A 144,179-nucleotide genomic window follows, 5' to 3' on the forward strand; every position below is an offset into this window, starting at 1 on the left:
ATATATCCAATAACATTGCATTGGAATACATTTAAAAAAAAAAGCTTTCAGGAGAGAGAAAAAGTGAAATAAAGATCAGAAGTAGAATAAGAATAGAAAGTTCTAATAAATTCTCTCTGTCTTAAAGAGGTTAGGGTAGTAAAAGTAATTAAGGATATGCAGGATTTAGAAAATAATATTATTTTTTTTAATATTTTTATTTTATTTATTTTTATTTTTTTTATTTATTTATGATAGTCACAGAGAGAGAGAGAGAGAGGCAGAGACACAGGCAGAGGGAGAAGCAGGCTCCATGCACCGGGAGCCCGACGTGGGATTCGATCCCGGGTCTCCAGGATCGCGCCCTGGGCCAAAGGCAGGCGCCAAACCACTGCGCCACCCAGGGATCCCAGAAAATAATATTATTAGCTTTGATTTCAATAGTTGCGGATTAAAATATTTACTCTAAAATTAAAAAAAACTTACTTAAAATACACAGATAATTTTAATGAAGTATAAATTTATAAATTCATAAAAATAATTTAAAACTCAATAACTTATCCCACAATGGACTTCCATGTAACCATTACCAGGCAAAAAAGTAGAAGCTTCTCAGTACCCCAGAAGGCCACTCTGTGGCACCCTGTAGTCATTATGCCTTCCTTCCTCCACAAGGAGAACTATTATTATGATTTCTAATACTATAAGTTTATTTTACTTTTCAATTTTTCAATTTTATGTTAATGGAATAATATAGTATTTTTTTCTAACTTCTTTTGAGAAACAATATATAATGAGAATTATACATGTTTCATAAAACCGTCATTCATTCATCTTCATAGCTGTTGCTTATTGTCTTATTGCTATATAGGTTAAATCACATAAATAAATCAGAATCTACATTTTCTTTCTCCTGTTGATGGATATATGGGTTATTTCATTATTTTGGCTCATCCTTATTAGTGTTGCTAAGGATAGCAACATTTTGCTTGCCTCTAAGTTTACACGTGCACCCATTTCTGTAAAATATACACCTTTAAATGAAACTTTTGATTTGTATCACATATATCCATACAACTTCAGTAGATACTGTCAAACTCTTTCATAAGTGCATCTACCAGCTGAATTCTCATAAGCTTTAATGAAAATTTCCCATAGGCAAAATCCCCATTCCTCCCATCCTGTCAACATTTAAAATTGTTATTTTGATGTACAAATGTTATTACATTTGTAATTCCTTCACAAATAATGAAATTGACTACCTTTCATATGCTTATTTCAACAAGTGCCTGTTTATGCCTTCTATTCATTCTCCTATGAGGTATCTATCATTTTCTCATTGACTTTTGCAGTTCCTTATATAACTTGTACACAAGCCACCTTCACTGTATACATTGCAAATGTCTTCTCTTGCTCCACAGAGTGTCTTCCTATTATCAACTTTCATAAAGAAATAGACTTGAATTTAATGTAACACAAATTAACAATAATTTCCTTTAAGGTTATTGTTTTTTGCATTCTGTGTAAACAATCAACATCCATCCCAAGTTCATGAAAGTAATGTCCTTGTCAATTTCTTCTAAAAATTTTGTTTTCCTTTTAGATTTATATCAACAATACACCAGAAAGTGATTTTTGTATATGATGTTAGGTAGAGGCCAAGTTTATCTTTTCCCACAATGGATATTCAACAGATTTTATAACATGACCTGAGTCAAAGACAGCCAGGAGCCCCTAAAATTAATCTTAATAATATTTTATCATTCTCTTCAGCAGATGGACACACCATTTATTAGATTTACTTCTTTTTTTAAAATTAGTTTTATTTCTAAATTAAAAATTTTAGTATCATTAAAAACAGCAATTTTTTTTTATTTTTATTTGAGAGAGAGAGAGAGAGAGAGAGAAATCCTGCAAGCAGTGGGGGCATGGGGAGGGACAGAGGGAGAGGGAAAGAAAAAAATCTTAAGCAGGCTCCATGTCCAGAGCAGAGCTCAAGGCAAGGCTGGATCTCATGACTCTGAGATCATGACCTTAGCAGAAATCTAGAGTTGGGCACTTAACTGACTGAGTCACCCAGATGCCCTCCAAAATAGCATATTTTAAATTCTATTTCATTTTATTTCTTTTTTAAAAAGATTTATTTATTTTTGAGAGAAAGAGTGGGGTGGGGTTGGGGGAGGCAGAAGGTGAGGGATAAAGAGTCTTAGGCAGACTCTGGGCTGAGCATAGAGCCTGATGGAGGACTCTATCTCACAACCCTGAGATCATAACCTGACCCAAAAGCAAGAGTCCAACTCTTAACCAACTGCACTACCCAGGCAACCCAATTCTACTTCATTTTCCTTGTTATAATAGAGTTTAATGAATTTTTGCATATTGATATGTATACCTTGCATCCAGCAACCTTCCTAAACTCATTTATTAATTCCTGTTATTTATCAATGGATTCATTTTGATTTGCTACATACACACACCATTAGCAAATAACATTTTGTTATTTCTTTTCCAATTCATATATGTTTTACTATTTTCTTATTTAATCACAATGATGGAATGGTGGGTCTCAATTGGGGGTGATTTTTCCCCTGTCCCCAGGGTACACTGGCCATATCTAGGAACATTTTTGGCGTTTACAACTGGGTGAGGGCAGGGTGACACTGGCATCCAGTGGATAGAGGTGAGGTGTGACGCTATACATCTTACAATGCATAAGACAGCCCTCCCCACAACAAAGAATTATCTGCCTCCAAAGAGTGCTGAAGTTGCAAAACTATGGGTATGAACCTCTATGAAATGCTGAGAGGATATTGGAAAGAGCAGAAATCCTCATTTTATTCCCAGTCTCAGAGGAAAATATTTCAATATTTCACCATTAAATAGGCTGTGTTGTTTATATAGATAACATTTATAAGATTGAAATAATTCCTTCTATTTCTTGTTTGCAGTTTTTATCCTTAATAAATATTAATATTTATCAAATGCTTTTTAAGCATCTATTCAGATGATCATATGACTTTTTTTTCCTTTATTCTAGTAAGGTAGTAGATAAAATTTGTTTTTCAAATGTTAAACTAATCTTGGGACGCCTGGGTGGTTCAGCGGTTGAGCATCTGCCTTCGGCTCAGGGTGTGATCCCGGGATGCAGGATCGAGTCCCACATCGGGCTCCTCGTGAGGAGCCTGCTTCTTCCTCTGCCTGTGTCTCTGCCTCCCTCTCTCTCTCTGTGTCTCTCATGAGTAAATAAATGAAATCTTAAAAAAAAAATGTTAAACTAATCTTTCATTCTAGAACTAATACCCTATGAGCTATCTGGGCCTATTTTTTCCACCTTTGAGGAGGTTTTAATTAAAGGTGGAAATTGGGGGATCCCTGGGTGGCTCAGTGGGTTAGTGCCTGCCTTTGGCCCAGGGCACGATCCTGGAGTCCTGTGATCGAGTCCCACATCAGGCTCCCTGCATGGAGCCTGCTTATCCCTCTGCCACATGTGTCTCTGCCTCTCTCTCTATGTCCATCATAAATAAATAAATAAATAAATCTTAAAAAAAAATAAAGGTGGAAATTGTCATATGTATATGTGTACATATATATAACAAACATATAATATCAATATGCATATATATGATATTATAATATGTATGTGTATAATATATATGTACATAGAACCCTTCATACTTCCTAATCTTCTTATGTCAGTTTTGGCCAATTGTCTTATTCTAGCTACTTACTCATACAATCTATATTTTCAATTCATCAGTATTGAGTTCTTTATAATAACATTTTATGATATATTTAATATATGTAAGATTTATTGTCATAATTCCTTTTTTACTGCATATAGAGGTTATCTGTGCTTTTAATTATTTTAAACACCAAACAAAATGAATTAGTAAAGAAATAATAAAACAGAGAACATAACAAAATACTAAAGACAGAGAACAACAACAACAAAAAATTCCATGTTAGAAAGTCTTCTGCTAGTAAAAAGAAGTTGGATCATTGAATTCCTAATACATACAAAATTATTTAATTAACTTATTTTTAATTAATTATTTTAATTTAATAAAAGTTCACCACAGCAAAAAAAAAAAAAAGGAAAAGGATAAGAACCTTGTGAAATAATTCAAAATATGCCAACAAAAGTAGGAAAATAAAATCATAGGAGTCAAAGTTTAGTGGGATACAGTAGGCATTTGTGCATAGCAGATGCATGAATGATGCAAAAGAAAATCCCAGCAACCTTCATCTTCCCTTGCTAGTCACCTGACCCTCCCAGGACAGAAAGTGGATTTTAAGCTATATGTGCCCCTTCCCAAACGTTACTTTACTACTGTTTTTAGGTGACGGATGTCAAGGGAAATTCACAAATATAATTATGAAAAGTAAAGCAATCAGTATTCTGCCTATTAAGCAAACAGGAAATTGAAAAAGCATAATATTGCAACTTTGTAAATATATAATATAACATATAAGAAAGAAATATTCTTGGAAGATATGAGTAACAGAAAAATAACCCTTATAAACTTCATGCTAAGGAGAGTCTAATAAAAATATGCATTCAATAAAACAGGGAGATTAGAAAGCAACTAATTTAGATGAAAAATTGGAAAGAAACACTGTGATTACAGAGCTAATTAATAATTGGAGACAGTAGGCCTAGAAGAGGTACAGTTAAAATTCAAATTATAGACATAGGTAAAAGGTTTCAGATATAGAGGAAAAATACAAATATGTAAATATTTGCAGAGGATTGTCAACACACATATTCACATGTATATTGTTCATGTACATATATATGAACATTTGCATATACAAAAGCATGTACCTGTTTGTGAGAATGGAGAGTGGGAGGCAGAGATATAATGATGAAAACAACAGAAAACTCACATTTTGAACATAAAATATATCTAGAGGCATAAAAGAATGACATTTCCTTTAAATAGAGAAAGAATGAAACCTGCCAAATCTGAACATATAAATAATAATTTGCATTCAAACAGGAACAACTAATAAGGAGACATATCCTGGTTGTTTTTCAAATTCAAGATTAAAGGAAATTATTTAGAGATCTAAATAGAAATAGAGATCTAAAGAAAAAAGATCAGCTACAAGAAGAGAAAAATAGAGTTAGCTTTATACTTTGGCATAGCAACTTTAAATGGCAAAGAACATTGAACAATGTCTCCTAGTTTTGAGAAGACAATTTGATCCATGAGTATTAGGCTTAGTCAAACTGTTGTTCGGGGTATAAATCAACAGACAGACATTCTAAAGATGAAATAACTCAGGGAAATACCACCCAGGGGTCCCTATTGAAAAACCACTTGGCAAGAATAAGTCAGTTAAATAGATGAATCAAAATATATAACTCAGAAGAGAAGAAACCATGGTAAAAAAGCTGAAAGTGAAACTAAGATCTGTTTTAAATATAGAACTTAAATAAAACAACAGATGTTGTGTTTTCAGAACACATCTAGACGTGTTACATTTTGAAAAATCATACATCTGGAGTGGAGAAGAGAGGGATGAAGAATTCAAGAACTAGAGATTAGTCTTTGTGATCAAGAGATCAATTAACACTAAAAGGATATATGTAATAAAAAGAAAAGTGGGGGATCCCTGGGTGGCGCAGCGGTTTGGCGCCTGCCTTTGGCCCAGGGCGTGATCCTGGAGACCTGGGATCGAATCCCACATCGGGCTCCCGGTGCATGGAGCCTGCTTCTCCCTCTGCCTGTGTCTCTGCCTCTCTCTCTCTCTCTCTCTCTGTGACTATCCTAAGTAAATAAAAATTATAAAAAAAAAAAAGAAAAAAGAAAAGTGGAATGATTTCAAGCTTCGTGTTCTTACTTAACCAACAGTCATATATTTTATTGGTAAAATACTATGTAGGTGTTTTTCAGCTTCACATCTATGTCTTTTTCTTCTATTAAATAAAAATTAAATTAAATGTGATATCTTCATTAAAATCCATAGTATGATCCCATTTTTATGTTACTAATTTGGTTTTTATGTCTGCCTATTAACACTTGTGTAAGTTTGTAGAGATAAATGGCTGTGCTACTGCTTACTAAATATTTGGAGTGGTTAGTATTTATGGTAAGTTAGTAGTGTCTATTTATTTTTTAATAGTTACCTGTATTGTTTAATTTTTAATAATAAGCATTTACATTTTATAACAACAATGCTCTAAAAATAATATAACCAAAAGTATTTGATCACAAAGCAAAAATAATATAAAAATGCTAGCAATATGAAAGAATATTTTTTAAAAAACTTGCCTTAGGTCAAAACAGAAAGGAGCATACCATTTTATTAGATGGGAAGGTTATATAACATTAAAGGTTAATTTTTTCACAATTAACTCATGTAATTAAGTAATCTCAATTAATGAAGTAATTTCAATTTGACCCATTTGAATTTAGGAAATTATTCTTCCTTTTTCTTAGAAGAATAAACAAGTGAGGGAAGCCAATAAATATCTGCAAAAGGAGTCTGTGAGGGAGAAAACACTTGGAATTATTTTTACCAAAAAATAAGCAAAAAATTATAAAGGAATAATATGTGGCAGTGTAGTACTGATGTGGTAATAATTAAATCAGTAGAATAGTACTTATATTTACTTACAATTTTTTAAATGCTATTTTGCAAATCTATTAAAAACATTGATGTATTGTTCAGATATGTGAGGCTTTTGGAAAAATATAACCAAATTTTTTGCCACATACAGAGAAGATAGAGTCAACATAGATTAAAGAATTTAAAATGTTAAGTCATTAAAGAGCCATAAGAAATTGATTTGGATATAATTCTATTGTGTGAAAATCCATTCCCAAACAATAGGAGCAGTCATAAAGTGTAAGTATTCTGTTTTTCAAGAAATATCAGAAGACTTTATGCCAAGATGGACTTGAATTTCTTTCTCAACTTTAAACATATCAATAATGGATAATATTTTTAGAACATTAGAAATACAGAACCTTATTCAAAGGGTGAGGTTTATAATTCTATAATAGAATAGAAACACAAAGCATTACACCGGGGCCCAAGCCAAGAGCATCTAGGACTCTAGTAGTAGAAATGACTGGAAGTTTAACTGTATGTGTGTAGGGAAAGCAGAAACAGATCTGCTTGAAACCTGGGACTGAGATGGAGCTATGGAGCCTGCAAAACAAAACCCAAAGTCTCCCTGAATGCTGCTATAGGGAAGGAAACAAAGAAACCCTCTTAGTACCTGAGACAAACCGTCCTCTGGTTCTGCCCTCAAGACTCCTGGGACCAAATAGGTAAAACTACTGCCAAAGAGAAGAAACTGGGGGAGAAAGAAATAGTCACCTTGTATGAACTTACAGATATATCATAGCCTTAGAGGGAGAACTTTATTAAGAAGCACATCCGTCAAATTTAACAATCGAAATATAAATTCAATTCTGATGAAATGTAAACAATAAAATACTTTCAAAATAATTAAAAATATGTTTGAAGTCATTATTCATTAGAAGGTTAAGAAGAAAAAAGCAAAATAGATGAAAACAGGTTGATATGTATTAATAAGATGGACATAAAAAAGAACCAATTAGAATTTTTAGATCTGAAGGACCTTGTGATTGGCTCAGTTGGTAGAGTGTGTGGCTCTAGATCTCAGGCTGGTGAATTTGAGCCTCCCATTGTGCATGGAGCCTACTTAAAAGGAAATAGTTCCTATATCTGAAACAACAACAACAACAACAACAACACAAAAAGTACTTATTAAAATTGTCAAAATTTTTGAATAGATAGGACAAATTCTAAACAGAGCTGCAGAGAGAGCTAGTGAATTGGGAAAATATGCCTAAAGATTTTATGGTCAAAAGCAGCAAAACAAGATAATGAGTAAATATACGAAAGAGGAGCTAAGATACAGAATAGAGATATAAACAAAAATCAAAATGTAGGGAAGTAATATTTGAAGAGATAATAGTTAAGGATTTCCCAGATCAGATGAGAGCTATATTATCAGACATACTCTCTCATTGACCCCATCATGTGTCAGTGATGTATTTCTATTCCTGATGCAAAAGTCATTTTAAGAATATTCTTCCTATTGGTCTAATGGAATGAAAATTGTGAAGGACACAATAAGTCATTCTCAGAAGAGAGATTAGCCAATAAACCAAATAAAATTATGTCCAATATCACCAGTAATCCTGGAAATGAAAATTAACATATAAATGAGCAACTATTTCACTCCCACAAGATGACATTGGTCCTTCAGGAAGGAAACTATATCTGGCAAATGTCTAAGATCAAAAAAGATAAATATTTACTATTGATAGGAATTTGTACTTTCCCCTCTATCCCCATGATCACAGTTAAAGTCACAAACATAGGTGTGTTCCCCAAGGTAGAGCATTCATTGGGACATAGGCAAAGGATCAAAGACTGAATTTTAGGCACCCCTTGAAGTTAGGGGAAGGATAGAGGCTAAGAAGCAAACAAGTTATTGACAGAGAGAGGAGGAGGAAAAAAAAAGTGTAAAAACCTAGAGAGAGTTTCTAGAAAGATATCATGGTCAATATTACATTCCCAGATGACAAGAGTAATGAACACTGAGGAAATAATATTGAATGTGATAACTAGAAGGTCTTTGGAAACTTCAGAAAATTTAGTTGCACTAATTTTGTTGGAAAGAGAAGTCAGATTCTAGATATCCGTGAGTTGATGAAGAAGCAAATGTAGTAGTTAAGTTTCATTCAAGACATTTGACCAGTTTATGAGTTCCTTGGGGACAGAGATTGTTTTATTAATCTATACTTTTGCAGTTCTTAGCCATTTCCTGGCATATAGCAAACTCTCAGTCACGTTATGAAATATTAATTACAGAAAGACAATTTTCCCCTCTAGTACTCATTTTTCAGCCTCCACTAGATCTATATGCCAACCATCCCTCCATTCAAAGTGTTTGCTAAGGCTTCCAGTGGTTTTCACATCACTAAATCCAATGCATTTTTCTCTTAACTTTTCACCAGTTTGCAAACTTTTTAAACATTCACTCCTGATACAATCTCTATTCTCGATTTTCAAAGTAAAAGACTCCTAGTTTTCCTCCTCTGACTATTCCTGTTTCCTTCACACATCCAAACTCCTTTTCTAAATTGTTATTTTAGAATTCCTCAAGACCTTAGATTATAACGAAATATAGTTGACTCGGAAATTTGTCTTCAGTGTGAACATTTATTTATTCTGAATTCCAAATATATCAACCCTTTACTTGATATCTATGCTGGGGTCATTTAAAGGAACTTCAAAACATATTTAAACTTTGAGCTTTATCTCAACACAGCTGGTAGTCTTCCAGAAGTCCTTAGCACAAATAAATAGCACAGTCATATCAATGTTGTTAAGACAGAAACCTGGATACATCCCTGGTTCCTCCCTCTCCATCACCAACCATATACATCCAATCTCAAGCCCTTTGATTTAACCTCCTACATATCTATTACTTCCACTTCACTCCAAGTTTACTAATTCCTTCTAGGAGCATGCTAAATCATTGCTCAATTTAGATTGCTGCCTCAAAGCCCCTAATTGTCCTACCTTTATCTCATCTGTCACATGATCTAATTCATTCTTTACACTGTAATCACTGTGATTTTTCTTGCCCCAAATACAAATCTAATCACTTATCTCCACATAATGTTTCAATGGTTTCTTTGATTCATGTGTTAAAAATTGAACAAACAATATTTAATAGGTTTATAAAGAAATCTGAACCAACCTTTGTTTACCTTTGTGGCCTCTCTCTGTTCAAGTCTCATTTCCTTTCTCTCCATTCTCTACATTCTCACACTTGCCCACGTATGTTTGTGTGTGGAAGAGTTCTTCATGAAAAAAAAAAAAAGTCTTTTTTTCAATCATTCATGACATCTCTTCCATCAGCTTTCACTTCTTTTATTTCCCATTAAACGGGTGCTTGCAGTCCCAAACTCTTGAATAGGGTGAGCACCATTGTAAACTTTCATTGGTTTGTGTAATTATTTAATTAACCTAGCTGTTCAATTAGACTGTAAACTCTGTGAGGACACCACTGTTTTCAGTACTCAGTACAAAGTATATACTCAGTAAGTGTATATTAAATAAACATGACAAATTAGGCTAAAAATTTATGATTTATTAATTATTTCAGAGAATCAGCTCCTGGTTTCATTGATCTGTTCTATTGTTTTATATAATTTATTTCTGCTCTAATAGTTATTATTTCCTTCCTTCTGGTGGTTTGGGGTTTTGCTTGTTCTTTTTCTAGCTCTTTTAGGTGTAAGATTACATTGCCTATTTGAGATTTTTCTTGCTTCTTGAGGTAGGCCTGAATTGCTATAAATTTCCCTCTTAGGACTGATTTTGCTGCATCTCAAAAGTTTTGAACCGTTGTGCTTTCATTTTCATTTATTTCTATGTATTTTAACTTCTTTCGTTTCCTGATTAACCCATTTATTGTTTAGTAGCAAGTTGTTTAACCTCCATGTTTTTGTGTTCTTTCCATATTTTTTCTTATGGTTGACTTCAAGTTTCATAGGGTTGTGGTCAGAAAAGATGCATGGTATAATTTCAATTTTCCTGTATTTGTTGAAGCCTCTTTTGTTACCTAACATGTAATCTATTCTAGGGAATGTTCTATGTGCATTTGAAAAGAATGTATATTTTGGTGTCTTAGGATGGAATGTTCTGAATATATTTGTTAAGTCCATCTGCTCCAGCGTCATTCAAAGCCATTGTTTCCTTGTTGGTTTTCTGTTTAGATGATCTGCTCATGATGTAACTGGAGTCTTAAAGTCTCCTGTCGTTATTGTGTTATTGTCAATTAGTTCTTTTATGCTCTTATTAATTGTTTTATATATTTGGGTGCTTCCATGTTGGGTGTATCATATTTACAATTGTATCTTCTTGTAGAATTGTTCCCTTTATGATTATAGAATGTTCTTCTTTGTCCCTTTTTACAGTGTTTGTTTTAAAATATAGTTTGTCCAATATAAATATTGCTACTCCAGCTTTTTTTGGGCATTCATTTGTGTAATAAGTGTTTCTCCACCCCATCACTTTCTATGTGCAGGTGTTTTTAGGTCTAAAATGAGTCTCTTGTAGGCAGCATATAGATGGGTCTTGTTTTTGTTTTTGTGTTTTTTTAATCCATTCTGACACCTGATGTATTTTGGAATGTTTAGTCCATTTTATAATATTCAAAGTAACTACTGATAGATATGTATCTATTGCCTTTGTCACTTGATCTCTCCTGTGCTCTCAGAGAGTTCCCTTGAATATTTCTTGCAGGGCTAGTTTACTGGTCATAAACAACTTTAGATTTTGTTTGTATGGGAAACTACCACAACTGAAACAGGAAAAAATAGAAAACTTCAACAGACTGATAATCAGCAAAGAAATTGAATCAGTATTCAGAAAACTCTCAACAAACTAAAATCCAAGACCAGATGGCTTCCCAGGGGAATTCTACCAAACAATTAAGGAAGAGTTAATGTCTATTCTTCTCAAACTATTACAAATAATAGAATGGGGGAATGCTTCCAAACTAAAATTCTATGAGGCCATCATTAGCCTGACACCAAACCCAAATAAAGACTCCACACACAAGAAAAAAAGAATTACTTCAAGGTGGTCCTAAGAGGGAAGTATATTGTAATACAGACCTTTCTCAAGAAAAAAAAAGAGAGAGAGAGAGAGAGAGAGAAGTCTCAAATACATAACATAACATTCTACCTAAAGGAGCAAGAAAAAGAACAGCAAATAAAGCCTAAATCCGGCAGGAGGAGAGCAATAATAAAGATTAGAGCAGAAACCAATGACATAGAAACAAACAAACAAAAAATAGTAGAACAGATCAACAAAACAGAAGGTGATTCCTTGAAGGAATTAAGTAGATCAACAAACCCGTAGCTACTTAGCAAAAATAAAACTGAAAGACCCAAATAAATAAAATCATGAATGAAAGAGGAGAGATCACAACCAACACCATAGAAATACAAACAATTAAAAGAGAATATTATGAGCAATTATATGCAAACAAATTAGGCAATCTGAAAGAAATGAATGCACTCGTAAACACATATGAACTACCAAAACTGAAACAGGAAGAAATAAAAAATCTGAACAGACCCATAACCAGCAAAGAAATTCAGTAATCAAAAATCTTCCAACAAACACGATTCCAGGGCTGTATGATTTCTCAGGGGAATTCTATCAAACATTTAAAGAATTAATAACTATACTTCTGAAGCTATTTCAAAAAATAGAAATGGAAGGAAAACTTTCAAACTCTGTGAGGCCACCATTACCTTGATTTCAAAACCAGACAAAGACCCCACCAAAAAGGAGAATTACAGACCAATATCCCTGATAAAACATGGATGCCAAGATACAAGCCAACACAAACCAATAGTATATTAAAAGGATAATTCACCACGACCAAATGGGATTTATTCCTTGGCCACAAGGTGGTTCAATATCTGTAAATCAATCAATTTGATACACTACATTAATAAAAGAAAGGACAAGAACCATATGATCCTCTCAATAGATGCAGAAAAAGCATTTGACAAAGTACAGTGTCCTTTCTTGATTAAAACTATTTGCAGTGTAGGGACAGAGGAAACATACCTCAATATCATAAAAGTCATATATGAAAGGCTCACAGTGAATATCATTCCCAAGGGGGAAAAATGAGATCTTTTACCCTAAGATCAAGAAAATGGCAGGGATGTCCACTATCACCACTGCTGTTCAACATAGGACTAGAAGTCCTAGCCTCAGTAATCAGACAACAAAAAGAAATAAAAGGCATCCAAATTGGCAAAGAAGAAGTCAAACTCTCACTCTTCACAGATGACATGATACTCTATATGGAAAACCCAAAAGACTTCACCAAAAGCCTGCTAGAACTGATACACAAATTAAGTAAAGTTGAAGGATACAAAATCAGCATACAGAAATCTTTTGCATGTCTTTATAATAATGATATAATAATGAAACAGCAGAGAGAGAAATTAAGGAATCAGTTCCATTTTAAACTTCACAAAGACAATAAGATACCTAGGAATAAACCTAACCAAAGAAGTAAAAGATCTCTACTCTGAAAACTATAAAACACTGAAGAAAAGAATTGAAGAAAACACAAAGAAATGTAAAAATCTGCCATGTTTATGGGTTGGAAGAACAATATCGGTAAAATGTCTATACTACCCAAAGAAATCTACACATTTAATCTAATCACTATCAAAATATCACCGTTTTTCACAGAGTTAGGATAATCCTAAAATTTGCATGGAACAACAAAGACTCTGAAAAGCCAAAGCAACCATGAAAAAGGAAAGCAAAGCTAGAGGCATCACAATTTCAGATATACATATATATTATATATATGTGTGTATATATATACACATATATGTGTATATATATACACATATATGTGTATATATAATGGAATATTACTCAACCATAGAAAAGAACAAAATCTTGCCATTTGCAACAACATGGAAGGAGCTGGAGAGCATTATGCTAAGTGAAATAGAGAAAGAAAGACTATTGCCATAGGATTTCACTCATATATGGAATTTAAGACACAAAGGAAACAAGTGAAGGGGGGGAAAGAGAGACAAACCAAGAAATAGACTCTTAACTATAGAGAACAAACTGATGTTTATCAGAGGGGAGGTGGGTGAGGGAATGGATTAAGTAGGTGATGGGGATTAAGGAGGGCACTTGCTGTGATGGTGTTGTGTGGAAGTATTAAATCACTATACTATACACCTGAAACTATTATTATACTAAGTGTTACTTAACTAGACTTTAAAAAATACTTAATAAAAATAAAAATAAACATGAAATTTGCTAAATTCAATGAAAGCTGCTTAAAAATCAGCAGGACATGTGAAGGATCACTGACTATGTGACAAACACAAGTAAGAAGAAAGACAAAGAAATTACAAGAAAAGGAGATGTTAAAGATGACAGAGACAGGGAACGCAGGAGGAAAGAAAGCGTGGACCTCACAAGGAAAGCACAATGCCCAGCATATTGTATTAACTCAATGCCTATTTGAAGATTGAATGAATTTAGCACTGGAAACTAGAAATCGTACATTTTTCTCTGGAGATAAAGATGAAAGAATAAAGATCATTTTGAGTTTGAAGTTCAACAAATTCCCTTAGTTTATGATTTTTTAGAAGTAAAATGTTCCTTGCTGTCTGGATTGCAGAGCCATCCCTCTGCTTCAAGTCAAAACTGCTGTCCTTGCAGCTACTTGCATTGTAAATTGCTAGCATCGTATCAAATGTTCCAAAAGGAACACTATAAATTAACTTTCTTGTTCTGGGCTCTTAGCAACATGCTCCACTTTCCTGAACTAAGCATTTCATCTTATTTAGCTTATCCCAGCTTCCCTCTATTCTTATTCCCTTAACTTCTATTACATCAAACCAATTGACAGTTCTGACTCCTCAACTTGATTATCAGGGATTCTTATTCTCCCATTTGTAGATTGTCACTATCCCACTATGTCCACCCATAACATTTCCATGTTATTCTTCCTCTCAAGCATTAGCAAAACCAAGAGCTGCACTGCACCTTGATTTTAGGACAATGTCTTTGTCTTATCCAAACTGGATGTGTCCGTTAATCTGAAATGACTCTGGAAGAGGAAATTTTTATCTCCTTCAGATGCATACTTTTCTGGCTAGCTTCAAGGCAAATTAATAGAGCTAGGTCAGGATATACATCCTGCCCTTCCTAATACTAAATAACTTGCACTAACAGCAGACATCTTCTGGCTATTTCCTAGGCAGGATTCCTTAGGGTTAAGCCACATTAAAAATTCGAATTCTCCCATACATAAACAGAAAATATATATATATATGATGAAAGAAGTTATTGGAAGGCATTTTTTCCTTCATGTCAATACTATTCCTTTTTTCTTCTTTGAATAATCTAGCGTACAGGTCTCTGGAAATAAAATGCCTTGAGACGGAAAATATCCACCAAGCTTTGGACTGATAGCCAGTTACCAAGGACAGTGAGGAGAATGGAATGATCTCACCCCATCAATGATCCTAAACATACAGACTCCAGCCTGAAATACTATAATATAATTCTTTACAGCACATAGAGGGAGATATTAATATTATAAAGCTTCCTTTCCCAATGTGTTCCATAAATGCAGAACTGAGATTTTATTTCTTCTCATCAGATCACAATGAATTTCCAGCTCTCTGGTAATATATGAGTTTTACTTCTTCCAAAAATAATTAGTTTACAGTGTTAATAATTTTAAAAATCCATTACGTGTAGACTAAATCTACTTCCTAGCTCACCCAAGACAGTACCAATTTAAGATTCTTGTTTCTGTGTAATTGTTAATGGTATCTTCTACTCTCAAAAGGTTGCATAATAAATTGTATGGCCACCTAATTATAAGGTTTTGATGACTAGCGCTAAATGTTCTAAAGTAACTTACAGGAAGAGTGCTCCACAAACCATATGTTTAAAAATGTAATATTTACCTATCTGAGGGCATACAATGTGTTTGTCTATTCAAAGAGCACTTTTTCAAAGAAAAAAAAAACTCTCAGCAGAGGCCCTGGGTATGAATATTTAGAATCCATGATTAGATTCCTTTGAAAATGTCACATTAGTTATTACCATTGCACTGTGCAAATTGCATTCATCTCCCTAGTGGCCATGAAACAAGAGGAACAATAGTTTATCATCCACTTCACAAATAGATGTAGTACCCAGCTAACAATTTCCTGGGGAATCTTCTCACATACTTGGTGTGGAAAGAACTGACACAAGTCAAACCTTATCACCTCTCCGTGTTTGAGTACAAGGTGTAGCAAGCTAAATCTTTGGTTTTTCCGGGGACAAATAAATATCACATTGGTGGATTAATGGAAAGACATTTAACTTCCAGTTTGCAAGACAAAAATATATCTGTAGCAAATCCTACCACAATGGTATTTGAACCATATGTTAATGGCTGGAAACATCTGCAACACTGTAACTAGTTCTAAAAACCCTGCTGGTTTTAAGCACTGATGGGAAACAGCATGTAGGCTCCAGGGAAAACTGTTCTTTGACAAATATCACCTCCCCCTTGCACCAGCTCACTCTCTTCTCACTTCAGGATACCCATATTGTTCACAAAGTATTGCTAGGAAGGAAATTCTAACTCCTCTCTCAGAGTTTGCCAACCCATCAAGAATCCATTTTGCACAGGCTACCCTCTAAAACTAAGAAAAAAAAATCCAACACAGGAAAGGAAGGTCAAGTCTAGGATAACCCCAAGAATTAAAAACAAACAAACAAAACAAAAAACAAAGACAGAGCCACCTGGTAGTCTTCCTGTGAGAGAGTCATCACTGCACAGTAAGTTATGATTTCAGAGGAAATTCTTCTCTAATAAGATATAAAGTATACCTAAACAGGTTGATATAGGCAGAGAAGTCACACAGAGACGAGCATAGAGAATTATGAAAAGTATAAATAGCAAATACCATATTATTTATTTTAGATAAAAGCATGGGTTTAACATGAATTCTTAACTGTAGATGATATATATATATATATATATATATATATATATATATATGCATACATGTAGATGAAATGTATAATCCAGAGTTTAGAGCAACATAAAAGTGAAAGGAAAAGCGAAGCAAAACCAGGATAGACCATGCGACCATAAAAGAGTCATTTGGATACTTTAAAGAATTTCTTGGTGCCAGGCCTACCCAAATTATTTTCCAGGCACTTTAAAGAATCTGTGAATAAAATGCTTATGGAATGGAGACATGCCAGAGGACTGGAAACATTCATCTGTGCCCTGGTTTTTCAATGGCAACAAAGGATCAGTTCTGGAAATTGCCAAAAAACTGCTTGATTAAAGCTCTTGGCAAAATTCTACATGGCACACTATTTTACATGCACAAAATTAGAAAAACAAAAGAAGAAATGTCAAGGATGGCCTGAAGTCTTCTCTTTTATGAGTTCAAAACTGACTTGTAGTTCCACAAAATAAAATTAGATTGCTGAGCAACTTTATGTTTTTATTTAGAAGGTGCCTCTTCAGTTGAAATTGCATGTCACTTCACATATTTGCCTCCTTCCCTGTGCTGTGAGGTGGAGTTGCTTCTAGGGAAGATGGTGGGGAATGGATGAAGAGATGCTGTAAAATGTCAAGTATGGAACCATTCCATCTTGTATATATGGTTTCCAACTTGTCTCTGCCGCTAGGAACATCTCCACAAAAGAAATAGAATACGTATTTCTACTATTGCATTAAAAAAACAAACAAAAATCCCTCGGGCCCTCTTCCCTGAGTGTTAGTTTTCTCAGTGACCGATCACTGCCTGGCTGTTAGCCAACCAATAAATTACTAATATGTCATCTCCTCATTAGTCAAGACCAGTTGTATGTTTACCAAGAATCCCTTGTGTCAAGTTTTTTGTTCTTCTTTTGCCTCATCCCCAGATTCCAGCTTCTGAAGTGTATCAGGCTCTGGAAAACTTGGAAATGCTATTTCCCATGGCTCTAATTCTTGTGACATTTCCAAAGTCTTCCAATCCTCCTTATTCCTGTGTTGCCCAGTTACACTGGTTCTTCCTGTAATAAGATCCACATAGAGATTCCAGTTTCTTTTCATTTCCTCTCTCTCTCTCTCTCTCTCTCTCTCTCTCTCACACACACACACACACACACACACGCGCACACACACACACACACACACACACCTTTTTAAAAAATTGTATTTGAGACAGAGAGAGAGAGAGACAGAATGAGTAATCAGTGAGGGACAGAGCAGGGAGGCAAGGGAGAAAGAATCCAAGGCAGACTCCACACCCAACATGGAGCCCATCCTGGGACAGCATCCCACAACCAGGAGATCATGACCTGAGCCGAAATCAAGAGTCAGATGCTTAAACAGCTGAGTCACCCAGGTGCCCCAATTCTCCTTTTTTAGTCCAAGAAGAAAGAAAACTTTACCCCAAAGTGACTTTTCATTCAACAAACAGATACTAACCACTTACAATGTTCCAGACACTGTCCTTTAATCTTGTAGCTACACTAGACTTGCCTGAAGTATGAGATGGCCACTACCAGTGTGGAAGTGTAAAGAACTCTGAGGTGAAGATATTATCAGGGAAGTCAATGCAGAATTTTCCAGTGATTTTGCCTAAATCAAAGCAATGATAGAAAATGTGTGAGCTTATTCATGGCATGAAAACTATTACATGGCTATGTGGCATCTTTGATGAAATTACGAAGAATAAAGGTATATATGAAAGATGAAGTAGAAGTTCTGAGTAAGAAGGAGTTCAGAGGTAGAGACAAGTTATACAAAATTAAGAGGGAGAGCTAGGTATCCAGTAGCGATAGGACAAGTAGAGAGTAAAGAAACGTTGTAAAGGAAATATGTCATAAGGAAGACAGTATTTGAATTTTTCATGGGTCTTACTTCTTCTGTGGCCTGGATTTATTACATTTCTAACCTTCTCCAAATATTTACCATTTCTTTGACTTTCATACATATGTATCTTTACAAGAATTTTACTGAAACAATACTTTCCAAAAATTATTGAGCAGTCAAAATGAACTATACAGGAACTGTGTGCTTTACATGTATTATGTATTCTAAATTTACAATAAAAAAGTAAGTGTTGTCACTCCCATTTTTTTATAGTGGGAAACTGATGGTCAGACTGACTAAAAATAGTGTAGTGCTCAAATGGAAGAGTATTTTTACCAGAGATTAATTTTCTTCCTCTCTCCTGTAGTGAGAAAATTGCCAGTTCAAGTTTTTCAATCTTAAGGTACAAAATCATCTTTAAACTTCTGAAGCTAGTCTTCAGAAAAGAGATGGTAACAAAACCTCTTAGTTTTAGTTTTGATTCCTTTATAAAAAAAAAAGAGAGAGAAAGAAAGAAATTTTCTTATCTCTGAAGTGAATTGATTTTCAGGGAAACAAAGGGATTCAATTCTGTGTCTTTGAGGTGGAGGGTGCTGGAACTTATCCACACACACCAGCTGGCGGATTTCCTAATAGGTGAAATGTATCTGAAGCAAGAGTTTTGACTCTAGGATTCAAGTGTAGTCTCTTTTGATCAGGCTTAGTCCTGAGGGAATGGGATAGCTGTCCCTACATGGACCAGTGAGCTCTGAGAAGGTCTCTAAATTAACAGCACCTTCAAGAATCATGCAAAGGCATTCCTGTTGCCTAACTGGGGAGAAACCTTCAAAAGTGATAACACTAGGAAACTGACTAGATTCTAAGTCCTTGTAAGATTGGTGTGGAAATTCTTTGGACTGGCAATTGGAAAAATGAGGAGGAATGGCTCAAAGTTAGCATGCTATTAATAATGGAAGGTGAACTAAATGGTTAATTAAAACAATGAAATGAATTAGGTTTAATAGAATTCTTATCTCTTCTCTCCACCTCAATTTGTGTAGTGGTTGATAGTGGCTTCAAAAATAATTTGCCCCTAAATACACAGGTAGAAAAAATAAAAGCTAGGATTAAGTTCTACAAGCCTCCAATTCCAAATCCAAACACTTATGTCATGCTTCATCATCTCCCATTAATTCAAAAATGGTGAAAATAGTTTAGATACAAATATATGTATAAAATTAAAAATTGTCACTCATTTAGTTTGATGAAATATGGTTCATATTGTGTTTAATAATATTCCTTTTTTCTTCCTTTTATTTATATTTCCATGTCAAAATGTATGAATCCTATTTGTTCTTCTCTAAGAATATATTAAACATATAAATCTACCCAGTCATTTAGAGTTGGATGGTTTGTGGAAAAAGACTAAAACAATACTAATCCGTTTACCTTTCTAGTTATTTATCTTCTAATAGGGAGATGGACTACTGGTAAATAGACATGGGTGATTTTTTTTAACTTAATATATTCTTTTTAAAAAAAATTTGTTTATTTATTCATGAGAGACACAGAGAGAGAGGCAGATACATAGGCTGAGAGAGAAGCAGGATCCCTACATGGAGCCTGATGTGGGACTCCATCCTAGGACCTTGGGATCATAACCCAAGCTGAAGGCAGATACTCAACCACTGAGCCATCCAGGTACCCCTTATTTAATATATTCATTTGTAACCTGTCCATAATATTCTGAACCTACCTTGGTGAACAAAGAATATGGATTGAGGGAAGTTACCTAAGGAAGAGCATGGGATTAAATGGGTGCTGGAGAGGTTTGGGAAGTAAGGGTAGTTAGAGATTTCACCGCCTGATTTTTCCAAAATTTGAAGTTTTTTTTTGGAAGCTCCTTTCTAATAAAGATATAACCATTCCATTCTGTTGATTTGGACAATGAAATATGAGAGGAAGTGGCATGTGATACTTCCCAGAGAAGCTTTAAGAACCATTGGTTAATCCACTATTCTGCTTCTCCATATCCAAAGTAAGGGATGCTCTGTTATTCTGGGCTTTGGAGTGAAGAACTGAACTGACTTATAGTGGACAAGTAGCATGAATAAGAAATAAATAAATGGTTGTTGTGAAGCCACTGAGATTTGGGATGTCATTTATTATCACAGTCTATTTTAGCCAAGCTGATTATGCAGAAAGTGGTAATCAAAAGTGTAACCGTGCTCTAACAAAAACAAAATATTGATTCTGGAGTGTCAATGAGTGGTGAGGAAATTATTATTATTATTATTATTATTATTATTTTTTATGATAGTCACACAGAGAGAGAAAGAGAGAGGCAGAGACATAGGCAGAGGGAGAAGCAGGCTCCATGCACCGGGAGCCCGATGTGAGATTCGATCCTGGGTCTCCAAGATCACGCCCTGGGCCAAAGGCAGGCGCTACACCGCTGCGCCACCCAGGGATCCCTAGTGAGGAAATTATTAGCATAGGTTGGAAAGACGATGGCATATGTTTGCAGTGGCAGAAAAAAAAATTGGTAAAACTCTCATGTATTATATCTTAGAAAGCAGATAGTGTACCTAATGTACATTTTTGCTTCGGTTGTAGATGTGGGAAAATAAGATATTAATAGCTTCACTTGGTTACATTTGACAAAGCACTACAAAATGAAATGAGTTCAAGACTTTGCCAGATTTTAAACACATTTATAAGGCAATTGGGAAAATCCTGAAATTCCAGAAAGTGTAGAGTAGAAGGTGCAACCAGATGTCATTTCCAACAAGTAAAAGATGTAACTAAGAAGACCTTTGAAAAACAATGGCTGGTAAAACAGTGTCCCTGAAAATTAGATGCAAAATAAGGCTACTTGTAACAACTTAAAATAGAAAAGAAAAAGAAAAGAAAGAAAGAAAGAAGAAAGAAAAGAAAGAAAGAAAGAAAGAAAGAAAGAAAGAAAGAAAGAAAGAAAGAAAAAGAAAGAAGAGTGAGGAAGGAAGGAAGGAAGGAAGGAAGGAAGGAAGGAAGGAAGGGAGGGAGGGAGGGAGGAAGGAAGGAAGGAAGGAAGGAAGGAAGGAAGGAAGGAAGGAAGGACAAACAAAAAAAATTCCTTGGGAATCTAGGCACCCAGTGAATCTTTTAAATTGGTTAAAGTAGGGATCCCTGGGTGGCTCAGCGGTTTGGTGCCTGCCTTTGGCCCACGGCACGATCCTGGAGTCCCGGGATTGAGTCCTGCATCGGGGCTCCCGGTATGGAGCCTGCTCCTCTCTCTCTCTCTCTCTCTCTCTCTCTCTCTCTCTCTCTTTCTCTCATGAGTGAATAAATAAAATCTTTATAAAAAATGTAAATTGATTAAAGTAGCTCAAGTAAGAAACTAAAAGTATAGCTATCATAAGAAAATTGATAGACTTAAATCACCAGCAAAATAGAGATAGAGACAGAGAGATGTTTGTCTTATTAAAAATGTGTATTTGGGTCATTTATATGCAGATCTCATTGTAACCAAATAAATAAAAAGCTGACTCAAGATCTTAAGAGAACTGCATGGTCAAAAGAACCATCAGGCTAAAAGACTAATTAACTCACAAAACGACTTTTGCATGCCCAACCTTGTACTGACTGAAAGCAGGCTGAGAAATTTGCTCAGCCCTGAAGGAAGACATATTTTCTAATTTCCCTTCAAACATAAGCATGAAGGAAAATTGAAAAGCCAGTAAGCAGAACTCAGAGCCATGGGGAAGAAAGGATAGGGGAGCTACTCCTGGTGAGCAGAACCCACTCTTGGCCAAGAAGCCTCTGCTATTCTCAACTAAAACGATTACCTTTCCAACCACTTGACTCCAATCGAAAAAAACCTTTCTTAGAACACTAGATTTGTTGAAGCTTTCTCTGATGGTGTATTACTATTTATATTTTTAAAAGCCATTTTGTAACCATACATTTATTTTTGTGATTATTTAATTAATCTATGTCTTACTTACAAAATAATAATCTCTGTGAAGGCAAAGATTCTATTTTGGCTCACCATAATGGTCCCATTCCCAGAGCATGATAAAGTAACAGGCAATTATTTGTTACATAAGCATTTTTTTTCCTTCATTTCCTCCAGCTGAGAATATTTTGAAGATGGAGTTTCCAGCATTCCCCTGCCTTGTAGGATCAGGTTTACAGGTAGACTGGGTAGCTATGAGTACTGATTCATTGACCTCCTTTTCTTTCCTTGGTACCTACTTTAATCCAGTTTGGGGGCAGCCCCGGTGGCGCAGCGGTTCAGCGCCGCCTGCAGCCCGGGGTGTGATCCTGGAGACCCGGAATTGAGTCCCACGTCAGGCTCCCTGCATGGAGCCTGCTTCTCCCTCTGCCTGTGTCTCTGCCTCTCTCTTTGCTCTCTCTGATGAATAAATAAATAAATCTTTAAAAAATAATAATAATCCAGTTTGGAACTGGGCACCATGATACTATCCCTAGAGACTCTGAAGTATGGCAACAAGTTCAGGTTTGTCTAGAATAAATATGGTTTTTACCAGGTGTCCAAGCATAATTATTAATAATGTCCTGTTTCAGTCTTAATAATAAACTATATAGTGCCTCAATTTCTAGTGGGGCTACCTTGCTTGAAGCTTTGCATTCCAGGTCTAAAATGTCAAGATTCCGTAGTTCAAAATAGAGAAATAAAATTTACCCCATCAGGATCTGAAGTGACAAAGGTTGAAGCCCAATTAGAAATTTTTCCTGATGAATTTTGTGTGTATTTAACATGGTCTATTAGAAAATAAAACCAGTTACACACTGTTTTCTCAGCTGAACAACAACAACAACAAATAGCAAAGGAGGTTAATAGCAACAATAAATTGCAACGAGTACCAAACTGTTCTCCATTTTTAGGATCTGAAGACTGAAAAAGTTCCATACAAGACAAAAAGATATATGGGAATGTCTCTGCCTTGGAGAGACTCCCACACTGAGTTCAATTGTGATGTCTCTACATTAGAGATCTTTATTGCTAGCACAAATGAAAATCCAATCTGAGGGGAGTAAAAAACTTGGAAAATCCCACACTGTTAGTAAATTAGGTCCTTTAAAAAAAGGAACATCCTAGCAAGCTCAAATAAATCATTGTGACTCTAAGAAACAACATTGAAAGGTAAGTGCACTTTCACGGTTACATCTTTGTTCTACTTCTTTCTTAGCTATTTGACTCATGTGGTGAAGTAAATTTCTCCTGATTTTTTTTTTTTTCATGATCTACAAGTTACTGAGCCTGGCAGACTTACTCACCAGAGTTTTAATTACAAAGCAACACAGTTGCTGTGCAGAATGACAACGCCATGTTACTGCACCAACTGGGCCCTGAGATGTGTGGCTGGAATCCTGTATTCCCTTAGCTTTAGAAAGATGAGAGACTGACCAGATGCCCTAACAGCAGGGCTTCTTTTTGATAAAAGGTAATTAAACCTTACAGACAAATGCAGTGATTTAGTTCTTATAGAACCAAACCTGTTATCATGGTCACAAAAACACCAGCACAATAGACACAACAACTGAATGAGTCACTCTGATGGGATTTTCAAATATTTCTCTTCCTTCTCATTAACTTTTCAAAATAAATCATTAGTTATCCTATTCTTTTCCTTTTGTTCAAATGGAACAGCAACCCGGAATTACAAAAATATAACTTACCTGCTGAATTATGTAAGGAAAACAGGCCCCAGATATTCAAACTGCTCATACCTATTTAGGTGACCAGCTCTCTCAGTTCACTCAAAGATTGCTCTGATTTTCACATAAAAGTCCTGTGTCCCAACATACACCCTCAGTCCTGAACAGGATGGGACAATTGGTCACCCTATTACTTGTTTTCAAAGAGATAGTCGATTTTATAAATTCAATGTCATTAAACCTCCCTACATTTATATGTATTTATGTATATAGGCCTATTTAATATACATAAACCTACTCACACTCAGTGTAGGTAGGCCTATTGGATGCTTGCTTTCTGTACACTTGTTTTATTTTACTTATTTTTAGTCTATTTTTTACTTTGTAATTGAAAGAAAATATTTTTGAGGAATTTTTTATGAAATAGTAGATTGATATTGTAAAGCAGTATTTCCTATAGTTCTGTAGACGAGATTTCTATTGTCAGTAATAATGACCTCAAAGAGGCAATGGAGTAGGAAAGACATGAGATGGAAGTGACAGCTCCTTTTTCTCAGTGACACAAGATTACATGAAGATAAGAGGAAAAGATTAAGGTGCATTTTCTGCAAATTCAGGGTAAGGCCAGGCTTTATAAATCTAGGAACATTTCCTGAGGGAAGCATATTTTTTTTAGTACTTGTGCTATCAACTTCAAAATGTCTACTGAGAGCAAGAGTATAAGGTAAGAGTTGCAATATAAGTGAGCCTTTGTTAAGACATAATCAGAAATAATAACTGGTAAGGAAGCTTTATTCTTAGATTCAAAAAGAAAGCACAGCTATATCTGGGAATACATAGACAGTAGAGACAAATCTAAAAATTATTTGCAAAACTATAATTTTTACCTTATTATGATAACATATGAAAGCAGAAATTACAAATTAAATTTTATAGCAAAACCATTCTATACAGAGAGCTATTAATTTCTGCCACAAAAACTCAATTGCTAAAGGAAGACCATATCTAAAGGGTATCTGAGTATGTATACATTACATGAGGGTTTCTTTAAGTCAGAACTCTATGAACATAAATTATCTAATCTGAGTAATTTAAAACAGAAATTGAAATCATAAACATGTATATTGTGATGCAATTAATTTAAGCATAAGTATACTTAACATAATTTGACTGCAAAATAATTCAGTCCTAATATCAATATCTGTTTCCCAGTCAGTCACTAAAAACCTAGAATAGGCCACTATTGCTGAGAATATTTTTTCTATTCTTGTTTCCATGAGTATTCCTCTGCTTTCTTCCAAGTTCTTCTGTCTTCCCTCTGTGTCTCACACTGGTTTCATTTCTGCTGGCTTGTGTTTTTCTGCTTATGTTTATGAGGCATATTGGCTTCCTGCCTGTCTATCTCCTATATCTCAATGTTTTGTAGCCTATGATTCTGATCATACTACAGGGAAAGAAGCTATGTTTTATAATGTTTTGAGAACCAGCTATCTTCCTGATTGGCATCCAAATTGAAAACTGATTTTCCCCATCGGCCAGAATCATGGAAACCATTGCAAGTTCTGTGGAACTTCTGTGATAGCATTAAACAGACTTTTGGCCACAACAATCCTAGATGGATCACTTTACAATGATTTCCCACTCAGCATCATGTGTGACAAATATATAGTGCTAGCCTCTAAATATATGTTGTTTAAAACCTACATATTCATGTCCTGTGTTTTCTTTTTTAATCAGCTTTTGCAGTATATATTTGAGTGGTTATTCAAAATTTTAGTTAAATTTGTGATTTTCAATTGTCTTCCTTAAAAGTGGCTTTGCCTTTTTGTGTGTAATAAAAAGATGACTCCCCAGTGAAATCAACCCATGGAGGTCCAACTAAGACACATAGTAATTAAAATGGCACAGACTAGAAATAAAGAAAGAAGTTTAAAAGCATCAAGAAAAAAGAAAACAGTTACATACAAGGGAAACCCCAAAAGGCTATCAGCTGGTTTCTCAGTGGAAACTTTGCAGGCCAGAAGTGAGTAACATGATATATTCAAAGTGCTGAAAGAAAAAAAAAATGCAGCCAAGAATATTCTATGTGGCAAGGTTATTATTCAGAATAGGAGAGATAAAGAGTTTCCCAGACTAAATAAATAAATAAACAAACAAACAAACAAATAAATAAATAAATAAATGAAAAGAAATTCATGGCCAGTAAACCAGTCCTTCAAGAAATGTTAAGAGGACTCTGAGTGGAAAGGAAAGATCATAGGGAGGCGTAAGAAAATAGGAAGAAAAATAGAATATCTGTAAAAATCAGTTAAGGGATTCACAAAATAAAAGGATGTAAAATGTGATACCCATACCTAAGATGTGGCAGGGAAGAGGCATAAAAATGTGTTCAAATTTAAGTGACCATCAACTTAATGTAAACTGTTACATGCATAAGATGTTATATACAAATTTAATGATACAGTAAATCAAAAACCAGTAATAAATGTGCAAAAAATAAAGAGAAAAGAATCAGGTATATTACAAAAGAAAGCCAGCAAACTGTGAAAGAAGAGACACACACACACAAACACACACACACACACACAGAAGAACTATAAAAACAACCACAAATACAAGTAACTAAATGGCAATAAGTACATACCTATCAATAATTACTTGGAATGTAAATGGACTAAATGCTCCAATCAAAAGACATAGGGTTACTGACTGGATAAAAAAGCAAGACTCATTTATATGATGCCTAATTTTTATAGAATGATGTATTATAAAAAAAAGGTTCAGTAAATAATCTTGTATATAAATACATCTACGGCAAAACCATAGGCTAGGTTTGTATTCACTGACTTACAGAGAGTTGCATTAGGGCAAGGAAGCGTAGTCTATATATACTGAGTTATAATAGCAAGGGGTGGCATCACTGTCTACATTTCCTACTTCCCATTCAGTTTGAAATTATCTATTTATCAATTTATGCCAAAGGAGTCCATTTACTTCTAATTGGCTCGGTTTATTTCCTTCTGTACAGATTTTGAAATTTTTAATTTCTTTTTCCATTGATTGCCGTAATATGATTTCTCATCTGATAACCTGTTTATGTAGTGATTTAGATAAGTTCACATATTAAATAATGTGTTCTTGGAATAACCCAGTTAGGTCATGAGGTATCCCTATGTATTTTGGAATTAGTTGTTAATATTTATTTGAGTTGCTAATATTTTAAGATGGCATTTGTGTTTTTGACTGAGATGGCTTCTAAAAATTTGCTGACACTATCTTTAGGCATTTAGATCATGTTAAGATAGCTTTGGAATAAATTATGTATGCCAGCTTAAAAAAAAAAAAAAGACTTATTTCAGACCTAAGGACACATGCAAGTTGAAAGTGTATGAGGACTCACAGGCTACTTTTAAGCATTTATTATACAAATGGAAGTGAAAAGAAAACTGGAGTAGCAATACTTATTATATTGGACAAAATAGATTATAACAAGAAAGGAAAGACAGTATATAATCATAAAGGGGACAATCCAACAAGAATATATAAAAATTGTGAATATTTATGCACCCAATATGAGAGCATTCAAACACATAAAGCAGCTGATAACAAATATAAAGGAAGTAATTGATAATAACACAATAAAAGTATGAGACTTTAACACCCTATTTACATCAATGGATAGATCATCCCAACAGAATATCAACAAGGAAACAGTGGTTGTAAATGGCACATTGGACCACAAGTATTTAATAGATACTTCAAAACATCCCATCCTGAAACAGCAAAATACACATTCAAGTGCACATGGAACATTCCAAAAAACAGATCATATATTAGACCACAAAATAAATTTCAACAAATTCAGGTCAAAGTCATATTATGCATGCTTTCCAACCACAATTCTATGAAAATAAAAATCAGTCACAAGAAAAATCTGGAAAGAACACAAGTACATGATGAGTAAATAACATGTTACTAAACAATGAATGAATGAACAAATAAATCAGAGGAAATAAAAAAAATTCTTGGAGACAAATAGAAATGGAAACACATGTTCCAAAGACTCTGGGATGCAGCAAAAGCTGTTCTAAGGGGGACATTTATAGCAATACTGGTTTACCACAAGAGGCAAGAAAAATCTCAAATAAACAAACTAATATTACACCTAAAGGAGCTATGAAAACAAATAAACAAAACCCTAACTCAGTAGAAGGAAAGGAAATAAGGGGTGCCTGGGTGGCCCAGTCAGTTAAGCATCTGCCTCTGGCTTAGATCATTATCTCAGGGTCCTGAGAGCAAGCACTGCATTTGGGCTCCCTGCTCAATGGGGAGTCTGTTTCTCCCTCTTTCTTTGCCCTTCCCCTCACTCATGCTCTCTCTCTCTCTCAAATAAATAAACAAAATCTTTAAAAGAGAAAGAAAGGACATAATAAAGATTAGAGAAGAAATAAATACAAACTAAAAAAAATAAAAGAACAGATCCATAAAACCATTTTTTCTTTAAAAATGATTAACTTAGCAAGATTCATCAAAAAAGAAAAAGAGAAAGAAGATTCATTACACAATAACAGAAGTGAAAGAGAAATAACAACCAGCACCATAGAAATACAAAGGATTATAAGAGAATATTATGAAAAATTATATGTCAACAGACTGGACAACCAAAAAGATTGGATAAATTCCTAGAAACAAACAAAAAAATTCCTAGAAACATATAACCTCCTAAAACTAAATCAGAAAGAAATAGAATATTTGAATAGACCAATTAGCAGCAATGAAATTGAATCAGTAGCCAAAAAACTCCCAAAAAACAAATGTCCAGAAGTAGTTTCACAAGTGAATTCTACCAAATATTTAAATAAGATTAATATTCATTCTTCTCAACCTATTCCAAAAAAAGGAAGAGGAAGGAAGCTCCCAAATGCATTCTATGCAGCCAGAATTATTCTGATAACAAAATAAGATAAACACACTATAATAAAAGAGAACTACATGCTAATCTATCTGATGAACATAGATGCAAAAATCTTCATCAAAATAGTAGAAAATCGAAGCCCAAAAAAACATGAAAAAAATCAATCAGGACAATCCAGTGGGATTTATTCCTGGGATGCAAGGTGGTTCAAAATTTGTGAATAAATCAATGTGAAACATCACATCAACAAGAGACAGTTTAAAAAATATATGATCATTTCAACAGATGCAGAAAATCATTTGATAAAGTGCAGCATGCATTCATGATAAAAACCCTCAACAAAGTAGGTTTAGAGGGAACATACATCAATATAATAAAGACCATTTATGAAAAACCGACCACTAGCATCATTCTCAATGGGGAAAAACTGAGAGCTTTCCTCCTAAGATCAAGAACAAGACAAGGATGTCCACTCTCACCACTTTTATTCAACATAGCACTGGAAGGCCTAGCCACAGCAATCAGACAACAAAAATAAGTAGAAGCTATCCCAATTGGTAAGGAAGAAATAAAACTGTCACCATTTACGGATAACATGATAATCTATATAGAAAACCCTAAAGACTCTATTAGAGTTTAAGAACTACTAGAACTGATAAATTAATTCAACAGGGTCCTAGGATACAAAATCAAAATACAGAAATCCATTGCATTTCTATACACTAATAATGAAGTGCCTGAAAGAGAAATTAAGAAAACAATCTCATTTATAACTGCACCAAAAAGAATAAATATGGGAATAAACTTAACCAAGGGAGGTAAAAGACCTGTTCCCTGAACTATAAAACATTGATGAAAGATATTGAAGATGACATGAACAAATGGAAAGACATTCCATGCTCATGGAATATCCTAATAATAGATTAGAACTGTATTGTTAAAATGTCCATAGTACTCAAAGCAATATATGGATTTAATCCAATCTTTATCAACATACCAACAATATTTTTCACGGAACTAGGACAATTAATGTTAAAATTTCTATGGAACCTCAAAGGACCCCAGGTAGCCAAAGCAATCTTGAAAAGGAAGAGCAAAATAGGAGGTATCACAATTTCAGATTTCAAGTTAAACTATAAAACTATAGTAATCAAAACAGTATGATACTGGCACAAAAATAGATACATAGATCAAAAGAACAAAATAGCTCAGAAATAAACCAAAGGTTTATGGTCATTCAGAGGAGGCAACAATACACTATGGGAAAAAGACAGTCTCTTCAACAAATGGTTAATGTTCCCAAAACTGAACAATTACATGCAAAAGAATGAAAATGGGCCACTTTTTATAGCATACACAAAAACAAATCCAAAATGGATTAAGGACCTAGATCTGAGACCTGAAACCATAAAAATCCTAGAAGAGAGCACAGGCAGTAATTTCTCTGATGTCAGTCACAGTGACATTTTTCTGGATATGTCTCTCAAGACAAGAAAAATAAAAGCAAAAATAAACTATTGGAACTACATCAAAATAAAAAGCTTCTGCACAAGGGAAAATATCAACAAAACAAAAAGACAACCTACTGAATAGGAGAAGATATTTGCAAATGACCTATCCAATAAAGAATGAGTATCCAAAATATGTAAAAAAAAAAAAAAAAAAAAAAAAAACAAAACAACTCATATGACTCAATGCACACAAAAAAATCCAATTAGGGATCCCTGGGTGGTGCAGCGGTTTGGCGCCTGCCTTTGGCCCAGGGCGCGATCCTGGAGACCCGGAATCGAATCCCATGTTGGGCTCCCGGTGCATGGAGCCTGCTTCTCCCTCCGCCTGTGTCTCTGCCTCTGTGTGTGTGTGTGTGTGTGTGTGTGTGTGTATGTGTGTGTGTGTGTGTGAGAGACTATCGTAGACAAAAAAAAAAAAAAAAGGGCAGAAGACATGAACAGACATTTTTCCAAAGGAGACATGCAGATGGCCAACAGACACATGAAAAGATGTTCGACATCACTCATCATCAGGGAAATGCAAATCAAAACTACAATGAGGTATTATCTCACACCTGTCAGAATGGCTAAAATCAACCCATGAGAAATGACAACTGTTGGTGGGGATGTCGAGAAACAGGAACCCTGATACACTGTTGACGGGAATGCAAACTGGTACAATGGATCTGGAAAACAGTATGGAGGCTCCTGAAAAAATTAAAAATAGAATTACCATGAGATCCAGTAATTCCACTACTGGATGTTTACCCAAAGAATATGAAAACACTAATTCAAAAAGATATATGCACCTTTATGTTTATTGAAGCATTATTTACAATAGGCAAGATATGGAAGGAACCCAAGTGTCCATTGATAGATAAGTGGATAAGAAGGTGTGGTATATGTAAAGGAATATTGCCTAGCCATTAAAAAAAAAGGAATCAGGGTACCCTGGTGGCTCAGCAGCTTAGCACCACCTTTGGCCCAGGGCCTGATCCTAGTGAGATCAAGTCCCATGTTGGGCTCCCTGCATGGAGCCTGCTTCTCCCTCTGCCTGTGTCTCTGCTTCTCTCTCTCTCATATGAGTAAATAAATAAAATTAAAAGAAAAAAAAAAGGAATCAGGGCACCTAGGTGGCTCAGTTGGTTAAGCGTCTGACTCTCGATTTTGGCTCAGGTCATGTTCTGAGGGTCTTAAGATCACACCCTCTATGAGGTTTAACATTCTGTCTCTTCCTCTCCCTTTGCCCCTACCCCTACCTTACCCCCAACCCCCACTGGGGTGCACACACATGTGCCCACTCTCTCTCTCTAAAAACAAAAACAAAAAAACAAAGAAAAAAAATCTTGCCATTTGCAACAACTGGTACGGAGCAGAAAGAGTATATAATGTGAAGATGAAATAAGGTGAAATTAGTGGAATTAGGTGAAATAAGTCGGTAAGAGAAAGACAAATACCATATGATTTTACTCATTTGTGGAATTTAAGAAATGAAACAAAAGAACGAACTAAAAAAGAGACAAGCCAAAAACAGACTCTTAATTATAGAGAACAAACTATTGGTTACCAAAGGGGAGGTGGGTGGGTTGGATAGGTGAAATAGGTGAAGAGGAACACTTACCATCATGAGCACTAAACAATGTATACAGTTGTTGTATCACTCTATTGTACACATGAAACTAATATAACATTGCATGTGAACAATTTTGGAAGAAAAATTTTTAAAAAATGAAAAAAAGAAGCTATACTCTCTCTAAAAATCATTATCATTTAAAGAGTGTATCCAGACTGGTTCTTTTTTTTTTTTTTTCCTGTACAGTTTGAAATAATTTTGCCAGTCTAGGAAATCTTCCTTTAAAACAAATGAGCAAACAAACTTGTATTGTAAATATGCTACTCACTAGATAGGGAACCCGAACTCTGATCTGTATCAACAATCTGTAAATCCCATTCCCATGACCATCATGTTCAACGTTTGTGTTCCTAATGGGACACTAGTCAACCTGAAAAACGAAAAAGGCAAGAAGTGGGCAACCATGTTTCCCAGGTTAAATTACCATATTGCAATCTTATGACTTTTTTTGTGTGTTTTTTTTTGTTTTGTTTTGTTTTGCTTTTACTTCTTTTGTTTATGCCTGAAGATTTCTAACAAATCGTCTAGGAAGTAGTCAATAGGACACAGCGCTGTTCTACAAAGTGATGCAGTCCACTTTGCTATTCTAAAAGAAAGTTAGAAGAACAGACAAGATATCAATATGTAGTTGTAGCCATGGAGAAAATGACCGGCAGCTCACTAATTTCTTTTTTTATTGTGGCAAAAAAACAATAACAGAGGATCTACCTTTCCAGCAAAATTTAAAGTGCGCACTATAATATTGTTAACTATAAGCATAATGTGGTGCAGAAGAACTCTGGGACTTTTTCATCTAGCATAACTGAAATTTTATACCATTGAATGGCATCTAATTTTAACAACTAAGACGTTTTAAATCTTGCTATTCAAACTTGTTCCTCAGAGCAGCAGCTCTAGTATCATCCTGGAGCTTATGGCAATGCAGTATCTAGGCCCCGATGAAATAGCAAAAGAGTGTCAGGCATAAAAACTTAAAAATCAATTCAAAATTACATGTAGCTAATGGTCACTTAAATGAAAATCATGACAATTTCTTCAAACAACCGAAGAAGCGATAAATTGATTCTTCCGAATCAGAATCACCTGGGCAGGTTAACAACCTTTGCATTTGAAAGTACGGTACATTTTGAAAACCATGGCTTATTTAAAACCCTGCTTTGTTGTATGTCTCCAAGGCAAAAACCTTAGAAAAAGTCCACCTATTTACTCTGCTATGGAATACAATGATGAAATTTGTGAAAATAATGCTTAATATTTGAAATTTGTTGTTTGGGGTTACTAGTCTCTTCAAGGAGCCACTCTGAAGTTGAAACAGAAACATGATCTTTAATGAGGAAGGTTTCTGCTTTCAGAAGACCTCCCAACTGTTGCTCCCTAAAGAACCTGCACATTTGTGAAATGATTCTGTTTCTGTGGCTTTACCTACAGAGCCTGCAAGTGTTGTGAAATGCATCTGTGCTATTCAGTGTGGCCATGCAGTTCTGCTTCTTTATTTTCACTACTTCTGTTGCTTTTTGCTCCACTGTTGTAGGTGTCCTACGTCCTATGATGCTAAAGCAATCCAGTATGCAATTCTAAAAGCATCATTCACAACAAATAACTGCCTTGGTCCGATTTGAGAAAAATACCGTAAATGTGCTCTTTTATTCCCCCAAAGAGCTACAAGATAGAAAACACCCCTGAAAGTCATTTTCTTCAGGAATCATTTATACACAGATTTAGGGAGCTCTTTGGCACAGACATCTAGTTAGAATATGAATGTCACCAAGCCACTCTCCAAAGTGAGCAAATAAAAAGCATGACCTGGCAAATCTATTCTCCTCTTAGCATCAGGTTTACCTGGTTTCTCAATTGCTCTGGAGGTACTGGGGTTTGAGACCTACGGACAAAATATAACAAAATGCTTATTTAATAGGGAAAAAAGTATATCTTACAATGGACTTTCCCCCCACTTTTCTTTTTTATTCTTTCCTAAATCTATTTTTAATATTCTATCTCCAGAGCGATACTGGGCAATAATTGGAGAAGTTCTGGGAACTTATGTTATATTATAAGTCTATGATATTCACCACAATTATGCTTTATTACTAGACATTTTGTTAATCTTTTTCATTAAAAAATGAAAGGGTCTCTATAATTACTATTTAGGGGAGACATCTTGGATTTTAACCATATTTCCTAAACTGAAAATTGAACATATAAATGACTGCCAAGAGTCTGTTTCTTTCTCTGGGTAATGCAGGGAGGTTGAACTAGGAAAGTTAGTGGTTTCTGAGGCTTGTTGCTTGTAGAAAGAACCCAAATCATGTATTATCTATTTGATTTTGTAAGAATGTGATTTCATTTTCTCATTGTCTGGGTGGGTTGAGACTATAGCAGGCCCGGACCCCTTTTCTAATCCTCTTAGGCAGTTAGATTGCTAGAAGCTTTGCAATATAGCCTCATGAACCTTGAACTGCTAGCAATAGGAGATGACCTTTAGCCAGTATCGAGAAACCAGAAACTGGCAATAAATGCATCTGTCTAGAACAAGTCTCTTCCTTGTTAAAATAAGCAACAAATGTAAAATACAAGTGTCCAGTCAATCACAATAATATAATAAGCCAAATTTAAGTCACAAAGTTAACAATTTATTTGCATCATCCAATTTGAAATCACTAGAATTGTATTAATACTCACAATTTAAGCCATTAACATTCAGATATTTTATCTAACCTCTCCAAATTGCTAACATTCACATTTGAAACAAAAATGATACAACTCTGTGTGAAAGACAATTATAGAAAATGTTCTAGACTTAGAGCAGTGCCTCCCTCCCATTCTGGATGCAAGTGCTCCAGCTGCGAAGACCATGCCTGAACTTTCATCCTTACAATGTTAAAATGGCTATATGCATGTATATCCACAGTGAGGGCTTTCTCGTGTTTTTAATAAAAGAATTAAACTTTTCAGGAAAGTGAAAGGAAAAGTTGTTCTTAAAAAAAAATAAAACATCACAGTATAGGTAAAACCTGTGGGGATTCCACAGTACTTGAAAGACTACTTTTAAGTGTTCTTGATCTCAATGATCTAAGGGGATTGTGAGAATTAATGAATAGTGGGTTGCCGAGTAGGTCACAACAGAACTTCTCTACCCTATTACCCCCAAAAGTTTTTATTGTAGACACATATTCTTATCACACTATTTGGGGTTTATTCACTTTGGATATTTGCATTTCAAAAAGTCATTTACATACCAGATAGTTGATGGAAATTTAATGAAATTACAAGAATAAAACCATTCCCTTTTCAAAATATGCCAGAACTCTATTAGAGAAATCGATTTGAAATGTGAATCATATAAACTCAACACATATTGAGTCCCTGTTATGTAGAAATTAGAAAACACAATTTAGACACTTCAGGCTTCACCTTTGCTGTTCTTCACATAAATATCACCTAATCAGTAAGAAAGAAGAGCATGGGATATTTTAATTATTATTATTATTATTTTTTTTTAAAGATTTTATTTATTCATGAGAGACACTGAGAGAGAGAGAGAGGCAGAGGGAGAAGCAGGCTCCATGCAGGGAGCCCAATGTGGGACTCGATTCCGGGACTCCAGGATCACGCCCTGCGCAGAAGGCAGATGCTCAACCACTGAGCCACCCAGGTGTCCCAGAATATTTTAATTAAAATTACAAACAATGAATAAGAAATCTACGATACTTAATGTATCCCAGTTGATAATTGTAAAATGAAAGGAACAAATAATATCTGGAAGTCACCTATTTTGAACAGAGGATAAAATTTTGTCATGTATACACAGATACAATATTTTGGATGAAAAAAGCAAGCCAGTCTTGACTCTCTTCCATTAGGATCTCTATACCGAAAGTCAGCCAATTTTCTCTGTAAAGGACCAGACTGCATATATTTTGCTATTGTAGGTCATTCAGTTTCTGTTACAACTACTCAGCCTTACCACTGGAGTAGCAGCCACCGACAATGTGTGCAGATACGAATGAAGTAGTTGTGTTCCTCTAAAACCTTATTTGCAAAAATAGGCAACGGGGTTAGATTTGGCCCACTGGTCATAGTTAGCCAATCCCTCTTCTACGTAATGCTTAATTTAGCACTTGAAAAGAAAATTCCTTCATGAGAGTGTTGGTTGTGGTGTTTGAATGTGTGATAATCCAACCACCACAAAATGTGTCTCTGAAGATCAGAACTCTGTCATGTGCGCGTATTGTGATGAGTCAAGCACTGCAGTTACTCAATATATTTTGAACAGGGGCCACTTAATGGCTTATGATGGGGAGGATAAAACAGTAGAGAATATTTTTCAAGGTACAATTTTTATTACAGCCTCGGGGGATAGAGTAGCTAAATTGTAACATTTTTTTCCCATTTCCATTTTCTGTATTTTATGATTTATTCAAGAACTAATGCAACAGTTTTTTTTTACTTTAGATTCCATGTATTAAACTATTTCTTTGAAATGACAAAAAAATTATTTTCACATTTACTTAAAGGAGATGTATTACAAACACATACCTACAGAGTTATCAAACTCGAGACACCATAACCCATTCCAAATATCAACAGTTTCCCTAAATCAGAAAATATCTTTGCCATCTCGAATTTAATTCAGAGTTTACTACATTGGCTATACTTTTTATTCCCTAGGAAATTGTAAGAATAAAATGTTGTAGCTTTTATTCAAAGATGAGTGATCATGAAGGGTGAAAGAAAAACTGTATGAAATACTTGCAATAAAGAACTCAATATCTATCTGTAAGGATAGTAATAAAATAGTGCTTTGCATTGCAAATGGTCTTCTCTATGTTTCTCATGGCCAGTTTTCAAAAATTGAAAAAGCAACAGTCTACTATGAGTCTAAACATCTGACTAGTTAAAGAGTAATTTTTAAGTTGACAACTGTAAATGTCTAGTACGCAGAAACTTTACAAATAAATAGCACAAAGTTGTGATATACCAAGTGTAATTTTTAAATATTTGAGACTCTGGTCTACTTAGATTTACTTCTCTTGAAGACTTAAAATTTGTAGCCATAAGCAAATTTATGAGAAAAAAACTCTAAAGCCTTTCATTGAAAGATACTAGAGCTACTTACCTATTTATTTATTTATTTATTTATTTATTTATTTATTTATTTATTTTAGATCCTAGAACTTTTAAAATAAGTTTAACCAGGACATTTTTATTTTTGGGTTGTGAAGGGAGAGTGACTTTTTTGCTGGTTTGTTTCAAGTTTTTATTTGAATTCTAGTTAACATTTAGTGCCATATTGATTTCAGGAGCAGAATGTAATGATTCATCACTAATATGTAACACTCAGTGCTCATCACAAGTGCCCTCCTTATTACCCATTACCCATTTAGCCTTTCCCTCACCCACCTCCTCTTTATGCAGGGCATTTTTAAAACTTATTCCCCTATATAAGATGTTGAATTTTAAGAAGTTCAGTAATGAGCATAAATGATCTTTAAGAAAATATTTAAGTATTTATGCATCTACAAATGTTCATGAGTGATCCAGCCTTTGTAACTCTAAATTACAATATAATTTTTCTTGAATATTTGTCCTATATATGCTCTGTGTATGCTCTGGGCTTTGTTTCAATTAGAGTTGTATCATTAATATTCTTAACATTCAAACTGCTTAAAAACCAGAAACTGGGTGGGAGGTGCATTGACTCATTTGAAGTCATGTTAGGATTTAATATTGTTCAGGCTCCTAGTGGCTTCTCTGGGAAAAAATGAAGTAATGGTATCTTTTTGTTTGATTTGGGGCTGTCTCGCAGACCTGTTTCATACTTGCATTTACAAAAGTGTCATGACATGAGCGGATATAGGTAGAAGGCAAATAGAAACAGCTTGTTTTAGAATTCTTATGCAGAACTGTTTTTCCAGAAGGTGTTCCCAGATAGTCTCTAATTAGAGACTTTTCTTATTGATTGAATTTTCCCTCCAATAGATCTGTCAACATCTAAGGGTAAACCAACTTTTCAATAGGATATTCACATCTTTTTTTTCTTATTTTCAGATTCTGTAACTCCAGACTGGAAAGAAGCAAACTAGATTATTTTGCAGTTAAGTCTTATTGAAATGTGCTTATTTCAAATGTATCTTCAGTATTGACATTAATCTTGAATAAAAAGAAAACAATATTTTAGAGAGTTATAGCATTTTTACTTTTTTCATGCGATTTTTTTTCCAAAGAATATTTGCTTTTGAGTTTTCACGGGTTGTGAAAACGTCCAGTGACCTAATATGGTGAATATGCATAGAAAAATTGAGTATGTCTACTACTGTGAACAATTTTAGATTGCATTTCTTAAAATTAATTCTACAATATCAAAATACACAATTTGTAATGAATGTGTATTTACCAGGCAGAATTTTGTGACTTATGGATACCCCCAGAATTACCAATTATATGAGGAAAACTTAAAGTGAATTATTGCAATTCTATAGTTAATAATATACAACAGTGACAAGAATCTGAATTCAAATCCCATAGTCATCTTTGATTCTGAGATACCTTTCTAAATTCTGAGATACCTTTCAACTGTTTCTTCAGTTGGCCAAATGGAGAAACAAGCTGGGTAAATTTTGGCAATCTTGGTTACTATTTCAAAATTCAATGTTCTTAAGGATTATCAAGTTCAGTATCTAGTTATTTATTTATTATTTCTTCAGACAATGCAGGTAGGTATGCTTCATTTTTAGAATTTTATTATTTAATTTGCTTTCCAATGACCTCCAAGTAAATCACAATACATTTTTTGTTAACTGAGTTTTAATAAAACTAATTATTCCTTAAGAAACCAATTATTCCCTATCATATAAGGCCAGGCTACTAGTAAAATATCATAAGGAAAAAAATTACTGTAACGAATAGCAAGAATAGACATTGGGTTTATATAGGCATGTATTCTGAGATAGGACAAAACCTATGCTTATCTGGACACTTGAATGACTAGGTTCAAATTAAATATGTTATAAATAGTTCCAGACCTAGTGATAATTTATTGGATAAAATAATCATAAAAATATGCAATAATAAGGAAAAACTATTATACATAGAATGATCTGTCACTATAAAAGAGAAATGAACTACTCTTATTCTTATCTAATAAACTTCAGGTAACAGTTTTGTTTCTTTTTTTTTTTAAGATTTTATTTATTTATTCAGGAGAGACAGAGAGAGAGATAGAGAGAGAGAGAGAAAGGCAGAGACACAGGCAGAGGGAGAAGCGGGCTCCATCAGCCTGATGTGGGACTCAATCCTGGGACTCCAGGATTACTCCCTGGACGGAAGGCAGGCACTAAACCACTGAACCACCCAGGGATCCCCAACAGAGCTTTCTTAGAGACACTAGAGGTCTGGTTTTAAGCTCATTAATTTACTTACATCTCCATTAACATTATATACTAACTTATAAGAACACTCTGGCAGCTTATTTTGGTTAAACCTAAAAAAAATATCTTCCTAGTTGAGAAGCATGCTTCCATTTTTATCATTGTATTGTCCACAGCATCATTTGGTGTGGTTCTTGAAACACATTGTACAGAACAAATATATCCCAATTATATAAAAATTACCTCAGGAGAGAAAAACAATCATTAAAGAGATCTGTAAAGGAAAAAAAATGCCTATTACAAAGACAGAGGAAAGTAGTGTCCATAACTTAAGACTAACACAGATGTTTTCTTTTCAATGGTCATTAAATTTGGTGTGTATTTGTACACAAACAAGAAAATAATTTGTTTCATAGTAGAAAGAGGCAGCTCTAACTACAATTTTGAAATTATTTAGAATTTTTCCCGTTTTTTACACTGGTAAATTTTTATGAATTTAGGCTAAATGTGAATGTGATTTGGCCAATGAGAAATATAAAATTAAAAAAAAAAACATCAGTGTCCTCATTGTTTCAGAGGTTTCCAAGATTTCATAATTCTTTTGCATCATTTCATGAGAGCAAGTGTCAATAACTCCACAATGTAGAGTCCTTGCGCTGTGAGGTATACTTCATATGTTCACCAAATAGGATTTCTTTTAGAAGAAAATTATTATCATTCAAACCTAGTTCAGGAAATATTCTCTTCTTAAAATATGAAAGAAAAAAAGGTCTAGATTTTTACTGTAAAATTAGAAATCATAAAAGCCATTTATGAATGAGTGATGAGAGAGGATAATCCCAATGATATTGTAATTGGAAACTATTTTAGCAATCAAGCTGCCTGCTATCTGCCCTATGAGAGAGATGCCCTCCAGATGCATGCCAATGATGTGAGGGCAGCACACTCTGGAAGGGATACTGGCACATGTCTGATTCACTCACATTGGAACTACAAGTGGCATCATCTGGAAATAACTTGGAAAGCAAGTGGTGCTTTGGGTATGGGAAAGTCTTTAAGTCAAACTGAATTAAAGTTGAAACGATTTAAATGGACAGATAGAATGCAGTTGTTTTGTTATTATACCACTTCCTACTGATGATGACACTGTCTTAGGATGTAAATTCAGAGCACAGAGGCAACATTGTTCTAGCAAAGAGTTTCCAATATGTTTGTCATTTGTCACATGTAGCAAATCTGCTATAGTCAAACTATGGCAAATTGATGCTCTCCACTTCGTTAGAGACCAGGGTATGGGGAGGGATCAGTGTATTAACATGAACAGCAATAGCATTGTACCTCATGGCTTCCAATAACCAAACAAGAAAGATATTCTAAGGATAACTCCACTTTCTACCTGGTCCCCAGGGTTCAAAACATGAGCATGTCTAGGGTGGCTAACCAGTGGCTTAGCGGTTTAGCGTTGCCTTCAGCCCAGGGCATGATCCTGGAGACCCCGGATCGCGTCCCACGTTGGGTTCCTTGCATGGAGCCTGCTTCTCCCTCTGCCTCTCTCTCTCTCTCTCTCTCTCTCTCTCTCTAATGAATAAATAAAATCTTTAAAAAAACAAAACATGAGTGTGTCTATAATCCTGATAGACATCAGTGGACTGGGTTATACTGTATGGCATTGCCATTTTTATATCAAATATTAGCAAATGCATGTAGCTCTAATTTCAGATGAATCATGTTAAATTCTAAAAGAGATCTTTTTAAGAATGGCTACTGACTGAGATCATAGCTAAACACAGGAAGAAGGAGGAACACCTCAATCCAATTTCTAAAAATAACCAGTGCTTATTGAGAGGCCAGCCCCATCAAGGACTAGCACTGCCCCAGCTCACCAGGCTCCCTGGGTAGCACAGGAGGATGACTGGGGAGGAGACTGAAGAGAAGAATCACATTTTAAATAAATGCAGTGTTTTTGAAAAGACAGTATCCTCTCCCCTCACATAACTGCTGTAGAAGGTAAAAGTGGTACAGCTCCTCCCCATAAAGAGTCAGATATAGAGCCCATAAGAAAAGGGATTGCTCATAAAATTAAGAAGTAATTATAGGAAGAGTTATTGACTGATTGGATATTGCTAGAGTGCCCAACTTGCTGTGGCACAGTGTGATGGACTAATTGTGTCCCCCAAAATACATGGTTGAAGAAGCCCTCACGCTCAGTGTAATGGGATTGAGACATGGGTCCTTTCCAGAGTTAATTAAATTTAGATGAGATCATGAGAGCAGACTTCTCATGCTGCAATTAGTGCCCTTATAAGAAAAGACACCAAACAGCACCGCCTCCCCATCTGAGGACACAGAGAGAAGGTGGCCATCTGCAAGCCAAGATGAAAGCTCTCACCAGGACCAAACCATGCTGGTACCCAGATCTCAGACATGCAGCTACCGGAACTATGAGAAAATAAATTCCTGTTGTTTAAGTCACTCAGTCTATGCTATTAGTATGGCAGCCCAAGAAGACTAAGAGAGCAAAGGAACCTTTCAAACCGATGTTGAGATGCAAGGCCAAAAAGAAGTCAAATGCTATCACCTTAATTTTTCAGTTTCCAAGTAATATTAAACTCATTGTCCATGAATTTTGTGATTATGGATGGTGGGTAAGACTGGAGGTCACAGTCTTGCCTGGAATCAAAGTCCTATGGGGCTCCCGGTATCATGCTCCCAGATGAGTTTCTGCCAATAAATGTCACAGGACCACCAGTGGTACAAAGAGCCCCTTGTTACAGAGTATATCGGAGTTTTCAAAAAAGATCAAACAAATAGACAATGATTCCAGATAATGCTAACACAGGGAAAGAGTTATGCCTTGGGACAGGAGAAGCCCTACCTCAAGCCCAAGATATCAAAGTCACAAGTCTGCTAAAATTCAAGTGGTAGAGTGATGATCTCAAATCATCGGGACTGTTTTAAAAACAGAATTATATTGTTCTAGTAAACAAGCAAAAAAAAAAAAATCAAAAGAATGAAAAGTTAGAAAGTCAGACTGCTATATTTACCACTAATAACGTCTGCTACCCAGAGTGAGAGGGAGTAACCACACGCAGTTAGTGGCAATTATAGGGAAAAACAAAATTACTCCATATTAGTAGCCCAACACTTTGAAGCTCTTTTATAAAGCATTTTTACCGATGTTTTCTAACATAATTACATTCTGAAACTATGGGTGTTTCTAGGAACATTCATTGTTTGTCATTCTTTTTATGTGTAGTGCTCTGAATTACCATAAAATTGTTTCTCAGGAGATTTATACCGGACACATGAAAACATTTTTGAATGTTTTGCATCAGAAAGTATCACCGACTCAGTTCCCGTAACCAACAAAAATTAATTTAGTACTATGAGTTGAAATTTCGAAGAAGGAAAATCATATTGCCCCTGACATCAACAAGCTCAACGTCTAGTAGGAGAGATGGCTATTCAATCAAACAATGAATTTTAACAATTAAGCGTTTATAATATATATTTTATTTCTTTTCTGATTAAGCACATTTTTGTTACCATCCGCTTAGAATTATACAAAAGAATGCATTGCTATTTAAATTGTTTATGCAAGCATGCTAAAATGTTCCAGAAAAGAAATTATATTTGTTAATTGGGCATCTTAGAAAATTAATGCTTTGCACACATGTAACAAATTTTGATTTAATATCTCACTGAAAATAGTTTTTAAATGAAATTACAGGAATCATTAAGCACAGAACCCATGATGGAGATCCTCATAATTATTTACTCTCACTTCTTTTTGGTTTGGTTTTCCTGTTTATTTCACTACAAATAGTTCATAAGTGATAACTGAAAATCTTTGAGTGACTATTCACATTTATCAGGAAGTCTATTCATCTCTTAAAGTAAACCTAATAACTTCCCTAGATGTGTCCTATTGTCTACACACAAGAAGATTTGTGTAAATATCCCTACATTTCCAAAGGTTAGGCTTTTTGAAATCACAATTAATGATTTTCCTTGTATTACCTAATGCAGTTCACTTCATTAACACTTCATTAAGAAAGTAATAGGTTATACACATTTTTGTTGTTTCTCAGCTCTCTTGTATCCTGTAAATTTAACTGACATTTTCCACCAATACTTTGAAGGTTTTCTAATTTCCCCTCTCCTATTTCCCTTCATATTCCTGTTTCTTTGGTTATGGTTTACTGTGAGAGCTTCTTTTTGCTTCCAGTTTTTACCTGCCACATGCCATATTTTATAAATCTGTTGGGTCAACTATCTGCATTAAAAATGCATTGAGTGAATCTGATGTTTTAATGTTGCTTAGAACAAAGTCCATACTCTTCATAATAGCATTCTAGGTTCTTTATGGTCATTGACAGTTTCATTCCCAGGTTTTTTCTAATCTCTTTATTTTATATTCTAACCACACTTACTCCGCAAATATGCCATGAATGGGCATAAGCTACATTACTGACTGGAAACAACATTAGCAGTGACTTTAAACAGCAAAGGTTTATTTCATAATCATTACAAGTTGACTGAGAATTCTGCTTCCTGTCCTCCTCACTCAGGGATGCAGGCTGACGGCACCTGCAGAAAATGGCTGGAGGAGGGAATGTGGAACATGTTGGACTGGTGGTTCTCATATGCCTTCATTCAGAAGTGATACAGGTGTTATACCCCCATTCTATTGGAAAAGCAAGTCGTGTGATCACACCTATGTGTGGAAGTGAGAGTAGATAAAAGTCACATGTCTTCATGATTCTGCTTATTCTAATTGCTCGTCTTCCTTTTGTTGCCCAAATTTACCCTTTTCTATATGATAAAATACTTTCCATTCTTCATGGTTGAGCCCCTTATATGCCAACCACCATTGTGATAATGTGCTTCATTAATATTTCCCTCATTATAATAATAGGATTGATCATAGTAACATAACAGCACCAAAAGCATTACTTTCTGAGCACCGTGTGTCAAACCCTCCACTAGATACTTTATAAATATTATAATCAATGCAGACAAAAACCCTATGACCTATTAGGTATATATCCTTTTGGCAGAGAAGCAAGCTTGGGATCATGAAGGCTAAAGGGTTTACAAAAGAATGCATTGCTATTTAAAGTGTTTATGCATGCTAATATATTCCAGAAAAGAAATTATATTTGTTAATTGGGCATCTTAGAAAATTAATGCTTTGGTATTAAGTTAGAGACATTCTACAGTCTCTACCTTGCAGAACAGAACCCAATCTGAGTTCTTTAAATTCACAGCCTTTTTCATAGTCTTTCTACATAAGGAGCTCTCAGTAAATAATCAGTGAATTATTTAGTACCATTAGTGTATTCTTTCATGACTTCATAGTCCTCTGCTTCTCTTAGAGAGGAGTAACAGTTCTTTAAATAGTTTGGTTCATCTATATAGGATGAAAAAATAACTGTAGGAAGCCCGGATTTATATTTATTGAAGAAATCTTGTTAGACTTCACTTGTCATTTAACTATGGCTGAATCTATTGGCAGAGCAAGTAATGCCACTGCCTCTGGATTCCAGCTGGCCAATCCTGAAAGTGCAAAGAAGCAATGGTAATTCAAAAAGAATTCTGAAATCTCCATGGGGTGCCATTTTAGAGTTGAATGCACAATACAACTCTGCCTCTATGAGGCAAGTTGGCTGCAATTTTTAAAATATATCTAGTTTCACTGTGTTTTAGCAGTCCATTTACATGTTATGAACTCTGACTACATTAATTATAGCTGCCACTTTCTATAAATAAATATCAGTAGCAAATAAAACTAGTATTCAATATTGTTTCGTACTTCTCCAGGCATAGCCTGTCAGTAAATTGGTTAGAGTCTTTGATAGTCATTTTACACTAAGCTTGGTTAGTGCCAGTATAATTGGTGTGAAAGTAATGAAATTACATCATAATTTCAGAAGCAATATAGCTACCATATGCTTGCATTACAATATAACTGTTGGTTTGTTTGCAGATTACATATGCCTCAGGCATCCTTTAGAGTCATTTCAATTTATTTAGAGAAACTTCTACATGCATCAATTGAAATGATGTTCAATGAAAAAATTAAAGAAAAATAATTGCTTAGTTAAAAAATATATAGCATCTATGTTTATTCCCACAACTAATGATCAGGAAAAACAAAGTTTCTTAAGTTCGTACAAAGAAATTATGGATAGGCAAACAGAAAATCCTTAGAGTTGAATCTAAGGGAATTAACCCAAATAGAAAATATTTGTATACTTTTTAATAGTGGTGCTTCATATGCTAATAGAAGTCAATTTTTAAAATTATATCGATTGAAAATATCACTAAATATTTGGATTTTTTGAAAATATCACTAAATATTTGGATTTTTTTCCTCATGACATCAAGGCTTCATGGGGAAGAGTGTCAAATTGGGATTGGCTGTGAAGACTAAAATACAATTTAAATAAGTGGAATTGAGAGTTGACACTTCAGAGACAAAAATAAACAGTCTTGTGGATTAGAATTTGGACATGTGGGTGGGTGCTCCTTGTTCCTGAATCTTTATAGTTACAAAAACTTTGAAAGGATCCTAGCAAATATTGCAGCATAAAAACAGAGTAAGATTTTTCTGGCCAATTACTTGATTTTTAATTTTTTAAGATAGAAATTTTCAAAGATTCAGAATATGTAGCCATATACTTAAAATGCATTAAGCAGAGTGTATTAAATATGCAATAATTCAGAAGATAGTCATTGCCTTGCTACCTCACAGTTAGCTCTGTAGGAGTCATTTATCATGGGCCCAGAGTTAAACATAAGCTGTCTACCAGTGTGATTTCAGAGGTATACCTCCTAGGCTAAACTTAGCTCTTCAAAAATGTTTGAAATGATTTTACCAGAGGACAAAAATCTTTAAATGCACTAATAGAGATAAGGCTTAAAATGTAAATATTCATGATTGAGGGAATATATTAGATAAGATTTGTAATAAGGCATACATGATGGCTCTTGGTTTTTTCCCCCCAAGAGTCAGTTTTTATAGTTTGAAGGGAGTACTGGTGGATTCAAAATGAAGCCAGGAGCACCTTGGACTCTCTTCAACTCTGCTGTGATACATTTCTGACTAGCCTGATGTAGGGGCTGGAGAATGTCAAAATGAAGCACTGTGTTAAAGAACATCAGAGGAGCAGAAAGGAATATGGGCACTAAAATCCAAAGATAAATAGGCACATAAAAATTTACCTACTTGAATTACTTACTTTAATTATCATCTCTGGATCACTCCCAAATTTAGATATCACTCCTTATCTCTTATGTACTTGTTCCATTGGATATACTTACCATTGTCTCAAACTCAGTGGATTGTAAGGAGCATTTTGGTCCTAAAATTATGATGAACATACAATATTTTTTTTTCAGCTCCTTAGAAGCTATCTTTATCCCAGGAGAAAAACATCTACCCTCTTATTTCAATTCAGAATTCATACAATTTATTGCCTCTATGTGTATTATTTCAAGGTTTCACGTTTGTTTCTTTGAAATTTTATATTCCATTCTTCTTCTCCACAGTCATGTCTGTCATGTTATCCTGACCTTTGTTGTCATGTGTTCAAATAAGTTGATGGGCTCCCACTGGCTCTTATCTTTGATGTCTGAAGTCACATATCTTTAAACTTTTCACTTAGGCAACTTTCCTAAAACATTCTTTTTTGGGATAGATCTATTCGAGAATGTGCAATGGCTTCACATTGTGTAGTTTTTAATAAGTATTATTTGTCATTACACCCTAATATACAGGTCATACTCTTACTCTGTCTTTGTGTAATGTACCATAAATGCAATTTCTTCACTTCACATATATAAAACTGAATCTATTCCTTTGGCTATAAAAAATTACTTCTCACCCATTTATCTATCAAATTTTTCCAATCCTTAAAGATTCAGATTGCGTCTTTTTGCTCCCATGATCTTCTATGCCACTAAGATTTTCCCTTTGAAGTCCTGCCCCATTCATTGTCGGTGCTTACCCACTGTAAGCTAGGTTTCCTTGAGGACAAGGATGATATCCATATTATTTTTGTGTAACTTACCACTCATAGCCACTGATGGCTAGTATCAGGTGCTAATACTTATCATCTTACATATTAATTTCCACAGAGTTTAGGGCTAACTTACTTGACTAGTTGTTATTATAAATTATCAAGTTGATTAATTACTTTATGGCTTCCATGCAGGTGTTAAATCCCAGTAGGCAGTTATGTCTAGTCATTTCGTTAGGATTTATACTCTCCTTTCTACCCTCTTCTCTCCAAAATGGTTAATTGAGCGAGGTGACCACTAAACTTCTGTTCCATTCCTGAGATTTTATGATTCTGAAACTAGATGACTCATATGGGAAAGCTATATTAAAGTCAAATCAGCTTGTATAAAGTTAAGATGATCCATATAGGAACAATTCTGACACAGGTTGCTGGAAAATTTGAAAAGCAAACAACAATGATAATAACATATAAATTTTATATTCTATATCCATAAAGATAAAATGATGTATCAGCAAAATTGCTAACAATTATTGTAATAAGCTAGATTTCTGATGCAATGTGAGCATTGGCTTAGTTATCAAAAACTGAAAGAAAAAGTTTAATAATAGAATTTAAATGTGATTCAGGGGCACCTGGGTGGCTCAGTTGGTTGTGTCTGCCTTTGGCTCACATCAGGATCTCAGAGTCCTGGGATCAAGCTTCGTATTGGACTTCCTGCTCTGTGGGGAATCTGCTCGAGATTCTCTCTCTCCTTTTCCCTCTGCCTTTCCCCCCACTCATGCTCTCTCCCTTGCTTTCTCTTTCAAATAAAATCTTCAAAAAATGATTCAAAAATTGTAGGTAAAGTATAATTACTATTATAACACACTTGTGTTCTTTTAAAATTGCATGTGCCCTAATCAATACTATGGCTTCTCAGTTAAGGAGGTCAGGGATTTTAGGAAATCAGTCCATACTTGGCTGGTCCCATCCTGTAACTGCACCATTAAATTGGCTAGTAGAAATCCCTGGACAATAGAATACCAGGGAATAAAATATCAGTATGTTCTTTTTCTTCTTAATCGACAAAATTAGAATGCCTGTGTCCTCCCTTTTGGACTGTAATACTGTGCCACACCTCACCTTTCTTTCTCTCTGACTCCACCCTCCCTGCGCACTTACCCTTCTCATTTCCTACAAAGGAAAAGTTTTATATAAAGTCATCTATATAAATTCTAAATATGTGGGGGAAAGTTAAAGTCTTTGAAGGAAGTGGCTCTTATCCTATGTAAAATTGACTCAAACCCATTTTGGTTCAACAGGACATAAAAGCAAACCACGCCCTTGTGTATGTCCATCCTATACATGACTTCTAACAGTGCTATTGGGATAATTAACATGGGAAATACTTGGGATAGGTTTTAGAGATGGACAACCTCCATAGGAATTACTATTTGGTAATAAACATACTTAACCGCCTCCTCCCATGACTGAATGAAAAAGTCTACAAAGTACACTAACAGAAGACAATGTTAACAGATAAAGTATTATTGATTCTTAATGCTTTCTGGCATTTTGATAGTAAGATTCTTTGGCTTACTTCCAAGGAGGAAGTTGTTCAGACCAAATTGTAAACCAGCAAGTTTCTAGGGCAATTTGCTTGAAATAAGCATCTGTTTCTGAGAGGAACAGGTAGGTCTATGCAAGTGGATGTGGGATTACCTTCTTTGTGGATGGATTGCTCTTCCCCCAGTGATAAGTGTTACAGAGATTCTCTGTTAACTGGATTGTAGGCTAGGAATGAGAGATAGGTTCTAACTGATACATTCATGCATGTAATTACTTACATAGCTAATGAAAATGCTATTAGTGGAGGATATCATTATATTTTATTGCAAATAAATTCTTAGAAAGGACACAAAGAACAACTGGATTTTTTTAAAAAAATCAAACTTGAAACTAAAGAATTTAAAATACTAATAAACAAAAACATAAAACAAAAATGTTAATAAACATTAAATTTCTAGCTTTTTCTGGTACCATCTCTCTTTTCTTACTTTTACTTTTCAGAGAGAAAATGCGTGTGTGCACAAGGGGAGAGACGGGTGGGCAGAAAGAGAGGGAGAAAATCTTAAGGAGACCACACTGAGTGCAGAGCCCCATGAGAGGCTCAACCTCATGACTCTGAGATCATGACCTGAGCTGAAATCAAGAGTTGGAGGCTTAACCAACTGAGTCACTCAAGTACCCCATTTACTTCTTTCTTTATGATGGCAGGTCTGCTATGACTCAAGTATGGAGAATCTATTCCCTGAGAGTGACAGAAACACTGAGACTTAGAGATTTTGGTCTGTCCTCAGATTGTTATCATTCAGGTGTCCCAAGATTTGCCACCAGAACATATATAGAATTCAATTTGAAAATTTCCCTCCAAACTCTTAAAGTTCTTGAAAAGTTAAATATATTACTTTAAAACAAGTTTAAATTAAGTGTTTTGCTAAGGGATTTTTTTTAAAAATTTAAATATTATTTATTTATTTATTCATTCATTCATTCTTGAGAGACACAGAGAGAGAGAGGCAGAGACATAGGCAGAGGGAGAAGCAGGCTCCCTATGGGGAGCCCGATGTGAGACTTGATTCCAAGCCCCGGGATTACACCCTGAACCAAAGGCAGACGCTCAACCACTGAGCCACCCAAGCATCCCTTGCTATAGAATTTAAAGCAATAACAAAGCATCTGGAATTTGTAGAGAAGAGAACATGCTATTACATGAAAAAGGCTATTAAAATGAAAATGATTTTAAAGCATATGTACCTTCTCTTTTGAGTCAAGAGTTGTCATATGGACCCTGACAACTGGAATTTATTGACCTAGATATTACAAATTGTCAGGTATTATCCTCAAATTCAAAGAGCTGTAGGAGCTTCCAACAGAAGTTTGTATTTGAAGTTCTAAAATGAAGACAACTTATGGGGAGTAGATAGAAGTCAGTTGTCACAAATTCCTAGTGTGTTGTTTATGATCATTAGTAATGTCTGCTGATTTGCAAAGTATGTTAAGAGGCTTTGTGCAGAAACAGCCACATGGTGATGAACTGGAGTAGGTATTATTGCATTCTGATATTAAATTATACTTTATAGTGTATCTGTAGGGTTGCATCAATCCAACAATATAACATTTGCTAAGCAAAAGTACTTTAATGTCTTTTCTAGGCAAGTAAATGGCAGAGCAAGTGTACATTATTCTCAACAGGGAAATTCAAGTATATTTTGCTGCTGCCGACGAAAAGATTAAATAAAGGAAATCCAATTTAAAATATCAGTGTTCCAGCACTAACCTGTAGTGAAAACAGAATTCTGAAATAAGAAATTTGTCACTGTCTTCAGGTATAGGGACTTGCACTGTTTAAGACAGTAAAAATATCATATCCTCTTTCATTTTTTTTTAAAGTAATCAGCAACTGCACTTTCATGCATGGAAGATGGATGTAGAAAAATGTATCTGCTTCTAAGGACAGGAATATGGTCATTTGAGTGCTTCCTAGGTGTAAGATACAAGAATTAGCATTTAATAGACATTATCTAATTAAAACCCTCCCAACAGCCTTAAAGAGAGTGTATTTTTCAGAATTTTACAAAGGACAAAGGAAGGATCAAAGAGTTTCACACATAATCCAGTGTTGCACAGCTAGAATATTGTAGACCCTAAATGCCAGCCTCTGTCCCTGCAACTTCAAGGTCCATTAGTGCCCTTACCTAGATGCTGCACTCACTTGTGCCATAAAGTTGTGTTCACCCAGTCTAGCACTTTTTATGAATATTTCTTAATGTAATAATTTACATAAATAATTTTTTATAATGAGTCTCTTCTGTGATTTAAAATAAAGTTGCAGTAGTCGAAATATGGATGGTCTTAATTTAGTAATTTCTCTTTAATAATTTACTATTATTATTTCACAAGCGTTTCAATGGCAATAAGCCAAATGTAAGGGCAAGAGTAGAGAAAGAAATATGGTTTGTTTTCATTTTACATTTTAAAGTCATGAGTACCTGGGTGGCTCAGTGGTTGAGGTCTGCCTTTGGTTCAGGTTGTGATCCTGGGGTCCTGGGCTCTAGTCTTGCATCAGGCTCCCCACAGGGAGCCTGCTTCTCCCTCTGCCTATGTCTCTGCCTGTCTCTCATGAATAAATAAATAAAATCCTTTTTAAAAAGAAAAATAAAGTCACTAGTAATGCTGCAGTATTTTCTTACAGAAATATATGTCTGTATACATTAAACTGAGGTTAATAACTAGTCTATATTTTAATAACTACTTTATAGTTGAAAAAGACATTTAGAATTGTCTTCAATCTATATTATCTTTAAATTCATAGAATATTCATTTTAAATTCAGTTCTGCTCTTAAATATCATACACACTAACTTCGGAGTGATTTGGAAATGAACTTGCTCATCTCTAGCTATTCATTTTGCAAAATGTTTAGCCGTCCTAGATTTGTGAGGACACATTAAATTAGATGAATAATTTATTTCCTGGCCAACAAATGCAACCCAATTCACCAAAAGCAAAAACAAATAAAACAAAAACAAAAATTTGCCAAAACAATCTCTATAATGAGACTACTAATTTGTTCCTTTAATACCTTAGTGTCTCTTTCTCACTTGGTAGTGAATCAAATATAATCAGTTTATGGTAAATTCTAGTGTCAAAAGACACTAGAAATGGAATTCATATGAATGTTTTCTTGCAATTTCCCTCATAGGCTATATAACATTTCTCTCTGGGTTATTAAGTATTCAACTTACCTAAACGTGGAGGATGCCATAAATGTTTTTCTCACCAATTTTTTACACAAAGCTGGAAATCCAAGCTTAAGTCAGGAGGTTGATTTCTCCGACACAGGAAACAGTATGATTCTCTTCACACCCCTGCCAGAAGCAATTATGGCTGCATTTAATTCCTGAATATACAGTTCTTTGAACTCTTATTCACAATCTCAGAAGGAAAAAAAATGTGCTTTGTGTCAAAATACAGTATCTATTTTCTCTTAAGACTTCATTTTTTAGGGTAGCTTTAAGTTCAAAGCAAAATTGAGGAGAAGGCACAGAGATATCCCACATATCCCTCACCCCACAGATACTTAGTTTCCCCATTATCAGCATCCCTCACCACAGTGGTACACTGGTGGCAATTGATGACTTACATTGACACAGCATACTGACTTAAAGACCACAGTTTACGCTGTGCTTCACTCTTGATTGCCTACATTGAATGTGGTTTAGAGAAATGTATAATGACCTATATTCATCATTATGGTATCATATGAGGTATTTTCACTGCCCTAAAAATCCTCTGTGCTCTACCCATTCATCCATTCCCCACCTACAAAACCCTGGCAGCTGCTGACCTTTTTATTTTCAGTATGATGTTAAAAATGAGTGGTAGGAGACAACATCCTTATCTTGTACCTTATTTTATTTTATTTTATTTTATTTTATTTTTTAAAGATTTTATTTACTTATTCATGAGAGGCACACAGAGAGAGAGAGAGGCAGAGACACAGGCAGAGGGAGAAGCAGGCTCCATGCAGGGAGCCCGACGTGGGACTCCATCCCGGGGCTCCAGGATCATGCCCTGGGCTGAAGGTGGCACTAAATCACTGAGCCACCCGGGATGCCCCCCCACACCTGATTTTAATGGGGAGAGCTGAGTTTGTCACTATTACATATGATGTTAGCTGCAGGTTTTTTGGTAAATATTCTTTCCTTTTAAAGATTTATTTATTTATTTTAGAGAGGGAGCACAAGCAAGAGCAGCAGGAAGAGGGAGAGAGAATCTCAAGCCAACTCGACAGTGAGTGTGGAAACCCATCACGGGGCCGATCTCACAACCCTGAGATCATGACCTGAATCAAAACCAAGAATTGGACACTTAACTGACTGCACCACCCAAGTGCCCCTGTAAATATCCTTTATCAAGTTGAAGTAGTTCCCCTCTATCCCTAGTAGACCGAGTGTTCTTATCATGAGTGGCTATTGTATTTTTGTGTTTTTTTTTCTGCATTTATTGCTATGATCATGAGATTTTCCTTTCATGCCCATTGATATGATGCAGCACATTAATTGATTTTTGAATGTTGAACCAGCCTTGCATGCCTGGGATAAATCCCACGTGGTATAAATTCTTTCATACATTATTAGATTTGATTTGCTGATATTTTATTGAGACTCTTTACATCTGTGGTCATGAGAAATACTGACGTGTAGTTTTCTTTTCTTCTAATGACTGTCTGATTTTGGTATTAGGGTAATGTTGGCCTCATAGAAGAAGTTAGGAAGCAGTCCCTTCATTCTCTGAAAGAGATCATAGAGAGTTGATATAACTATATTCTTAAATGTTTGATAGAATTTACCAATGAACCCGTATGGGCCTGACGCTTTCTATTTTGGAAGGTTTTATTTTATTTATTTATTTACTTTTTATTATTTTTTTAAGATTTTATTTATTTATTCATTATAGACAGAGAGAAAGAGAGAGAGAGAGAGGCAGAGACACAGGCAGAGAGAGAAGCAGGCTCCATGTTGGGATCCGGACGTGGGACTTGATCTCAGGACTCCAGGATCACACCCTGGGCCAAAGGCAGGTGCCAAACCGCTAAGCCACCCAGGGATCTCCCTGGATGTACACATTCTTACACAAACATGCACACACACATGCACAGGCAGTTAGACTAGGACTATCACATCACTGACTAATGCTAGTTCTTTGGTAGGAAATGGCTAAGATAGTACCCACTGTATATCTTTGCACATTGTTCTAAATGTGTAGGATAAAATGAAAAACTCTTTCATCCTTATGAACAAAGTGTTCTGTTTACTTTTACCAGGTCACTAGTGTGAAAAAAAAAACGACTTATAATAATAACCTATGGTGTGTGCACAGTTCCTGAGCAGTGAGTCATATTTCTAGTTTTCTAAGTGTGCATTGGACTTTAAGGTCTGCAAAGCTAGAGTTCATGCAGTATTCCCCTTTCTACGCCTAAAACCTAGCATAGGTTATGGCACTGAATAAGGTCTCAAAGTTTGTTGCACTCAATTGAAAAAGGTAATAAAAGTAAGCAGTATATTTTATATAACTTTGTATTCCATCATTCTTAGTATGATACATGATATATGCTTTCTTACATGTGTATGCCTATCTGGGTGTGTGTGAATGTATATGTGTGTGCACTCCCTGTCAGCAGATGATGTTTGTGGCTTTTTCTTCTGTAGTAGTAAAGGATTTCTTCCTTTATGACAATATTTCACATTTATTTGATGCCTGACCAGAAATATGAGGCCTCTGTTCGTGATGTAGGCTAAGAAAAACAAACTTGTTTTCGACAGAATCTTGCTCACACAGCAACCAGAACAGTTTACTGACATCGATGCTTATTGTAAATTAAATGAGATTGGATGATGATGATAATGATGATGACAATAAAATAAAATGATCCTCTTAGTTATTTCTTACTCTAGTGTCTGTGAACAAAAATGGAAAGCCTACATGTTATAAATGAAAAAAAAAACTCATGATTTTAAAACAACAGATTGATTAAGTGTATTAATATTGAGCTAATATATATTCTAATCCACACTAAACCCTTAAGCACAAATGCCTGGGTTATTAAAGACACATGGTGGTAAACTGTGCACGATTATTGTCTGGTAATCTAACTGCCCAAATAGCTGGAAAGTGGAATGTAACAAATGAGATTAGCCTTCTCATCTGAGTGCTAAATATCTCATTGCTCTCCAGAGCAGCCAAGGAAACCTCAAGGTCTCCTACAGCTGGGCACAAAGAAGAGGTAGAGTCAACCCAAAACATTTACATTTTTAGTGCATCCCTTCTTTCTACTAAGAGCTGTCTAACTGCTGTCTCATTTTCTCCATTAAAATCCCGGTTCTGGTCACTCTAGTCTGTCGTCAGCAATAAGCAAGTAATTAATCAAACCCCAAGGAATAGTTAAAAGGAGTCCCTGTATAAGCCTGTGTCTGTGGTGTAATTATAGGTCTTCTCTATCCTGCCATTTTTCTTGAGCTCTCCGTACTCACATATGGGCAGGGACCATAACTGTCATCGGGAAGAAACTGGAACAGGTTTCTGAAAGGGTTCCAAGACCTTCTGCCCTCCCAGACCTTTTCTCCATTGCCCTTCTTAAAATTCTGCTTTGAGCCTCCTTCTATCCTTTCTCTCTATCCTTTTTGAATACAGCATGATAAAACATTTTCTAGATGTCATAGTCTCTGCTGGGCCACAGCATTCTGGAACAAAAATTTTAAGGAAAGAATTGGGGCTGCTGTTGCTATTTTTTGTTTGCATTTAAACCAGTTTTATAATAAGGTATTATCCAAATAGCTTGAATACAAATCTATAAGCCACTAAAAATAGCGGAAAAATGAGAATAAAGCTTGTTTTCAGAAAGACCAAAATAAAGCACAGCATAAAGAAGAGAGGATAAAGTGGTAGCCAAACATTAAAAAAAAAAAAATTCTATTTTGGCATCGTAATCTGGCTTGACATTTTTTTCAACTAACGCATATGTGTGTGTGGGGGGGTACGGCTGGGGAGGCAGCAGGGAACAAACAATAATTCATTCAATTTAAATGCTTAAATGTGGTTATGGTTGAAGAAAGTTACCTAGGGACCTGCAGTCAGAGGCTATAGAAATGAATTGACCTATGTGTCAGGGAGCAACCGGATGGCCCCATCACATCAGCCCCACTCCTACCCTCTCCTCGCACAGGTGTGTGCCTGGGGGGTTGAGGGGGGCAGGTTTAGTCTTCCTTTATTTCTTTATCTAACCAACCTGATTTGGAGCACGGTGCAAATGAAATTATTTTATGCATTTTTTTGTGTACAAAAACCAATGCACATTTCATATAGTACTCTCTAGAGAGCTGATTTTTTTAATTGCACTTTTCACCACTATTTACATGTTAAAATGACCATCACACATATTTAGAGGAAAACACATTCTTAAAAATTTGATTAAGAAAACGTCTTAGAGAGCAGTACTTCTTAACACAGTTATACATGTGCACATGCACACTATATAATTCACATATATTCAATACTTCTTAAAGTTATATAAGAGATTAAGGACTAGGCAAAGTCTAAGCCTGCAGGTCTCTCCATCCTACTCCACAAACATGTGTTCCAATATCATTGGGAACATCTTGCTCCCTGAAGGTGAATCTAATGTTTAAATTACCCATTTTTCATAAAGCACGGCCCCTACATACCACTCAGCTGCTCCTTTTGGTGCTCAGTGATGAATCAGTGATTAACTCTCTAGCAAGACTTTCAAAAGAACTGTTAAGAGGGCACGGTAGCTCCTCACAGAGCTCAGGCTGGTCACCCTATTTCCTGAGACTCGGTGGACCCTACTGACAAAGCTTCTACACAAACTCCCCTCCCAGAGTTGTCCACGTGCCCCATGTTCCCACAGAGCCATGTAAGATAATTGCTGGAGATACTAAAGAACACTGGCTGGTGCACAAGAGTGGACAGTAAGCTGGACTGCCTCACTGAGCCAAAACAGCTTCCCATTCCATGTCTCATGGTCTAAGTTTGAGCCATTGTTGAGAAAGCTCCTCTAATGCTGCAAAGCAGGGACAATAGTGAGAGAGCGAGACATTACCAAAGTGTGGTACTCACTTTTCTTTGTAGCTCCTCAGTTCTTTGGGATTTTTACTCTGTTTATCAGGAAAAATACTCTGTGGATGTGGCATGACAGAATTTGCTCTTATCTTTGGGTGTTTCTAAAAAAGTCTGCTTAGCAGCCAGATAAAAAAGACACATGAAGCTCACTATTGTGGGCCCACACATCCAACTAAAGAGTAAACATCTTCTCTGTGATGGTATTTCTCCAGGACAGCTCTAAGGCCACGCATAATCCATTATAGATGCTTCACCTGTCCGTTGAAGATGGAACAGTAGGAGCACAGTGCTCGTTAAGTGCTTTCATGGCCTTGAGCAGAATCACTGCTCCTCCCAGGACCAGTTGGAGTATGAATTCTGACTTCACCTGTGGGAAAAGGGTCAATACCAAAGTCTAAGGGGCCTACAGTTACACGTGGTCAGAGCAAGTGGCAAGCACCTTCATGAACTGAACTGTTAGTTTTGCAGAATAGTAGGAACTGAATGCATCAGAAAGAAGCTGTGCAAAAAAGGAGAATGCACAGCACTGTGGGAAAGCTCAGAGCTCAGTTTCAGAATAGGTCATAATGACACAGTTTCCTGACCTCAGATCTGGATCTGGGTATACTAGTTACACACTTCTGGAAAGATAGACGTGGACAGAACTACAGTGAAAGAGGGATGAAGGATCCAATCAGAGGCAAAGGCATTGCAATAGTCATTGCTGGCAGAAGAGTTTGACTTTTCTGAGTCTGATGAATCAGCAGAGAGTTTCCTAGAGAGCCCCATAGAAAAGTTCAAGAACACCAGGGACTAAAGGGACAATGCAGGTACTGAAAAGGAGGGAAGATGGTGGTGCCTCAGATGAGCTGGAGAGCTCAGGCCTGTCTAGAAGTGGAGCCTCTTTTCTGGTCCAGCAGATTTTTGTCCACAATTGGCAGAGTTCCTTTTCCTCAGAGAAGAAATTGCGTCTGGATGTGAAAATTCTTGTTCTGTTTTGTTTTGTTTTGTTTTGTCTTTGTTTTTAATTGGTTACTTATGCAGTTTTAAAAACAAATATACAAATAAGTACAATTTCTCCAACACTGGAGAAATAAATCACCTCCTCAAGATGAGTGTTCAACAAGGGTCACAATTTTGCTGTCTCATTCCTGTTTAGAAGTGATGTTCTCTTTGCTCAGGAGAGTGAGTAGGGTCTGGGTCAGTGAGCACTTGGCAGGAAATTACCAGAACATCAGCCACTCCCTCAGCAATCTCAATCCTGGCTCTGTGTTTTTGTTGTCTGGTGCCCTCTGCTGAGACCCAGCAGTGCATTTGTCAGTTTTGTCTACAATCCTATTTCTTTTTGGGTAGCTGCTTAATCAGCACTGTGTGCAAATAGTGTTGGTGGGAGAAAAAAGTCAAACCAACTTGGCTTTATCTTATGAAAAACCAAAAGCTTCTTGTACCAGATCCTATCACTCACCCTTTCATTACTCAGGAATAGGTAAAGGGCGGATATGCTACCTAAATCTGGCCAGTTCAACTTTCTGTCCTGAGATTTTGCATTTCAGTAATGCAAGGATAATAAACAAAGAAATAAATAAATGAAGAAATAAATGTTGACCTCTAGTGAAACTATTAAGTGATCTCTCTGTGAAGATCTTTGGTAACCATCTGGTCTTTACCCTTCTCATCAGCCTTCTCTTCCAGCCATATTCCTAAAGAAAGACAGATAAATCTCTGTCTCATCCAGGTCCCCAGTTCCCCAGAGTTTATTTCAGTTGCTTGCAACCAAAAAGTCCTAGCTGCTATACTCCCAGTGTTGATACAGAACAGTAGAGAAAAGGAGGACACTTCACCCAGAATTCTATTGATCCTTTGGTAGGCGTGCTCTTTTGTGCTTATAACCATGGTCTTCAGCCCCCTCTCAAAGGATTCTGCTGTGCAATTTCCAGCTTGTATTGTCAGAGGGGATGCTTTCCCTGAGAACTGTCAAACTAGGCTCTACCAAAACATTCCACAAAATGGAGCCTCTCCAGCCAGGCTTTTAGAGAAATGAAAGAAGTGTAGGAGGATTAAGAAGGCGACAAGGGGCAGGAGAACATCTCATATCCTGCTCATCTCTGTTTTTCCCTCTGGCCTCTGAGACACTCAGCATTAACTAGTCAGTGCACCTCACAGGGAAGATTCACAACAGTCATTATAACCATGGGCTTTGCAGAGATTGATTGGAGTTCATATTCTAGGTTTGCCACTTACTAGCTTCGAACCCCAGGATAAGTTACTTCATATCTGAAGACATTTTTCTCATCTATAAAGGAAAAAAATAATTTTCATTCCATCTCATTCAGATATTCTGAGAATTGGATGGCATGACGTTCATAAGTGCTTACCATCAGGTCCAGAACACAATAAAAGATAATTAATGAGCATGCAGTAGCATATAAGCTCTATGATATTGACAGCTTCTATAAAGTAGTCAAGTGCAGAGTTAAAAGCTAAAGGTTCAGAGAAAATTATAGTCCCTTTTACAAGCGCAGTTTAGTAGGATCATTCCCACGTTCATTAATGTGATAGAGAAAGAGGTTAACAAAAATAAAAAGTTTTCCCAGAGCAAGAATAGAACTTACTTGGTAGTTAAGGACTTATTTTTCAGAACCTAGTCATAGTGTATTATTTTATTATGCTGTTTCACTCTTTTATTTTTGAAATAAATCACTTTAATATTAAAATGTTATAGCTGTCATTGATGAATTTGGCTGAATTTCTTAATATACTAATCTTAATATACTAAGTTGTTCTAAAATGTGGCTATATATTATTACTTAGGGGCCTCTTAAAAGGCCTCACCCTAGAGCAATCAAATCAAAATCTTTGGGGTGGGATTCAGGCATTAAGGGTTTTGTTATTTTTTTCCTAAGATTTATTTATTTATTTGAGAGGGAGAGAGAGAGAGAGTTGGGAGAGGGGTGGAGAGAGAGAGAATCTTTAAGCAGACTCCCCACTGAATGTGGAACCCACTCAGGGCTCGATCCCACCACCCATGAGATCACAACCTAAGCCAAAACCAAGAGTCAGTTGCTTAACTGACTGAGCCACCCAGGCACCCCTAGGTATTAGGATTTTTAAAAGCTCCCCAGGTGATTCCAGTATAGATACTAAGTTAAGAACCTCTATACTAAGGTAAGAAAAGGGAAAATATTGTCGCTGTTATATAGGAAGTAGGAAATCTCAGAAATCAATGAGAAGTGAAAGTAATTTCAAAAACAAAGTCACCTGATTTTGAATAACAAATTTTAGGTGACTCTAAAGCCAGTGGGACAAGCCACGGAAAAGTTAAGTGGAAAGCATTATTGTCATAGGATAGTATGGATGTTTTCTAAACATCTGTGTTAGGTTGTAATGGTAAAAACAAAACTGAAATGTAATTAAACTTGTCTACAAAACACAAGTATGACTTTGATCCAGTAATTTATAGTTTTACCTCTATTTAAAAATCAAATCTAACTAAATATTTCTAATGGCAGTCTTTCCCCTTCACTTAAAATCAGGGTTTCTCAACTCTAGCACTATGGACACTTGGGCCAGTTAATTCTTCTGGTGGGGGCTGTCCTCTGCATTGCAGGATATTTAGCAACATCCCTGACTTCTACCCATTAGATGCCAGCATCACTACCACCCCCAATTCTGACAGCCAAAATGTCTCCAGACGTTACCTTGTGTTCCCTGGGGGCAAAATCATGCCAGTTAAGAACAAGTGTGTTGAGCAGACTACCACACACATGCGACTTCAATCAATATTTGCCTTAACTGGTTCCATTTAAACACATTTCCTGGATTCAAAACGAGAAATAAGGAAACAAAGACTGATTTCAATTTAAACAATGTTTACTTCAAAAAAATTATAGAGGAATTTCCAGAAAAATGTTAGACTCAAGCTCTTCTAAGGAAGAAGACTGCGGGCTGCATAAAATGCTTGGCATTGAGTATTCCTGAAAGAAACAATATGGATTGTAGGGGGAAGAAAAATGGCTTGGTTTGTGGTCAAGATCTGAATGGCTATGAGAGCAGAAGTAGGGGAGATGTTTGGCTCAAATCTGTTCACCTCAGACGAGCTCTTCAGTGATCAGGGCATCCAGATGCCCATATTACAGCACAGCCTTAATACCATCCTTACTCCATACTTGTGTCAAACTTTAGTTGTATCTGGTGTGGATTATTGACCGCATTTCAATAAACACACAATAAGTATTATGTGCCAAAAATTATACTAAGTGCTAGGAAAGCCAGCATGAATACAAAATATTTCTGAACTTTAAAGACTTCACATTCTATCAGAGTAAGACCATAATTTACAACTTAAAATCTCTACCATTGTGTAATTTTTAAAATATGAAATGTAAAGGTTATTAAAAAGACATGAGGATTTAATCAATCTTGTAGAAACTGGATTTAGCGATGATATTTATCTGGGAGATGAGTTTGGACTCTGAGGGAAGGGCTAACCTTTGCTGATCACCTATTTGTTATGTTCCAAATAGTGATTCGTTTTGCTCTCATGGTAATAGTGCAAAGTGATATGATTATCTCTGTTTTAAAAAGAACGTTGAGATGCAGAGAAGGCAACTAGCTTATCCAAGACCACTCAGGATTTCAACCTGCATCTTTCTGATGTCAAAACCCATGAATTTTAAAATAAATTTATTTAGAATTAACTGCACACATACAGAAAATGGCAAAAATAAGAAAGCATATAAATACCCATTACCAATACCAATACCCTTTACCTAGACTCACCTCTTATGAATACTCTGTCCCATTTGCTTTGCCATGCTCTCTCTCTTTATATATACTGCATACTATAAATATTTAAATACAGATATTAATAATGTATAAATTAGTATATGAAGAATAATACATCTATACATTGTATATTAAAATATTACACATCTATATAGTATATATCTATAATAATATGTCATATAATATTTAGACATATATAATATAGAGACATATATAATATATATATATATATATAATATTTTCCCTGAACATTTTAGAGTAGTTGCATACACAGTGGCCCTTTACACTAAATTACTCAGTGTCTTTCCTACAAATAAGGATATTCTCTTACTTAATCACGTGCAGATGTCTATTTCAGTAAATTTTAGCTTCAATGCAGTGCTTTTATATAATTTCACAATTACATTCCAACTTTAAAAAATTGACCCAATAATGATCTTTTAGTAAAATTTCCCTTTAGGATCCAGTTTAGAAGCAGGTATTATATTTCATTGTCATGCCTATTTTTTCCTCTCTTGATCTTGAATATTTCCACGACCTTCCTTTGTGTTTTGCTTTTTGTTTGTCATGACATAGGCATATTTGAGGAAGATTGCCTCCTCCTCATATCCTAGAACATTCCTCATTTGGGGTTTGCCTGGGGTTTCTCCTTGAGTAGATTCAGATGCTTTGCTGGGTGAAATGCTGTAATAGTGAAGGGTGTCTTTCCCAAGGCATTATAACAGAGGTACCTAATACCCTTCTTTAGGAAATGTCCATTTTCTAATTTATAAATTAAGGTTATTGAAAATATAAAAGGAAAATATGTATCATTCTCTTATATTTGTACTTATGCACATATGTATCTATTAGAAATTCATTGGTGCAATCTCCTTCCTTCTCATAATCATCTTTGATCTTTTTTGCCTTAATTCTTAGGCCAAAAATTTTAAAAAGCTCACATGCTTTTAGCCAAACCTTGGCAAATCTTTCTTTATATAGAAGTAGTTACTCCTATTATGTCCCAGAATTGTGAATATGGACAACCTTACATAATCACTACAACATTTAATTTCTAGAAATCACATAATTAAAACTAAGAAAATCTCACCTAGTTTCCTCCTTGGGACTTCCAAGTCCCATGATGATTAACTGTGGGGACATCATTTTCCTTCAGGGTCAATTGCAAGTTCTATCAAGAAAAATGTGGCCTATTCCCCAAATGCTGTCTCAAATTAATACAACACTTCTCAAAAATGGTGTTATTTTCTTCTCCGATATTCATCTGATAAACCCTGAATGGACCACTCACTCAGGCTGCTGATACTGGGGCAAATGTGACTGGCACCATAATCCCGACTATGGCATCTCTTGCACAAAGCAGAGTCAGTTGGATTCCAGAATCCCAAAGTGGAGACCTCACACACCAAGCAGAAGCACCTGGACAACTAATCCAAACTGAGCACCACATATGCTCAACAGACCATCTCCAGCTAACTCATAGCTTAAATAACAAACTCAGATACAGTTAGCTCCTCAGCTTCATTCAGGGACCTTGCTTTCCTAATATGGGACAGTGGGGGGAGGTTGCAATCTTCTCCTTTGAAAAGACCCACTCCATTTCTCCTATCCCATTCCTCATTTTCAAGAGCCTTCCTAAGCATGGTAGATTAGGTTCTCTGCTTGGCAATAAAACTTTTATTTCTACTCAGTGTTCAATCTTTGATTGCTGTAGTCTTTATTTTTTTTCTCTGTTATATACATCTACCTAATAAAGCCTTCTCACTGTGGATACTGCGAGTTTCTTGGCCTGAAGGCTTTTTCTTGAATGTGAGAGCACGATTCAGCACCCGCACAGAGCAAACTGTAAGTGCCATAGAATTAATATTCCCCAGATCTGCCCTTGGCCAATAATGGACAAAATATCATTGACAAATACGTTAATTTCTACCTCCTTGAGGTATGTAACTCTGAGGCATGTTCTAAACTGTCTATCAGATTTTGGCCAAAGAATGAGCTCTAATTGCCATATGTGGTCACTGGTTTCCTCACACACTCTCTATTGGTTTTTCTCTCTTCTATGCTTCATGTTCTCTTCTCCCACTGGTATTTTTTCAGACTTGGCTTCACTTTCCAAGTCAACTATTTGCAGATAACCTTGTCTCAGGGTCTGCGTCTAAGGAGACCCAAACCAAGAAAATTGACTTCTTTTTTTTCCTATGAGATGTTCTTTATTATGTTTACAAATTATGAAAAAGTAGAAAACAAAGTATGAAAAATCAAGACGATTGTATTTTTATGGGTTTTTCTGAAGAATGAAATAAAAAGAAGTTGAATTCTGACCAAAATGACTGTTTTTAGTTTCCAAGCTTTGATTGACACAGCACTGATGACAATAAATTAAAAGAATATTCTAAGAATAATTAATAATCTTCAGGCATTCGGTAGTCTAATTCCAAATATAAGAGAGGAAAATCATTCTGAATCTTCAGAAGAACTCAATTTACCTTAAACGATTCGGCATATAACTTATTTTTCACCATCTGCATTTGGGAAGAACTCCAGGGAAAGTGAGTAGGTATTTTCTCTACACCTATGTAAATAAAAGGACTCCACAATTTTGTTGAAAGGCCTCTATCCCAAAAGTAAATCCCAATCTCCACTTCCAGAGACAGAAAATTGCTGTAGCATTTGTTTTGTTTTTGTTGTTTTAAGTTTTTATTTAAGTAATCGCTACACCCAATGTAGGGCTCAAACTCACACCCGGAGATCAAGAGTCACATGCTCATCTGACTAAGCCAGTCTAGTGTCCCTAAAATGTCATAGCTTTTAAACAGTCTTGTAGCATCATACTTTACATATAATACTACTGTTTTAAATATTATGGGGCACCTGAGGTGGTTCAGTCAATTATGCATATGACTCTTGATTTCAGCTCAGGTCATAATCTCAGGGTCATGAAATGGATCCCCCACATGTGGCTCCGTGCTCAGGAAAGAGTCGGCATGAGATTCTCTCTCCCTCTTCCCTCTGGCCCTTCTCTCTTTCATTTACTCTCCAAAATAAATAAATCTTTAAAAAATATATATTTATGTGAAAGGCCTAAAACTTACCCATCTTTATTCATCTATCATCTTTCAGATGAAATTTAGCTTAATGAAATGGCTTCTCTGGAAAGTCTATAGTTACAATTTACCACACTATCAGTGCAACTCCAGGTTCCTTGAGGTAAAATAACAGGTGAGCAAAAGTATTTTGCTCAACTAATTTTGAAGCCAGCCAACAATTAATGAATGGATTTCAGATATAAGATAAAATAGATTTAAAATAAAATATAAAGGTTACTAATGCAATTGAGCAGTGCAATGATCCATGAAACAATATAAATAAGGGTTGTATACAGTTTCCAAAATCACATTCCAGTGGTGTGCAAAGATTATTTTACCAGATCTCAGTTGGGTTAGTTGGTTAGTAGAGTTAAATATGTAGTGTTGACAGTAATTCCAATAAATGGAAATGTGGTAAAGAGTCTTGCATAAATACACAATTAATGCACATTTGCAAATCATTATTAAGTATATTATGCTTTATTTATAAAACGTAAATGAACTTGTTATAAACTCATAATACTGTGTGTGTTTGTGTGTGTGTGTATGGGTCTTACACTAATCTATTTTGGGGCAAGAAATCTTGTGATATGCTAAGTGTTTGAATATATTGTAAATATTACTGATAATGAGGTTCTAGTAATAGAGTATTAGTATGTGACACAACCATGCTATTTAAAACCATAAGTGTAGTTTACCTAATTATATCTCAGCTTTGCTTTAGCTACTTTCCCAGAAACACATACTTTGTTCTTTATACTCAGTCTTTCACAGTGTTTATGTTCTAACTCCATTACCTTCCCTGGTTTATTAATTATTATCAGATGGAAGAATGCTTGATGGCATAGCTACAATCCGTTGACCTGTTATTATGGCTATAATCTGGTGTATTTCATTTCACTTGATATTGCACACGTTGTTAATGCCAATACTTTTAAGAATATATGGAAATCATAGACAAACTACATTCCTATGAAAGCCTAAAAGCTACCTAGTCAAGTCTAATTCAATCCTTTAAAAAGACTCCTCATCTAAGACATTATCAGTGGTGTATTCAAAGAATACACACCCTTTAAGAAAATAAGCATAAAGGAAGGGATATTATTCCTTGAAAAATATAAATCAAGATCAAGCTGGGATGAATTCACAGGAAATGTGTCAACTTTACAAGACTATTAAATTGAAATATATTTAATAGGGCTTCTGTAAAAGAGTATAGACTTTCTAAGAGAAAAGGAAAAAAAAACATAAACCAGTGGTAAATTATTAGAGAAGATGGGATACGTATATACTGAAATGAAAATATTTTTACACACAAGGTTACTTATCTGTTAGGAAGTTTTAAAAAGGGGGGGCAGAGCACATTGCAAGACCATTCAGAGCTGTACTTTTAATAAATAAAAGTCATTTAAAAATAAGGAGATCTCTCTTTCCCTCTACTCCCCCAACACGATGCTCGTAGGTCTCATGCAGCTCTCATTAATTGCTCGGGAGAAGAGCCCTATCACTAGCCTGGGAGCCTCTGGGGGACAGCACTAAAACAGTCATTTCTGTGTCTCTATCCTTGGAGCACAGGCTCTGCTTAGGTTTTCTTAACTGCTTAAAGCTGAGTTGCAATTATTTTTCCCAAGACTTTTAAAATTCATGCCTTCATAATTCTCTATTTGCACTTCAATATTAAGATATCACAAAATAGATGCATACTGCTATCCTATTAGCATAAAAAACTCACTGAAATTAATTTTGAAAAGAAAACAGCAACAATTCTACATTTGCAAACCATAATGTACTAAAACTCACTAATAACATTGCCTTAAAGTCTGTTTTCTTCTTTTAATTTAAGTCTAATACACAAACCTACTTCTTGCTACCCGTTTTTATTCCTTTGAGGTCCATTCAGCGGCACAAATGGGAATGAGTGGTGGGAAGAAGAAAATGTCTGACTATATGTTAAGCCTATATGATTTGTATGGACAATATAGTGATATCTCATTGTCCATTTACCAACAGAAACAAAGATGTTCTTGTTTTGTTCCCATATTGCTTTCATTGTCTTGTCATTTTCAAGAATTTTTAATTCCATATTTTTCATTACTTATTCAAGAACATGCAAGTAAAGCACTTATTATAATGACCAGAGCCTTCCTGAAATCTAGCTCTCTTTCAAAAGGAGGAAATACAGATTTCCATTATATGTTTGATTTCTTGACCTCTTTTGAAGTCATAGCATAGAATGAATATGAATTAATAATGATTTTAATTATGACTCCAGCTTCTATCTTCAAGAGAATGTAAGTGGGGGGGCAAGTTTGGAAAGTTGATGTATCCAATACCTGCCATGTGGACTTACTCCTGGTTACTTACCACTGATGGTTTATATGAAATACAGCTTTCTATATTTTGACTGAATTTCCCATTCTCAGTATTGAAGCCACATCAATCATTCCATTAGTGAGAGGGGTTACATTTCAGAACATCAAATTTGTTTTGAAGACACCGTAAATAGAAATAAGTGTATTGTTAAGTATTCTTTCTTCAATGCTCTAAGTGTAAATTGTTGACATGCGGAGAGAAGAGATGCCACGCTGCAGATCATTCTTGTTGGATGAAGCACGAACTGAAGTATCACTCTCTAACAATTAAGAAATTAGCACTAACAATTATGTGTCATTTCTTCTCTAGAGCTCACAGCATGATTAGTTTATGCCTAATTAAGGGCCTAAATCAGCAAAGAAAGTCTGGCACCAGCCTGAGGGGAAATTCCTATAGGCTACTTTGGAAGTTTTCTGTACTTAAATTAGAACATAATTCAATTTTCAGTGATGATTTGAAAGGACTCTTTATTATCTCACAATTCTCTTGTTTCAAACAAACCTTTGATTTCTATCTCCTATCTTTTTCTATGTTGTCCTTTTAACTTGTTAAAACAAACAAAAATAAAATCAACTTAAAGAGAGAGACAAATGAAAAGAGAGACGACATAAAGTGGAAGAAAAGTTCCTGTAGGTTTGTACAGTCTTCCTTTTCTTTCCCAACAGGCTATCATTCTCGATAACTTCAAATTCCCCAGGAAACCTTTTAAAACTGAAACCTCCAACTCTGGACCAAAAGCCACACAACTTTCCCCCAAGACGGGAAAGTTTGATACACTTAAAGTGTTTCCTTGATTCTTCAGTTGGAGAGATTTTTTTCAGATATCTGACTCAAAAATAGCAACACAAGGAAACGATTAGAGACAAAACTCCCAGAAAAATGAATGAAACAAATAAACAACTTGTATATATACGTGTGTGCCTATAAACACATATGCACACCTATATCTCATACACACACACTGTGTATATATATATATATGTATATAAGGCATTTGCACACACACATGTGGAATTTATCATGCTTTATATTCTTACATGTATCATATCATATTATCTCTGTCGTACAGCTTAGGAAACTGGAAACCAAAGCTCAGAAGTGTTTATTAACTTTCACACGGTCATACAGCTCGTAGAATGGCTGAAGCACAGAGTAAAGAAAACAGAACAGACTAACACAAAAATAAAGGTCAAAAGAGTGCAAATAAAATTCCTAATTTAATGTTGCCTTTATGATTAGTTACGCCCTTTCAAAACTAATTTAACCCTAAAGGAACGTCTTATTCAAAAATATAAAACAAATGGCTCTCACAGTTTATCAAAAATAAGAAAGAGGTTTTTAATGCAATTTTTCTTTTGCTTTTGACATTTCTTTGCATGGCAAATTTGGAAAATATGACCAAAGGGAAAGTTATTTTCCCTAAAAAAGAGAAATGACAAACTCTTGTGATATCAATAGTGTAAAAAAATAAAATAAAATAAAAGGAAAGAAACCTCGAGCCTGTGGACATATAAACAGCAAAGCCTATACATTAGAAACTACCTACAAGACATTTTCCATATTTAACTGAAACTGGTTTCATCCTTCTCCAATTTCTAGAGTGGAAATCAATGACTTCTGAGGAATAAAAACAAAAGAAAACTAGAAGAGGAAGCAAAAAAGAAACAAATTATATTTCTTTAATTAGAAGACAAACTTGGAAGATGAAAAATGTCTTTTTATGTACCACATAGTAATCCCGGTGGCTCCCCTTCACTTTAAATTCAGTGATTTGGTTTACCAGAATGCTTGGGCTAAAGGCTTCCCCATCCATGTGTAGAATTAAATAAGAAAAAGCACTTTGTTTCTTTTTCTTTGAGAAAGAAAACTAAAATGAACAAAGTTAAAATCTGAAGAAACTTATCCCCATCAGATGCACAATTTACCTTCAAACTGCTTTTCAAAAACCTTTGAAAGACTGGCTGGGGACCCCTGGATGGCTCAGGAGTTTAAGCTCTACTTTCAGCTCAGGGTGTGATCCTGGAGTTCAGAGATCCAGTCCCACATTGGGCTCCCTGAGGGGAGCCTGCTTCTCCCTCTGCCTATGTCTGCCATTGTCTCTCATGAATAAATAAATAAAATCTTTAAAAAAAAATACTGGCTACTGTTGCTGGAAGGGGGCCACAGAAACAGCATTATTGATGACAACTGATGAATTGTTTTAATTTTCTGAGTATTTCAAATATATTTATTATTGGGGGAACATTATTATAAATTGTAAATTTTTGAAGATTGATTTGTTAAAGCACGTGAATGTAAATGTACATATACATATATGTATTTTTATATGAATACACACATATGTACACATATATACGTATCTAATCTAAAATACATACAGTGTTGGTAGTTGGATTTTGTCATCAGCAATGCTTTGATCCTGGGTTCCCTGAAGAGCCAAATGGCACACAGTACAAAACATACCTATATTAGAGCCATTAACAACTATTTCAATAATTAGAGTAAAAAAAAATCAGACTGGAGCTAAAGAAATCAGGGATTTGGGGACACCTGAGTGGCTCAGTGGTTGAGCGTCTGCCTTTGGCTCAGGGCGTGATCCTGGAGTCCTGGGATGGAGTCCCACATTGGGATCCCTACAAGAAGCTTACTTCTCCCTCTGTCTGTGTCTCTACCTCTCCTTCTCTGTGTCTCATGAATGAATAAATAAATAAATAAATAAATAAATAAATAAATAAATAAAATCTTAAAAAAAAAAATAGAAATCAGGGATTTGACCTGAAAAAACTTATATGCCTTTATATGTTATTTATCTCTCCTGGAAGTGGAGTTTTACCTGGAGAACATAAAGTCTGGATTAGTTTTTATCGGCATCACCACCATACATGCAGAAAATACAAGCCTCAAAAACTTATTGCAACATATATTTTATCAGTCTCAAACTACTTCCTGCTGAGTTAGAAATAGGTTCTCCCCTCCGACTTCCTATATGTAATAGATCAACATAATGGAATATTCCATTATCATTTTTTAAATTTGATTAATAACGATACTTATGAAAATGCTGATTTCCTGGTATTCATTTTAAAGGACTTATAGGGCAATTTCCTCTTAATATTGATAACCATAAAATAAATAAATTCCTACATCTGAGTAACAGACCAAAAAATCATATATCAGCGTATTTCATACTTAGAAGTTATATGGTTAGAAAACATTTCTACAATGTTTTGCCATTTTTAAACAGTCTTCAGAAAACATCTTATATTTTTAAACCAGGGCAACAAAGCTTATCTTTGTTCTACACAAGGGCTGCAGTTTTAAACACCTTTGTTTCCCCCTTCACAATACCTGTATTTCCATCATTTTGAAGAAGAGGAGGTGGTGGTGGGGGAAACAATGGCTTACTTATTTTACCCAGAGCTTCCACCTATTAAAAAGTCCCATAGACTTGACCTTGAGGATTAGGTTATAGCAAAATTCCAATGGACTTTTTTTTAAAAACAGGAATTTTGCAATGCAAATGATTATTAAAACTTTTATATGTGTTGTAACTGAAATATACTACTTTACAGCACAATACTATCGAAAGAAAGGGAGGAAGAAAGGAAGAGGAAAAAACAGTTATTTGGGGAACATGGGATTGAAAGGCACTGTAAATAACCACCTTTGCTAACATTTTTAATGTTATTTTTGTCCTACCTTTCTCAGTCTTAGAAAACAGTTTATAATAAGGCATTGACCATTCCAGTCATCCAAATAGAAGGCCTCTTAATGACAAGTTTCTACTCTATAGTAGTATTCAATATTCATTTGATTTAAGAGCATTATGTAGTGAGCACAACTACTTTATAATGGGTAAATCAATGATTCATGTTGGACCAAAATATTCATCAATTAATAATAAAGAATACTGTCTGCTCTTTTGGAAACAAAATGAACAACAAATAAACACACAGAGACACACACACAAACACAAACCATCCAAATCTGGTCCTTCTCATTTGTCTCTGACAATGGGCAACTTCTGAGATATTAAAGAGGAATATTAATCCTTAATGAGGAGAATAATATGTTTGTGAAATATGAAAATAGAAGAAATAGTCCCTGGTCTGAGCTACTGATCTGGTTATGCTACTGGAAAAGATGGTTGCCTCTTAAATGTTATCCTAAATAACATTAGAGTTGTCCAAATAAATGGCTAATCATTTTTGTCAAACTGCTTGTTAATAATGTAGAACAACAAATGTGAAATAGAATACCAAGATTTCCCTAGTTACTGCCAATTATTAGAATTTGAGGAAATATTTGGGTAAATTTCTTGCTTTATGACAATATATATCTTTAGGAAAAATGATTTAGAAAACTTGGAACATTTCATGAAATACACAATAATTTCATTAACTGCCAATAAACAAACAACTTTAATGAAGTTATGGCTGCTTCAAAGGCTAAGCCATAGGTCTAGGGGAGCAAAAAGGTAACATAAGCGTTTGCTTGTCTGATTATGGCCTTGAGAGTGGAAGGAATTGAGTTGAGTACAGTGGAAGGAATTGAGTTGCGATGACCTTCACTTGGGTGATAAATTGGAGTTCCTTAGAGATCAGGAAACTTCTCATATATCTGTTGTTTCCCCAGTACCTAGCACAATGTCTAGCACATGACTTGTAGATTACAAATGTGTCTGTGATCATTTATGAAGTCTCTGAATTAAGAATTAAACATTCCAGTACATACTGGACTACATGAGGTAAAACCTCCACCAATGACATAAAAGAGGTTTGAGAAGAGAATCTCATTAAGAGACATAAAGCCTCACTACCGACCTAGTGAGGTTCTGGAGCACATCAGTTCCTCATGCCAAACTGATATCACAATTCAATGTCAGTAGGCAGACAAGGCTGGATATGACTATGTAGGTGATGCAAATAAATGTTACCTTTTAAATTATGGGGACAGACAATAATTCCCAACAAATTTTTGTGTCTTTTCCAGAAAGTGCCAATGTAAAAACACCCTTATGTGTTGTTATTAGGGAAACTAAGGCCATGCAAGGGGAAATATCAAACTTTGTGTCTTTGGGTAATTTACTTAACTTATCTGAACCTCAATTCCTCCTTAGTAAAATATGTGATGGTAATGGTGTGAGAATTAAATGCATTAATAAACTTAAGGTAACATTTGGAAACAAGGACCATAACATATTAAAAGGTATCGCTTATCTAGGGTTTGAGGCAGGACTGAAACTCCAGAGATAGCTCAAGGGTGGCCATACAGGTTTAAGATTCTAAGATTTAAGATTCTACGACATTGAGTGAAGCCATGAGAATAAATGGTTTATGTAAGAAAAAACAATACGATGAGAGAAGCACACAGGTCAAGTCTAGACTTTCACATAGATGCTTATTTATTTATTTATAAAGATTTATTTGAGAAAGAGTGAGTTGGGGGGGGTGTTGTGGAAGGGGCAGAGGGAGAGAGAGAATCTCAAGCAGGCTTCCTGATGTGGGGCTTGATCTCAGGACCCGGAGAGGCAAAATCAAGAGTCGGGCCCTTAACCAACTGAGACACCCAGCTCCATCTCTGAGGCTTCTGACAGGAGTCTTTCAAAAGGTTAGTCAAGTTCTCTCCCCTACACACTTTGTTCCTTTTTGATTAGAGAGAAACATATTTACCTGTTTGAGAAGTCTTTTTAGAGAATTTATATTCTCTTTTGAGGTATCAACACTCTTATTCCTAGGAGGCAAAATAATAAAAAATATTCCTAAATATTATCAAAATTCTAGTTTAAATGAATTTTACAGATTTTTAAAATTGTACAGTTTTACAATTTATTGTAATTGTATAAATTTGTATAAATTGTATAAATTTACAATTTATAATTTATAAACTGTATTTATATATAGTTTAATTCTATATACTTACATAAAGAATAAAGAGAAAATTGAAGTACAATGAATGTTTATTATTTATTCTATATACAATAAGGGGAAGTTCTGGATAGACCTGCTTTGTCAGTTGGATCCCAGCATGATGATGAGGACAATGAGGGGTAGAGCCCCAGTCAACTCATCAGGATAGGTAGCAGGAATTTCGAAAAAGAGAAAGAAGAAAAGAAAGAAGAAGAAGAAAGAAAGAAAGAAAGAAAGAAAGAAAGAAAGAAAGAAAGAAGAAAGAAAGAAAGAAAGAAGAAAGAAAGAAAGAAAGAAAGAAAGAAAGAAAAAGAAAGAAAGGAAAGAAAGAAAGAGAAAAGAAAATCCTCTGTCATTGAAAGTTACTGCTGCAAAATCTAGATTAGCCTGAGTGATGCACATCTGATGAGGAAAATCAAAGAAAAGAATCAGGAAATTCACAGAAGATGAAATATAAATAAAACGTAGATGAAATATGGACTGATGAAAGAGCTTTATCTTCATAAGTAATAAAGTTAAATCAATGATTGTGTATGTGCTTACACACATATATTTTTAAATAGGAATCAACACAATGCTGGTAAGGATGTGGTAAGCTAGCCACTGACTTTATCTTTCTAATAAGTAATCAAGAGCTTTAAAGAAACAATCAGAACTGCCTTCAACTGTTTATACACAAGGATTTCTTCATAACAATATTTATTACTCAGACAAAAAAATCTACATAAAAAGTCTTTTGCTATTCCCAAGAATAAGAGAATAGTTAAATATATTTTATACTTTCCTACTGTGACTATTATATAGACAATAAAAGCATATGTTTGAAGATGAGAATGTAGAAATGTGGATTTTTATATGAAGCCTAAACATTTGTATGATTCCCTGTACTTTGCAAGGCTCTGCGGTATAGACCAAATGTGCGTGCGTGTGTGTGTGTGTGTGTTGTGTGTGTGTGTGTGTGATTACATTCTGTAGCAATGGTTTGTGACCTCTGAGTGTCAGATGTCAAGACAATTGGGCAATAGGAAACGGGAGAAACAATTTTGGTAGAGGACATCTGCTGTTAAGGTACTGAGCAAGATGCTATGCCTTGTGCAATGGGATTCATCCCTGTGAGGCCATCAATCTCCATTTAAGTTGTAAAGATTCTCAAGGAAAGGTTTTCTGCATGTTCTCTAAAAATTTTCATTGTAAATATGTCTCCTTTGATTTGGATTTGGGGGGGTATTTTTGAAGGAACTGAATTTGGATCCAAATTGGGGGTGGTCTGAAGAGTCAGCTTAATGGAAATTGTAGATATTATAGGTGTTCATAGAGCATTGACTCAGGGAGAAAAATGACAGGAAGTGAACATATCTAAATGTTTACAGTGATACCTCTACTTGGTATGATTTTAGAAAGTTATTTTTCTTCCTTATTTTTTATCATGATATCCAAATATTCTATAGCAGGCCTACATTAGTTCAGAATCAGAAAAAGGATATAACTTTTCAAAGTAAGATTTTTTTTAAAGTGTGCCTATTAAGAAGTTTTCAACATACTCTAAAAATTTTAATTATACATGTAGACATTTATATTAAACAATATGAATGAAGATTCATGCCATAAATTCTTTTTTAAAGTTATATTAGTAAAAAGCTAAACTCTCCTAATGAATTAATTGTATTATGTTAAAGATTTGGTTTCCTTTTTTGATAATTATTATATTTTTATTTTTGCTGCCAGAAAACTTAGAGCTAAATTTAATGTATATTTATAGCAAATTCCCTTTTCCTGGATTTTGTGTGTCCATATCTTATTAAAATCACATTTTACATTCTTTTGTTATTATTTTTGTAGTTTCATTGTACATTTATCATGCTGTAAGCCACATCCACTTTTTCAAAATTGTGTACTCCTGCCATGTTCTTCTTTGCTTTGTAGTAACCGAGTGTACAGCTCTCAAATGGATCACACCTCCGTGCCTATACATATATCATTCTTTCTGCCTAAAGTCTGCTTTCCTTTGTGGCCAGACTGGTGGGATCCTGACTCTCCAAGGTTCAGACTGATGATTATTAGCTCCTCTGGGTCCAACAACAATTTGCATATTACTTTCAAGCAGTTTTTGTATTAAGTAGTAATGATCATTAGTCTTTCTTCCAGGTTTCGAGTTTTTTGTGGACTGCTGGAGTTAACCTTACCCATTTATTTCAGCAGAATGGCACACCACATGGCAGATGCTCAATAAATATTCAAATAATATTAAAATATAAGGCAAATAAATGAAACTAATGAGCTCAATCAACTACTCAAACAATTGCATTCAACTTCTATTTTAGGAATTTCTTTGCAATTTCTTTGGAATTGCAGATCATAAAAACCATGCTGCCTTTTATGAAAATCTGGCCTCCATTTATATGGTCTGATAGCTTGTTGTGTTCCATCTTGCCATTTGTCCATTTGCCAAATGTTTAGTGGGCATCCACATTGTGGCTTGTTTTTTTTTTTTTTAAGATTATTTATTTATTTATTCATGAGAGACAGAGACACAGGCAGAGACACAGGCAGAGGGAGAAACAGGCTCCATGCAGAGAGCCCGATGTGGGACTCGATCCCACAACTCCACGATCATGCAACTCCACTATGGCACCCTGGGCCAAAGGCAGGTGCTAAACCGCTGAGCCACCCACGGATCCCCCTACATTGTGCCTTGTATTGAGCTATAAGTCAGGGAATCAGTGGACTAGAATACAGACATGATCAATGCTGTCATGCAGTTTCATTAGAGCAGCAGGGGCAGATATTAAACAATCATTACCAATGTTAAAAATGCCAGGAGATGTGCATTACGGAGGTGACGATGTTACATTTTGAACAATAAGCCGGAAATTAGTTTATAAAGATGGTGAAGGTTGGAGAATGCAAACGTAAAGGTCTTAGAGACACAGCCATGGGAACATCAGTGTGAGTCCCCGATTCAAAGTCTTTTATAAACTGGTGGCTAAGAGATAAATACTACAGTTTGGAGTCATTGTTACTTTGAGAAAAGATAAACCTAAGAACTGAACTATGCAGAAAGTTGAATTTCACAATAGAATTTCTCTCCACTAGACACCTTCAAGAAAAGAAATGCTTTTCCATCTTTGTATGCTTAAGAACTAGCACACTACTGGGCACATCACAAATGCCTAACTATTTCTTGAGGTGTTGAATCCACTGTCAGTGAAAAAATAATTATTATTTTCTAGAGGAAACTAGGAATTTTTTGTTCATTTTCCTTGAGGAAAGTGAGAAAATGTTGACAGAGAACCCTTTAATATAGCACTATGATGAGCAGTGGGAAATGAACACTTACAAGCAAAAACCTAACTCAAAAAAAAAAAAGTGCAGAAACACAGTCATTTAAGGAATGAAAGGGCCAAATCATACTAATGACATATGAGGAGAAAACTAAATTTCAATGTAACATGGCGTTTTTTTCCTAATGTAAAATGTCTTATATTTGTATGTAGTTTCTATTCAATGCTCTTTAGCATAAATATCTTTTTTGATAGTTACAGTAATCCTTCCTATAAAATATTTTCAAGCTCTTCTTAAAAACTCCCAGCAGAATATGATTTACATTAAATCAAGTTTGTCAGCACTGAGCTAGGAACACATATATTTTATTACATTACAACCTGACTATTTTTGGTGCTTCTATTTTATCTCCTCTTCTAGAAATGGTACCTAGCAGTGAATAACAACACTCCTGTGCACAGAATTGTCAATCAATAAAAATTTGCTTATTGATTTATTGATCTTGGTTGTATTTCATTTCTGTTGCCATCTTGGTCTTATGCAACTGAATTAATATATTTCATATTTTAAATTCACTTTGACAGAAAGGTTTTTTTTTTTTCTTTTTACATCTTTCTACAAGTCTGCATAGCCTAATGGCAAGGCCAGGTTTCAATAAATATATTAATATGTACCAAATTAGCCAGAATTAAAGCATATTTCTAGCCATTTAGATACATGTGATTTTGCATATCATGCCTATTTTTAACTGCATTAATTATCCAGTAGGCCATAACAATTCTTCAAAGTCACTTTGGTCTATCATCTAAATACATATGCTTATATAAGAATTAATTTTGACAACAGATTATTTATCCATTAGCCTGAAAAAGCTCGACTTGCAGCTGTTACTCTCTAATTGTGGAGGCTCATATTTTGGCTCTTTTTAATAAGAAAGCTTTTGACCCAAAATAGTACAATGGCTTTTTTTGTGTGTTTTTTAGATAGCGAAATATTGACATAATTCTTCTATGATTAGTGTGAAGGTTTACAATATGTTCAGTAACAACAACAATGAGCAATCTGCTTTCTGCTTCACTGGGAAAAAATTCTCTAGAGAAATAAAAGGCTGATCCAATGGAAAATAATCTTTTGGGAAGTAAATTTCTACCATAACTCAGTAAAATATCAGATTTGATTGCAAAAGTAAACTTTAAGCTTTATATACACATACTCAATTCTTATTTAGAAGTTTAAAAATGAATAACTACAAATAAATTTGGGAAATACAACTTTAATAAAAGTTATTTGGTGTTATTGAGTTTACACTAGGACTCAAACCCTTTATTCTGAAATTTCTGTTGCAGTTAATGCTGATTAAACATTCTGCCTCCCCCATCAAGGAATTTGTGATCCAAAGCCTTCTGGATTTACATGAGAATTTTTTAGAGGTTTTTCATCTTACTTCACAGCATTTATTAATAATAAAAATAAAATTATAATCACTCAGTTGGAGAAAAAAAGCCTAACCTAGATTGTACACTAGATCTTAGTATTAGTATGTCAGGGCACCCTGTGGAAATCATTCAGTCATTCAGTGACTATTATTAATTTGCCTAGCTTCATCTGAAATCTCAGTTACCACTGAAATAAACCCCACACTCATCTCCACATTGCTGCTTGTTAGCCTCCCATCCATCTTCCAGATTGCATTTAGGGTAAACTTTTCAAGATACAAACACTACCACGCCACTCAAAATCCATCACCTTCTAATATATCAACTCAAACATCCCTCTCTCTGTGCCCTGTAGTTGCCCACTTGGGATGGTCTCCTACCTATATCACAAGGCTCCCATATACCTTTTCATCATTACACTTATCACATTTATCATTTTTTATTTTGCTTTTACTCCTTACCTCCCTTATTGGATTCATGAGCATAGGAGTAGAGTCTGGCTTTGCTTATCATTATAGCCTGGTGCATAGAACATTTCCTGGCACATAAGTTACTGCTTATTAACCCTTGCTACGTTTGAATGAGGACTAAACCAAGAATTGAAATCTGTGCACTCAATTTTTACTTGGCTACTTTTTAGAAGTCTAAACTTTGACCAGTGTGTTTGCATCTTACCCTCAGACCACAGAAGGGACATTTCTAAAGACTCTCAGCTTTGTGGGTAACTATACCTGAATGGTACATCTTCCACATTCATTGACTAGTCTAAGAGTGACAGATTTTCTTACTATAATTAGAATCAAAAGACTTTATTTAAATGGTACTGGCCCGTAGTTATATGGAGTCCACCAAGCCCAAGTTGGAACCATGGGAAGGCAAATAAATATACCAGTATGCCAAAGTCATTGGGCAAAAGCAACCAAGAGAAAGCAGAGAGTTGTTCTAAGAAAGAAAAACTAGATGGAATAAGAGAAGTGATAAGAGAGCATGTAGTTGGAGAGTGAGGGAGACACAGGGAGATACAAAGGGACAGAGACAGTGTGTGGTTAGCTCTTTAGTGACTTTCCAATTGCTTCTAAGCCCTGGCTCTATTTCCTGCCCCACTTTTCCACATTTCCTTGTGTCCTTGGAAAAACTCCCATTTCTTCCTGAGCTAGACTGACACTGTGTTCATTTCAACCAACAATTCCTGACTAAGACATTGAGTTCCTTAAACTCTTTCTCAGTTGTCTCATTGCTAAATGGATTTAATAATAAGTCTACTGCCTATCTCATTGTTCTGCTGTTAGAATAAAATGAAGTCATGCATCTGAAAGCACATATAGTTGTATAATTTTAATTTATTTGTTAATATATTCATTCAATAAACATTAATTACATGCCAACTATGGGCCAGATATTGGGTCTATTCAGAGATTCAACAATGAGTGAAGTCTCTATAATACCTTTGAGAAGCTTGTCATGTAATGAAAAGTACTAAGCCCAATTATTCATTGTTGTGATTTGAAACTATCAGAAATGTTTTACTTTCCATTTTTTTCTGCATCAGATTATCTAAAATTTCTTGGGTCACTTACTATCTAGTTAGTCAAAGACAAGATATGAATTACTTCAATAAAGTCTGTTTTGTCCAAACTGTGAAGCTTATTGCCATTGTTATATAGAATTTTGTATGCTACTTAATGTCAATAAATAGTTAATTACTTAAAATGATCCAGTTAATCACTAATGCAGGTTGCTGGTTGTAATTTTTTTCCAAGAAAAAGCACATAAGGGAAATATTACCTTACTCAGAAACAATATAGATTTAATCCTTTAAAAGGGATAATAGTCATGTTCATTGTCTGAATTTTCTAATATACACACTTTGAGATTCAACTCAGTGCTGCTAAAATTACACTACAAGATTCTAATGGGCATTATGTGAAAAATAGTTCTGAGGTAAACAAATAACTAGATACATTCTCTCCTCCCATTTTCCTCCTATTTACTCTCCCTCCTAACTCCTATTTCAGAATATTTTCCAGAAAATATGTTGGGTGCCAGCAACACAGCACTGGTAAGGTAATCATTCTCCCAAATATTAAGGCCTGCGCTAGGCACTGGAGACAGATGTGCTGGAAAATTAAACAAACATTGCTCCTGCCATGTTGGACAGAAGGCAAAGAAATAAAGAGTAAATAAGAAATGTAGATAAACAGTAACCAAGTATGATAAGAGTTATAAATAGAAACAATGGATTACCATGTGAGAATATTTCTGTGGGGAGGGGTTGGGATATATGTGAGAATGGACAAACAGGAAAGTGCTGTCATCGGAAAGAACGTTGAGCTGAGACCTGAAAAGTGAGGTTAAGCCGTGTTAGCAGAGTGCATTCTCTGGAAAACAGATTAAGATGGAGATGAGCATCCATTATGGAGGTCAGCATTATGCAATGAAAAGGAGAGTGCCAGATTGGCAGAAGGAGAAATTGGGCTAATGTTCTCTCAGTGAATGCCTCCCACAGAGATCTCTGAAACTAGAGTGACCCTAAGAGTTATCAGCTATGGAGAGAAATAGAGAATATAAGGTTAGTGAGAAAAAAAGGTCCATTGGATTTAGTGATGTGGAAGTCATTTAGATGCTCAGAGGAGAAATGATAAGTAGGATTGCTGGGTAAAGTGTTAAGGCCAACGTGGGACTCGATCCTGGGTCTCCAGGATCAGACCCTGGGTTGAAGGCGCGCTCAACTGCTGAGCCACCTGGGCTGCCCTGATTTGTTTTTGTTTCTGTTTTGTTTTTTGTTTTAAGACAGTAATGGAGACTTATTTCTTGGGAGCTATCCTCTAAATCTTCAACATCCAAAATAAATTTCCAGATGTCCTTTTTGATCATCATTCATCTCTCTTACCTGGAAGCACATATCTTACAGGATAGAATCACATAGAAAAGTTTTTTCCTAAATTATCCCATGACTAATTATCACTAGTGATGATTGACTTCTTTAAATAGAAAGAATGAACAAATTTTTCTTTTTGAAATTTTTTAATATTTTATTTTTTATGAGAGCTACAGAGAGAGGCAGAGACATGGGCAGAGGGAGGAACAGGCTCCTTGCTGGGGAGCCTGATGTGGGACTGAATCCCATGACCCCGGGATCATGACCTGAACCAAAGGCAGATGCTCAACTACTTGGTCACTCAGGCATCCTGAGCAAGCTTTTCAACTTATTATACTTCCCTGTATAAATAATAAAGAGATTAACATGGAATAATGGAATAATTATAATTTAAAGATATGATAAATATTGCAGAGCAAAGGAGAGAGAAACATCTTGCCCAAGTAAAGCAGAGGCATTAATTACTTAACAAATAAGCAAGTAATATTTGCTTGCTTATTATATGTTGTCCCACATTATATATGTTGTCCCACATTTCTCTATCCTTTCAGTTAGGTGGAGTTAGGTGATTTTTACTGTGTAGAGATATAACATGTGTTACTTATGAGTTCAGACATTTAAGAGAAATTGTGAGTCTATACTCACCCTTTTTCCTGCTCTGGTAACCTGGAAGCCACATGCTAAAATCATGGAGCCAAAAGTGGACATAACCTGGATTCCTGATTCATTATGGGGCACCCACCCTGGGAAACCTTTGGATACACCTCAGAGTTTACACTGAGTTCTTGTGTGTTAATTCACTGAGATTTCAATTATGTAGCATAGCCTGGCCTATTTCGACTCACATAACAAGTGAACAATGTTTTTACAGGAAAAAATATAATAGCAAACAAGAAAAGTGAGTCATCATGATTCCCGTAAATAGTTACTTTAAATCTGTGATTACAATGGCATATCCTAGAACATTCAAATCAAAATTATAAATAATGTAAAAGGAAATGTTTTAAGGAGGTTGGACTAACAGATATTTATTCCTAGGTCTTTTGTATCACTTTTCTTTAGAAAGTCTTTGATATACCCGTCCTTCTAGACAAGGAAAGATAGTATACCACACACGTGAAGTTGTCCAAGAAGCCTATTTTGAATACTTATCAAACACACACTCTGACATTTTTCTTCAAAACATTCATTACGTGACATCCTCCTGCCCTTACCAAATAAGTGTGTCTTTGTAAACAGAGAAATGCTCTGGTTTTAGTCTGAAGAGATTATGGGAACAATGATTTATTGTTCTCCTGGATCTTGTGTTCCTTGGATAAATTGTGAAATCTCAGCTTCTTAGCAGCTCCCTATATCCATAACCTATTTGAGAAGCCACTGCTTGGGTAGAAGGTAACTGATCACAGCTTTCTTATGTTTTGAAAACCCAGAAAATAATAGTCTTTTTGCCCCAGTTCTCTTACATTATTGATTTGGAGAATGAATGTAGTGCATACTTAGCGAAGCAGGTGACAGTGGTTGGAGAAGAGGAAAGGAAGGCAAGGATGATTTTGCTTCATGAGACCCCACCCCAGAGAGAGCCAATTGGGACTTACCAAAATCAGGAATTAGATCTGCAGTGTTACCCTCGGAGCCCTCTGCCTGGCCTTCACAAAACTCCATGTTACAGTGGCAGAGCCAGGATAGCTGTGGTAGACACCAAATGGTGACCCTTCAAGGATCCCAAATGGCCAATCTGACAGTATCTGGAATTGCTTTGTTTGCAGTTAACCACATATTTTATCTCCACTTCATGGTATCCTTTCTAATAAATCTAATAAATCCCTTGTTTTAGGGCTAGGAGTGGGATTGCTCTTTTGTTTTAGCGAACTCTAACGGCGTAGATAAACCCATGTGTTTTGAAAGAGCATAAAAGGTCAAAAATCAGGATGGGACCTTCTAACCCCCTGGTAGCCAGGCAAAAGTAGAGAAAAGAGACCCATGTATGAGCCCTAGGTGAACTTGGCATTCAAGATAATTCAGGAAAGTAATTATGAATTGAGTAAAGTCTGTATTCAATATAATTTTTGCAACCATCATAGGGCCATGCTGTATCTCCTTTGTTCATTTCATTACAGAATTTCAGCTTTTTTTCCTCCAAAAATTTAATGCCTTCAGGCTTCCCTGGGTCTCCACTGACATAAGGAAAGATAATTAAATGACAAATCAATTAGCATTAACCTGTGATTACTATATGTTTCAGCATTTTACTAAATATTTACATTTTATAAAGAATATGTGTGCATGCAACAAAAAAGCTTAATACAACAGTGTGAGTTCATGGTATTTATGAAACTTAAATATTTGGTGAATATATATGTGCAATATGGGGTAATATTTTAGAGAAGGGGCATTTCCAGTATTCCTCATATGATTCTGGATCACTGATCACATACTATTTATAGGAGTTACAGTAGATTTGGAAGCTACTTTTTATCTTTTCCAAACAGTATCTTAGTGAAATAAATGAGAACACTCGTTTACTAATTCTCCATCCACCCTTCTAGAATTCAGAACAGTGCCTGGAACGTAATAGGCATTCACTAAATATTTGCTGAATGACTCTAATATCTAGAAATTAGTTTTCATAACTTGACAGCCAAATTTTGGCAGGTAATCATTTGGTAATCAATCTTTTTGTGCTTTTCAGTAATATAGTCATAAATGTTAAAGAATTAAGCCCTTTTGTCCATATAATAACAAACACATCTATAAGTCTAAAAAACTTAAATTCATAATAGGAAAGCTGTTTCTATTCAGCACACTGAGCAACACCCACTTCTTATACTAGATAATGCTATTTTCATCTACCTAAATATATAGTAACCAATACTGAGCACCAAATATGGTTTATGCATTGTTCTGGATATAAGATTTATTATATCCAGAACTATAAAAAAATATTTATTAATAGCTTTTCATGTTTATATGAAATATTGACTAATTACTATTATGATCACATTTTTCAGGTAAAAAAAAAAAAAAGAGAGATCCAGGAAAGTTGAGTAGCTTGCTCAAATTCTCACAGCTAAAAATATAGAGAGAATTAGGATTTAGGATTTGGGCTTAATTATTTTCAATTCTGAAGCCTGGAGATTGTCTACCTACTGTACAATATGATGAATTCTGCTTTAACACTTGAATATAGTACAAAACTAAATCTTAAATTATGTTTGTATTCATTAAATTATCTTCAATGGATATTTTGACTATATATATAAATTAAGTTGATTTTTATTGTAAAGATAATAGAATTTTTCAAAAAATATGCCCAAGTAGCCACAGACTCTCCCAGAATTACAAAAACCCACAACACCAACTATCAGTTTCTGCCACCACAAACATGTCTGTGTTTTCTCTCCAGTTGAAGTAAATTCCTCTAATTGGAACTGGCATCCAAAGACGGACAAAAAGTCTTTTACAACAAAATACTAGCAGACAACCAAGCATCAGAAAATATTTACGGAAAGCCAGCATCATGGCAAAGAGGTGTAAAACTGAAAAGTATTTTTTGAAGACAGAAATTTTAAAAGGAAAAGAAAAGGTCATCCTTAGAGATATTGCATCCATAATACATATAGATATATTATAAAATAACTAATTAGTAATATTGAAATTATATCATTTGATTAGCAAAATGAAAAAGAGACAAGTTTAAAAATAGAATAGTCACAACAAAAGAGCTACTTAGTGAGGTAAAAGATGATCTTCCACAATAAAACATAAAAAGATAAAGGGTGGAAAGATATATGAAAATTCAAGAGATTCAGAAGATAAATTTAAAAGATTTGATATCCTTACAATATGATTTCTGGAAGGAAAGCTTAGAGACAATGCAGGGAAAGTAAAAAGTAAAGGAAGTAAAAAGTGAAATAATAGAAAAAATGAACATTGCCATAAAATTTCCTAGAGTCAAAGATCAAAAGGATTCACCAATTTCTATGTAAAAAAATGATACTAAAATATGTGAGTGGTATTTTAAAATCAATAAGAGAAAAAGAATGTACTAATAGCATTGATGTAAAAAATGTGAAGACTATCTAGTAAAGATTAATAATCCAACTAATGTTAGGTTTCTCACTGACTAGAGGCTATAAGACAAAGGCTATAAGAGGCTGTAGGGAACAATGGCTACTGGAAAAAGTCATTTTGAATCCCAAGTGAATTCAAGTGTGAAGATACATTTTAGAAATATTTTGAAATGAAAGAATTTATTATGTCTCTTATAAGTACACAGTTCTGAAAGAGTATCAAAACAAATTAAAATTTCAATATGAATTCAAAGAAAAGGAAAGCATGGATTACAAGAAACAATGGTATGGAAAATATAAAAAAGTAATGCCCTAAATATATAATTCAAGAAACTAGGGCGATAAAAAAAGAAAAACCTCAAATTAATTAGATTAATTACACATACAAATTCATAAAATAGAAAAAAAATTTAAAAACTGATTTTTTTTCTTCTTGCTAATCAGACTACATAATTAAAAAATGAATAGGCATAACATTAAGATGAATAGGGACAAAGTTGGAGATAAATGGAGTAAAAAATTCTGTGACTAATAAAGATACTTTTATGTCAATATATTCGAAAAAACACATGAATTAGAAAATTTTCCATGAAAATATAAGTGATCAAATTTGGTACAAATTTGGTACTTACATATAAAAATAGATCAATAAACCACAAAAGAAATGTAAAAATGTAACCAAGGATCTACTAAAAAAGACATCAGATCAAGGTAGATTTATAGGTGAGGTCTACCAAAACTTCATGGAATAGTTAATTACTATCATCTCAGTCATTCCACAACATAAAAAATTATTTATTTTTTTTTTATTTTTTTATTTTTTTTATTTTTTTTTTAAATTTTTTATTTATTTATGATAGTCACACAGAATGAGAGAGAGAGAGGGGCAGAGACATAGGCAGAGGGAGAAGCAGGCTCCATGCACCGGGAGCCCGACGTGGGATTCGATCCCGGGTCTCCAGTATCGCGCCCTGAGCCAAAGGCAGGCGCTAAACCGCAGCGCCACCCAGGGATCCCATAAAAAATTATTTAATCTTTCAACTTGTTCTTACATTACTCTGATGTGAAAACCCAACAAAAGTACTGAATACATTATATGCGTGTGCACACACACACACACACACACACACTCATACACACATACAACCTCCAGCCCAAACATATGTGAATAAATGTAGGGGGAAAATATAAATGAAATATTAGCAGTTTGAATCCAGGAAAAGACTAAAATTTTATTACATCGTGGCCAGGGGTGGTTCACCCCAGAAATAACATACTAAATAACATTTAATATAGCTTTTGGCTATATTATGACATTTAAGGTGAAGGAATGATTATCTTATTAGATGTTGATAATATATTAGATAAGATTTGACAACCATTTCTAATTTTAAAGAAAGAGAAATGCTCTCTTAGGAAGCTGGAAATAAAAGTTAGAAACAAGTCAAGAATACCTGCCCTCACTATTTCGAGTAAGCATTGCTCTGGAAGGTCTAGCTAAAGTTATATGAAAACAGTACAAAAATTCTGAACAATAGAAATAATGAAACAAAGAAAACAAAATGCCATTATTTTAGACTTTGCTGCAATTACACAGAAACTCTAAAATAATCCACTGTAATTTAATTATTTTTCTATGAGAATGTATGGATAGTTAAATTGTATATTTTTTAATTAAAAACTCAAGAAAAAGAATTTGATCCCAGGGTTCTCATACAAACGCCTCCTAAATTTAAAACAAAACTCTCTTATCAGCTGACTCTATAATTGAATCTTTCTTTTAAATAGAGAGCAATTAAAGAAAGGAAAAGAAAACTCACTGATAATAAGAAGAGAAATGTTTTCATACCTACAGTACAGTCTTACAGGATTAAGACAATTAAAAATCATTTCTAAGGGGCCATCATTCCTTTATCTTGAGGAGATTAAGTTCACTGACCCTAGGGGTGTGTAGAGATCTATGGAATTCTAAGAGATTGAATTGCAGCCTGAGAAAATAGCTTAATTGTTATGATACTGAAATTGCCCTACACTCAGAACAGGCCCAAAGCAGTTGTCATATTGTTGTCGTCCATCTCTTTGCACGCTTAAGCTTTACATATTTCTACTCTGAAGACAAAATTTATGAAATGTTTATCTTGTTATCCTCAAGCTCCTTAATCTTTAATCTCATCTAAATTCCAGTCTTTAATCCAGTTTAGTAGTTACAAGAATTCTGAGGATAGAACTGGAAGATTATAAACCTGAAAAAGAAATTACACTTAAAAGAAAAATCTCCTAAGAATTAAAACTCTGCAATTAAAAAATGAAGGACGAAGCAACCGTGGACTACCAGGAAAAGGTTAATGAGATTCAGTCCTTGGCATACTGGGAGGCAAAATAGCCTTGTGAATAAAAGCATAGACCGTGCTGCCAGATTTGTACTTCTTGGGTCCTCTTGGATGCTAACTAGTTGTGTGACATTGCTCATTTTATGTAACCTCTCTCGGGTAAGATTTCTATTTTCTATAAATTAGGGTAAATAAGACTTACCTCAAAATGTTGCTGGGAATTTTTAATGATATGTGGTTTCTGACTTATGGTAAGCAATGTAGGTACTAAATAGAATGTCACCCCCAACTGCTGCATAAAATGAAATATGTATCACAACCAACCTATCGTAACAGATTTTTTTAAAGTTGTTTTTGATTCAAAATCAAAATATCTTGTGACCTCTGTGAGGTGACAAACCTAAATCAAAATTAACTGTATACACTTAGGATAGGCACTGAGCTCTAGTTATGTATGCTGAATTGTGTTATTAAAGGGAGACATTTTTAAGACTGGAAAGCATTTAGTGGTGTTTATAATATGATGCATTATAAACTGCATTTTTCCTGTAAACCATTAGTCTGCATCTGATAAGCAAATGCATCTTCAAGAAAGAATGAAGTTAGATTTTTAACGTGAGCCCTAGTCTTCTATTAAATTTGGTTGTGGAACAACTGGGAGAGATTCCAAATTGCCTGTGTTATGCTCGTTTTGCCTGATTTTATTTTACTTTCTTTATAAAAATCTTAGAAAAGTTTGTTTTGTATAATCTCTTCTATTTTTGGGGGAGATATTCCTGTATAATCATTTTACACAGTTACATCCTCGTGAACAGATCTTGTGTCAAACTAGTCAAGACAATTGTCTTTGATTTATTTTAGAAAAGAGACAGGGAAGGTATAAACTCTCACAGACTGTCACTATGTTTTCTTCCAGCTTTTAAAAAATAACATCCATGAGATAGAATTTGTGGTATCTTAACCTTCATGAGGCAAGAAGAAATGAGACTTGAGATATAATGTGGTTATTTATACTTTTATCAAAAGAGGCTGAACTCCCTCTGCAGTAACACATTATGCAGATGATATTATTTTTTAATTGAGAAAATAACATCACAGGTGGTACAAGAAATCTCAGCTGTAGCCATTGCACATATTAATTTCATTGGTAACAGAATCCAAAAGTCAGCATCGAATCTGGGCTTTTGATTCAGACAAACCCGGTTCTGAATTTTGGCTCTGTCAGCTACCACATTTGTGACTACAGACAATTTATTTAACCTTTCAAAGCCTCAGGTGTCTCATCTGAAAAACAAATGCTACCTACTTGAAGAATTGTGATAATTAGTGAGATGATGTGTGTTGTGTATGAGAATTTAACATGCTGCCCTGAAATAAGCGTTAGCTAGTATTAATGCTTGGGAGAAAGGGGGTTGTGCATAGGAAGAGTCAGGGGGAGAAAACAGAATGGGGCGTTGGGGGGGGTTGTCAGTAATAGTACCAAAATATTCCATTAAGCTTTCTGATTTTTAGCCTTTCCTTGAAAAACTAAACCTAGGGAACCGACTTCTTAATCCCTCTTTTTCACATATTGGAAAGAAAGCCATTAAATGAAATACGATCTGAGGAAGGCATTGGACTTCTCTCGCTGCTAATAATGTTGCCATTTTTTTCTCAATTACTAAGTAGTCTTCCTCTCTTTGTAACAGATAAATTTCTACCTTTGGCATTGTTCCACTTCATTGATTTGTCAGGAAAAACCATAAATTAATGTCAAACCCAAGAAACAGGCTTCCTACCTTAGCTTTGTTATTGAATATGCATGTAGGACTGGTAACATCTTCAATATGACACATATAATGTTGAAGGTTTGGGGTCCCCAGTAACAGCACTCCAATTCTCCACCTGGACTCAAAGCAAATTGAGAAATAGAGCAAGAAAATAAGGAAGATGCAGAAAAAATAATCTATTGCTGGTTATAACTGAGATTAGAGAATGTGACATACATGCAGCATCATTGAGCCTCCTAATACTATGAGAGTTAGGCTTGCTTCCCTAATCTTCGGTCCTTGAGTCCCCCCCACCCTGCTGAATTGCCCCCTCTGAAGCGCACAGTGTGTGGTGTAGCAGAGCAAGTGCTTGGCAGGCAGCTCACTCTTGAAGAAAAAAGAGGAAAGATCTGGCTACTTTCCCTCCCTGAGTTTTACCAGGTAGATCTAGTAGATCTCTTATCCTTCCCAGGGAAAGAATGGGGAAGGGAGTGGAGAGAGACCAGGAGTGCTAACATATGTCTTTAGGTGTAAAGAACCATTAGGAAGGGGGATTAAATGTAACCCTAAGATTTCCCAATTTAACCCATCCATTAGGCTACTGTCTCACTTAACTAGTAACTCCCAAAGAGTGCCTATTGCCCTGGGGGATCAAATGGAGAACAGGCTATCAAGACAGGCTTCCTGGCATCTTCCTGGGTCCATGCCAACCACTACTTTTCTGTGTATTTTCTTGGAGAATGTGTAGGAAAAAAATTAAGATTTTGGTCAAAAAAGGGCTATAGGGGATCGCTGGGAGGCTCAGCGGTTTAGCACCTGCCTTTGGCCCAGGGCGCGATCCTGGAGTCCCAGGATCGAGTCCCACATCAGGCTCCTGGCATGGAGCCTGCTTTTCCCTCCTCCTGTGTCTCTGCCTCTCTCTCCATGTCTATCATAAATAAATAAATAAATCTTTAAAAACAATAAATAATATTAAAAAAACCAAAAACAAAAAAACAAAACAGGGCTATAGTTTTAAACACTACATTAAACCAACTGGAAGCATACTCTGTACCCGAGTAACCAATGTACACTGTACATTGTCTCTCCTATTTCTTATCCCAAATTATGTCTCTTTACATTTTCCATTAGATCTCACCAGAACTTCCGCAATATAAAGTTTAATAATATCATAGAGGTAGTTTAATAATTACATGCATTAACTCATTCTAATATTATTATATCGGAAAGAAGCCCTACATGTCAATAAAATACCTTTCTTTATCATTTTCTCAAATAAAGCTTAAAAACCACTTGTAAGATCAAGTTTAGGGATGCCTGGGTGGCTCAGTGGTTGAGCACCTGCCTTCTACTCAGGGTGTGATCCTAAGGTCCTGGGATCGAGTCCTGAATCAGGCTCCCTGAATGGAAACTGCTTCTCTCTCTGCCTGTGCCTCTCCCTCTCTCTGTGTGTCTCTCATGAATAAATAAATAAAATCTTCTTCAAAAAAGAAAGAAATTAGATCATCATCAGACTTTTCACATACTTAAAAAAAAAAGACCACGTTTAAAGACCACAGGAAATTAATATGCAAAATATTTTTCTTTTCTGAGCTAAAAGTCCAAGGACCCCACTCATCCTTGACCCCACTCACACACACACACACACACACACACACACACACACACACACACACACTTTGTTATCATTATCCTGTTTCAACCATAGGGATTCTTTTTTATTTTAAAGGATTTATTTATTTATTATTTATTTATTTATTTATTTATTTATTTATTTATTTATGAGACAGAGTGCATGTACAATCAGGGAGAGGGGCAGAAGGAGAGGGAGAGAATCACAAGCAGACTCTGAATTGAGAGTGGAGCCCAATGTGGGGCTTAATTCCATGACCCTGAGATCTAGGACCTGAGCGGAACCCAAAAGTTGGATGCTTAATGGACTGAGCCACCCAGGTGCCCCTCAACCACAGGAATTCTTAATGCTTAGGTGGAGCTAAAGTTTCTTTAGCCAGCTATGTTCCACTGTCCCTGAGTATCTGAATCCTTTCTTAAGGGTTTCAGAAGTTGAATTAGCTCAATGCCAAACCTGATATGCCACACTTTTTAGAAACTCTAATAAAGTTCATGTAATTTGCAAGATGATCATAGCACAAGCCTCAAAGGAAGCCATTCCTAGCCTCACCATGACTTACCAAGATGCAAGTATATTCCTAGAAGACTGTAAATATGCTCCCAAAAATGTAGCAATGACTCAGAAGTGTTTCATTGAAGTAGGACAAATATAAACCTTCCCGGTTATAGCCTCACGAGGATGCCAGTCAGTCTTTGCTAATTGCCTGCGAATTTATTTAACTGGGAGAAGTCTCTGAGCAAGATGCTAATTTTTGCACTATGGCTGTTGCCTTGTCTGGGGAAAATGCCATCTGAGCATGTCTCCTCTCTCTGAGAGTGGGATTTGAGGCATTGAAAATATCTTGCAATGTTTATAAATTTGCAACGAAGACTGGTCCTTTCCGAGGTGCCTTTCTTTCTCTATCAGTATATCAAGAAGCCCTTGGTTTCCATTTCCCCTGTTAGTGTTTGCTTGACACTAACAACTTCATTCTAGAACCTCATTCTGCTCTGCTTCAATATAGAACCCAACATCTGTATGGTTTAAAATTAATAAATTCTGTACCATCCATCAATGCATAAAGACCTGTTGAGAAAAGGGCTCTTTCACCTATAGACCATTGCGTCACAATCCACTGGGGCCTCTGTAGCATACCCGGCCTCCAAAGATTCCTCAGGAGCCTGTGCACATGTTTTAGGATGTCAGCACCCATTAAGCTCAAGATCAAGCCACAGATATATACATGTGTGATAAAAGTCCTCTGTGTGGACATTAGCTCTTTTGTTGAGACTGTGTAATTCAGTCGAAGGTTCCTGAGTCCCACAATCCTCAGACTACCTCTCACAGGTGTGTAACAGGGAGGTGAGGCACCATGAATGTTAAACTAACAGATGACCCTCTTCGTGAAATTGTCAGAACCATGGAAGAATCATTCCCTTCTCCTTCCTTAAAATGTGTATATGTGTTTTAAAATAGACTCACAGAAATCACTTTAGCTGTAAATTGGCCAACAGGGTGTACTCACATGCTCAAAACACTTAATTCAGAAGTAAAATCAGTATTAAGTATTATTATCATGAAAAATTTTTATTAAAATTCAACACCATAATTATGAGTTTAAAAACTAAGTTGTTTTAAGTTTATTAGGCTAAATACCCAATTAAAAATTTTTTAACTCATTAACTTAAGAGAGCTTTATTAACTTTCATTTTAACTCGTACATTTGAACTTAATGATAACAGGCTTTCCTTCTAAGATGTGTAATTAATGTTTAAATCTGGCAGCAATCTTACAATGGACGCAATCCTACCAGTGATGGGGTTAGTAATAATAATCTTGGAGGCTAATGCTACAGTGGGAGTTCTTACACATGACTAAAATTAATAAATGAGAAAAAGCATAAGACTTCTCTTTTTAATTATAAATGATAGGACAGTCATTTGTATAAAGAAATCCATGTTCAGCCATAACCACTAAAAAATACTTTTGTAGGCAAAATATGACAAATGTCTCTCTCATTCCTCATAACCTCGATGGAGTGGGTAGCACTTGGGTTCCATACTTAGCCTTTATAGGTGCTGGCCACACTTATCTTGCTTATCTCACTCACTTTGAAGCTGAACATCAAGGGTCCTCCAGACTTTGACTTGGGTACCTTTTAATGACTTAAACACATTTAGTTTTTCTTCAGCCAATGTGCCACTTTTTTTTTTTTTTTAAACCCAAACCACTTTATCCCACAACCCAAAAATGTGGTGGAGGAGGTAGCTAATGAAATGTTTAAGAGTGTATTATTATACTTATCATCATCATTGTTAACACTCATTAGGGCTTTTCATCTCTTAAGTGTTCTGTATGTATTAGTAACCCCCTCCTGCCCACCTTGCCTGTCTCAAGATCTCTGATGGATCTTTTAACTTCAAATGACCTTTGAATTTTTATAAAGTGCAGTCATTGATGACGACTACCCTTTGGGGTCAGTCTTATCTGGTGGTAAAGAAGAACATGTGCCTTGAGGTTCAAAATTAATAAGAAATAAAATGCATTCCAAGTGGAATTCAAGAACTCCTTTGAAACACATCTTGCTTTACTCACCTCTCCATCCACCCCCGCTTCAAGTCTTTAAAGTAATGCAAACATGCCCATGCTGCTCGAACACGTGGGGTTGCACTGCCAGATAAGTGAGTAACTATGCCTGGACCCAGACTTCTTATTGCCAGGAGATAATGGAAAAGCCAGTGTAAATTTTTAAGACTGAGGAAGAAAAGAATTCCACCAAATAGTCAACAGGGGGTGGAATAGGTCAGTACCAGGAAAGGTTATCTGTGAAGACAACATGTTTCAAAGAATTAGGACATACACTCCATCTGTAGAGGGACTGTCTGTTGTTCTTTCATCAATGTCTTCCTCTGAAGGACTACTCACAAGGGAGAATGAATTCCCAGTGGCCACCCCAGAAGGAGCAGCCTTGAACTTTATACCCTAATCAACTAACTAGCTGAACAGGTAGAAGCAGAAACCAGACGTGCCTATAAAGAAATGCTGAAGCGGCCTTCCTGAAAATCCAGGAGGGTTTGTTTTTGTTACAAAAAGTCACAGTTACAGATTTTCATGCGTGAAGCACTAGAGAAGGGATATCATCCTCCTCGGCAAAGGGAAGCCTTCTTCCTGGGGACAACGGAGAAGACAATGAGAAAGGAATGGCATAGCATGTGTACGTGGGATGCTTTTGCAGAAACGATGACTCCAGAGTTAGACTGGATGGCTTCTGCTATTTTCAGGTGTGACTGGTGCTCCTTTAATGTTTGCACCAGAACTATGATTGCAAGGGCCTGAAGAAAGGAAAATTTCTGAGGTCCCATCTGAAGTTATCCATTTTTGCATTTTCTTGGCATTCTTCCCTTAATCCTGAGAGGAACGTTAAGCAGTAAGAAAAGAATGTGGTTCTCCTTTTTGAAAAAGAGGGATGGGCCTGTGTTTTCTTTTTTAACTGTTTTAATCTGGGATAGGTTAGCCTGGGATATAAAGTGCTTGCCTTGGGCAAAAAAAAACAAATATTCAACATTCACATTGTTTGTAAAACTCTTCAGCAATGATTTAATGTTTAGCAAATGGCAGCCCTAACAAAAGTTAACTTTTGATGAAGTATTACAGGGTTTCAAAGAACACTCACAATTATAGATTTCTGTATCCTTTGTTTTGTTTCCAGTGTCTTTTTTTTTTTTATTTTTCCATACAAGAGAAAGTATTCAGCCTTTGTTAAAGTCACTTTGATAAAAACCTATTGCAAGTTAATCAGTTCCACATTTCTAATTGTTTTCTCAAAGAAGCTCAGGATTATTAATTTGGTGAAAGTTGTAAATGTTTGGCACTGGAGTTTCTGGGGAATACTTCGGTAAGATTTGTTGGAACCATGTGTTATAAACTATGCTCTACACCCTGCATTGATAGAATAACAGGATCCAATGTTTTTCAGCCTAATTGCTCTGTAGGGATCAAAGACATGTTGCTTACTCATCTTACGCTAGGTTTTGGGATCAGAAAGAAAAGTAACCTGGTCCAAAAAAAAAAAAAAAAAAGCTGTTATGAGGCAAAATGGAGTGCAATAATCCATATTTGAGCCAGGAGAAAGGGGGAGCATAGTTTCCTAGTCAGTTTTGTATAATGGGCGATATAGGAAATATATGATCAGTAGGAAAGAAAATGATTCTAACTCATAGTTAACTTGGCAATTACAATAAGAGGGTATATAAAGACATGCTGGAAAGTAGTTTTTTTCCTTAAGTATCTTAAAAATCACATGTATTGGCAGAGTTTTAGATTAACCTTCCTTCCCCAAACTTAACCATTAAAGAAGAAAGGCTTTTGTTTGGATTAGAGTTTTGCACAGATCTGGACTTCTAAAATCACTCATTTACCCATTTGTTTATATATATAAAGTGAAATGTGAAGAAAAAAAAAAACTGATGAAAAACAGAATGTTGAAAAGAGTTCCTAAGATATCGAGAGAAGTAGAATAATTTATTTCCTAAAACATTAAGTTTGTTAAAAATGAAGTAACGGAATTTCTTCATATCTAACTTGAAAGCTTATACCACTACCTTTATATATTTGAAAAAGACTCAGAACTTTGCACTGAATTCTCTCAAATAATCCCCTCCCACTCTTCCATGCGTGTCCTATTGGAGTCATAATTTTCAACCCTAAACTGAGAGATTTACTATATTTAGCCCAAGAAGATCTAGATAATAGTCATAGCTGACATTTATCATGTAGTTGGTAAGTTGTTGACACTGACTTAAGAACTTTGTGTTCCTAATCTCCTTCTATACTCAGAACAGGTCCAAAAATAGAATTATAATTATCCTCACATTACAGATAAGGAAACTGAGTCACAAACAATTTAAATGGTTTATTCAATATTCACCAAGATGGCAAACTCTGAGACTATGTTTTTTACTGTATTTTCTGTAAGCTTAGAAGCATCATTTCTTTTGTGTGTGTGTCAAATATGAATCACTTGTGGATCCAATTTCACCTAAATTGTTTCTCTTTTCACTCAGTTTGTCCATTTGCATGTCTGCTCTTCCTCCCTGACTCTACTTTCACATCTATGAAGCATCATTTATTATCTTGGTACCCTTATGGAACACAAAATACCTTCTTGCTCAAATCACATAGTGTTTGTGAAAATTATACTGAAAAGCACTGTAAAATGACTCCAGGGGCCCTCGGGTGCGTTGGTGGGTTAAAAGTCTGACTTCTGCTTGAGTTGTGATCTCCAGGTCTTGGGATCCAGCTCCCTGGGCTCTGTGCTTAGTAAGGAGTCTGCTTCTCCTTCTAACTGTCCCTCCCCACACTCCTGCGAGAGCTCTCTCTAAAATAAATATATAAAATCTTTTAAAACACTCAACACTTCATTAAAAAGCCTCTGATATTCCAAAAATATTTTTTTTAAAAAAAAGGAAAAAGGAAAAAAAAACTATCCTTTCATAAGAGATTTACTTTTCTTATTTTTCAAAACATATCACTTTTACGGTTTTCTTCATTTTTCTTTTTCTTTCTTTCTTCTATCTCTATTCACAAAATTCATTTGCCAGCTCCACACTATCAAAAGCTGTCATTGTCCAACTTTTGCAATCACCTAAAAGTGGACCAGTCTGACCTATAGGCCAGTGAACTGAAATGATAACTCAGGAAATAAGTGATATAAACAAAATTTCCCTGAAAAATGATTAGACAGTAAAAGAAAACAAATGTTTGTCTAATGTACAAATCTACATATAAACCCAGCATAGTTTTAAGGTAACCAAGCTAAGGTGACTTCCAACAGACCATTATCCTATCTTTGTTAACAGAGCTGGAGTTTCAGATTTGAATTTGAAATAAAAACCATTTTTGTTAAAAATTCAGAATCATAATTACTACCAACTGGCGATTTGATCCCATATAATTAGACAGTCATGGTCATGTTTCCCTATCCTATGGGTTAATTTTCTTTAGTAATTTTCCATTTCTGTTCCTACTCTTAACATATTTGTAAATCAACTTAACATCTGTTAACCTGTAAATACTCAAGATAGGGTCTTCCATGTTATTTGGTAGACTAGCATCCGGGACACCTGAATGTTTACTACAACGCTTGATGTGATGAGTATACGGATGACAAAACTGACAGTGATAACCTAAGTTTGAAGTTTGACATCTCTGGATTTATTTTACAACTTAAGGAGGCTATTGAATATTTAAATGGGAAACAAAATGTTAAACAACACAACAACAAACATTCTTAACACTGTCACCTTTGCCTTTCCAACTTAGTAATTATTTATTGTTGAAGTATTCTCATTAGAGATGTCATCCTCGATTTTCAAATCCCCTATTCCTCAGTTTGTTGTTTAGTTTTTTTCTTTGACTTAAAATATTTGTCTCCTTCCATGGTTTAAAAACAAAGTGCATGTTTTCTAAGTCTCATTGAGGTAGGAACCACTTCCCCAGTACTGCATGAGCACGGGAACTATCCCTATTCTAGTCTTGGGACCTCGAAAACAATATCTACCCTGCATTTACAGCGTTTGCAATAGGCAGCATGTATTTGGGAAGCATTAAGGGTTTTTAAAGGCTCTGGCTCTTAGAATTTTTCTTAAGATCCTTTGCATTTTTCTTTTCAAAGGGCTTCAATATGGGGACCCGGTAAAGAAGGATTAATGTAGTTTAACAAAGTGAAAAACTAATTGAATCATTAGCTCACTATTCAGATTCAAATATCTTCATTCCAAATCGTATTCACTATTTACACTTCTGCTTTGCTCCTCTGCCTGACTCTTTTCTTCTCCCTTATTGGTAAAACTTCTTAGTCTTAGGTCTAACCCTGAAAAGGTCATGTGAAAATGCACATCAAGCATGTCAGAGAAAGTCAGGGCTTGCTAGAGTGAATGCTCAGAAGGCTTTTGCTCTACAAGTTTGAAATCTTACATGTCAATGTTTCTTTGAATACCTTAGAGTCCTGTTAAGTCACTTAAATCGATGCAAAAAACATAATTATCACTTCTTTTTAAATAATCAGTATTTGATAGTTGTGAGCTCTTTTGTATACCTTGTTGAACTATCTTATTCCTAATTAAAACAGAATTTGAATTCAAAGTTACAATTCAATGTCTGAAATTTTGCGATTGGCAGTCATTTCTTCAGATAGTAACACTCCTGTAGGTTTAATAACACTTAAAAAAAAAAAAACTCTGTAGAATGATTTAAAATCATATAGGGTCCAGTGTGGACAGGTACATACAGAGGAGAGAAAGAGAGAGAAAGGGGGGAGGGAGAGGGAGAAAGACAGAGAGAGAGAGAGAGAGAGAGAGAGAGAGAGAAAATCTATGATGGGGGAGGGGTGTGTTTGTAGGAGGCTATTTGACAAGCCCATCACTAATGAGACTTTCTGAAGAGTTACTTTCTATATCTCACCTTCCAGATTTTATTCGACCACAGGCAAATTTTACTCTTATATATTAAACCAGTGATAATAACATAACCATTGTACGTGATATGTTCAATGTAGTATGAAAATTACATTTCTGTTAGTCTGATCTATTTTAAGCTCAGTGATTTCTTCTGGACAGACACATGCTAATTTATATTGATGACACAATACAGCATTTAGTTGACTAAAAATAATACACTAACTAAGAGAATCCTTCATGGACTTTTACAAATAAGCAGTTTTCTCCTTGATCACTGGTAGACTCAGGTCCATTTTAGTTCATTCATCTTCACAATAGGTAATTATAAAACAAATCTGAGCAATTACTCAGATTTGTTTTAATCCCTTAAGTGGAAAGAGTTAGTCCTGAACTTAGATTTAAAGCAAAACTTACTCTCAGCAATGTTTAAACATTTGAAGAAAAAAAAAAATCACTGCTTTCTTAAATAAGATCATGGCAGATAAAAATTAAGTCTTAATTAAATGCAATTCCATTAGTGGAAGCACCTAACAGGAGTGCCTTGGATATAGTAGGTGCTCATTTGGTGATAATTATAGTTATTAGCAGAATTGGAACTAGACCAAATGTTCCAGGGCTCCCAGTCCCTTTCCCCATATCCTATTACCCTTATAAACCTCCAGAACCTTGTCCTATGCAATTTATCATGCTTGCACTAATCACACTCAAATTGCTGTTTCCAAGAGCAGGAAAGGGATGAACAAATCAGGAGTGCTTGTGTGCAGTATTATCACAGCCTTCCCTGAAAAGGCTCTGGTTTCAAATTGTTTAGAATATCAACTACAAATAACCATTATTTTTCTTCTTGTCCTGACTTACTGTCAGAGGCCAAATTGTAGCTGAGTATCGGCACCCACATAGCAATTTAAAAAGTTAAGGTATTCTAGTGTTTGATGAAGTAAAGCTCCAAATCAGTCTCATCAGAGATTTGGGCCATCTATCATCATCATCAAAGATAACAAAGGGCGTTGTCTCTTCTAAATACCGAAGTAAAGGACAAACATGGTCCAGAGCTTCACCGATTCTCTTCTTGATAGACCTCAAATCCATTGAGAAGACAGCTAATATTAGAATAAAAAATGGGGCTAAGTTCAAGGATAAAATGGGAGATTCCCCAATAGTTTTTAAAACAGTACAATATTTTGTCTCTAAATCTTCCTTGGTAATTTGGTGTCCACTAAACAAAAACAAACAGAAGAAATTTGAACGTAGCAGGAAACTCTCCAAGGAGACTTTTGCTGCCTCCTCCACAGTGTTGAACTGCTCTGCGCCCAGAGCTGGCGCTGAAATCTATAGGAGGCCAGGCCAGGAAGGGGCCCCAGGGTCGTATGAAAAGTTTGACAATTTTCTTCTCTCCACAGTCCAGCTTATCCCTTCTGAGGGTGGGCATCTGAGGCATAGGCTTCACACTAACGCTTTCCGAAGAAAATGAAACAAGCTGCTCCCTGTGCTTTTTTAGGTTGTTGCCTGGTCTAAACAAAAGGAGGACGCAATTTGGATTTACCTCATTCTCACCCTCTTTGCAGAGGCAGATGTCTTAAGCACTCTATTTTAAGGATTCAAAGCCCATAATATTACTAATAACTCCACATACTTGTTTGCATTTCCCATGTTACATATAAATGTCAGAGGCAATGACTTGCAGCCCCCTTTAATCTCGTGACAGCTTTATTATCATTGGTTGGCTGAACTTCAAGAAAAGTTATGACAGTGGCGAAGTTCTGCAAACTGCAGCACATATTTCGGTAATTAGGTAAAGGAGGGAGAGCTACATTTAGAATGCACAGCTGAAATTATTTGCTAAACACTTAAGATGCTGAGGTATATCACATTCCTCCCAGGGAAGCTTTTGAAGAATGATTTACACAGCATTTCTTTTACCCGTTTTACCGTGGTTTTCTTTCCTTCCTTCTTTCCTTCCTTCCTTCCTTCCTTCCTTCCTTCCTTCCTTCCTTCCTTCCTTCCTTCCTTCCTTCCTCCTCCTCCTCCTCCTCCTCTCCTTCTTCTTCTTCTTCTTCTTCTTCTTCTTCTTCTTCTTCTTCTTCTTCTTCTTCTTTTCTTTCTTTCTTTCTTTCTTTCTTTCTTTCTTTCTTTCTTTCTTTCTTTCTTTCTTTCTTTCTTCTCTCTCTCTCTCTCTCTCTCTCTCTCTCTCTCTTTTCCACTTAGATTGTATTAGCAGCAGAGCTTACTTGAAAATGGATCTTCTGATAATGGAAATATTGTATTTGCAATATGAGAAGGTGGAAGGGGGAGTGGTTTAAGAGGCTGTGTTTTTCATTTTCTCCTGTTATGAACTCAACTTTCTCGAATGACTGCATCTCTTTCATGAATGCTTTAGCATTTAACACTGAAGTTGATTCTTTTTCATAGTTCTGGAACCAGGCCAAAGTTTTCCAATCTTGGGGGGGAAATAATATAAACTGCATGAAATGCATCTGATCCCACCCAAACAAAACCATTTGTCTTTTTTGGAAACTTCATTATCAATAAAGTTCATGCTAACAATTACCTAATAAAGTCGCTGGTTTTAGATCTTGTTAAAAGGTCATATACTTCAACAATTTCTTAAAGGAATTTTTTCCAGTGTGGTACTGGGTTTCTTTCTTTCTTTCTTTCTTTCTTTCTTTCTTTCTTTCTTTCTTTCTTTTTTTTTTAAGATTTTATTTATTCATGAGAGACACAGGGAGAGAGGCAAAGACAGAGGCAGAGGGAGAAGCAGGCTCCCTTTGGGGAGCCAAATATGGGACTCGATCCCAGAACCCCGGGATCACACCCTGGGCCGAAGGCAGATGCTCAACCACTGAGCCACCCAGGCGTCTCTGGTACTGAGTTTCAATGAAAAACCCAAAATCTTGGGCAGGATAAGAGGGTAGAATCTGTAACTGAAAAGAATCCAGATATTACTTAAGTGCTTAAATTTAGTGTAATTAACACCCAATTTTAATTCCTGAAGTTAGCCTGTCCAGACTTATAATTAATAAAAACCTATTCACCGACTGATAAACCCTTAAGTTTTGTTTTGATCTGAGACTCAAACTATTTTAATCCAATTCCATAGCTTTCTTGAAAGTTAATCTGAGTACCATTTAACAAATCTATAGAAATTCTTAAGTTTCCATAGGAAAAAAAATGTGCCTATTATAAAGTGGAGAGGAAACTACCGATTCTATTTCTACTATCCCCTCTGTTTCAAGGTACCATGCCAGATGTGAGGAGGAGTATAAAGCAATGTTCTCTCAGTCTCCTCTTCTCTTTTCTATGTTATCTGGACCTTGACCCAAAATAATTTTAAAGAAACTTAAAATATATATAAAATAAGGAAAGATAAAATAAATTACAAGTACATAACAAGATTAAGCCAAGGAAAATAACAAGAGCTAGAAATGAGAATCTCATAAAACGTATGCCATTATCCAGTATAATTTCTAAAAGTTGGCTGTGAATGGACGTTAAGCGAGATGAAAAGAGGGTGATTGGTTATGATTAGATTCTCAATGTTTTTGAGAAAGTGCAAAACCAAACACCAAGGGAAGCACTGACATCCTTAATCATAGAATGAGAAAGAATTTCTTTCAAGGATACTTAAAAGAAGGACTTTGTATATAGCATTATGGAATAAACAATGGCATTTACTACTTGGTAAGCAGCATTAAGAACTACATAGATTTATTTGTCATACTTGTCTTCCCATGGCTTCCTACCAATTCAGAAAATGCCATCCTACAAGTGGGCTAGCATGCTTTGGAATGGCCTGACTTAATTAGGAGTATATTGTTTGCTACGTAAAACAATGGATGTGCTAAATATCTTTCGAATGACCTTAAATCAATATTGTTCCCTTTAGCTGAGTTTTGTTAGATACTGGAAAGCACTGAATATACTTTAGAAAGAATTTAAATTATAGCTAATCTGTGTTGCAATATGGGACAACCTTTTATGGTTTATCACTGAAAATAATTTCAAAAGATTTGATTCTTTGTCTTATTGTAGGTAGATGCAGTCTAGAAAACTAAGGGTTTCCCCATTGTCCATCTTCAAGTTTACCATTCACAAGACTAGCAATAAATTACAAAGAGACAAAAAGAGAGGTAAAATATAATATACTTTTCACAGAAAAGAGATTAGAGGTGCCTGGATGGCTCAGCCAGTAGAGTGTATAACTCTTGATCTCAGGGTTGTGAGTCGGAGTCCCACATTGTTGTAGAGATTACTTTAAAAAAAATCTTTAAAGAAGAAGAAGAGAGATCAGGAGAAAGTTTGATACCTATGCTAGTTAGTACATGAATAACACGTGTTTGAATAAAAATTTTGTAATATCTGCATGCTTCAAAAAATTTGTGTTTTTGTACATAAAATATATACATGAAAAAACATATTTTTGCCTTTCATTTTCTGAAGCATGTTCAAAACAATTTTTACCCATCACACATCACTTTAAAAAATGTGCTTTGGTCAGCTATTTTTTATTTTTGTTTTTTGGCTTTCAAAATAAAGATTAGCATAACTTAAATGCAATAAATATTGATTTAAAATTTATATCAAAAGTAAATATGATACAAGCTCTGCACAGATAAGTATTTGATTTCTCTGAAAACCATTTATCTAAAGCTTAATCCGGTATTTGTTTTGTTATTAGAACTCATTAGCTATCCGATATTTTAAATTAGTAGTCGGAACTAATACAAAAACCCTCCTTGGAAGTTACAGAGTCCTGGAAAGTTATAAAAATGAGTGTGGTAAATCATATAGATGCTCATATTTAACCTTGAAAAAGAGAACTTGCTAGGTAGCAGCGCTGCCAAGATGACAACATAGGTTGATTCTGACTTAGTTCCCCTTCACAAGAACAATTAACAACTACTCAAGAACCAGACACCATGGAGTCTTCTGTTTCTCTATGGGAAAAGGAGAAGGAAGGACAACCTCCCCTCCCCCGCCCACCCCCTCCCCACCCCCAACCAGCAGTGTGGCTCTCTTTGTGGGAGCCACTGCTCTGACCTCCACTACGGGGATTTCAAGAGAATCTTTGTGAACCAGCCACTAGGAATCTATGATGGAGAAGTGGAGAGGGGCTTGCAACAAACGGTACACAGATCTTGGCAGACCAAGTTCACCCATGGAGCATCCAAATAGTAATTCCAACTGGTGGGTTTTGCTTATCTATAAAACCAAGTCAGTATTGCGCTCAGATCAGGGAACTTTGCAGGGTACAGATCCACTAGATTCTAAACCTTAAACGGAGGTTTGGCAGCTTTGGAGCCTGGTTTACCTGCACCCAAGCAAGGAGCTGAGTCCAAGCTGCACTTACTGTAGAGATTGTCTCTCTGCCAAATTTGACTAGAGGGGTTGGAGGGAACTCTAGGAGGCTGTGCAGCCCAGTGGGGCTTGAGCAGAGAGTCTGGGTGGCAAAACTGATTACCCTCAGAGCAGAGCCTGTACCAGGGGTGGCGAGTTCCCATGGTATAACCAAGCAGGGCAATTTATTCATAGCCAAGGCTGAAGGTAGTTTCTGGTCCTTCCTAACCAGAGAGCCTGTTTGGGAAATTGAGAGTGGCCTGAAGTAGACCCTCCCCTTCCTACCCAAACAAGGGAGCCGAGACATAGCTCCACCTACCCGCTGTAGCTTCCAGCCCCATCTGACCAGAAGAATTAGTGAGAATACCAGGAAGCTGTGTGACTCAGTGGCACTTGAGCCAAAAGAATGGCAAGCAGAGCTGATAGTGTGCAGGGCAATGCCAGTGGACCTGTTCAGCCAGGGAACTTGGGGCAACACTTGAATTAAAGCGACAAAGAGCTTTATTGGCCTTAGAGCTGCTTCTTTCAGTATGCCTAGGCAGGGAAACTAATTCGTAGCCCCACTCATTACTGAATACAGCCTCCACCTGCCTGACCAGGGAACTTAACCAGAAAACATGAAAAACAGCACAGCCCATCCAGCAGCCCCACTTACAGTGGCATTTGAAAAGAAAGCATAGCTGGTGGCTTTCCCTGTCTGCAGAGTAGAATGATGACATCACCTGACCAAGGAATTTCATGCTTACTCTTGTCTAAGTCAGATCCCCAAACAACAATCATACAGGGTCCTGGCTTCCCTCTTGCTTCTCTGCCCTGGTGCTAATTCATAGACCCATCTATAACTTAATATAGTACCCATTCCTGATCATCTGGGTAGCCTGACCAGAGCAACCACACAGCCCATCTTATGGCCTTACTTGAGTAGGGAACCAAGCCAGGAGTCATTCAACTGTTCTCAGCCAGCGGCAAAACCCTCCATCCCCAATATCAGAACTCAAACAGTTGCCTTTTCCAAAAATAGACTGTCATAGCAGTTCCCACCTGCCTAAAGACCTTACCAGTAGACATACCCAGAAACGCAAACTGAGCTGCCTGTTGTAGATTTGTCTCTGCCACAGTAAACCTGTAAAGTCTACAAGAGAACCCTATTAGTCAAATTTGCAGATACCAATGTAAGGAATGAAGGATCATGAAAAAACAGGTAAATGTGACATTACCAAAGGAAACTAATAAAGCTCTAATAACTGAACTTTAAGAAATGGAAATCTATGAACTGTCAGACAAAGAATTCAGAATAGCCCTGTTAAAGAAGTTTGATGAACTATCAAACACACAGACAACAAAACAGAATTAGGGAAAAAATACGCTGAAAATATAAAAGGATTGACTCACAAAAAAATATCCTGGAGTTGAAAAATATAACAACTGAACAGAAGGGCTCAATAAAGAGTTTCAAAAACTGACTTGACCAACCAGAAGAAAAAATCGGCGATCTGGAGGATAAGATGTTTGAAATTAGAAGAGCAAAAAGGAAAAAAAAAAAAAAAGGTAAAAAAGAATTTTTTAAATACTTATTCTTTTTTTAAAAAAAATTTAAATTCAGTTTGCCAACATATAGTATAACACTCAGTGCTCATTCCATCAAGTGCCCTCCTTAGTGCCCCTCACCCAGTTACCCCATTGCCCTACCCATCTCCCCATCTGCAACCCTTTGTTTATTTCCCAGAGTTAGGAGTCTTTCATGGTTTGTCTCCCTCTCTAATTTTTCCCCACTGAATTTCCCTCCTTTCCCTTATAATCCCTTTTGCTATTTCTTATATTCTACATATGAGTGGAACCATATGATGATTGTCTTTCTCTGAATGACTTCTTTCACTCAGCATAATACCCTCGAGTTCCATCTACATTGAAGCAAATGGTGGGTATTCCTCCTTTCTGATGGCTGAGTAATATTCCAAAGAAACAATAAAAAAGAATTTTAAAAGCCTATGGGAATTATAGGAAACAATGAAAAGATTCCAGAAACAGAAAAGAAAGAGAAAGGGACAGAAAAGTATATTAAAGCAATAATGACTGAAAACTCCCCAGATCTGGAGAGAGAAATGGACATGTAGAGCCACAAGGCCCAAAAGATCCCAATAGTTTGAATCTGAATAGGGCTACACCAAAACACATTAAAATTAAATTGTCAAAAGTCAAAGACAAAAAAATAATTTTGAAACCAGCCAGAGAAAGAGAGAAGTTACATAAAAGGGGGCTTCCACTGGACTATAGGCAGATTTCTTTTTCTTTTCTTTTCTTTTCTTTTCTTTTCTTTTCTTTTCTTTTCTTTCTTTTCTTTTTCTTTTCTTTTCTTTTTTCTTTTCTTTTCTTTCTTTTCTTTTTCTTTTCTTTTCTTTTTTTCTTTTCTTTTCTTTTCTTTTCTTTTCTTTTCTTTCTTTTCTTTTTTTCTTTTCTTTTCTTTTCTTTTTTTCTTTTTTCTTTTCTTTTCTTTCTTTTCTTTTCTTTTCTTTTTTTTCTTTTCTTTTCTTTTTTAATTATTCATGAGAGACACAGAGAGAGAGGCAGAGACATAGGCAGAGGGAGAAGCAGGCTCCTTGCAGGGAGCCCGATGTGGGACTCGATCCCGGGACTCCAGGATCACGTCCTGAGCCAAAGGCAGATGTCCAACCACTGAACTATCTAGGTGTCCCAATATAGGCAACTGTCCAGAAATGAAGGAGAGCTAAAGTTTTTCCGAAATTAAGCCTGATGAATTTTATTACCACTAGATCTGCCTGACAAGAAATGCTAAAGGGAGTTCTTTGAGTGGAAGTAAAAGATACAAATGAACATCACAAAAACATTAAAAGGGGGATGCTTGGATGGCTCAGCGGTTGAGTGTCTGGCTTCGACTCAGGGCTTGGACTCAGGGTGTGACCTTGGGGTCAAGTACCCCATCAGGCTCCCTGCATGGAGCCTGCTTCTCCCTCTGCTTGTGTCTCTGCCTCTCTTTCTCTCTCTCTCTCTGTCTGTCTCTCTGTGTCTCTCATGAATAAATAAATTTTTTTTAAAAAAGCATAGAAAGGTAGCATAAAACTCACTATTGCTGGTAAATGTATAGTCAGATTATATGTCTTAAATTAGATTCTGTAATTTGGCGGTGGATTAATGATGGTGCATAATGCACTTATAACTCTAGCTTAAAAGTCAAAAAAAGAACACAGTAAAATAATAACCATGGCTACAATAAGCTGTTATTAGTTACATAATACAAACTATATGTAAATTGTAACCATATTCTAAAATGTAATGAGAGAAACTAAAAGAAACTAAAAGTTTCTTTTTTGGAAATCTTTTTCTCGGGAAGCCCTGGTGGCTCAGCAGTTTAGCGCCACCTTCAGTCCGGGGCCTGATCCTGGGGACCCGGGATCAAGTCCCACATCGGGCTCCCTGCATGGAGCCTGCTTCTCCCTCTGCCTGTATCTCTGCCTCTCTGTGTCTCTCATGAATAAATAAATAAAATATTAAAAAAAAATTTCTGTCTTTTCTTTATATTGCATATATTGTATCTATATGAGATGATGCATGTTAGCTGAATGTATTTGGATGATTATTTCACAATATATGTAAACTATACCATCATGTCATACACTTTAGACATCTACAGTGATATATGTCTATTCTCTTTCAATAAAACTGAGGGGAAAAAAGAATACTTGTTAATGTAATCTTGTTTCTTTAATCTTGCAAAAAAGAGAGGGAAATTAGGGGAAAAAATCTGAGGATAAAGGTTAATGTAGATCTGTGCATTTGTACAAGAAAACAGAAGTAAAAATGGCTTTATTTATATTCTATCACTGAAGTCACCAGGAGCAAGTAAATAAATGTTGACAACAACATTTTTAAAAAATCTTATTTATTTATTCATGAGAGACACAGAGAGGCAGAGACAGGCCGTGGAAGAAGCAGGCTCCCTTCAAGGACCCCGATGTGGGACTCCATCCCCAGTGCCAGGGGATCACGACCTGAGCCAAAGGCAGAAGCTCAACCGCTGAGCCACCCAGGCATCCCTTGGCAACATTTTAATGTCACATCAGGGATTGTTTGTATTTCAAAATGCTATGATCTATTTTACAAAAGAGATTATTGTGTTGCATGCAATATCATTAGCTCTTTAATGGGGTACCCAAAAGTTTAGTTTTGTGACTCACAATCCTCTCTATAGTTAAAAATAATTAAAGGTCAACTTTCCTACTATCTTCAACTAACTAATGAATCAGTCATGAAGCCATGCTTACCCTCATAAAGAATCTATGAAAACCACGGCACATCTACTTTTCTGTAGTTTTGAAGTACGTACCAGTGAGCAAGCTGCCAAACATCTGAGCATGGCTTTTTTTTCACAGTAGGGTAAGAGGAAAATGGTATATAGCAAAATTGTTGAGTATCCTATAAATGAAGGTTCACTTACGTTCTATTCTTTAAGTGCTAAATGCAAAGGATGTGAAAAAGAGCAAACCTAGGACTGTTACCAAGGAGCTTTCAGTTTAGTAGGAAGACAGTCATTCAAGTAAACCAGCCTCAGTGAAATATATAAAATAAAACTTTGGCAGCCAAAGTTGATAAGCCTATTCTCTGGCCATTGTGTCTTACTATGGTATAATAAGAAATATATTTGGTCTATGTCCCAAGTTGCTGGCACAGATCTCCTTAAAACCCGTATCATCTCCTAAGTGCTGAGAATGTCTTTTATTATTCATAAGGGGCCCCTTTGAGTACACTGAAGTTTATGTTAATGAGGTAATTTAAGGTGGGGCCCTTAGATAGCTTCAAGATGGAGCTGGTCACCAGAAAGACCAAGTGATTAGCAGTTGGAACTTTCAGCTCCACTCAACAACTTCAGGGGCAGGGAAAGGAAGGTAAAGATTAAGCTCTATAAAAACTCTGGAACAATGAGATTTGATGAGCTTCTGGACTAGTGAATGAATCTACACAATAGTAGGATGATGTATCCAGTTTCATAGTGACAAAAACTCCTATACTCATGGACCCTTTGAGACTTTGCCCTGTGTACCTTTCATCAGGCTATTTGTTTGTATCCCTTGTAATATCTTTATAATTAACTGATAAATACAAATAAATGTTTCCCTGACCTTTGTGGGCCATTCTAGCAAATTATCAAATCTGAGAAGGGACTCATGGGAACCCAATGTATAGCTGATAGATCAGAAGTACAAGTCACAATCTAGACTTGGTGACTGGTTTCAGAGGTGGTGGTGGTCTTGTAGGGCTGAGCCCCTCACCTGTCAATGCCATCTCCAGGTAACTGGTGTCAGAATCCAGTTAAATTAGTCAGAGGCCCAGGTGGTGTCCACTGAGAATTGGAGAAGGGCATGGTGGTATTGGAAAACACTCCAGACTTATATCACATTGTTTTTTAGGAAGGACTCTGATTTTGTCCTGACACTGGACAGCCATCTGTTTCATGGGCCCCTCCCCAGCTCCAGGGTTTGGGATGTTAATCAACCTAAGCCAGTTAGGAAAATTCCACTATGCCTGACTATTCTACTTTAGTATTGGGTGTGATACAAAGGAGACCAATGAGATGTTAGGACTATGGACTGGGAAAATCTTTCTTCCAAATAGATATGTCAACTGAGTATTCATCTTTTTTTGGGAGTTTTCATGTGAGTTGGAGAAGCCTGAATCTGCTGCAACTGCGTGTGCTTTTAGGGCTGGCCTCCCAGGAACATTTTATGTTGAAGATACTCGGTTTCACTTACCTCACATGACAAATTGCTGTGATAAAAAAAGAGTGCTCTTTTTTTTTTTTTTGATGACAGAGTAGTAATCCATTGCAGTAGTCCTATATTATACCACATCTTCTCAAATCTTGCCATTTGCAACAATGTAGATGGAAATAGAGGATATTATGCTAAGTGAAATAAGTCAATCAAGGAAAGACAATTATCATTTGGTCTCACTCATCTGTGGAATTTAAGAAACAAAACAGAGGATCAAAAAGAATGGGAGGAAAAAATAAAACAAGACAAAATTAGAGAGGGAGCAAACCATAAGAAGCTCTTAATAACTCTTAATCATAGGAAACAAAGAGGTCACTGCAGGGGAGAGGAATGGGGTAACTGGATGATGGACATTAAGGAGGGCACGGATGTAATGAGTAATGAGTGTTTTTTTTTAAATTTTATTTATTTATTCATGAGAGACACACAGAGAGAGAGAGAGAGAGAGAGAGAAAGAGGCAGAGACAGGCAGAGGGAGAAGAGAAGCAGGTCCATGCAGGGAGCCCAACGTGGGACTCGGTCCCAGGTTTCCGGGATCACACCCTGGGCTGAAGGCGGCACTAAACCGCTGAGCCACCCGGGCTGCCCAATGAGTAATGAGTGTTATATAAGATTGATGAATCACTGATCTCCACCTCTGAAGCCAATAATACATTCAATGTTAATTAATTTAAATAAAAATTTAAAAATAGAGTGTTCTTAATGACTTTATTCACAGATAGATTTGTATATATAGATTCATAAAATCATCAGAATTATTCTTAATGTGGAAAATTAAGAAACTATGACAGGCAGTGGAGGAAGTATTTAAATGAGTCTATAATACCAGCATGCAAAAGACCCTCTTTTTAATATTTTTTTAGGATTTTATTTATTTATTTGAGAGCAAGAGAGAGAGAGAGAGGTAATGAGCATTAGGGAGGGAGAGAGAGAGAGAGAAGTAGATTCCCTGCTGAGGAGGTGCCCAACGTGGGGCTCAACCGTAAGACCCAGATATCATGACCTGAGCCAAAGATAGATGCTTAACCAATTGAGTCACCCAGGTGCCCTGCAAATGGCCCTTTAATGGAGTTGATACTAAGTATCTTTTTATTTGTTTTTTATTTTTAATAATTTCACCTAAGTTCTCTTCATTTCCTTTTATGCATTGCCTTTTTCTATACTTTGGATTGTAACCTTTCATGTCTTTCTCTATGCTCATACACAAGGACATTATTTGGCCATAGAAAGGGATTATAGGTACAAGGTTAGTTTTTTAAAAATAATTTTATTTATCAAAATGGGATCATATATTTTATTCTTAACAACTTCCTTTTCTAAATTAACAATTTTTACCTGCTGTAAGTCTTAGATATCTATATCACATACTGGATAAATAATAATTTGTTTAGCAATTATTCTATTTAAGAATATTGAGAACATCCCCTTCTCCCCCTTCTGAAAGTGCCACTATAATGAAATTCTTTGTTTATATATTCTTATGTGTCATCTATGTTTGCTGTGTAAAATGTATGATATTTTTTCTCCTCATTTTTAAAGAAAGACTTCCCTTATTGGAAAAAATACATATATATATATATATTTTTTTTTTCTTTTTCAATCCCAAACCTTTTCCTCTTATAGAGAGTTGAATAAAATATATTCGAGTGCATTTACTTAGGTTTAATTGACCATAGAATATATGTTCTGAGACTACTTACCAAAGGGGCTACTACTATCTTCTTGAGATTACCCTATTGAATTTCATTGTAATTGTTCACTTGCAGAGTTAAATAAGATATAGAAAAAAAAAACCTGACTTTATAATACTAGAGTTCACATTCTCCCGTTATGGGATTGCCTCGTGTTACATATCTCAGTACTAAATTATTTTGCAACCACTACTTTGCTATAGTGAGCCCACAACTCATAGTTCAAGTTCTTTATTGTTATTTCATTCAAAGACAATCTGACCTCAAATCTCTTGGTATTTAATCACTTCTTCCAGTTTACATAGAGACAAAATTTAAAAAGTACTCATTGATGATAAGTAGTGTGGTTTCTTTTCTCATCTCTTCAGTTTAAAAGTCAGCACTCAGAACCAACACTGTATTCTTATGAGGTATCTATTCTGCTGAAGAGACAGGTGTGAAACAGCAGCCAGACCAGCTGTGGAATTGGCAATGTTTCTGAAAAATGTTGCTTTGGTAAAACAGGAGGACATAAAGATAGTTCAAGGGGAGTCCAGGGAAGCCTTTTGTTTATTAGTTTATTCCTTCTGTATTAGTCCTGGAGCTTGTGACTAGCAGACACATAATTACAGTTGGCATTTTCCATGATAAGGTTGGCAAAGAGACTACAATGGAGCGTCTCTCCTTTTTGGCCAGAAGCAGCCATGTTGGCAGGCTACCGCATAGAGGGTTGCCTGCTTTCTTTATCCACTCTTGTGACAAAGAGATCAGTGTCATCTGTCAGTCTGGCACCTTTCAGAAACACAAAATCCACACAAATATCAGAGATTGCAGAGAATCTTCATGATCGTGTGAAGCAGTAATCTGGAGAGATGAGACTTCTAAAGATACAGGATACAGCACAGTGTGGAAAATTGAAGTGACATGGCTGTTGAGAGGGTTCATTCCTAATGCTGGAGTGACTTATGATACGTTGAAATGAAATAGAAGACCCAGGCACATGAACAAAGTTAAAGAAAAGATAGGATACACACCTTACTCCTCACACCGGGCAGTCTAGTGTGTGGTTATCTTTAAAGCTGATACATCTTAATGAAATGATGGCTGAAATTGAACCTGCTTGATAGCAGAATATCTCGGAGTATAAAAGCAGAATCATTTACTACATAATGCCCTGTTGAGCATAATAGGCGAAGGAATATTAACCCTAATATTTTTAATATTGACTTAGCTGTCAGAGAGCCCTGAATTACAGGAGAAACTTTGCAGTTATCTAATCAAAACCCAGGAAATTGACACCCTTTGTCTCTGTTTTTGTTTCTTTTTTAAGACTGGTGAAATTGAAATACTCCTTAAGATTACAGAGATAAAATATAATGATTTGAATAATATCTAATAGGTATTTACTGGTGATCTAAATTCATTCTGACATGTCTATGCAATGCAGTACATAGAATATTAAAAGCCAGTTTTTAACAGGAGATTCAGGTCAAGGTAAAATTATATGTTAAATGTAGAAAACATAGAGGGTAGTAATTCAGGTATCGGACTTGAGAATGAGTCAATGTCATTTAAAATTCCATTTTCATCATTTACTGTCTGTGGAACTTTAAACAGGTACCCTTTCTGTGCCGATTTTCTCATCTACAGAATGCTTGAGAATAATTACAATAATCAATGTCAAATGATTATTATCAATAATCAATGTTAATGCCTTAATCAATGTCAAATCTTAGAACAAAGCCTGAGGCATAACAGGTGCCCAGTAAATATTAGCAAATATTGCTAGACAATTTGTCTTCACCAGGCCCAGTCTCCATCTTATCTTCCATTCTCTGTTGCTTAAATTCTTGGTTACTCTGTATCACCATCAGCACTTGTGAGAAATAAAGGTCAAGAAAGATTCTATTCTTTTCTAAAAATTTAAGTCAATGTGTTACCCTCTCAGTGCTATTTAACTCTTGAGGGTTTTTATTCCCTCTAATCGTACAATTAAACATTTGCCATCTGTCACAGATATGGCAGCAGCCCTGAATGACTTGGAAAGGTATTTCAAGTCCAAAGGTGTGATTTCATACCACAGAGTAGATAGTCCTACTTTACTAATTCCACTGACACAGACAGCCTGCTCCATCCAAACACTCCCAGGAATGTAAAGCAGATATCAAAGACTTAAAATGAGGATTTGTGTGTGTATGTTTGTGTGTGTGTGTATGTGTGTGTGTGTGTGTTTAAAATCAAAATTTGACAATAGATTTTTAATTTGTGCTGTTTTATTTAAATTTTTTCACATCTAGTTTTATTCTATAGAGATTTTTTAAATTAACTTCTACCCCCTTCTCTAGCTTTCTAAAAGATATAAAGTAAAAAACCAAAAAATTAGTTCACCAAACTATCACCCAGTGACAATTTTCTTTCAAGTAATTCAATTAGTCTACTTTTTAATCCCTCATTGTTGATTAAATCTATTCATTCATTTCTGTGTAAATCTGCATGGCCATATGCAGCAGCACTTAAACGTACGTGGCTACAAGAGCTTAAGTTTGGCTAGTACAAATTGAGATCCAAGAGTAAAATATATACTATATTGTGCAGACTTAGTTTGAAAGCATGTAAAATAGATCATTAATAATTTTTAGGTTGTTATGTTGACAACATTCTGTTTGGGTTAAAAATATATCATAAAATTCATTTCATCTGTTTATCTTTTTAAAAATATGACCTCTAGAAAATTGAAAAGTATATACATGTTTGAATTTGTGGTTTTCACTTATTTCTATTGAAGAGTGCTGCTCTAAACTGATAAAAGGGAAACACCTCAAAACACACACACACACACACACATCCACTGGAATTTTAAAATAAAAATTTAGAAGAAAAATTTAATTCCAAAATTCCATTTCTATATGCCATAGAGTATTTCTCTTGTTTAAAACGACTATGGAAACTAAATTTATTACTCAGCCACCAAAAATTGTTTGAGGATGTCAGAGAACTACTGAGTAAATCCATACTTGAGAGCAGAATCCTAGGAGGAAGGTCATTACAGAGGAGTAAGCTGAAATAAAAGAGTTAGAGAATACACTGGCTTCTCCTGGAAACCAGGGAAACCAACAAAACTTTTGCCAGCCTTTTAAGGGGTTAGAAAGACAAAAATTGGAGTTTAGAACTTTTAAGCATCTAGGTTTTGAAGTTGAAGATTTTGGAGAGGAAGAAATAACAAAGAAGTGAACCCAACACTAGTGAATTTCCACTTCAGATATTTGCCAAATTTTTAAACTGTTCAAGGCTAAAGACTAAGAAGTTAAGAAAACAGTGTCTAAAAAGTAGAATGAGATTGTTAGCTACTTTATGATTCCAAGGAATTAAAAAGTGGGCTTTTAGGAGATGATGAGGAGGAAGAACCATAATAACTTCAAGCTCTCCACTGGGACCCCTGGAAGACCAAACCCTATTGAGGAGAACCAGAGTTTGATAGTCTTATGAAAATTTTACCCAGTCTTAGTAGGTAGAGGCCCCATTCTATAAATCTGCCAGACAGGTATCAACTCACTGGAGATAGTACCACTTAGAACCAATTTTTCACACCAACTGAGCTATTTGATTAAAAATTACTAGGTACTTTAAGAAATAGAGCCCAAACTCAGAAAAATAGATAAAAAACAGGCCTACAGATGACCCATGCTATAATCTGAAGGAGTTCCCCCAAAATTCATATGTTGAAATCTAATCTCTAACTTATGGTGTTAGAAGGTGGGGCCTTTGAAGATTACTGGGTCATGAACCCTCAGGAATGGAAAATTTTTTTTTATTAAAAAAAAAAATCTCCAGAAAGCTCCCTTGTCTCTTCCGCTATATAAAGACATAGCGATAAGATTCCCATTAGGAAGTGGGCCCTCACCAAACACTGGATCATTGTGATGCATTGATCTGGGTCTTTCCAGCTTCTAGAACTGTAAGAAATAAATTTATGTTATTTATAAGCTACCCAGTTTATGGTATTATCTTCTAGCAGCCCAAACAGACTGAGACAATCTAATGGGTAAAGTTCTCAGATACAGTCTCTAATTAACAACTTAAAGGAAATATAGATGACAGATACAGAAATTAAGAATCAAATGGAAACTCTAGAAGTAAAAATGCAATTACAGAAATTAAAAAAACTCAATAGATGGATTTAATAGAAGGAGATAGGCTTAGGGAGCTCTAAAATAGGTCAATGGAAAATATCAGACTTACTCAAGAGAGCAAAAATGATGGAAAATATGCAAAAGAAGGTAAGAGACATATGGGTCTTGATAAAATGTTCCAAAAAGAAGTATCAGTGGAGTCCTGGAAGAAGAGGAGAAAGACCACAGGCAGTAATCATATTTGAACAGTCACTGGCTGAGAATTTTCCAAAACTGTCAAAAGATATCAGACCTCAAAGGCAAGAATCCTACCAACCCGACTAGGATAAATATAAAGAAAATCATATTAGATACATCATAGTAAAACTTTGGAAAAACAAAGACCGAGGGATAATCTTAAAAGTATGGGGGTTCAGGTTTGAGGGGCAGGAGCTAGGAGACCATTCACTTGCTGCAAGCAGGAAAGAATAGGACTTGGCAAATTGGGAGGCTGGATGAAATTAGGCATCAAAAGAATTCTGCAAAGCTCATAATTCAACATACTTGGAAAGGCTGCTGTGGATTAACATATGCCACATGCAACTCTCAAACTAATCCACACAGGAAAATGGTCAGTTAGCTGTAACAAATTATAGTCATTACATGGGTGCACAAGATTCTCAGTTCTCTGTTCACTATGGGGACAATATCTACCCAAAAGAAAGTGAAATAATAAATGACAATTAAGAAAGATGATCTATTTTAAAACCATTCCATTAGTTTTTTTAAATTGCCATAATTTTAGGCATATGTTACCAGCAAATGCTGGAAATTTCCTTTGAGAGGTGTCGAGATGGAACAGCTATTGTAATAACATGATTCTAACTTCCTGTTTAAATAAGGGCGATTGAACAGTTAACTCAGCCTTACAAACAACATCGTAACCTAAATCCTTCATGAACTGCAGAAAGCTTTACCAAATTTACTTTCTCTATTCATGTTTGTTTGTAACTTCCTCTGACAATAAATGCTATGAGTGCCTATTTTGCTGCAGCAATTATGAACGAACCCAGAGCAGAGCAGAAAGTTTTCTCCATCAAATAACACTGAGAAACACCAGTAATGGGCAGAGGAAAATAAAAGGCAAGATGCATATGGCCATAAACATGTATGGCTATCACTGTACACTCTAAGTGTGTCCATTCCATCGTGGCCCCCTATGCTGCGATGCCTGAACCATGTGGTCCATTGTGAGGTGAATTCATTGTGTGGTGGCCTGACCCCTTTGGATTTTAATAGTCTTCAACATCTCTCCCTTAGCTGTTTGTTCATTTTTTCATCCACTTATTCTGCAAACATTTATTGAGCATCCTCTGTATGGTAGGCACTACTATAGACATGGAGCCTATATAGAAGAGATGAGGTCATTGAGCAAAAGGCATGGTGCGTTAGATACTGATTAGCGTGGTGGAAAAAAATTAGGTAAAGAAGAGGTCAGAAATTGATGGGACACAATGTTAGACAGGGTAGCCAGGTAAGAAGGTAATGATAAAGACTCAGCAGAATTGAAGGAGCGGAGAAACTGGGAGCAAGCATTCAAGTCAGAGTCCAGTAAATGCAAAGGCCTTGGGGCAGGGGCAGAGCTGGGATGTTCAAGCATAAGGAGGCCCAAGGACTAGGGGAGAGGCAGCTTAGGGCACGTAACAGGAGACACGATCAGCAAAGTACCTGAAAGAAAGTTCCTAAAGGGCCTTGTTAAGTGATTGCAGAGCTTTGGCTTTAATTCTGAATGAGATGGGATGCCACTGGAGAGTCTTGCACAGAGGAGTTCCGTGACTGAAGTTGGATTTTAAAGGTTCATTCTGTCTGTTCTCTGGAGGACACAGATTGAAGGGGGGCATGAGAAGGAGCAAGGGGACTAGTTAAGAGGTTATTACAATGATCCAGACGTAAAATAACGACACCTTAGTTTAGAATGGTACTGGTACAGATGGTGAGTGATCATTGGATTCTGGATATATTTCACCCATAGAGTCAATAGATTTTGCTGATGTTGTTGGCTATGAGGAAAAAAAAAAAAGGAGTTAGGGATGACCATAAGGTTTTTGGTATAAATAGCTGAGGAAAATGTAGTAGGCATCTGCTAAAATGGAAATTGCAGGAGGGGCAGATCTGGGAGATCTCGGTTTGGGACATGCTAAGTACGTATCTTATTCTGCATGTCCTATGGCAAAGAATTCAGAAGGGAAAGCAATTTAAAAGTAAATACTCTTTGTAATTTTCCACAATTAATTATTTAGATTCATAAAGTAAGTTATTAGAAGACACTCTCTTGGGTTTGGCTGCCCAGCATACTGTTATCCCCATCTTCTCACTGTGTTAAAACTATCTTTCTACACCAGAGGGGAGGTCCACATGATCCAGCCTTGTACAGTCGTAGAACCTTATGCTCTTTGATCATGTGATGTGGCCCAATAGAATGTTTTTATGCTATTGATATTTTGATACTGTGACTCAAGGGGAATACATTCACTTTCTCTGAGGTTAACAATTTGGGGTCTTGTAAATCTGCAGCTGCCAATCCCCTTCTTCCTTGATTGCATATCCTGCTGTAGCAGGAGACTATAAAGACAATGGACAGCAGAAGGACTGTTGGAAGGCTTGGAGGCCCTATACCAGCCTCTACTAAACAATTTCACCTTAGAACTTCACAGTTACTTGAGCTGATAAATTCCTCTTCTTCTTTCCCTTCCCCTTTCTCCTTTTACCTCCTCCTCCTTCTTTTTTGATTAAACTATTTTGAGTTAAACTTCTCTCATATGCAACCAACACAAATAGATTTTTTTTCCAGAACAACAAAAGAGGGGTCTTTAGAGATTTATTCATTTCTACATGTAAAAACTGAGACATGTCAAGCTAATGAGATTTCTTTTGCTATTTTTTTCCAGAACTTCCTTAAGAAACAACAACTAAGATTTTGCCTTACAAAAATAGGTGCTATTTTGAAAATCAAAATTTATTAATGACTTATTCCGATTCTTCTCAGAGCCAACTTTCAACCATCTATGTAAGTGGAAGACAAAATTTTTTTTTCAAAAAAATTTTTTAATTTTTATTTATTTATGATAGTCACAGAGAGAGAAAGAGAGAGAGGCAGAGGCATAGGGAGAAGCAGGCTCCATGCACCGGGAGCCCGATGTGGGATTCGATCCCGGGTCTCCAGGATCGCGCCCTGGGCCAAAGGCAGGCGCCAAACCGCTGCGCCACCCAGGGATCCCGAAGACAAAATTATTAAAATAAAATTATATCCACCAGAAAATTTCTAATATATATTAAAATCAACTACTTTCATTCTCTATCTTAAGATATTTTTATAGAAATTTCAAGTTTTAGATGTTAAATATATATATAAGTGGTGAATCTGGTCTTTCCTGTCTCATTTGTAAGTTATGTAATAATAGGGATCCCTGGGTGGTGCAGCGGTTTGGCGCCTGCCTTTGGCCCAGGGCGCGATCCTGGAAACCCGGGATCGAATCCCACATCGGGCTCCCGGTGCATGGAGCCTGCTTCTCCCTCTGCCTGTGTCTCTGCCTCTCTCTCTCTCTGTGACTATCATAAATAAATAAAAATTTTTAAAAAAAGTTATGTAATAATTTACCAAGCATATTGTCATTCTTCCTTTGCTGAAAAGATCAAACTTAGGATGGAAGTGACCATAGAAAGAAGACATACCCGGGGTTCACTGAGTCCATAGATTTTAGAATTTGTTTGTAATGATTAAGAATTTATTGTGTTAATGATCAAGAGCCCAGAAAACATTTTAAGAGAAACTGAGTTAAAATTAAGTCAGTAGTAGATTCTTAGCTAAACTTTGCATTGCTATTATTATTCTCAATCTTCAGCTTTCTACAGTTTATAATTATTTATTATTTATTGTATCAGCTGGTAGATAGCTTGCCTTCTCAGTTCAACTATTCAGCACATGCTTGAAATTCTTTTTACATATGGGTTAGTTATTTTATAAATGTAACAATGGCTTGGAGGTTGGTCTAAAAAGCTGGCACTTTTGTTTCATGCTCTTCACAAGCCACCAAAATGCATGCATTTATTTCTGTCAGTAAATTCAGTATCCAATAAAGAATTTTTTAAAAATCCAATATGAATGAGCGCTCCTGAAAATGTCATCTCATGTTTTACTGGAGCAAAATTCTACCTTTTTTAGTTCTAAAAGTAAACTGTCTTTGCCCCCAAAGGGGACTGTTGCCAGATGAGGGTAAATTAAAAGTAAACCGTTTTAGGTAATATTCAGCAGAGCAAGTATGACTCTAAAGGAGCGAGATTACTTCCCAGCTTTGCTCCTAAGATTGAGAGTGAATATCATTCCCAGTGTCCTTATTGAAGATGCTTAACACTAATACAGTTCACGTCTGGAGGGGGGATAACAAAGATACCTTTATCTTAGGATTCCATGACTTGGAGACATCAACATTTTCTTCTAATTTAGTTCAATTCTTGAGTAACTCTGTAAGTCTAAGGATTAAAATGCCAAAAAGAAAATGAGAGGAGGCCTAAGATAGAGTGAGCTGTAGTTTAAACAAGAAGAGAGGCCCTGTGCATTATCTTCATGTGAATGGAGATCCCTTGGATAATGCCTACAGATTGGATAGGAAAAAAAGCTTTGCACACAGCCACCCATTGTTCAGTCTTTGTTAGGACCAAAATAAGTGGAGACTTGCTTTTCAGGCCCACTCTGTGAGGACTGAAGAGAGGAATGCCATTGGATCCCAACAGCGTTTGATGTCTTCATCTTCCAAGACTCCTCTGAGAGAGATCTGGCAGACAGGGGAAGTCTACATAGAGAAAAGGCTCCTCCTAAACCAAGTCACTTCCCTGATAATGAGCACTGGAGCACTTCTATTATGATAATGTGCTTCCCTTGTCATCTTAGAGCTAAGAGAGCTGTGATGTTCTGTAATGAAAACCAGTGCGAGGAGGGAAAGAGGAAAAGAGTCCCAGAAACCATGAAATTCCCCAGAAGGCCAAAAGTGCACCAGACAGATATGTGACATGTTACATTAGGCAAGAATGGAGAAATTACGGAAACTTTTAAGCCATCATCTCCGACTTCTGTCCAATCAGCCCCTCCCCCTGGAAGGGTAGGAAATGGGAAAGTGAGAGATGCAGATAATTAACTATTACAAGTTTTCCGGGTTGGCTACCTGTGAGGATTTAGCCATTTTCTTAGAGGTAGGACTTTGGCATACTATATCCTTTACTCGACTATTGATCTAGATTCAGAGATCTTTAGTTTTCGAAATATGATCATATCGTAATTTCAAATATATTGTAAAGATGCACTTCTAAAAGCCCCCGAATTGTGTCAGACAGCCATTTTATAGCTCTCTCGATTTCCACCACTCAGCAAAAATTACTGGCCTTAGAAAAAGCCAAGTTCATTGTCTTGTAAAATACTGTGGGTATTTATATCACAGTGTGATAAATCTGAGAGAGAAGAGAAAGCGGGTATGAGATTTTTAGATCTATTACACCATTTAACTCAAAGAATGTTTATATGACCCACTGCACAAAGTTTAAATACATGAGGCAGTTTTGATTGTTAACTCCCTGAACTTGCTGGCGGAGCAAAGTGAGACAAGACATTTCTAAACAGTGTGCTCTGGTATTGTTATCTGCTAGAAGGCACTTTCTGTCTTGTCAGCTGCTTCAGACATCTGCTCAGCTCCATAAAACCTGCACACAGCATGGGTCATTTTTGTTTGTTTGGAGCTGAGGAGCATTAAGTATTAGTTGACTGTAAGTTAGCTCTGTTACTCAAAGTTAGATAAGACAAGAGAATTTTAGTGATAAAGTCAGTTCTCAAGAAAAAAGTTTGCGTAATCTACAGTCTATTTCCTAGATATATTTCCATTTTTAAAAAGTTTATGTTATAGCATGTACTTTCATGTTACAGTAATTTGAACAGTAAAGAAAATGCTTCATCCTAATTTTCCACATAACTACCAGCTCATTTTAAAGTATTTTCATATAACGACTTGCGCATTATTTAAATATATAGCAACATGAAATGTTGCACTTTATCATTTTCCCTTAATACGTTATTTCCTATGTTGCTTTTTCCTTCCTAGAGCAGCATTTCAAATTGCTGTATCATACGGAGATAAGAAAATTCACTTACTCATTACCCTATTGTTGATTTTTTCAGTTGGGCAGTGCTTCCGTGGGGCCCAGTTGTGAGCTAATCTTATGCTTGCTTCTTATGCTTTTAGCTGTTCTTTCCCAAATTACACACCGAAGCAAATTTCTCTTCATTTTATTTAAAAGCAAAAACAAAACCAAAAAATGCCTAATTCACATATTAGCATTTGGACGAATTACTGGGTGTATTTTTTATTAGCCTTTAAAGCATACACATGATAAAATGCACCCAAGGTGTGTGTTAGTATTCCAATGCTATGATTTCGGCACAATTCTGTCCTGGGGCTCACAAATACAGCCAGACTCACTTGGTATGTTCATTTATCAGAAGGATTCCTGCCAGGCAGGGGAATTAATCCTGCTTGGGAAGAATGGGTACAGGATTATGATAACTAGGGTCTTCCTTTTGGCTTAGAAAGAGAACTGATCCGGCTGTAGTTCTAGGGAAAACTTGCAAAAGTAAAGATTCTAAATTTAGATAGAATATATAATTAAACCTTTAAAGCTGTATGGACAAGGTAACCTTTATCTTTTGGACCCTCCCAACCATCTCCCTTCATGTCTTTCTCTCTTATTCTCTTCACCAGCCACTTTCTATTTGTTGAATCCTTGGTCCTGCTATTGTTGTTCTTGGGGAAATTGAAGGTTTGGCAGAGGTGAGTTACTACTCTTCATCTTGATCCCACTGCTACCAGGCCTGACTTAAATTCACTTTCTACTGAGGCAGGTGAAAATTTGGCTCCTGCTCTTTGTTCTGAAGTGGCTAGTTACCAAGGATGTGGGCAGTAGGGCCAGAATAGAGCTGGGATGTTATCCTGGAGACTGGCAGCAAGGACATATCTCCAGGGGCAACTGGGTTGCTCAGTGGTTGAGCATCTGCCTTTGGCTCAGGTCACAGTCCTGGGGCCCTGGGATCGAGTTCTGCATCAGGCTGTCTGCAGGGAGCCTGCTTCAACCTCTGCCTATGTCTCTGCCTCCTTTCTCTGTGTCCTTCATGAATAGATAAATAAAATCTTTATTATTTATTTATTTATTTATTTATTTTTAATTTTTTTTTATTTATTTCTGATAGTCACAGAGAGAGAGAGAGAGAGAGAGAGAGAGGCAGAGACATAGGCAGAGGGAGAAGCAGGCTCCATGCACTGGGAGCCCGACATGGGATTCGATCCTGGGTCTCCAGGATCGCGCCCTGGGCCAAAGGCAGGCGCCAAACCGCTGCGCCACCCAGAGATCCCCCAAAATCTTTTTTTTTTAAAGGCAACTCTCCATCTTATTAAAATCCCAGCATGAGAACATAATATAACCCCAGACATCATGGAAATAGGGTTGAGCTCATGTATTTTAAACAGAGATCAAGACTACAGCCTTAAACAGCCTTAACCAACAAAGGTCATTTTTTTGAAGATGTCATTTATTAATTTTTAGAGAGAAAGAGTGCCTAGGTGCATAAAGGGTGGAGTAGAAGAGGAGGAAGAGGGACAAGCAGACTCCACCCTGATTGGAGAGCTCTACCTGGGGCTTGGTTCCATAACCACAAGATCAGGACCAGAGCCGAAATCAAGAGTCTGACGCTCAATTGACTGAGCCACCCAGGTGCCCCAATCATTTTGAATTCAAAAAAGGCGTTTGTTCTTTAAAAAATAATTTAAAAATTTAAGATGCCTTAACATAAACTAATCAATTATGTAAGAATGTGAGAAGTTCCCTGTTATTTGCTGAATGTAATCTGGGCAACCCAATGGTCTGTCTGTGATATTACTATCATACAAACATTGTGTGTCAACACTGGTTTGCTTCAGTGCTAACATTCACATCTTACAGTAAATCATCTTCTCTTGACTTACGACTAATCTCTTGATCTACTTTTCCCTCAGTTACTGCAATACTTTGCTCCCCTTTTTAGTAAAACTTCTCCCTAGAGTTGTCCATATGGCTTTCCTCAATTCCATGCCTCTCCTTTTATCTTGGATACAACTTAGCCATCCTTTTACCTCAGCATCTGCCTGTAACTGCCTTGTCAAGGCCACTCATGATGTCCAGACTGATCAACCTTCTGCTACTTCTTACTGTTTTAGTCTAGACTCAGAGTCTAGTTCAGTTTCCCTCTTTTCTTCATGAAACATTTCTTCACTTCATTTTCAGGACACAATATTTTCCTGATTTCCATCCTACCTGATGATATTGCTGGCCCTCTTCATCTCTCAGACCTTCAAATCTAACATTAGAACATACCAGTTTTAATCCCCTGATCCGGTAGTCATTTTTGTCTACACTTACTTCCTTGTTCACCTGTCAGTCCACAGGCTATAAATACCACGCATCCATTGATGACTCCCAGCTTCACACCTCCATCCCAGTCCTCTTTCGATTTCCAGGCTTAACCACTCCACTTGGAAGAAAAATACATAACTCAAAATTAATTGATCTGAAACCAAACTCCTGGTATTCCCTCCAAAACTCTTCTTCCTCTCATATTCTTCATTATTTCAGTAAAAGATAACCCTGTCTTCAATGGTACAGACAAAACCTTTGAAGTCATCATTGATTCCTCTCACTCACAAAGTCCAAATCTGTCAACAAATCATATGGCTCTACAAAATGTATTCAGAAACTGGGGCACCTGGTTAAGCATCTGAGTCTTGATTTTGGTTCAGGTCATGATCTTAGGGTCATGAGATCAAGCCCCACATTGGGGTCTACACTCAGTGGGGAGTTGGATTGAGACTCTTTCTCCTTCTACTTCTGCTCCTCCCCCTTCTTCTCTCTCTTTCTCTCTCTAAAAAAAAATGTATTCAGAAACATACCACTTCTCATCACCACCACTGCTATTACTATCTGGTATAAGCCATCAACGCATACCACCTGGATTATTATAATAGTACTCGAAGACTATAATAAGATGGATTTGTATTAAATAATTTAGATAAATAATATAAGGAAGTCAGAAAATATCACACCTCTATTCAACCCAGAGGGTCTTCCCTTCTGAAAGTCTAAATTCCTTACCATGAAGATGTATAAAAACATCTTCCACTTTCTCTTGTTTATTTGCCTCCTTACTACACTCCATTATGTTCTTAAAACTGCCTTAGTGAAGAATTTTAGCTTTATTGTCTCCCCAGCCTGGAATATCTGTCTCCAAGATGCCACATGGCTCATTCCCTTTCTTCCTTTAAGGCTCTGTTCAAATGTCACCTTCTCAGGAAAGCCTTCATGATCACCCACTGAAATGTACACTTCTCATTCCTCCAACAACTCTCTGCATTTTCTACTTTATTTTTCACCATTTGCCCTAGTATATATTTTCTTACCTATCTCTCTCCACTTAAAAATAGGTTCCATGAGGAGCGTCTGGTTGGCTTAGGTAAATATCCAATGCTTGACTTCAGCTCAAGTCATGATCTCATTTTCTTGGGATTGAGTTCCATGACATGAGGGGCTTCAAACTCAACACAGAGTGTGCTCAATATTCTCTCTCTCTGCCCCTCCTTCCTGCTCATGCACTCTCTCAAATAAATAAGTAAATAAAATCTTAAAAAAATAAAAAAAATAGATTCCATGAATAAAAAGGGCTTTCCTTTTATTCATTGTCATATCCTCACAACCTATGATAGTGCCAGGCATTTAGCAGGCACTTGATAAATACTTGTTGACTGAATATATAAATAAATAGAAGGTAGAGGCAAAGATCAGGAAACTATCTCAATAGTCTAGGTGAGAAATTATGGTGGCTTGAAAGAGGTGGTAGCTGTGGAGATCTTGCTAGATTGTAGAGGAAAAGCTAGCAAGAATGTTGGGATTCTTATTACTGCTATTTTTCTCACCATAGAAGTATAAATCTGCTTTGTACTTGAATGCATCAGTATTGGGGATTCCTTAATGTGAGGCTCCTCCTTAAGAACTTGATGTGCTGTCAATGTGCCCATAAAATTCTGATTGTTAGTCTAGAGAACTAAGGACCAGACTCTGAACTAGGGTTGTCATGGGATCCCTGGGTGGCGCAGTGGTTTAGCGCCGGTCTTTGGCCCAGGGTGCGATCCTGGAGACCCCGGATCGAATCCCACGTCAAGCTCCCGGTGCATGGAGCCTGCTTCTCCCTCTGCCTGTGTCTCTGCCTCTCTCTCTCTCTGTGACTGTCATAAATAAAAAAAAAATTTATTGAACTAGGATTGTCAGATAAAATGCAGGATACACAGACATATTTGTATTTCAGATGAACAAGGAACAAAATTTAAGTATGCCCCAAATATTGCATAGGACATATTCATACTAAATCTACATATACATATAAATATATGTATAAATATTATATACATACTATATATACTATATATACACAATATAATATGTACATATATGTATACACATACATAATTCAAATATTGCATGGGATATATTTATACTAAATATACATATTATAAACATAAACATATATGTGTAATGTGTATATATATGTGTATAATATGTGTGTGTATATATATATACATACACTATGCATACTGAATGTGTGTGTTGTTTATGTCAAAACAAATCAAACCATCATTTTAAATTTCACTTTATATATTTATTTGTTTGTTTATTGCTAAAGATGACAACCTTAACCTGGGCTACTGAAAATTCTTTAAAGTAATGAATGCTACTTTGAGTATCCTTTGGGGAAAAAAAATTCTAGCTTTTTGTTGATAAGAATAAACTGAGGGAGCCTTATTTTTCCCCTCAGACATTTATTTTATTTTGCAGTGATAGGGGATATGAAAGTTCAGAGCCATAGTTTAATTGTCTTTAATTTCATTTACTTTTTTTTTTTAAGATTTTATTTATTTATTTGTGAGAGAGAGGGAGAGCACACACATACAAGCAGAGGGAGGGGCAGAGGGAGAGGGAGAAGCAGACTCCTTGCTGATCAGGGAGCTGGATATAAGACTTAATCCCAGGATCCTGGGATCATGACCTGAGCCAAAGGCTGACACTTAACAGACTGAACCACCCAGGCATCTCTCACTTACTTTCTTTATATCACCAAAGAATAATTTTCAGCTAATAACAATATCAAAATAGAAAAATTACCCGTCTCTATAATCTAGTCAATTAATATTACTTTGCACCTAGTAAAGTTAGATTTATTTCACAATTCTCTCAAGAATGTTTGTCTAATAGTCTGCACCTAACTAACTCAATCAAAATTTATCAACAAATGAGGAGCAGGCCTGAGCTCTGCACCCCATGGTCCCAACTCACTCTCTTAGGTTGATGCCATGCACAAATCACATGCTATATCATGATCTCACAATCCTGCCAGGAGTCAGCAGTGGATGGACTTCTTCCATTTTACCAATGTGTTCCCTGGTCCTCTAACTCCTGCATTCGACCAGAGCAAACCAGTAGTAAGTAAAGAAATGTCACAGAGAAAGGAGAGGAGCAGAGCAGTCTTAATGACGTGAGCATAAGTAGAAAAAAATTCAAAGCAGAGTGTCTTGCATTGAACTGACAGCACCTACATCTGCATTACCCCTTGTAGATGAAAAAATATCTCAAATTTTATCTCATTCACATTTTATTTGTTTAATAAATGTAGACACTGAGGTTCATGTATGGAAATACTGCATGACCAGGGAGTTGCAGAAATACTGCTGGAGATCAAATTCAAGTCTAGAGTGCTTCACCTTCTCCCTCTGGCAACTAGTTCTGAGTGAAAAGGGGAAACTCTAAGATAATGTCCCTTTGGGGCACCTGGGTGGCTCAGTGGTTAAGCATCTACCTCAGCTCAGGTCATGATCCTAGGGTCCTTGGACCAAGACTCACTTTGCCTTCCCTCCTCAGTGGAAAGTCTACTTCTCCCTTTCCTTCTGCCCCTCTCCACCTCCTGCTCCGTCTCTCTCAAATTAAATAAAGTCTTTAAAAACAAAACAAACAAAAAAAAAAAGTGTCCCTTCAGCCTAAAGGAATTCTGGATGAATAGAAACTTGAAACAATTCCAGATTCATCAATATGTTGAACTGTTGGAGACATCAAGCGATTTTATGATTCTCTCTCTTAGGCAAATGGTTTTGTTTTTTTGTTTTTTTGTTTTTTTTTAAATAAAAGATGGAAAGAAAAATAAAAAAAATGAACTTAAAAAGTGGTCAAAGATAAATCTGTATTCAAAAATTATCATATGTTATATAATCACACTAAAGTAGCAGCCAGGATGTATTTGGGGACCAATGGGTTTTATAACCTGTCTCTATCATATATATTTAAGCAAATCTTTCCCCACCAATCCTATTTAATTTTCGTAATTATTTAATTGGTTTTTCCTTGGCTAGATTATCACTTTATCTTAAGAGCCTTGTATACCACCTTGTTCACAATAGTTGCTCAAGACAAATTTCTCTATTGATGAATAAATTAGAGAAGTCACTACAGCCATATGAGAAATTGCCTCTCTGGGCAAGATATTTGCTCAGCACTCTGTGCTACTATAACTCTTTTGTTCAATTCCTCTTAATTGCATGTGTTAGCTTCATCTAAAAATGCCCTTTCAATCTTTCTCTTCCTGTCCAAATACTACCCATCCTTTAAATTCTTGCTCAGACGTCATTGGTGCTCTGAAGTCTTCACTGATATTTTCAATGTACACAGTTCAACCTATTTCTAAACTTTTGTCACCTATAGGATTTAACATTTACTTATATACCATCTCCTTTTATTCCTTATCTCTTCAAGATTAATGATGCCTTGAAATTAGAACATCTGATTCATTCACTTCCACCTATCTCAAATTTCTATCAAAACACCTAATGATTTATTGATCAGATAAGTAGAAATAATGGTTGTTAACATCTACTAAATGAATGAGCAAGGAGTGGGACCAGTGAAGAGTACAGGAATTCAGAGACTAGTAACATATAGCTGACACTGTTGGGTCAGTGTCTTGACTATAATATTAAAAGTTAAAGAATAGCCTAGTGCCATACACATAAGAGCTTATAAATATTTATGGATTCATATATTAACAAATTAAGCCAATTTTATGCCCATGCTTAATTAAGCCTCTGTTCACGACTCCAACAGCATTCATCTTAGTGCCATTGGAAAAGTGAAATCACTACTTTAATTTTCTAATCTCTTGTTTTGGCCATATAAATAAGCTCCATCCAGATGAGTTGAAAGACATAATGTGATCCTTTTTAGACATGGTATGTACCTATTACATCAAAAGCAATTAGAAGCAATAAAAAGACTTTAATAAAAATTGCTGTTGTACATTGACCAAATAAATTGTGTGGAAGTATATAGAAATAATAATTAAATAAAAATACTGTAAGACAAGGATCAGAACACAGAATAGTCTTAGCTAAGCAATTTAGAATATCAACCATAACTTGGTATTTTTAAATGAACACCAGATCACAGTGATCAGTTATCAGTATGCACCAGAGATAAGGTTGCAGATGCAAATTAAAATAATAGGAGACATGGGACCAAATGGGAAATCCAGCAGTAACCACAGACATTTCATTAAGTCATTCATATTTGCTAGACTTTGAGTCATTTGCTTTAAAAAAAAAAAAGGGTAGTAAATGCTCTGCAGCTGCTTTGCTCCCAACAAAGCAGTGTGGCTACATTTTCCGGAAGTAGTGAAACATAAGCTGAAATAGTCTTTTTCCAAATGGATCCCTCCATATCTGGAAAAGCATCCTAATTACCATGGCTGTGTCCCTTGACTGTTACATCACTATTCCAAGATTGAGTTATCTCAATCCCATTGATGTATTGCTTACTTATTCTTTCAAAAGTATTTGTACAAATAATATAAACAGTTATTCTTCATCTTCTACAATTTCATGCCAGGGACTGTGGTGAGGACTTATTCCACATTCTGAACACCTAATATCTATCACTAGAAAGTGACATACCTACTCTTAGGACACAGGTCACAATTTTCTCCAAACTCTGTCTTTTGGGAGTATTCCCTAAAGGCAATATTAAAAAGTGCATCTGTAATGTTAAGCAAAATGTGAAGCATTATGAAATCTTTGCTTTCCCCTAATATCATATTCCAGATAACACTATAATTCCAGATGAGCTGGGTGGAGGAAGTCTGACACCCAACATTTCCAGACGCTAACCTTACTTTCTCAGATTGTGCATCACAGTTGTGTGTAATGGAATAACAATTGCAGCACTTATAAATCACTTTGCAGTTTACAATACATGTTCACCTCTATGACATTTGCACCAGAATACATTAGCAAGGTTCAGATGAATTCAAAATTCTCAAATAACAATTTATCACAAGTGTAAAATGATCGTAGAATGCTTCAGATTTTTAAACAAGGAGGAAGAAAGGAGCAATTATGCAACTATGCATGCCCTATATCAGCCATATTTTTATAAATGATACCTTTGCAAGCACTGTGGATATGATCTTTTGGATATCCCCATCAGAATTGCCTGTGTACTATATAAAAATATGGAATCTTGGGCTTTGTATCATATCCCTGGAGTCACATTTTGCATGCAAGTGAGAAAGGATGGGTTTCCCAAATTGGTATATTTTTACTAAGCTCCATTAGTTCATTCAAAGGCACATATTTGATGGTGAAGTTTTGGCACTTGAAGGATTTTATTTTACGGAAGCAAACATATTTCATATCTTCAAAACCTCAGGCCTGGAGCAAATTATTTGGCACTTATTCTTTAGAAGTAGCCGATAAATAACAGGAAAATAGACTGACTTCATTAGTATGGTAAACCATCCATGGGCTAGATTGTACTTAATTGCTATTTTTACTAGAGATACCTAACTGTTTCATTCTTGGTATGAAACACTTTTCCAAAAGCACATAAGCCTCAGTCAATTATATTTACTTGTTAATTTGGCCTGCCTCGGTTTTTCTCTTCTTCCTTAATAGCTGCTTTTCATTGAACTTGAAGCAAGTGTTCCCCAAAACTCTAATCGGTGCAGGCTTTTGAAGAAGTCACATTACTTGGTGCTAATTTACTTCGGTTACTTCATTAAATGACTCCAGGCTTTCAAATAATTTTGGTAAGTGCTTTTTTCCTCCTAAATACTGATATCACTTAGGGTAGATGAATCTGACTCTGCTTGTCCATTTCAAGTCACAGAGATAATTATTTTTGCTGTGTAAGTTAGTGGGGATCATAATTGTACAGGATGATTTTCATTAGGAGATTGGAATTCATGTACATCCACTAACGGACTGTTAAACTCAAAATATTTTTTGACCCATTTAGTCCTTAGAACAGGAGATCTAAAAGTATATAAACAAGTATCTCACCCAGAATGGTGAATTCTATTGATAGGTCTGCTTTCAGCCCAGGATACTAATGTTGTTGTTTTTTTTTTATTTTATATATTTATTTATTTATTTGAGAGAGAGAGCATGCATAGACACACATAGACACACATGAGTGGGGGGCGGTAGGGAGGGGCCAGAGGGGGAGAGAGAGAATCACAAGCTGACTCCTCACTGAGCATGGAGTCTGACACAGGGCTCGAGCCCAGGACCCTGCGATCATGACCTGAGTTGAAATCAAGAATCTAACACTCAACAGACTGAGCCTCCCAGGCACCCCGTCAGCACCAGACAGAAGTCTTACTGAAAAAATGAGGCTACAAGAAATCACCTTCCATCTCCTAATGCCTGTCTATAGAGACACACACACACACACACACACACACACACACACACACACAACTCGAGGTAGAAGAGTTTCAGACAGCATGCTAGATTTTTAATAATCAGTTTAAAATGGTCTCTGACTCCTAGGAAAAGAATCATTCTGTCTTTTCTTTTCCTGGCTGCCACTTCCCCATCAGCGTACATATTTTCCTCACGATGGTGCCTTCTCTCCCTCACCAAAATGACCTTCTCCAAACTCAGATTTCTCTCACTTCCTTGCGCCTTGTTTTCCTCTCTGCTTAATGCTGTTTCAGATGACTTATGTTCTCATAGTTCTCCAGAGACTTCTTTCCTTTATACTCTGCAATGGCTCATGCAGAGTCCTGGGCTCCCCTTGTCCTCTGCCCATACTATAGGTACTAGGGTACTAGGGTGCTGGTGCTATTCCAATCAAATCTTGTCTTTTGGTTCTTTTTTTTTTTTTTTTTTTAATTCCCTGAGGTATAAAATAAAAGAGCAAAGAGCAAGGGCAAGTGATGTTTCTTCCAGATGGAGGACAGAGCCGAGTCTAGTCTCAATATACTTGCGGTTCAATATAACTCTCTGTGCCTCCTGGGAGGGGTCTGGGAGGATGGGAGACAGGATGGATTTTTTTCCACTTTTTCAGTTCTGTGAACTATTTTTTAGGTATTTTTAATTTAAGATGAAGGTTAATTTAAGGTTACATTAAGTCAAAATACAAACTCAAATGCTATTTTTGTTAGCTCAATTTCATCTTGCAAATATTTTGCTGTTCTTCTCAAGTTTAGGTAATAAGGTTTTTTTTCTCCTCCCTCTCAATAAGGGTTTTTATATTTCTAGCTCACTTAACAAAAGATGTCTGAATATAGGGATGAGATATTACATAAAATAGTCTCTCTGAGGGACGCCTAGGTGGCTCAGCAATTGAGCGTCTGACTTCAGCTCAGGGTGTGATCCTGAGGTCGAGTCCCACACTAGGCTCCCTGAGAGCCTGCTTCTCTCTCTGTGTGTGTCTCTGCCTCTGTCTCTCTGTGTCTCTCATGGATAAATAAATAAAATCTTTATTTAAAAAAAAAGTAGTCTCTCTGATTAATTTCAGCTAGTTTCTAGTAAGAGAGTCCCTGAGACTATCACCTCTGGAGCTCAGGAACTTCCAGGTAAATGCCATTTTGTGATGAGACTTTTTGTATCTGGTTCCCAGATCTCTCTCCTGTACTTAAAACCCATAAGCATCAGATATAAAGGCAATGCAGACTTCTTATATTACTATTGTAGTCTGATCCAAATGTTGTATTTGTAATAATAGTGTAAGGTAAGTGTGGCCTGAATACTACTCACCTGGTCATCAGCAGTCCCCCCAACTCCTAGTATAGACTCTTTCATTAAGAGTCAGACCAAGGCACCTGGGTAGCTCAGTGGTTGAGCTTCTGCCCTAGTCCCACGTCATGATCCTGGGATCCTGGGATCAAGTTCTACATCAGGCTCCCCGCAGGGAGCCTGCTTCTCCATCTGCTTATGCCTCTGCCTTTCTTTCTCTGTCTCACATGAATAAATAAATAAAATCTTTAAAAAGATTTTTAGAAAAGAGACCAAACCCAACTGGCCCTATAAGGGAACTGCGCCAGGACAGGCAAAGGCATGTTGGTGGATTCCTTCTGGATCAGGGTGGGCAACAAGGCAAATACTCACTATGCAACTCCTGCTCATGTTAGAAACCGTTGATGGGATTTCTTTCTTTCCTTTGTTCTGTGAACAAAGGATTCTACTTTCTGAGGGCTACACACCAGCCATCTCCAGCTCTCTGTGTGAACATTAATCTCCTTGGAGTGAGGGAAATCACTAACTTCCAATACAGCTCTTTGGCCAAGAGTTCCCCTTTCTCCTCTCTACTGCTCTGGGCAGCAACAGGAGGTGACATGAATGTTAGCTTTGTTTTTATTCATATACTGAACCTGTGACACTGTGAAAAGTTGCTTCATTTAGAGAGAGAGAGAAGCTATTTAGTGTTATGTCTGAGTCTGAAAAATTAGTTTCTCTTGAGACTGAAAGGTGTTCACATCATTCTTCTTATTTAGTCAAAGGCTGAGGTACATTAATGACACCATGAGATAATAGAAAATATGTATTGGGCTCAGCTCCTAGTTCCTGGCACAGAGCTCCTAAGACCTTTATAATTTCTTGACCGATAAAAATGTTAGAAGCATCCCTTGTTCTAATATTGGTCTTTGACCTTTGTTTGTGACACAGAGCTCTTGAAACCCTTGTAGTTTCCTTGGTTATAAGAATGTCTTTTGTGTTAGTGAGGCAATTCTGGCTGGGTTCCTGGATGGCTCCTGGGTGAGGGTTAATCATGGGAAAGACCAAACCATCATCAGAAGCTGTGAATTTTCAGCCTGCCTTGCATTCTCCTAAAAAGGGAGAAGGGCTGGAAATGATCACTCCTTCACTATGAGGCTTCCATAAAATCCCCAAAGAGGAAGTTTGGAGGGCTTCCAGGTTGGGTAACAGTATGAGGAGTGGGGACAGTGCCATGCCTGGATAGGGCATGAAAGTCCTGCATCTCTTTCCACATACCTTGCTCTACACATCTCGTCCATATGGATGTTCATCTGTATCCTTTATCATATTCCTTAATAATAAACGGGTAAACATAAGTGTTTTGCTGTGTTCTTGAGCCACTCCAGAAAATTAAGTGAACCCAAGGAGAGAGTCGTAGGAACCTCTGATTTACAGCTGATGGGTCAGAAGCACAGGTAACAGGCTGGCCTCATGATTGCCATCCCAAGTGACATGAAGTTAGTCTTGTAGGACTGGGCACATAATCTGTGGAATCTGACACAATCTCTAAGTAGAGAGTGTCAGAATTAAGTTGAGTTGTAGGACACCCAACTAGTGTCACAAAAATTGCCTGGTGTGAGGAAAAGTCTTCACATATTTTGACCACAGTGTCAGAAGTGAAGTGTTCTGTATGAGTAGTAAGGGAGACTCATAGGATAAAGATCCATAATAGGGAAAAACTGGGATTTTCCTTATATAGGAAGGAGAAAACCTGAGTTTTTCTTTCAATTACCCATGGTATTAGAGCAGCAGTTGTGCTGCAATCAGTACTAAAGGTAACAGTTATCGGGAGAATTTAGAGGTAGATAGCACCTGGGAAATTGGTTCACTTGATGCATAAGGAAATACAAACTAAAGAAAAAGACAAAATATTCTACCCTTTAATTATCATTATCTATAATAGCCAAAAGTAAAAGAACATGCTGAGTTTGATCTCAATGCTAGACAAACTCAGATTTTAGCAAGTCTGAGCTTCAGTCACTCACCAAAGACTCAAAGTCACTCACCAAAGGTAAAAATTGTACAGGGACAAGAGAAAGTATTTCTGAGACCTCTGGTCACCAAGATGGCAATCAAGGTTGGAGGGGCGACAAACAGAGAAACTATTGGAATCACAGTATAATATGAAGGAGTCATTTCATTTTATAAATCAGTTAATCATCAGCTTCCTAAGGAGCCTTCACTGAAGTGGATTCTGAAGTGGATTATGAGAGTGACATATTTAGGGGCAGTGTCTTTGGTTTTGAATGCTGCAGGGTGGAAGAGCACGTTATACAAGACCCACAGCTCACTATTGTATAATCACAGATGGCTATATGTGATCCAGACACACAGGAGGTTATTCCTGCCGGAATAGCCACCCTGATGTACTGGTTAAAAGCCACTGTAAGGTCTATTTAATGTCAGAAGAAGGACTGCCTATTTCTACCTATCACTGCCAAGTAGAATAACCAAGAGGAAGCAGCTGATATGCTTTGTATATAAGCCATGTGGAACTGACTTTGTGATAACGGGATATTTATTCACCCGCTGAATATGTCCACCATCCATGTCATGACTCTAGTTAAGGGGGTTATATTTTAGTGGACACCCCATATAACCTCACTGTTGCAAAACCAAATGACAATTGGCAAAGCCTTTTCAAATTTGCTGTTTCATCTTCCCCTCATGGGTCTTAAAGATACCAGCAAAGTCTTAAGTTAATGGGCAGGAGAATGGGGAAAGACAGAAGAGAATTATGACACTGGTTTTAGCAGACTGAAATTTTATTTTTTTTTATTTTTTATTTTTAATAAATTAATTTTTATTGGTGTTCAATTTACCAACATGGGAAATTTTAAATAGTTATTAAGGAATAAGGCTAAAAAAGCAAATATTGATAGAAATTAAACAAAGAGGTAAAAGAAAGAGGAGAGTCATGGGATTGATTCTCCCCAGGAGGGGAAATTTTTTAAATATTTATTAAGATATGAGCTGAATAAAATGCACATTGAAGGGGTTAGAACAAAGGTTTTAGTATAGCACTACTCAAGGTGGGTGGACAAAGAGACCCTTGTTGGCACCCCAACACCATAGTGCACCAGATAAATCCAGTCTATTTCTCACAGTCCAGAAAAAAATTTAAAGCCTGAAGACAGGGATTAAAAGTTATGGGAAACCTGTCTAACAATCTCTTGTACTTGTGACAAAGCAGATTACTCAAGTTCAAGATTGACAAAAGGGCCAAGATCCGTTGACTTAACCCCTCACTGAGGATGCAAAGTCTTTTTCACAGAATGAGTAAAATGGTCATGGGGTGAAAAAGAGACGTTTCCAGCACTCCTTGATACAGGAACCCACGCACTGTGGTACCAGAATCCATTGTTGAAGCCCTGACATGGGCTATAGTTAGATCGAGAGAACATAAAAAACGTGAAAGCCACTAAGACAATGAAGTTGGAATGTTCAAACAGGTTTTATGTGAAGTGGTTGTGTCTCTTTTACCTGAATGTTCCATGAGAATGGATATCATGTCTGGCTGTGGGTCACTCCTGCTACGAAGCATTGTAAAACCAAAACTGTTGATGAAATCCTAATAGAGGCTACACTTAGGAACATAACAATTGATGATATATGGGTGATAACATAAAGTTAGGAACATCAAGAGTTGATGGAGTTACAGGATGGTTTGTGAGAGAATTGGTATGTTTGAGTAGGCTTGATCACCTGATTGTATCTGGGGATAAACATTGTGCCTGACTACAGAACATTTCCCATATTTACTATTGTAAAACAGAAAGCATGTAAATTCACCCTTCAAGCAATATTCATTGGGCATGCTAAATGGGAACCAGTAATACTGCCTGAGCCCACACAGTATGGAATAGGAGCTAGAGTTCTAGTAAAGACAAATTCTCTGTGTGATGACCCTATGTGCAGCCTACACTGGGGCTTATGGCCAAAGCCTGTGAGCAATTCCCAGCAATGACTATTGAAACATTAGACTGGAGAATTTCCATGTGAAGGATATTTGCTACCCTACTATCAGACATTAATTGAAGCTACCCTGATGAATGAAGGATATAAAATGATCTTTTAAAATATCCATACTGTTGAGAGCGACATCAGATGGGATGGCAATGCCCAGAAGACCCAAAATAAAATGAAAATGGCTTATACAAGATTATGCTGCCTGGGAAATGCAAGGAGGAGATACTAAGAGCAGGGAGTTTTTCCCCCAGGACTGACTCTGGAACTGCGTGAAGAGCTGGGATTGTACTGTCATTTGGACAGTGCTCTACAAACAGCTCTCAATTGACCAACACGGAGCCGCTTGGTTTGTGGCTGGCAGTTCCACAGTGAATGCACAATGCACAACATCCTGTTTGGAAGGCCACCACTCTGAATGAATAAGGTAATACTAAATCAGCTCAGTGGGTTGGATTATATGCTATTTTCCTAGCAATGATGGAAGGATGCAGTGAAAAAAGCCCCTATGTTTGAGTTTTTACCGATGATTGGGCAGTGGCCAATGGCCTGGCTGTATGCTGTGGCAGGGGGGCAATGGAAACCTGGCCAATTAACAGGATGTTCAAATACAGGGGCTAGCCTTATGGAAATCATTGTGGGAATTTGAAGGGTACATTAGACTCAGACATGACAGTGCCCATCATAAGAATCCCCTTTAGAAGATGATTGAAATCAACAAGCCGATATCCCTGTGTGCTCATCTAAGGTCGCCACCTGGGCCCACGAAATGAGTGGACGGATGTGTGAGTACTGCAACAGGGCAGCATCCTTTTGCACCCTCTGAGGGGGGTGCAAAAGGGTCAGTCACTGCAGATGGCTATGTGGCAGATACCCCGGTGGCAAGTGAGACTGATGCTGATGCCCCTGGGGGCTACAAATGGGTCTTGACAAAAATAGACCTTGACCCTAGACTGGGTTTTGCTTGCCGAGTGGTAGATGTTAGTACTCAGAATCCTATAAAAGAACCTGAACAGAAGATATTGCACCAATTTGGATTGCTGACCATGATTTCTTTGGACCGAAGGACACATTTTACAGTTTATAGTATCCAACACGGATCAGAGAGCTATCTTCCTCAGAGGACTAGTTTCATAGAGAATTGGCTCAGGCAACTGAAACATTCGTTGTCTAAAAAGGTGAACATAAAGGCATGAAGGGCTGGCTTATACACCTTTATGAGTGTGCACTAACACTCAACATGGACACGACTTTAAAAATGTCCCCCTTGGGGATCCCTGGATGGTTCAGCTGTTTAGTGCCTGCCTTTGGCCCAGGGTGTCACCCTGGAGTCTCAGGATCAAATCCCATGTTGGGCTCCCTGCATGGAGCCTGCTTCTCCCTCTGCCTGTGTCTCTGCCACTCTCTCTCTCTCTCTGTGTGTGTGTGTGTCTCATGAATAAATAAATAAAATATTTAAAAAAAAAGTCCCCCTTGGATGGATTCCTGTTTTCTAGTGGTCTAGGAAAGAGAAGGTAGGAAAGATGTTGGTATACACTTTTCATCACATCACCTCAATTTTTCCTCCTACTTGTGCAGGGGTCATAGGACCCGGGCTGCCACGACTATGGGGGATGATTCCTAAGCAAGAGATTGCAACTGTACTTTAAACCTTTTGTCAGAATGCCTAAGGGCCTCCCGGGGCAAAATATACCTTCACCCCCTCTGGCAAAATTGAGACTACCAGTGAAAGCAGCCACATTGCTGGTGATGAAGACAGCTCACTAGTTCTGCCCCTGGATAACCTCTCTCTTTGTGAACTGGAGCAGATTGAGGGTGAAGCACCTGCCCTCCCCACCCTCCACCCCGCCCCAGTATTCCTGCCAGCAATCTAGACCAGCACAGCAGCCAAACCTGAAGTCCTTTCCAAAAGTAGAAGAGTTTGGCTACAAATGGAGAGAAAGAGGAAAAGTAGCCAAAGGTAAAGTAATGAATGAATAAATAACTTTTATAATGAGGGGAATCCAATAGCACATTAACACCTTAGAAGAGGCTTTGAGTAAGAGAAGATATTCTCATCTTAACCTCAATTCTATCAGATGCCTAAGAGGATAAAGCCATATGTTTGCCTCTGAGTGGCCTAGCCCAGGAAATTATTTTACATATGACATGATGATGGACTGGAATGATTATTGATGATAGCACAGAATTCTAGTAATGTGTCAACATCCTGAGTGAAATATTATTTTTCTGTAAAGAGTTTGTGGCCAGAAACTAGAGGGTGGGCTGTGAGAGAATAGAAAATGTCTAATGGTCTCTGCCCTCCACTCCTGATACAGACCTCCTAAGTGTCATTTCCTAAGTGATAAGAATGCTTGGAGCATCTCTTGTTCTATTATTAGCCTTTAACACCTCTGTTCCTAACACAGAGCTCCTAAAACCCTAGATAGTGTCAGAGTTGTGTGGAATTGTAGGACACCCAGCTGCTGTCACAGAACATGCCTTGGTGTGGGGTGGGGGTGGGGGAATCTCCACTTATTTGGTGACCAGGAGTGTCAGAAATTGTTTTATGTGAGTAGTAAAGGAGACTCACTGGGAAGACACACACAGTAGGGAAGAAACAGGATTTCCCCTGCACACGTGGAAATTGGAGTTTCTTATTTTCAGATACCACGTCCAGACAGGAGTTAAATAAATCTTTATTGAACGGAACAGAATGTACTCAGGACCAGGACCAGATGACTTGCAGCATTTCCATCCCTACTCAAACGGAAGACTCACAGTGCAAAACACGAAACCTCCTCTCTACGTTTTCAATCATTCTCCTTCATAAGGACAAAATAATCTCAAATTAAAGTGAAGTTTATTTATATTCATGTAGAAGTGATATGCAATCCTTCCTTCCCCCGCCTCAAAGACTAGTTCTGTATGATTGCAGCAGTATCTAATCAGTTACAATTTGTGTGGTTTCTTGTTTCTTTTTCTTCCAGAATGCTATCAACACTTACATGATCAGCATGATACATATAAAAATACATGTTAATGTGAACTCATTCTGAATGATACCAAGTGTTACTAGTTTTATGGAGACGACTCTCCAGATGGAAGTGCTTGATTTTTTTTCCCTTGCAAAATTAAAAAAAAAAAAAAACATTTTGGAATTTAGGAGCTAGTGAGAAGTTTAATTAAAGTGAAACAGGGGAAAAAGTCTTTGAAGGCGCGATCCTAAAATACCTAAATTTCAGTAAGTCATTCTACCAAATAATTATGGGTGCTGAAGGAATTTTCAAGCTTTCTAATGTTTGTTTCGTATCTTTATTCTCCCCCCCCCCATCTGATTCCAGGATTTAAGTTCCTTTTGAAGCCTGGAAGTAAATTGTTGGATTTAGTTTCTCTCCCACTTTGAGTTTTTTTGAACTAACACTTCTAATCAAGATCCTACCACACATGGTATGTGAGGCCAACATTACAAATCCCCGGTACTGATTTTCCCTTTCTCCTTTCCCCTCTCCCTTTGGTGATAGGCTCTCCTGGATACCATCTGTGAGGATTGAAAGTACTTTTCTCAGTCCTCTTTTCAATGAGACATGGCCCTAAGTTCAATGAGACATGACTAAGTTCAGAACGAGGGGATATGGGTAGAAGCGAGGGATGCAATGAAATATCTGGACTTGATTTTCGAAAAAAAAAAATCTGGTCTTACGTGGTTGCTATCTTACTTTGGCCAAGCAAAAGGAAGGAGCAGCTTAGGAAAAATTGGGTCAGTAAAACAGAAGAAATCTGCATTCTTGAATGGTCGGAGGGAACATGGTACCCTACTGAGCTGGACCAATCATCTTTAGATTTGTGTATGAGAGAAGTGAACTTTAACTGTATTTAGCACACTGCACTTTTAAATCTCTTTGTTAAAGTGGTTTAGCCTTTGATCTATCTGATATCATTTATCAGAATCTGTAGTCTTAACATTAGTAGTATAAATAGATGACTTTTGCTTTTCTATGTTAGCTAACTCATCTATCTGGCTTAGGTCCCGGGCCCAAGATTCTGTTCTCATCACATAAACCCCAGTCACCTACTCCTGGTTGTAGGCTTTACTAACTGACATCCAAGACAACTCTTAATTTCTTCTACTTTTAAGTTCTTTTTAAATTATGTGTTTCTTGTTTCAACGATATGCTAAAGTAATTAACTGAGATCTCATAGGCAGTGTATTTCTCCATACTTAGAACTTCAGGATAAAGATTCTTAAACCTTTTCTGCTTAAGAGGTTTTGACTTCGTTTCTTTATGAATGCCAAATTTGTTTTAAAAAATATTGTGGTTGTAATAGTAATCGCTCACAGCAGGTGACATTAGATGCATTGGGTTTTGAATTTTGGTCTTTCAGTACCCTTTATTTTTATTTTTTTATTTTTAATAATAAATATTTTTTATTGGTGTTCAGTTTGCCAACATACAGAATAACACCCAGTGCTCATCCCGTCAAGTGCCCCCCTCAGTGCCCGTCACCCATTCACCCCCACCGCCTGCCCTCCTCCCCTTCCACCACTTCTAGTTCGTTTCCCAGAGTTAGGAGTCTTTATGTTCTGTCTCCCTTTCTGATATTTCCTACCCATTTCTTCTCCCTTCTCTTCTATTCCCTTTCACTATTATTTATATTCCCCAAATGAATGAGAACATATAATGTTTGTCCTTCTCCAATTGACTTATTTCACTCAGCATAATACCCTCCAGTTCCATCCACATCGAAGCAAATGGTGGGTATTTGTCAATTATAGAGTAGTTTTGCAGATTTCACCTGGCAAGAGCTCCTTCTTCCAAAAGAATCTTGAGACTCATTGCCGATTGAGTTTCTCCTTTGCTTAATTAATTGTTCCAGTTTACAATGGATTGATACTATTTGTTGAATGCATGGGTAAGTAAGTAAATAAGTGTACATGATTTCCTTTAAAGGATAAAATTTTGCTAAGTGGTTAGGAAAAAGTAGTAGGAGTTTTCCACCATGACATGAGATGACAGGCATCTTCCAACTTTCCATTTGCCACCTAACAGCAAAATATTCCTTATGTTCAAAGATTTTATTCTGTAAGCATAGTTTTGTGAAGTTTAAATTAAATCTTAACAAGAAAATCTCAGTTAACATAACAGGAAGGCACTGCATGAGGAAGCAGAGGAAAGCTATTAACATAGGTGTCAAAATAGATGTTTTTGGCCCTAGTGAAAAAAGGTGACTATATCACTTGTATTAATCTCATACTTTCCAGAATTGAATGTTGGCATAACGTTTTAAAATTTATATATTTTTTCATATGTTATTTACAATTCAATTTACACCATACTCTAAAGAAGGGCACTGATATTTTGCTCAGTCTCTTAAAAAGTATCTTCTGTTTGCTTTTTTCTTTAATTTATATGAAGAAATTATTCTGATTTAAGTGCTTAATTGCATCCCAATTTTTAGCATCTTATTCTTTTGATATAGGTTTAGTGACATTAATATTCTTCATACTCTTTAGTGGTTGAAAGGTTACATAATGCCCCTTGAACTCTAAATACTTCCATGTATATTTCATAAAGGTAAGGATATTCTCTTAATTACAAAACTGCACAAACCGAAACTTTCAAATTCAGAAAGTTAGCATTATTGCAGTACTACTAACTTAAGAATATATTTAAAAATTTCCAATTGTTACAATGTTTTTTTTAATATTTATTCATTTTAAAGATTTTTATTTATTTATTTGAGAGAGAGAGAGAGAGAGACAGCATGAGTGGGGGTTGGGGCAGAGGGAGAGGGAGAAGTAGGCTCCCCACTGAGCAAAAAGCCTCATGTAGAGTATGATCCCAGGATCCTGGGATCATGACCTAAACCAAAGACAGATGCTTAACTGACTGAACCACCCAGGAGACCCAGGAATGTTTTTTATGAAAGAAAAACAATTCTGGTCCAGGATCCAGTCCAATATCACACATTACACTTAATTGTTCAATCTTTAGGCTCCTTTAGCACAGAGCAGTTCCACAGATTTTCTTTGACTGCCATAACCCTGGACAAATATGAATAATACAGTGCAATTATTTTGTAAATGTTCCTCAGTTTGAGCGAGTCTGACTTTCCTCACAATTGGATATAGCTATGCTTATTTGGACAGTAATACGGAAGTGAAGTGTCTTTCTTTGGACACCTGAGAAAGAAAGCACTCGTATAGATTTGGCCTGTTACCGAAGAGCAAAGTGTTCATTTTGATTACTTCGTAAGCTGATAGCTGCCACGTTTCTCTACTATAAAGTTGCTGTTCTTCCCTTTGCAAATAATAACTGTTTTTTTATCATTTTTTATTTATTTGTATTGCTATAGTTATTATTTATAAGGAAGAGCTTTTCTTTCTCACCGTTTTTCACTTATATCATATCACTATGGAGTTACAGGTGTCTATTTTCTTTAATGAGTTATCATCCATTATTGTCACTATTCAGGCATTCAAATGGTCCTACCTTTGGCCAGCAGAATCCCCTTCACGTAGTCTTTGGCCTTTTTTGATATGCCCTCATCATTTTTTGAGTAGATCTTTATATTCCAGGGTATTCCAGGCCCATCTTGTCCTTTACCTGTGCTAGCCTGGAATCAGTCATTTCTCCAGGTGGTCTTGGTTTCTTGTAGTGGAGAATGGTTCAGAAACCACCGTGTTAGAGGTAGGTATGCCTGATGTTACTGGAGAGACATTGACTGCAGGATCTTTCAGCAGAGAGCTAATAGTTTTATGACTCTGTCTCTCTGTCTCTTTCTCTCACTCCAACACATGTATATCAATTATTTCTACTGCACCTTTGTATCTATCTATTTAATACTTGGAAGATGATTTAATTTTTATGCTTAAATATCTGACTTACTTACAGTTTAATTTTTGGCCTATTGTGTGGTTTGGGTCTAATTTAATATTTTTTTTCTAAAATCCACTCAACTGTCCCAGTACCATTTATTAAATAGTTCATTTTTTCCCCTGGGTGATTTTTTTTTTTTTTTTTCAGTCAGCTCTATGCCCTGGACAGAGCCCAACACAGTACTTGACCTCATGACCCTGAAAGCAAGACCTGAGCTAGATCAAGAGTCAGACACTAACCCAAATAAGCCACCCAAGAGCCCCTCCCTCAGTGATTTTTGTTTATTTATGTATTTATGTATTTATGTATTTTTTAAGATTTTACTTATTCATGAGAAACACACACACACAGAGAGAGAGAGAGAGAGAGGCAGAGACACAGGCAGAGGGAGAAGCAGGCTCCACACAGGGAGCCTGACGTGGGACTTGATCCTGGGTCTCCAGGATCACACCGTGGGCGGAAGTCGGCACTAAACCGCTGAGTCACCCAGGCTGCCCTCCCTCAGTGATTTTTAGATGCCACTTTAATCATTGCAATATTTCAGTCACCTCAAAATGTCTCTATATATTTGGATCTATTTCTGCACTTTAAAAAAAGAAATATTTCACTAAATTGTGTCTCCACTTGAATCATCACAACACTGTTTCAATTGTGGAGTCTTCACAGTATGTTTTAACTCCTGGAAGCAGTGTGCCCTTACAATTTTCTTTTACTCTTTCCCCAGTTACCCTGGAATGCTTATTTTCCATATGAACAATAGTCTCAACTATGGCTACCTAAGAAGCTGGTTGTTTCATTTCGTTTTGCTTTAATTAGAAATGTCTTAGCTTCATAAATTAACTTAGGAGGATGTGACATCTTTATGCTGTTGAGTCATTTTGTCTGAAACAAGGGCCATTTTTCAAGTTAATTTTGTATCTTTTAGGAGCATACCAATCTTTTCTTTTTCTTATTAACTGGTCTGCAAATTTTCCTGTTCCTTTCATTTCATCTCCTTCACCAGAAGCATTGCCTTATCAATACTAACTTACTGAATTCCAAAGAAGCTTTAAGTCCTTACCATATGGTAAGACCTCTGGTTTCTATGGCTTTTCAGTATCTTCACACTTGGAGTTGCCTTTCT

Source organism: Nyctereutes procyonoides, unplaced genomic scaffold, assembly GCF_905146905.1.
Source record: "Nyctereutes procyonoides isolate TBG_1078 unplaced genomic scaffold, NYPRO_anot_genome, whole genome shotgun sequence".
Classification (NCBI taxonomy): domain Eukaryota; kingdom Metazoa; phylum Chordata; class Mammalia; order Carnivora; family Canidae; genus Nyctereutes; species Nyctereutes procyonoides.